Source organism: Pongo pygmaeus, chromosome 9 (genome assembly GCF_028885625.2).
Source record: "Pongo pygmaeus isolate AG05252 chromosome 9, NHGRI_mPonPyg2-v2.0_pri, whole genome shotgun sequence".
NCBI classification, from domain to species: domain Eukaryota; kingdom Metazoa; phylum Chordata; class Mammalia; order Primates; family Hominidae; genus Pongo; species Pongo pygmaeus.
The window spans coordinates 18,008,460-18,149,025 of record NC_072382.2 but is presented as its reverse complement, the minus strand read 5'-3'; the positions used below and the strand labels follow the sequence as shown (position 1 = coordinate 18,149,025).

Below are 140,566 nucleotides of genomic sequence, written 5' to 3'. Positions count from 1 at the left end.
ATGCCCTCGGCAGAGGTTCTGAGGCCTAGTACTAAGCCCTCCTTAGAATTTCCTCTCACAGCTGCAATACCGTTTGGCCCCAATATTGTTTGGAATCTGGAGTTTGCTGTCGAACGGGAAAGTAGGTTGGAGTTGTAATAGCTAGGCTTTTGTGCTGCTGTTCTAAGCAGGATCAGGCCTGGTTATTACGTGATGTTCCCCTGTGGTGCTGTCTGACCCCAGTGTTCTTTGGAGTCTAGGGAGGTTTGGCCTTTAAAAATCAAACGGCCATGGAAACTGCTGTACCCAAAATTTTGGTTCACAGCCTTCATTGGATTACCTATTGGGGCAAACAAAGTAAAACTGGTGAGTTTGTATTGCTATCTCATGGCTAGGGTTCCAAAATTAAAGCTATTGGATCTTCATTTATGTGTGTGTACATATGTCTAGATGTGTTTATTTGTATGTACACTTATTGTTGTATATTGTGTCTACTAAATTGGCTTATAAGTAAAAGAGCACTTATAAATTAAGTCTAAGCAATTTTCGAGTGCACATGACTTAAGTATAACTTTACTAAACAAGCTGGTTTTAAAATTATTGGTAAAATAAAAATAGAAATTCCTTCAGAATTGTCAACACACGGCCAGGTGCAGTGGTTCATGCCTGTAATCCCAGCACTTTGGGAGGCCGAGGCAGGCAGATCACCTGAGGTCAGGAGTTCAAGACCAGCCTGACCAACATGGAGAAACCCCATCTCCACTAAAAATACAAAATTAGCCAGGTGTGGTGGCACATGCCTGTAATCCCAACTACATGGGAGGCTGAGGCAGGAGAATCGCTTGAACTTGGGGGGTGGAGGTTGCAGTGAGCCAAGATCGTGCCATTGTACTCCAGCCTAGGCAACAAGAGTGAAACTTCATCTCAAAAAAAAAAAAAAAAAAAGAATTGTCAGCATACATTTCTGTCTGGATTTTATATTTGTCTCTGCTAGATATTTTGAGGTGTCAGGCTTTGGCATAGAAGGTTATAAAGCTATAAGCCAAAACAAAATGATCTTGGTTTGCATGCCTTTTTCTGACAAATGAGAGTAATTTAATGTTGGTAGCTAAATCTTCTGAGTTATTGGCAAAAATACCTGTGTATTTAACTTTGAGGCTTTTACTTAGGTTTAGGTGAGCACCTGATGTTCCCTGGCTATTCAAAACAGTGATATTGTCTAATATCTCAGTTTACAGAAGTAATCTAGATAAACTGTTAAAAATGAAAGAATTGAGTACAGTAAATAAGATAAATATTTTAGGTAAATTTTTGTGTAAGTTAAAATCTTAAAATTATTTTTGATGCTCATTGAATATCTGGGTTATTTCCAATTAAGAAGGGGTTGTGATATAGGGAAATATGTTTCTAAAATTGGGGGAAAAGTTTAGATAATAAAATATTCCTTTCCTTAAAACCTCATAGAGAATAGGAAACATTTGACTAATTAACATTTTCATAGTTAAAGCTCTTAGTCTTGATTAAAGAAAAACAAGAAGTATTGTAAAGAAATGTATTGGCTGTTTGGTAATTCTTTTTTTAATATAATTAAGCATGGAGCTGGATTTAGTGTGGAGCCAAATTTCACATACCTGCTTGCTTCACACTATGTTTACTGTTTTTCATGGATAGTGCTGGCACTGGAGTACTTACTGGTCATGTGCCTAGAGTAAATTTCTTGATTGCACAGGATGTATGTTGATATTAGCGGACTTAAGGATATTAAATTGTGTATCAGGAATAAAATATTCATTATGTGGGTTTTTAGGGCATCTGGGTAACAATCAATGTAGCCTCCAGGGTAGATTGAGTAGGAAAAACTTATGGTTGGTTTTCTGTTTATTTGTTTTTGCTTCTAATTTTCTTTTTTTGCTAATTATTCTCCTCTGGGCTTTGCTTATGTATGGAGATATATAAAGCCATGATGCTTTCTTTTTTTTTTTTTTTTTTTTTTTTTTTGAGACGGAGTTTCGCTCTTGTTGCCCAGGCTGGAGTGCAATAGTGCAATCTCTACTCACTGCAACCTCTGCCTCCCAGGTTCAAGTGATTCTCCTGCCTCAGCCTCCCTAGTAGCTGGGATTACAGGCACCTGCCACCACGCCCAGCTAATTTTTTGTACTTTTAGTAGAGACGCGTTTTCACTATGTTGCCCAGGCTGGTCTCGAACTCCTGACCTCAGGTGATCCACCCACCTCAGCCTCCCAAAGTGCTGGGATTACAGGCATGAGCTACCCTGCCCAGCTAGCCATGATGCTTTTTTAGTTTCTAGCAGAAGGATTTTATTTGGTTCTGTGAATACTTACTTTGTTTCCTATGCATTTCTAGCAAGTAATCATTTATTTCATTTATGTGGAATTCCTAGACTACCTTTGTCCAGCCTGCAAGAACCGATGGAGCACAGCAGCTTTTTCTTAAACCTTAAACTAACTTTTTGGATATTAGGCTTCCTGATACTTTAAGTGCGTTGAGTATACATTCGTAAATAGCATTTGAGTCATATTTCTCTCTCTGCATAATTTCTCCAAAATTTGTAAATTATTTGTGAATATTCTTAATTCATGGCAATGCATTTGTTTGCACACAGTTGAGCAGGGTTGCTAGGGCCACTCAGGGAAAGAGAACCCTGAAAGTGACATGCCACCAATAAGGTAAGAATTTCTTAACAGTCAGACTTCTGCCCCATCTCTCTGTGCAAACTGGTTGAATGAATGGTAAGAGATTATAAGAAGAAATACGAATGTAAATTTTGTAAACCTTTAAAATCTTTAATAGACTTCCCAAAATCAAACTTCAGCTTTAAAATTGTCATTTCTGACATCTAACTTTGGGATGCTACAGAGGGCCCCTGAAGTATCCGAAAGAGAGGTAAACAGGATTATCTGACATGTTTAGTCAGATAATGGGAAGCATTGTCAAAATAAAAAAAAAAGTTTAATCTTTTTCAGGTTATATTTTAGTGAATATTAATATATGTTACAAAATTGTATGGGGTTTCTAAAATTCTAAATATGTCTGAGTATATACTATCAGTTATAATGTTTATTATGTTAAGTTACTGTAGACCACAGAAATAATCAAATTTCCTTGTATAAAACTACTAACCCAAAATTAAATGAATACCAAGAAAACACATTGCCAGATTTGCATGCTAAATCAGCTGATACTGAAATTGTTTAGATATACAATTTGAATGAACTCCATGGGCTAAGTCAAATTACCTATGATAACCCATTAGTTATCAGTGCTATGCATCTAAACTGGAGAAACAAATGGTATTCAAGAGGACGTAAGTTCAACGTTAAGCATGGACTCATGGAGAACCAGAATGGCTGCCTGTCCTTCCCGAGTCCTAAAAGCTCTTGTTATTAAAGGTTCTGCATTCCATGGCCTGAGAAGGACTCTGTACTTCTATATTTGAGACCTTGTGAGCAAACTGTAACCTAACTTAGGAATATGCACATGTAACAATAGCTGAATCTTGGCCAATCCCAGCAACCCAAAATCAGGCCAGGAGATAAGGTACTTGTTAAAACATGGAAGGAGAGATCACCTGCTCTGGATAATAGTGGCCATTTTTATATTGCCCCCTTCCAAACAGATGGAATTACTTCCTCTGCAGTAATTAAGCAGAATGTTTCAATTCATCTCTAATAAACATTCTTGACAGCATCGGTATCCACCCCCGATATTCCCATTCAATCTTTTAACCAAATTCACATCCTGTTGCCTAGAGACCATCAAGCTTCAGATGATCATGTGACAAGGTTTCCAGCAAGTTCCAAATGAAGGCACTACTCCTGCCATCAAGAATCTACCCTGTCTCCACTAGACAGAGTAGGGCAAGAGTTCTGAGATTCCCAATAGGTAGGGACTACACCCCAAGCCAACATGAAGCAGTTACAGAAGAAAGACCATCAGTCCCTCTGCCTCCCATAAAGATTTATGGGGATCACATCTTTCAGGTGGGAAATGAGGTAATAGAATAGGGCCTGGAGGCAGGGAACCTAAGAATCTCCTAGAACTAAATCAAATGGAAACACTTGAGCTATGACAAGAAATATCGTCTTCATTTACATAGGGCATACACCCAGTAAATGACTTTGTAACTTAACCTCATCCTCTTCATTTACATAGGACATACACCAAGTAACCAATGGGAAACCTCTAGAAGGTATTGAAACCCCAGAAAATTCTGTAACTGGGGCCCTTGAGCCACTTGCTTGGGCCTGCTCCCACCCCATGGAGTGTGTTTTCATTTGTAGTAAATCTCTGCTTTTGTTGCTTCATTCTTTCCTTGCTTTGTTTTTGTGTTTTGTCCAATTCTTTGTTCAAAACACCAAGAACCTGAACACCCTTCCACCAATAACAATTCAACCCAGCAATCCAATTACTGGGTATATACTCAAAGAAATATAAATGGTTCTATTATAAAGACACATGCATGTGTATGTTCATTGCAGCACTATTCACAATAGCAAAGACATGGAATCAACGTACCTGTCCATCAATGATAGACTGGATAAAGAAAATGTGGTACATATACATCATGGAATACTATGCAGCCATAAAAAAGAATGAGATAATGTTCTTTGCAGGAACATGGTTGGAGCTGGCAGCCATTATCCTTAGCAAACTAATGCAGGAACAGAAAACCAAATACCGCATGTTCTCGCTTGTAAATGGGAACTAGATGATGAGAACACATGGACACATAGAGGGGAACAATGCACACTGTGACCTTTCAGAGGATGGAGGGTGGCGAGGAAGGAGAGGACTAGGAAAAATAACTAATGGATACTAGGCTTAATACCTGGGTGATGAAATAATCTGTACAACAACCCCCATGACACAAGTTTGCCTATGTCACAAACCTGCACATCCTGCACACGTTCTCCTGAACGTAAAATAAATGTTAAAAAATAATAAATAAAATGGTGGGGGAAAAAAAGGTAATTTCCTATGGTTCAACCTAATAATTCTACTACAAAAAGTAATCTGTTAGCTTTGGAGGCCTCTCCCTTACTAGGGGTTTCTAGGGAAGAACACACACAACCTGTCCTCACAGGGGTCCCACCCACTGCCTCTACCCCACAGGCCCCAACACTTGCTAAAATCTGTGTCCATTAGAGAAAGCATTGGCAGGCATTGGGGAAATAACTGTTTCTGGGGCATCAGCCCCTTTCAACCTGCTGACCAAGTCCTCCCCTCTCATTCTGCAGTAGGAAAGTTTACAAAGATACAGCAGAAAGAACAGAGAAAACCAAAAAAGGAGAAGGTACTAATTGTTGAGCATTTACTATGTGCCAGGCCCTTAGACTAAGTGTTGCATATATATATGCCTATTGATCCTCCAGGACAATCTTGAAAAGTGAGCACTTCCCATTTTCCAGAGAAGGAAACAGGCTTACAGACATGACGTGTCGTGCTCACGGTCACTGAGCAGTGAAAGCCAGTGTCCCCTTATCTGTGACATTCACACAGCTGGTTATTTGGGAGTATTTGATGGTTTTGTGAAGCCTGAGCTGACTCCTCTTGTACCCATCTGCTTGATTGGTACAATCTCCCTCACACAGATGCAGAGCTGAGCCCCGAAGACATTGAGCCTTGCCTCTCCCATCACACAACAAATGAATGGCAGGAGGATTGCTTCAACAGGGCATGCCAGAATCATCCCACTCATTCTGGCAGCTTCATTGGCACGGCTGAGCTGGCAACAGGACATTCATGCAGGGCAACTGAATAATCAGAAGCAGTGAGGCCTGAACTCTAACCACTATCATTTTAAAGATTATTATGTGCAGTTATTTCAGCTAATTAAACCTTGAATGTCTGCCAGCTCAGCTTCCAGCTCAGAGAGGAAATGCAGGCATGCGTGGCCTCAGCTTCCCTTCCAGCTTCTGTCTGCCTTGCAGGGGGAGCAGAGCTCAGGGCCTGGGGATGGAGGGAGCAAGGAGAGCAGCAGAGCAAGGCAGGGGCCCTCAACCACTGTGGCCACTTCCCCTCGGGAACCCAGAAGTTCTGATCCTTGCCACGGGAAAAATCCCCTGACTTTCGTGGCCTCTCAGGTATGGGAAGTTACAGCCTGTTCTTTACTGGTTCATCAAGAAGAGTCGGGTCTGGCTTGAGGCCTGGAATCGATGCCAAGAGCAAAGTTGAGGTCCCAGCTTTGTGGCTGGTAGCTGTGAGGACCTGGACATCTTCTCTTTTCTCACCTGCATACTCTCTGAAATTCAGCTTTTGCACATAAATGTGGGGGCAGGGTACCTAGTGCTGTGCCTATCCAATACAGTAGCTACAAGCCACATGGAGCAGTTTAAATTTCAATTTCAATCAATTAAAATTAAATTAGATTAAAAATTCCATTTATCTGTCACACTAGGCAATTTCAAGTGCTCAGCAAGGCTACTGTATTGGACAGGGCAGCTACAGAGCATCTCCATCATCACAGGACGTTCCACGGGACAGCACTGGCCGTGTGATTGAGGGTGTGAACCCTGATTCGACTCAAGGCTGCGATCCCAGCTCCACCGCTTACTGGTGACCCTGGGCAAGTTACTGAACCTCCTCATCCTCAGTTTTCTCATCTATAAAATGGGAAATAATAGGATCCAGCCCAGAGTTTTTGTAAAGACTAAATGAGAAATGTGTGTAAGATACTTAGAAGAATGCCAAACAATGGTAAGCACACTATAAATATTAGCTCTTAGTAACGTATTTTGGGGAGTATGTATAAATTCATTCTATTACAGGGCTTTACAGTTCTATGAAGCAATTTCAAAATCACTATCTCATTTGCATTTCACAAGGGTTCCATGAGGCAGGCGGTGGCACAAGGAGTCGGCTGAGCCCTTTTATTAATACAAGAAGGCAAACTAAATTCCATCGGTTACCTGAGTGCCTGAAAGGGTGGAAGAACTAAGAACTAGGACTTGAACTAAGTGAATAATTCAAGAACTAACATGTGTAGACTCCTTTACACCTCATGTCCTATTTCAGCTTTACCATAATCTAAGGAGGTCAGGAATGTGCCTCCCATGTTAAGAGTGAGGTTCTGGGATGGGAGTAATCCCAACACTCACTAGCCCTTACACAGCACGACCCTTGGTGCTCTTGTACTTGGCCTCCCTCCCTCTCCATGTTCCTTGTCCATTGCTACCTTGGGATTCCTTACGGCATGGTGGACCCAGGGTAAGTAGACTTTTACATGGTGGCTGGCTTCCAAGAAAAAGGTGGTGAAGCTGCTAGTCCTCTTTGGTCTTACCTGTATGCCAGGCACTGTTCTGTAATCTCCACAACTCAGTAGGGTGGGTACACATATGATTCCCATTTTAGTGATGATGAAGGTAAAGCACACAGAGGGTAACTTTCCCAAATTCACACAGCCAGGAGGTGGTGGAGTCAGGACGTCAGAGCCCAGGAAGTCTGACTCCAGCCTGGCTTGAGAGATGTCACCATTCACCCGCCCACATCCCAGGACAGGTGCAGGAAGCAGGAGGACAGAGCTTTTTGTTTCCAGGACGTATTTCTCTCCTTCTCTCACCTGTGTCCAAGGACAGGAGAGTACAGCCCCTCTCCCAGCCTCAGGGGATTGCTGCGGGACACAGGTGCCTTCCTGTGCCTCTTGCTATCACCCTGTATTCCTGTGTTAGTGCTGCCATAAAAAAGCAACACAGAACAGAGGGCTTAAACAACATAAATTTATTTTCTCACAGTTCTGGAGGCCAGAAGTCCCAGATCAAGGTATCAGCAAAGTTGGTTCTTTCTGAGGGCCATGAGGGAAAGATCTGTCCCAGGCCCCTTTTGTTGGCTTGTAGATGGCCTCAGTCTTCCCATGTCTTCACATCCTCTTCCCTCTGTACAGGTCTATATCCAAATCTCATCTTAGGAGGACCCCAATAGTACTGGATCAGGGCCCACCCTAATGATATTTTAATTCAATGACCTCTTTAAAGACTCTACCTCTAAATACAGTCTCATTGTGAGGTACTGGGAGTTAGAACCTCAATATGTGAATTGGGGGGCATAGGGAACAGTTCATCCCATAACACCCTCTGTCTGCCTCCATCCTTCTTGCTCAAGTCATTTCTTGGCCACCTGGAGATGTAAGTGGGAGCGAGGTTCTGGGGGCAGAACTGTCTGAGGAGCTGATGAGTGGAAAGGAGAGTTGATGAAAGTGGAAACTCTGGAGACCAAATGACAGCCTAAACCACTGTCCACTGAGATGATGGGGATGGGCCTGTGGGGAAGGGAAGCATTATTAATCATTGCAATTAGCCTGGGCAACATAGCAAGATCCTGTCTCTACAAAAATAAAAATAAAAATTGCCGGGTGTGGTGGCATGTGCCTGTAGTCCTAGCTACTCAGAAGGCGGAGGCAGGAGGATACCTTGAGCCCAGGAATTTGAGTTTACAGTGAGCTATGATTGTGCCACTGCACTCCAGCCTGGGCAACAGAGCTAGACCCTGTCTCTAAAGATTTTTTTTTTAATTCACTGAAATTTACTGACTACCTTCTCACTGCATCCCCACAACAGGCCTGTGATAACAAGTTGGTGTTATTATCCCATTTATAATTAAGAAAAATGATACTCAGAGTGATTTTTAAAACATCTGGGTTAAGGAAGCCATGGAGCTAAGGATCATGGATCCTAACTTCTCAGGATAAGAGCCGGATCAGGCTGGGCACAGTGGCTCATGCCTGTAATCCCAGCACTTTGGGAGGCAAATGTGGATAGATCACTTGAGGTCAGGAGTTCGAGACCAGCCTAGCCAACATGGTGAAACCCTGTCTCTGCTAAAAATACAAAAAATTAGCTGGGCGTGGTCGTGCACACCTGTAATCCCAGCTACTAGAGTCTGAGGCAGGAGAATTGCTTGAACCCAAGAGTCAGAGGTTGCAGTGAGCCCAGATAGCACCACTGCACTCCAGCCTGGATGACAGAGCAAGGCTCCATCTCAAAAAAAAAAAAAAGCCAGATAATTCATTCTATTTGTTTGGTGATTATGTAAAATTAATAACAAAGCTTTACTCTGAGTATGAAAATAAACAAAAACTATTGCTATACCCAAAAAAGTCTCTCACACACACACACACACACACACACACACATACACACACAAAAGGGTATTTCATTCATGCTGAACCTATGCAAAGTGAAATGAAGTAACTCATCAAAAGTCACCACCTAGCATATGGCAGAGTTGGTGCTGATTCATCCATGTTTTTTCAACATTAGCATGCAGAAGGGGTAACTGGAAAAAGATCCCACTACCCTAGAGATCTTAGAGCAGAGTTCTGGAATGAGTAGGCTCAGCAGTCACACTGCTTGGTGGGTGCAGAGATGGAGTTTGAAAGGTTCTGGGTGTGGTCAGTAGTATATAAAAATGGTGCCATAGATTCCTTCCCTCTCTGCTCTTGCTCACAATTCCTCGCATCAAGAAGTTAGGTCTTTTTTTCCTCCCCTTCAACTTGGGGCGGCCTTTTGATTTGCTCTAGTGACTGAAATATGACAGAAGTGACACTGTGCCCATTCTGAATCCAGACCAAAGAGGATACCTCTTTCTTGAAAGCTAGCCACCATGTAAAAGTCTAGTTACCTTGGGTCCACCATGCTGCAAGGAAGCCCAAGGTAGCTATGAACAGGGACACATGGAGAGAGAGGGTAGCCAAGTGGAAGAGTACCAAGGTGCCAGATACATGCATGAAGCCTTCTTAGGCTTTCCATCCCAGGCCCAGCTTCCAGATAAATGCAACTGAGTGAGTGACTAGAGCAGAAGAACCACCCAGCTGAACCCTGCCCAAATTCCTGACCCAAAGAGTAATGAGAAAGCATAAGTCATTGTCGTTTTAAGCCATTAAGTCTAGGGATAGCTTATTTTGCGTCAGGAGTTAGTTGAAATACTACTCGGAGGGAGAGGAGCTATGGAGGTGTGTTAGAAAAAAAGATATATCATCAACAGGCAGGGAGTAGGGAGGGCAGGTCAAGACAAGAACCAGCAAGAGAATATCATGAGCCTTAGCTGGGCAGACAAGGTCTTCTACAGTCTGGCCCCATGATGCTCCCTGGCACTTCAAGCACACATAGCTATGGGGTGATCTCTAAGCCTCACACAGCTTTGCCTTTGCACATGCCATTTCTTCCTCCTGGTGTGCCATTTGCTCACTTATCCTTCCAGATCCAGTATCAAAGACAGACCAAAAACCCATAGGAAGGCAATGGGTTTTAAGGCCCTTAGAGTCTCTGACTCTTGTCTATTTCTCCAGCTTCATCTCTTACCCTCTCCTCTCTCTGTGCTCCAAACTCATGGGTCTTATTATATTAGTTATTTGTACCTTTTGCTCCTTCCCTTGCACCTTTTGCTCCTTCCCTCTACAGAACCTTTGGAGGTGCTGTTTCCTCTGCTAAGGATGCTTCCCAACCTCCACACCCATTCCACTTGGCCTAGTTAATTCCTGCTTCTCCTTCAACTATCAGCTGAAGCATTTGATCTTCAGGGAAGCCTCCCATAGATCCCAAAGTCAAGTCTGGTTCCCTTGTTATTTATTCTCATAGCACCACGTTCCTGCCCTGCCCCCAGGGTTATTCTGAGAAATCTGATGCTCCTGTTCTCATAGACTATCAGTTCCTTTAGGTCAGGGACCATATCTGTCTGTGATCACCACTATGTCACCAGTGCCTAGAACAGTTTGTGGCACATAGTAGATGCTCAGTAAATACCTATTGAATGAATGAATAAATATTATCTCCTCTAAATAGCTTTAATTGACACTCCTCTCCCTCTGAGATTCAGGCTTTCTTTCTCTTCTTAGTTCCCAGGACACTTAGTTTTTATCTCTGTACATCTTATGCTGAACTGTTCTGGTTATGTTTGTCACCCCTTCTAAACTGTGACTGTGATAAGGCCCAGGTCCTGTTTGTTTTTCTATCCCAGGAGCACAGCTCCAAAACTGGTGCAGACTAATTTGTCCATTGTAAAATGTGGAAGCTTGGAAAGATGGAAGGTGGATATGCATGCTAGTGGTGAGATTCCCCATCTCATCGTGTTCAGAAAGCCAAAGATGTTCTTTAGAAAACCATGCCAGTGTACCAGTCAGGACTCTAAAATAACTGAAAAAGTCAGCTGCCTTCAGGTATGGTGGGATCCAGGGTCTCACACGCAATGGCTTCAGGATGTGGCCTCTGTCTTTCTCTCAACACTATGCTTTGCTGTGTTAGCCTCACTCTCAGGCAGGCTTTATCTATACTTACTAACTTCCAAAAGCTCTAAGTCATATCCTTCTAACTATGAGTCTATTAAGAGAGATTCTATTCCCCAATAGTTCAAATAAAAGTTCACCAATAGATGCCAAAATTATTATAGTCAAAAAAAAAAAAAAAAGGCTTACCAATAGAATCTCATGGGACCAATTTGGTCACATGCCCACCCCTAGGCCAATCACTGTGGCCTTCAAGAATCAACACTGTAATTTATCAAACATACATCACTTGCCCATTCCTGGAGCTGGAGATAGAATCAGTCCCACTGAACCTATGGGTTTAAAATGGGCTCAGCAACCAGGAGACAGGGCAATGGACACTGAGCACATAAAGTCCACCACATTCACTCTGCCCAGACTTTACAGCTCTGTTCACTGGAGCTCCAAACACACCGAAGGGTCTGCAAGGGATGTTGCTGCAGAGGCCATGACAGGCTGCGCATGGTGACATTTCCCACTCACTGTGGCTCTAAGATTTCACTTGAGCGGAGCATAGCCTGGCTTTCCATCATCCTGCTCTCCTTCCACCAGCCCAGAAGCCTGGTGGAGTGAAAGCCAGAGACTCCATGACTAAGGTGCCCTGGGATGGAGATTCCCCCCACCCGCTCCTCCTACAGAGAGAACCCACACCAAGAAAAAGCACTTAGCCTTGATGCTGGTTTCCTGTCGCTGCCCTTCCTATTGAGACGTCATTGGCCTTGGCTCCCTTCCTGACTTTTCTATTTTTTTCTACCTTCTGTTAAAGAGGCAACAGGTCCATAAAAGATTTATCCCATAACCTAGTGTTTCAGGCTCTATCTCCCTGTTGGTTAGACTCCCTGACAGATTAATAAATTAACAATTTATTCATTGTTTTGTTTGATGGATGGATGGATGGACATATGGACAGATGGACAGATGAGTGGATGGATGGATGGATGGATGGATAGATGAATGGATAGACAGATGGAGGAGTGCAATGAAAGGTGGATGAATTGGTTCTGAGTGCCCTCAGAACACTCTATCTCCTCATCTTCTCATATTTACCAACCTAGGCTCCAGATTACTGTAAATATAGAAAGCCCTTTTTCTTGTCCTGAAATCAGTTTCCCAGCCCTCTCTTATTATAACAATGACTGATATTTAACATGGTTAATTCTTATCCAGGCACTTACCCTGAGCTAAGTACTCATTCAATCTTCACAATTCCATTGTCTGGGTGCTGTTATTGTCTACCGTTTACAGTGAAGGAAACCAAGGCTCAGAGACAGGAACTTGTCCAAGGCACACAGCCAGTCAATGGCAGAGCCACAAATCAAAGTGTGTGACCTTAGCCACTATCTTCTAGGGCCCTATGAACACGAACCTCAGCCCTGTCTACACCAATTTTCTATGGAATAAGGTCTTCCACCTCACCTCTTTGTAGACTCATATCAAGGAATACATTCATCAAAGTAACACTAAGCTATACTCTGAACAAATAAATCCTCAAATTTCAGTAGCTTATCACAACCAAGATTTTTGCCCTACTCATGTTATGGACTAATGTGGGGCAAGTGGCCTTCTTCCATCTGATAGGGGGCCTCCAACAGGGGAAGGGAGAGGTGGAAGAGGAGCACTGGCTCTTTGCTGCCTCAGCCTAAAGGGAACACATGTCACTCCTGCTCACATTTCACTGACCCAACCAATTAGTGTGTGGACATTTGGCGAACACATCCCATCTCTGCCACAAAGAGCCATACACTCCTGCCAGGGGTCATGCAGAAGATAAAGGCTCAGCCAGCCAAGTCAGTACAAATTCAGAGGGTGGGGGAGGAAAAAAGAGCCAAGATTCAAGCTGGTGGCTGGGGAGTGGAGAGAGATGGATAGGATTCCGGAATTAACCAGGTACAAAGCACCCAACACTTGGGTGGTACCCCCATGTCTATTGTCTTGACTATTGCTCACAAGTAAGCCAACCCTAAGCTTCTTGGCTAAGACTCAGAACTCTTGTTATCTAAGTTTATGGCTGTTAGTTACAGGATTTGACCTGAATTAACTGAACAATGCAGAAAGAATAACAATCCCTGACTTTTCAAACTTTAGATTTTCCAAATCATACAGCAATCATCTCATTTGACCCTCACAATAACCCTATGACGTGGGTATGCTATCTCTACCTCTATTGTGCGATAATGAAATTTAGAGAAGGACGATGTAATTGACTGAAGTCACTCAAAACCTGTGCGTGCTGGGATACATCTCAGTGCCAGTTTTCTAATACATGCTAGGGGCTCTTTCTTCTACAGTTCAGCTGTGTCTCATGCAAATTTCTATGGAAATCGACAATGTGAAAATGAACATCCATAGGATTTGAATTCAAAAGCTTGGGTGCTCTGTGCACCAAGAAGGAGTTGTTTAAGCGTACAGGTGTTGAAGTCAGATGGCCTGGGTTTTAATCCCAGTTCTGCCACCTGCTAGCTGGGTGATACCTGGCAAGTTAATCTACCTGCGCTCACTTTCCTTACTTGGAAAATAAGGATCTACTGTACCTAACCCATAAGATTATGGTGAGGATTAATGAGACAAGGAATATAAAATGCTTAGCACAATGCCTGGCTCAACATTAGAACTTTATAAACACTGAGTGATGCCGCCAAGATCTTTCTGGGAGACAAAAAGATGCCACTATTCCTTCCTTCCTCCCCCAGGGCATGATCGTGTCTCACTACATGACACTCTTGGCTTCAGCTGGAGAACAAACTGACCACCTAACCCGGCTTCACGTGCAACTGCCCGCGAGAAGAGAATGTTCTTTTCTTTGTCTGAGATTCGGCACTGGTCACTGCCGTCAATCCCAGGTCTTCGTCTCAGATTTGCTGCCACCCAGAGGCCATTTCATGCCATGCCAGGATGACTCTCCAAAGTATTCCTTGGGACAGTGGTTTTCAAAAGAAAGTAGGACGTGGGGGCGGGGGAAGAAAAGGAAAACATATCCAACTCTTGGAAGCAGGCGAGACTGTGGGGGTTGAAAGAATCCCGCAGGGGACCCTGGCGTGCCCTCCACTCTGCGCACTTGAGGTTGTCTGATTTCGGTGAAGCCGAAAAGAGAGAAAAGGGGAAAGGGAGTCAAAAGGATCCTGTCTGTCTTCACCAGCACTAGGAATGTATGTCAGCTGGTGCTTCCAAGGGGTGTCAGCTCCACCTCGTGGAATGAGAGCCAGTGATTTGTTTCTGATGCAATTCTTCAGCCAGTAAACACAGGAACAAGGAAGTTATGACATGACCTTTCTAAAGATCCTTAAAAATACACCAGCCAAAGGGACTAGTATGGAGAATATGTAAAGAATCCTTGCAACCTGGCAGAGCATGGTGGCTCATGCCTGTAATCTCAGTACTTTGGGAGGACAAGGTAGGAGGATCACTTGAGCCCAGGAATTCAAGACCTGCCTGGGCAACATAGTGAGACCTCGTCTCTACAAAAAAAAAAGAACTTTTACAACCTAATCATCAAAAGACAAATCAGCGAAGGGTTTTGTATTAGTCCATTCTCACATCGTTATAAAGAAATACCTGAGACAGGATAATTTATAAAGAAAAGAGGCTTAATTGGCTCATGGTTCTCCAGGCTACACAGGAAGCATAGCAGCTTCTGGGGAAGCCTCAGGGAGCTTTCAATGATGGCAGAAGGCAAAGGGGGAGCAAACAACTCATATGGCCAGAGCAGGAGGAAGAGAGAGAGCGGGGAGGTGCTACACACATTTAAACAAGATCTCACGATAACTCACTCACTATCAGGAGAACTGCACCGAGGGAATGGTGCTAACCCATTCATGAGAATTTGGCCCCATGATTCAATTACCTCCCACCAGGCCCCACCTCCAACACTGGGGATTACAATTCGATATGACATTTGGTGGGAGCACATTTAAAAAATGTGCTCCCACCAAATAAAACCAATAAGCACATGGAAAGGTGATCAACATGATCAGCCATCAGGGACATGCAAAGCAAAATGATAAAGACATGACCTCACACCCACAAGGTGAGCTAAAATCAAAAAGACAGGTGTTGGTGAGGATGTGAAGAAACCAGAACCCTCACACACTTCCGGGGGGTGGTGGGGAGAATGGAAAATGGATGCAACTTCTTGAAAAACAGCCTGGAGGCTTCCCAAAAGGTTATAGAGTTACAGTATGACTCAACAATTCTACTCCTAGTTATATATATCCAAGATATGAAAACATATATCCACACAAAAACATGCACACAAGCTCCCATAAAAGCATCATTCGTAACAGCCAAGAAGTGAAAACAACCCAAATACCACCAAATAAGATGTCTATAGTCGGCAGGGCACGGTGGCTCACACCTGTAATTCCAGCACTTTGAGAGGCAGAGGCGGGCTGGTCATTTGAGGTCAGGAGTTCAAGACCAGCCTGGCCAACATGGTGAAACTTGTCTCTACTAAAAATACAAAAAAATTACCAGGCATGGTGGCGCAAGCCTGTAATCCCAGCTATCAGGAGGCTGAGGCAGGAGAATCAATTGAACCCGGGAGGCAGAGGTTGCAGTGAGCTGAGATTGCGCCACTGCACTCCAGCCTGGGCAACAGAATGAGACTCTGTCTCAAAAAAAAAGATGTCTATAGTCATACAATGGAATGTTATTTGGCAATAAAAAGGAATGAAGAACCAACACATGCTATAACATGAAGGAACCTTGAAAACATTATGCTAAGTGAAAGAAGCAGTCACAAATAACCGCATATTGCATGATTCTGCTTATATGAAATGAAATGAAATGTCTAGAATAGGCAAGTCTATAGAGACAGAAAGTAGATTTGCGGTTGCCTAGGGCTGGTGCAGGCGTGAGGCTGGGGGTGGGGGTAGACAATTTTGGCTAAGGGGTGCAAGGTGTCTTTATGGGCTGATAAAAATGTTCTTAAATTGCTTGTGATGATGGTTGCGCAACTCTGAATATACTAAATGCCATTGGATTGTACACTTTAAATGGGTGACTTATATGGCAGGTAAATTATTTATCAATAAATCTGTTAAAAAAGTAAAATAAACCAAGCTCTTCTTTGTACAGCTGCTTGAGGCAAGGGCAGTTTCCAAGCCCCTGTATTCCCAACAGTATGAATCACAGAAGGAAAACAAAATCAGGGCCTCTGGAGGCTGGAGTCAGGAGAGTTGTGTTGTACTGCGACCCTCAGTACCCAGAGGGCTCTTCAGTCCTGGCAGCAGCTCATTGCCAGTGGCCAGCATGGCCAGGCCCATTGAAGCTGGAGGATACACTGTAACCGGCTGACACCATGTACCAAGGAGAGTAACACAGCTCTACTAGCACCAGGTATGGCTGTAAGGCCGGGTGTGGCATAAACTCTGCCAGGTCACACATAGGCTCCAGACCCATAGACACCTGCTCTAAAGACAGAGACAGAACAGAAGCAACATGAGCTTTGGCAACAGACAGACCCAAATTGGCACCACGTCCCTTCTGTCTATCAGTTCTATGACCTCAGGCCTATACTCATCTTTTAAAAAATTCAGTAATAATGCCTATCATGTAAGCTGCCCTCACTCTTCCCCTCCCCAGTTTGTTTTCTTTTGTTGGGCTAACATTTATTGAAGGCTTACTAGGTACTAAGCAAATGCTGTACAGGCATTAATATCTCTGTTAGTCTTCACTGCAACCCCAGACAAATCCAGAATGATTTCTTATTATGCCATTTTTAGATATGAAGGAACTGAGGTTCAGAGAAGTCAGACAACTTCTCCATTGTCACAAAGCTAGCAAGTGGCAAAGCCACTATGCCCAAGTCATCATTTTAAGTGTCATTCTATGCTCTATCCGTATAGCAAGAGTGACATTTCATAAGTAAATAAAGAGCTTGACACAGAGTTGGGCCCTCAGAAAACAGTGCTGAGAGCCAGGTGTATCAGCGTCCCCACACTGCTATAAAGAAATACCCGAGACTGGGTAATTTATAAAGGAAAGAGGTTTAATTGACTCACAATTCTGCATGACTGGGGAGACCTCAGGAAACTTACAATCATGGCGGAAGGTGAAGGGAAAGCAAGGACCTTCTTCACATGCAGGCAGGAGACAGTGTGAGCAAAGGGGGAAGAACCCCTTATAAAATTATCACATCTTGGGAGAACTCACTATCACAAGAATAGTATGGGTGAAACCACCCCCGTGATCCAAACACCTCCCACCAGGTCTCTCCCTAGACACATGGGGATTACAATTAAAGATGAGATTTGGGTGGAGGCACAGCCAAATCATCTCACCAGGGTACCAAAATCATTCCCCCTGAGTGATGTCCCTATCCAGAGGCCACAGACAGGACACCTGGCATGAGAAGGTGACATGGTTTGGATGTTGGTTCCCTCCAAATCTCATGTTGAAATGTGACCTCCATTCTGCAATTATACAAGTGGTAAGAATGAAACAAAATGAAACAAACAAAAAAGAAAAATGTCCTCCAATATTGGAGATAGAGCCTAACAGGAGGCATTGGAACATGGGGATGAATCCCTTATGAATGGCTTAGTGCCAGTCCCTTGGTGATGAGTGAATTCTCTCTCAGTTAGTTCATGTGACATCTGGTTATTTAAGAGTTTGAGACCTCCCTCTTCTCTCTTCCACTCTCACCATGTGACACACCTGCGTCCCCTTTGCCTTCCTCCATGATTATAAGCTTCCTGAGGCCCTCACCAGGAGCAGATGCCAGTGCCATGCTTCCTGTACAGCCTGCAGAACTGTGAGCCAACTAAACCTCTTGTCTTTATAAATTACCCAGTCTCAAGGAATACTTATTCTTTGATAGCAATGCAAAAACAGACTAATACAAAAAAATTGGTACCAAGGAGTGGGGTATTGCTATAAAGGTACCTGAAGATGTGGGAGTAGATTTTGAACTGGGTAATAGTTAGAGATTAGAAGAGTATGGAGAGTTCAGAAGAAGACAAGAAGATGAGGGAAAGTTTGAAACTTCTTAGAAACTGGTTAAAGGGTTGTGACCAGAATGCTGACAGAAATATGGACAATGAAGTCCAGGCTGATGAGGTCTCAGACAAAAATTAGGAACTTATTGGACAGTGGAGGTCAACAAAGGTCACCCATGTTACACCTTAGCAAAGAGCTTGGCTGCTTTGTGTTCAAGCCCTAGGGATCTGTGGGAGTTTGAACTTCAGAGTGATGACTTAGGGTATCTGGCAGAAGAAATTTCTAAGCAGCAAAGCATTCAAGATGTGGTATGGCTGCTTCTAATAACCTATGATCAAATACAGAGACAAAGAAATGACTTACGTTTGGAACTTGTATTTAAAATGGAAGCAGAGCATAAAAATTTGGAAAATTTGCAGCCTAGCCATGTGGTAAAGAAAGAAAAAGCATTTTCAGGAGAGGAATACAAGCAGGCTGCAAAGCAACCACTTGCTAGAGAGATTAGTGTGACTAAAAAAGGATCCAAGTGCTAATAAGCAAGACAATGGGGAAAAGGGCCTTGAAGGCATTTTAGAAATCTTCTAGTTAGCCCCTCCCATCACAGGCCCAGAAGTCTAGGAGGAAAGTACAGTTTCAGGAGCCACTCCCAGGGCACCCGCTGCCCTGCACAGCTTCAGGACACTGTTTCTTGATTCCGGCCTACTCTGGCTACAGCCTTGGCTCAAAGGTGCCCAGGTACAGATCAATCTGCCACTCTAGAGGGTTCAAGCTGTAAGCCTTAGTGGCTTCCACATAATATTAAGCCTGTAGGTGTGCAGAATGCAAGAGTGAAGGAGGCTTGGTAGCTTCCACCTGTATTTCAGAGAATGCATGGAAAGGCTTAGGAGCCCAGGCAGAAGCCTCCTGCGGGGGTGGACCCCACCACAGAGATGTTCTACTAGGGCAGTGCAAAGGGAAAGTGTGGGGTTGGAGCCTCCACACAAAGTCCCCACTAGAGTGCTATCTAGTGGAGCTGTAAGAAGGGGGCCACCACTCTTCAGACCCCACAATGGTACAGCCAACAGCAGCTTGCATCCTGAGCCTGGAAAAGCCTCAAGCACTCAACTCCAGTCTGTGAGAGTGGCCATGGGTGCTGTACCCTGCAAAGCCACAAGGGCAGAGCTTCCAAAGGCCTTCGAGTCCCACCCTTCCATAAGTGTGCTCTGGATGTGGGACATGGTATCAAAGGAGACTATTTTGGAGCTTTAAGATTTAATAAACGACTTGCTGGGTTTCAGACTTGTGTGGGGCCTACTGCTCCTTTCTTCTGGCTGATTTCTCCCTTTTGGAATGAGAATATTTACCCAATGTTGGTACCACCATTGTATCTTGAAAGTAAATTACTTGTTTTGATTTTACAGGCTGATAGGTAGGAGTGAGTCTCAGATAAAACTTAACACTTTGGACTTGATGCTGGAACGAGTTAACACTTTGGAAGACTGTTGCGAAGGAATGATTGTAGCTTGCAATGTGAGAAGAACATGAGATTTAGAGGGCCAGGGGCGGAATGATATGGTTTGGATGTTTGTCCCTTCCAAATCTCATGTGGAAATGTGACCTCCAATGTTGGAGATGGTGCCTGGTGGGAGGCAATTGGATTATGGGGGCGAATTCCTCATGAATGACTTAGCATTATCCCCTTCGTAATGAGTGAGTTCTCTCTCCATTAGTTCATGAGAGATCTGATTTTTTTTTTTTTTTTTTTTTTTTTGAGACAGAGTCTTGCTCTGTCGCCCAGACTGGAGTGCAATGGCACGATCTTGGCTCACTGCAACCTCCACCTCCCAGGTTCAAGCAATTCTCTGCTGCAGCCTCCCAAGTAGCTGGGATTACAGGTGCCCACCACCACACCCAGCTAATTTTTCTATTTTTAGTAGAGACAGGATTTCACCATCCTGGCCAGGCTGGTCTTGAACTCCTGACCTCATGATCCACCCACCTCAGCCTCCCAAAGTGCTGGGATTACAGGTGTGAGCCACCGTGCCCTGCCAGATCTGATTGTTTATGGTTTAAAAGAGTCTGTGACCTCCCTCGTCTCTCGCTCTTGCTCTTGTTTTTTGCTCTGTGATGTACCTGCTCCCCCTTTGCTTTCCTCCATGATTGTAAGCTTCCTGAGGCCCTCACCAGGAGCAGATGCCAGTGCCATGCTTCCTCTGCAGCCTACAGAACCATGAGCCAATTAAAGCTCTTTTCTTCATAAATTACCTAGCTTCAGGTATTTCTTTTTAGTGATGAAAGAACAGACTATATGGAAGGGAAGGATAATGCCTTTGGTAGGCACATCTCTTGAGCACTGTGTGCTTGGGACTGTGTTAAGCAACTTACTTGCACCTGCCAGAAACTATCTGTCCTGCCCAAATATTCCATGTGCCCACCTCTTCAGGAGACTCTGATAGAAAGGCAACAGCCTACAGGAAAAATCATACCTTTACCAGAAGCTGCCTTTTGCTTTAGAGGGAAATGGGGCAGACAATTTACAACTGGCCTAAAGTGAATAAGAGAAGCTCTGAAGACAGGACCAGAGGATGAGGCCAAGGCAGGGCTGTACATCAGCCAGTAGACTTACTGTGGAACAGCCACCCAGTGAGAAGGCTAAACTTACCCTTCCCAAGTCCAGTCACTTCTCACCCTGTGTTCCAGTTACTATCGCTACGTAACAAATTACCCCACAATTTAGCATCTTAAAATAACCATTTTTATTATGCACCTTTATTCTGTGGGTCAGGAACTTGGGCAGAGCATGGGGTGAACAAGATGACCAGAGGGATGACTTGTCTCTGTTCCATAATCTGGGGACTCAACCAGAAAGACCCAAAGGCAAGGAACAACTTGATGGCTAGGGCTGTAGTTATCTGGGGCCATTTTGCTCATACGATGGGAGACTCAAAGGCTGGGATTAACAACAGAGCACCTACATGTGGTCTCTCCCTGCAGCTTGGCTTCCTCAATGCATGATGGCCTTGGAGTACTGAGACTTCCTACTTAGTGGCCCAGTGCTCCAAGCACCAGTATTCCAGCTACTAAGGCAGAAGAATGTCAAGGAATTAAGGAATTTGGAGGCCGTGTTTTAAAGCCTTCACACCCTGGCTTCCAGGAAGGAGCCAAGCTCAAGGGCATATGCAAAAGAGACTGCAGAGGATCTTCCCCTATCCGGGGACCTATTTCCTGCAGAATCCAATGGCAGAATCTCCCAGGCATAATGATAAGCAAAAGAAGACAGGTGCAAAAGAGTGCCAACTGTGTGGTTCCATTTATGCAGCATTCAAGGAAAGACAAAACTAAGTTCAGAACAGCAGTTACCTGCAGGTGGGGTGCAAAGGGGCACAAGGGAGGGAGCTTTCTAGGCTTCTGGCATGTTCTTTATATTAATACATTTGTTACACAAATGTATTCATATGTAAAAAATTAATCAACTCCTACACTTAAAAGTCATGCACTGACCACACTATGCATTTTCTACTTCAATAAAAATTTTGTAAAGGAATTATCCTCAGGAGGAGAGGAGAGGGGGTACAAAAGAATTATCCTATCCAGTCGGAGCACCTCACTCTCCATTCCTTCCCTTAGCCAGATTTACATGCCCTAGAAAATCAGATTCCCAGGCCTCCCCACTCTGGCTAGTCGATGGCGTGTGGATGCAGCTCTTTAGGGGAGGTGTTTCCAGCCCCTCCTCTGCCCTTCTGCCCGGACTTCCTTCTCTGTTTTAGAATCCAAAAGTGCTGGAAGGTGCCAGGACTATCGCAGTTTCATTTCATACCCTCATTTTATGGAGGAGGAAAGCAGGAAGGGGAGTGGTGGAGGGACCAGAATGTGCAGCCAGGGAGGCAGGTGAGGCCCGGACTCCCCTGACGGCCAAGGCAGAACTACAGTCTTAGCGTCTTTCTCTTCCTCTCATTGAGGCAGAGCCCTCCATTGCCCGTAAGACTGTTTAGCATCCATGTCTATCCAAATGGGAGTTTCTGGAAGGCAGGAAGGTTTCTCACTTGATAAGCTTCCCGGACCCACCCAGCTGGGTGGGGATTTTCCACAGGGCCCAGGCAGAGGGATAATGCTAGCCACTCCTTGGGGCGTGGCTCTGATCACAGACCCTGGGGGCTGTGGGCCTGAGAGATTTCACCCCTCCCAGAATTACCAGAAACGGGATGGGAAGCTGAGATGCTTTCACTTTCCAATGAACCTCTCAAGGCTCGAACCAGAAGCCAGCATCTTGAGTCCTAAAATGTGAAGCCCCAACAATCAAGCCCTTTCCTGATCTGGCTTTGCCCATCCCCCTGTCTCTTGCAGTCAGCTTCTATTATGGACTGAATGGTGTTCCCTCAAAATTCATATGTTGAAGTCCTGACCCCCCCAGTGCCTCAGAATGTGACTATATGTGGAGATAGGGTCATTAAAGAGGTTAAGTTAAAATGAGGCCGTTAGGATGGTCCCTAATCCAGTCTGAATGGTGTCCTTATAAGAAGAGGAAATTTGGACACACGGACACACCAGGGATGTGCAGAGGAGGCAGGGAAGAAGTCAGCCGTCTGCAAGCCAAGGAAAGAGACCTCAGAGGAAACCAGACCTGCTGATACCTTACTCTTGGACGTCCAGCCTCCAGAACCATAAGAAGATAAATTTCTGTTTTTGTCTGTGGCATTTTGTTACAGCAGCCCTAGAAAACTATACAGCTCCCATTTCCTAAGTGTAACACATTTTTACACCTGCCTGGGGTGCCTTTCCCTCCCTCCTCCCTTGACCCTCTGAAAAACACCACCTTCCAGTCCTTCCCTGCCAATTGCTCCATGACATGTCTCTTCAAGCCCCAAGTCAGGGAACTGTGCTACACGGTCTTGCATTGTACACATGTAACCATTATCAAATCTATGACACCATATTTTAGTTTATCTTCTTGCCAGACCTTGACCCTGGAGAGAGGGGCTATTCCTTACTCATCTCCGCATCCCCAGCCTGAATAATAAATGGTTTGATAAAATGTCTGCGGGATTGAACTGAACTGGAGAATTTGCTGAGTGCTTCGGCATCCCCTGGCAGGGACTCTGGCCCTCAGACCCCACACTTCCCCTTCACTGTATCCACCTTGCACCCTGCACAAATGCCAAGAAAGGCTTTAAGGTCAAAAGAATTAGCACTGTCTTAGAAATTGTATAGAGGTGGTCCAGATGGTCCCCAACTTACAATGGTTCAGCATACAATTTTCTGACTTTAAGATGGTGTAAAAGCAATACACATTCATTAGAAACCATTCTTCAAATTTTGAATTTTGATCTTTGCCCAGGCTAGCAATAAGTGAAAATATGCTCTCCTGTGATGCTGGGCAGCAGGAATGAGCTGCAGCTCCCACTGAGCCACACTATCAAGAGAGCAAACAACTGGTACTCGACAGTATACTGTGTTGCCAGATGATTTTGCCCAACTGTAGGCTAATGCCAGTGTCTGAGCATGTTTAAAGTAGGCTAGGCTAAGCTGTGATGTTCAGTAGGTTAGGTGTAGTAAATGTATTTTCAACTTACAATGGGTTTATTGGGCACTAACCCCACATCATAAGTCAAGGAGCAACTGTATTATAAAACAAAGACTAGGGGAGGGCAATGTTTAACCTGGAGACATGGATTGCTCATGATAACAATCTAGGATGCCAGGGGCTGAACATAGCAAACTTGAGGGGAGGGGACATCCCTTCTCACCTATCCAGCACCCCAAAGCTTGAATCAATAGCTCCTTCCCATGCTGGGTGAAATCAGCCCTGAGCTGTCTGTGAATCAGAGGAAGTGTTTGTTTGTGTGTGTGTGTGTGTGTGTGTGTGTGTGTGTGTGTGTTGGAGAGGGTCCAGGCGAGGAATGTATATATGCATCCTGAGGTGGAAAAATCCCTAAACTCACTTGTGTGGTGAAGCAGCAGGGCTGGAGGCTTCTAGAAGCCTAGGGAGGGTGCAGCCTTTGACTTTCAGACAGACCTGGTTAGAAGCCTCACTCCTTTGCTGCCAGCTGATAAAGGAGCCAGATGAAAGGGCCCAGCATAGCTCCTGGCATGGATAAAGCATGCCCTTTATCCATAGGATGCTACTCTTCTCCTGATGTCCATCTTCCCCTAGTGCTGAGCCCAAAGCACAGAAGGCATCCTGTTCGGGGCCAGGCTGGCTGGGGTTAACAAGAGAAAGGCAGCTGTTTCCCGAAAACAAAGGGCTGGGTCAATAAATCTGCCGCAGCAGCCATTGATCAGTGAGGGCAAAGGCTCCCGCAGGGAGCAGTCAGCCAGTTTCTCTGAAACGTCTAGAACAGAGCCATCCAGGAAAGCAAGGCTGAGGCTTGAAAGGCCTTTAGGTAGGCCTGTCCTGGGGTCAATATCCTCAAAGCACAGGGTCCCTCTCCTCACCCCCAGCACCCTCCAGGATCAGACTCAAGAGTCTCACAGAATCACAGGGCTGGAAAGGACCCCAAGCATTCTCCAGTGCAGTTTTTTATCTGGGGAACATGTTAAGAATTCATCCATCTATGAACTTGGATAGGTCGGGAGGAAAAGGTTCACTAATCTATAACTGAAATTTAGCATTTATTTCTATCATGAACCTCAGCAACAAACTACAGTAGAATTCAGAGAACCTAAGACTTTGTCACCAAGAGACATGACAGGCATTTTTATAGCTCAGTACAGGCATTCCAGAATTCTCAAAACATTGTTCATTAATACTACCTCAAAATTGTAGTAATGATCAGGACCACCACTAGATCTCGCTTAATGCATTAATAAATAAGCATTGTTACTGCTATATCACAAATTTGTTTTTTTATTTTGACAACTGTATTTTGGTATCATTAGTTAAGTTTGTTATACCATGTATTTTATATTACCAGCCTTCAAAAGTGTCCATGACACAGAAAGGATTAAGAATTCCTACTGGGCTTTAACCCTCACTGTAGATGGAGAAACCAAGGTCCAAGACAGACAGTGCTTCTTCTGGATGGATGGATGGATGGATGGATGGACATATGGATGGATGGATGGATGAAGGGATGGATGGATGGTGAGTGCACAGATGGTGAATGGATTAATGGATAGAAATGTAAATGAAAAAATAGCACAGTAATAGCAATAATAACCCTCATGGACTGCTTACCCTGAGCCAGGCATTATTTTAAACTATTTAATTCCCACAATAGCCCTATGAGACAGATAATATTGTTTTCTCCATTGAACAGATAAGAAAACTGAGATATAAAGTTGTGAAGTGACTTAGACAAGGCTACAGAGCCAGTAAGAGGAAGAGCTATGTATGACTCAAACCCCCGAGCCTGCACTCTGAACCTCTCTTCTCTATGACTGCTCTGAAGCAGTCTGGTGAAGCTTGGTTTAGTGCTGAGCTCTGGGATCATAAAGCAAGGACTGAATTCCAATTCTGGCCACTTGCAAGATGGTGACTCTGGGCAACTGATTTCACTACTGCAAATCACAGTTTTCATCCATAACATGAAGACAGTAGTATCATCTCCATCATGGGATCATACGTAGATTAATAAGTCAGGGAAAGCACGTAGCACAGTGCCCAGTACGTAGTATTGCCAGATAATTTTGTTTTTAACGAATGACAAGACCAAGGCATAGACCCATTTAGAATGGTGATATGTATCTCTGTGCTAAAATTGCCAAAAATAAGAAAATTAAAGTAACAAGGCTGGAACCCAGATCCCAGCTCCTGGCAAAATCGAAGGGTGTCAAGAATTAACAAGTTGAGACTGGGCGCGCAGTGGTTCATGCCTGTAATCCCAGCACTTTGGGAGGCCGAGGCGGGTGGATCACTTGAGGTCAGGAGTTCGAGACAGGCCTGGCCAACATGATGAAACCCTGTCTCTACTAAAAATGCAAAAATTGACCAGGCGTGGTGGCGGGTGCCTGTAATCCCAGCTATGAGGGAGGCTGAGGCATGAGAATCACACCCGGGAGATGGAGGTTGCAGTGAGCCAAGAATGCGCCACTGTACTCCAGCCTGGGCGATAGAGAGAGTCTATGTCTTAATAAAAAAAAAAAAAAGAATTAAGTTGACTTTCAAACTGCAAGAGTTGAAAAAAAAAAAAAGAAAAAGAAAGAAAGAAGTGCCTAGTGAAATGTTGCTTTCAAGGTGGTGTAGACAAAGGGATGGATTTAGATTGAAGTAAATATATGAAAATTCTAGTAATTAGCGATTCCTTCTGAAGAGTATGGTATAGAAAGGGAGGGAAAGAACAACCTTGCAGTGGAGAAATTCAACAAGCACTACCCCAGCCAGCTGGCCAAGGTTAAAGTTACTGGTGATAAATCACGTTGATATGACAGACATATCATAGATAGATGGCACTTTAACTTCCAAAAACTCATGTACCCAGTCTAATCATGAGAAAAGTATCAGACTGACTAAAATGGAAGGACATGCTACAAAATACCTGACCAAAACGTCTCAAAAACTATCAAGGTCTTCAAAAAACAAGCCTGAGAAACTGTCCCAATCTAAAGGAATCTAAGGAGATAGGATGACTAAATGTATTGTAGTATCCTGAATAGGATCCTGGAGCAGAAATAGGACATTAGGTAGAAAGTAAGGAAATGTGAATAAAGTATGGACTGTGGTCAACAATACTGTATCGATATTGCTTCATTCGTTGTGACAAATGTGCCATACTAATGTAAGCGATTAACATTAGGGGAAACTGGGGGTGAAGTACAGGAGAACTCTCTGTACTATCATTTCAGCTTTGCTGTAAATCTAAATCTATTCTAAAAAAGAGTATTCGCTTTCAGAATGCTAGTAGTCGATCTGATGGTGAGATTACAGGCAATTTCTTTTCTTAGTTTTGTCTGTATATTTTTAATTTTTCTTCTTTTTGAGACAGGGTCTCTCTGTGTTGCCAAGGCTGGAGTGCAGTAGCTATTCACAGGCTCGATCACAGCATACAACCGCCTCCAACTCCTGGGCTCAAGCAAGTAAACTGAGTCTGTAGCTGCGTCTGTATTTTTCAAATGGTCTATGAGGAATACATACTGCTTTTGACATCAGAAAAAAAATTCAATGAACATTACTTTTTTTAAAAAAATGAATGGATGTTAGGCTCTTTGGAGACAGTACTATATACACAAAAGTATAACTAGAGTCGTCCTTGGACAGCGACTAAAACCCATTTTATTGGCCGGGCGTGTGGCTCACGCCTGTAATCCCAGCACTGTGGGAGGCCAAGGCGGGCAGATCACTTGAGGTCAGAAGTTCAAGACCAGCCTGGCCAACATAGTGAAACCCCATCTCTACTAAAAATACAAAAATTAGCTGGGCATGGTGGCGGGTGCCTGTAATCCCAGCTACTCAGGAGGCTGAGGCAGGAGAATCTCGTGAACCCGGGAGGCGAAGGTTGCAGTGAGCCGAGATCATGCCATTGCACTCCAGCCTGGGCAAAAGGAGTGAAACCATGTCTCAAAAAAAAAAAAAAAAAAAAGGCCAGGCACGGTGGCTCACCCCTGTAATCCCAGCACTCTGGGAGGCTGAGGCGGGAGGATCACAAGGTCAGGAGATCAAGACCATCCTGGCTAACGCGGTAAAACCCCATCTCTACTAAAAATACAAAAAATTAGAATTAGCCGGGCGTGGTGGTGGGCGCCTGTAGTCCCAGCTACTTGGCAGGCTGAGGCAGGAGAATGGTGTGAACCTGGGAGGCGGAGCTTGCAGTGAGCAGAGAGCGTGCCACTGCACTCCAGCCTGGGCAACAGAGCAAGACTCTGTCTAAAAAACAAAACAAAACAAACAAACAAACAAACAAAAAAACAAAAAAACACTTTATCACTCTGCACCCAGGGCCTGACACTCTCCCCGGGGGAGGGTGGTGCGCTTCTGAACCTGCCAGCACTTTTTCTATCTGTGATGCACTTGCTGGCAGAGGTCAAAGGGCTATCCCAGGTGAGCCTACACTGCTGGCTCGAGAGGCCCCAGGCAAATCAGCCCCAGGAAAATCTCGTCCATCAGCTTCTAGGCCAAGCCTCAGCCTGCTCTGGGTCATCAGTCTGGGAGGCAGGAAGACTGCAAAGGGTCCTCAGTTCTCACCATACGAACAAAAGACAAGACGAGACTCGCCAGGAATGTGTGGTTTGTCCCAGGCACTTTGTCCTGCATCCAGACCTCAAGCAGTCCCATAAAGCTGATTCTTTATTTTTGCACTTCTTTTAAAGCTCAGGCTCAGAGAGAGGGTTCCCAGCTCACAAGAGTCAGAAGCAGGATATAAATTCTGATCTACTCACTCCAGAGCTGCCCGCAAGAAGGACACCTGTCTCTACTCATCTCGGGAATGTGCCATGACCACAGAAGATGGCTGGACTACGTTTAGGAGACAGGATGCTGGAGAAAGGAAGTGTCAAGCAGTGGGCAGCACCCTTCAGACCTCCCCTGACACCAACCACTACCACCCCAATACTGAGGGCTCCATAGACAAAGGCCAGCTCGTTCTTGGGCCCAAACACCAGTTGCAGCTCCTGGATCCTGGGAAATGTGGGAGAGCACCAGAGACTGCTCCCTGGGCTCCACTCCTGTTCCATTCCTAAGGGCATCCTCCATCATCCTGGTGTCCAATTCCTAGGCGGACAGGCCCTCCCCTTGCTGAGGACCTCCAAAGCAGGGGCCAGGAGAGAAATGGTGCTGACACATTTCTCACTGTAATTGCATTGGGACCAGACTCTTTCTCTCTCTGAGAGTTAGCAACAAGAACCCCTGGGAGGAACAACAACTCAGCTTTCTAACAGGTAGCCTTCCTTTTTTTTTTTTTTTTTTTGAGATGGAGTCTCACACTGTCGCCCAACCTGGAGCTCAATGGCGCGATCTTGGCTCACTGCTACCTCTGCCTCAAGCACTTCTCTCACCTCAGTCTCTGGAGTAGCTGGGATCACAGGCGCACGTCACCATGCCTAGCTAATTTTTGTATTTTTAGTAGAGATGGGGTTTCATCATGTTGGCCAGGCTGGTCTCGAACTCCTGACCTCAAGTGATCCACCCGCCTTGGCCTCCCAAAGTGCTGGGATTACAGGTGTAAGCCACTGTGCCCGGCCACAGGTAGCCTCTCTAAAAGGGTTTGTTTGTTTTTTTTTTTAAATACAAACACTGAGATGTTGGCTTCAAAGTGGTCCCCTGAAAGGCTGTCCAGTTATTCTAGTGACTCCTCCAGAGCTCATTCAACTCTTCAGAAATTGCCTTCAGCGCAACCTTTGACCAAAATTGGTCAACCTGCTTGATTGTCCAAAGTATTCCCCAATACGGGTAGCCAAAGAACTTTCAGCTATTTCCAAAATCCAAATCCAGGTTCAAAAGACCAAGACCTGCCCCTCTGAGGCCGCTCCCGAGAACCCTGGGCATAGTCTGAGAAAGGGCTGCATGGCAGACAGAGCCCCTGTGCTGGGATCAGACCAGGCTCTATTTGTTCCTCTAATGAGTCTTAAGTATTTGGCTTGGGCTCCTGCCAGTCCTACTCCTACAGAGAGAAGGGAGTGGGAAGAATGGGACAAAGCTCATGCCAGCTCAGTTCTGCTGGGCCCTGGGCAGACTGGCACAGGGGCTGCCTGGCCCAGACCCACCCAGGGGTGCAGCCAGGCACCCATTTGAAGCCCACAGCCTTTCTTTACCCTCCACTTCAGGGGCTTCCTACAGTGCAGATTCCTGGGCATACTTCCTGGGTTGGAATCCTGGGGTAAGGCTCAGGAATGTGCATTTTTAATAAGCACCTCAGGAGACTGTGATGCATAATGAAGATTAAAAACCAGTGTTCCAGAAAGTCAATGACAGGGATTCAGGTTGGCTTGTGAAATTGTGTATATGTGCATTTTTCTAGAGTCCACAGTTGTCAAATTCTCAAATTAGGTCAATAGTCCCCATAACCCTTTAAAAGTTTTTTAAAAACAAGCCCGATGTGGTAGGTCACAGCCTATAATCCCAGCACTTTGGGAGGTAGAGACAGGAGGATGGCTTGAGGCCAGAAGTTCAAGACCAGCCTGGGCAACATAGCAAGACTCCATCTCTACAGATAATCAAAAAAAATAATAACTTAGCTGGGCATGGTGACACATACCTCTAGTCCCAGCTACTCAAGAGGCTGAGGCTCAAGGATCACTTGAACCCAGGAGCTTGAGGCTGCTGCAGTGAGCCATGATCATGCTACAGCACTCCAGCCTGGGTGACAGTGCAAGATGCCATCTCTAAAAAACATTAAAAATTAAAACAAAAGGCTAAGAAGCACTAGTAAATGAGATGATTCCTAAGTTCAGTTGTAGCTCTGACCTGCTACAACTTGGTGACCCTGTTCAGGCCCCCAACAGGGCAAGCCCCCAGGATGCTCTCCTTTTACCAAATCTCAGGGAAAGACAAGGCTGGCCTTGAAAAAGGCTGGCAAGTCTGGGGAGACCAGGATGACATAGAACTAGGCTGAGGGACAATAGGATGGCAATGGCCATGGGCTTGGGTGAGAAATGACACAGCTTAGGGGAAATTCTAGAATACCTGAGCTGAAAGGACCCTTAGATATCAATGAAGGCAAACCCCTGGCAAGAGGGGTAAATTTTTACCAATATCAGGTCCTCTCTCTCTGGCCACATAGCTAAACTACATTTCTCACTCCCCCGTAGTTGGCGGAGGTAATGAGTTGAATTCTGCCCAATGGAATGTGGATCTCTGCTATGGTCTGGATGTTTGTATCTCCCCAAAATTCATATATTGAAGTCCTAGCTCCTAAGGTGATAGGTTTAGGAAGTGGAGCCTTATGGGAGGTAATTAGGTCATGAAGGTGGAACCCTCATGAATGGGATTAGTGTCCTTACCAAAGAGACCCCAGAGAGCTAGCTCCCTTGCCCTTTCCACCATATGAGGACAGTGAGAAGGCACTATCTTTGAACCAGGATGGGTGATATGGTTTGGCTCTGTGTCCCCACCCAAATCTCATCTTGAATTGTACTCCCATAATTCCCATGTGTTGTGAAAGGGACTCAGTGGGAAGTAATTGCATCATGGGGGCAGTTTCTCCCATACAGTTCTCGTGGTAGTGAGTAAGTCTCATGAGATCTGATGGTTTGATAAGGAGAAACCCGCTTTGCTTGATTCTCATTCTTTTCTCTTGTCTGCACCACGTGAGACGTGCCTTTCACCTTCTGCCATGATTGTGAAATCTCCCCAGCCACATGGAACTATAAGTCCAACAAACCTTTCTTTTGTAAATTGCTAAGTCTCAGGTATGTCTTTATCAGCAGTGTGAGAACAGACTAATATAATGGGTTCATATGAAAAGGCCCTCACCAGACATCAAATCTGCCAGTGCCTTGATTTTGGACCTCCAAGCCTCCAGAACTATGGGAAATAAATGTTTGTTGTTTGTAAGCCACCCAGTTTAAGGTATTTTGTTACAGCAGCCCAAACGGACTAACAACAGAAAATGTGTATCAAGAAGTAGGGTGCTGCTATAACAAATATCTAAAATGTGGAAGAGGCTTTGGAATTGGGTAATGAGTAGAAACTGGAAGAATTTTGAGATGAATGCTAGAAAAAAAAATCTACATTGCCATAAACAGACTATTAAAGCTGATTCTGGTAAGGGCTCAGAAAAGGGGTGCTACAGAGAGAGCCTCAATCTTCTTAGAGATCACCCAAGTGGTCATCAGAATGTTGGTAGAAATACAGATGGTAAAGGCTGTTCTGATGAGGTCTTAGATGAAAATGAGGAACATCTTATTGAAAACTGGAGGAGAGATGACCCTTGTTAAAAAGTGGCAAAGACATTTGGCTTTTGTTCATGTCCTACTGTTTTGTGGAAGGTAGAACTTGTGAGCAATGAAATAGGATATTTGGCTGAAGAAATTTCTAAGCAAAGTATTGAAGGTGCAACTTGGTTCTTCTTAAATGCTTATAGTAGAATGCAAGAAGACAAACTCTAAAGATGGAATTTTTCATCAAAAGAGAAGCACAACTTAAAGATTAGGAAACGTCTCAGCCTATTCATATTGTAAAAAATGAGAAAGTGTGCTCAGGCATTTGCTACAGAGACTAGCATGAATCAGACATGCGCTATTCATCAAGACAATAGAAAAATGGCCCCAAAGTCATTTCAGAGATTATAGGGGCTGCCCCTTCCACCACAGGCCTAGAGTGCCAGGGCCTAAGGAAAAGAATGATTTCAAAGGAGGAGCCACAGGCCCACAGTGCTCACTGTCCAGCATCACCTCAAGGCTCTGCTCCCTGCATTTCAGTGTAGTCCTCCTCACCATCCCAAGTTCAGCTCCAGTGGCCACCCTCCTCCCACCCCTAAAGGACATAGGTGGTAAATTTTGGTGGCATCCGCATGGTGCCATCTCAGCCAGTACACAGAGTATATGTACTGTGGGGACATGGTTACCTTCACCTAGATTTCAAAGATGCTCCAGAGAGCCTAAGGGGCCAGGCAAAGAACCACGGCAGGGGCAGGGCCACTGTAGAAAGCCCCGAAGAGGGCAATGCCCAGGGGAGCCACGGAGGTAGGGCTACCTTACAACCCAGACGAGTGGGACCACCAGTGTGTGACCCCAGCCCAAGATAGCTACAGGTGCATAACCTAGGCACAGAGCCTCCACAGAAAATGGGACCACAAGACAGAACTGCCATGGACGCAGGACCACCACCCCAGTGGGTCCAGAAGACAGGACCTCTCTACCCCTGTGGACTTAAGAGGGCAGAGCCTCAAGTCAAAGATGACTATTTTCCAGCCTTAAAGTTTTGCACTTGCTAGGGATCTGTTACCCCTTCCTTCCTATTTCTCCCTTTTGGAATGAGAATGTCTATCCTATGCCTACCTACCCCACCAGTGTATTTTGGAAGCACATATTTCACATGTTCACAGCTGGAGAACATTTTGCCTCAGGATGAATTATGAATTACGCTTTGAGTCTCATCCGTATCTTTTTTTTTTGAGACAGAGTCTCACTGTCACCCAGGCTATAGTGCAGTGGTGCAATCTCAGCTCACTATAACCTCCACCTCCAAGGTTCAAGTGATTCTCATGCCTCAGCCTTCTGAGTAGCTGGGACTACAGGCACACACCACTATGCTTTTTTATTTTTTTTTTTTCTGTACCTTTAGTAGAGATGGGGTTTTACCATGTTGGCCAGGCTGGCCTTGAACTACTGACCTCAAAGTGATCCGCCCACCTTGGCCTCCCAAAGTGCTAGGATTACAGGTGTGAGCCACCACACCCAACATTAGATAATATTAAGATGAGACTTTAGATGGGTAGAAAGCCATGGTCTGAATGTTTGTGCACAACATTTGTTAAATGTTGTTAAATTCCTAACCTCTAAGGTGCTACTAGGAAGAGAGGCCTTTTCCAAACATGGTGGCACAGGCCTTAATCCCAGCACTTTGGGAGGCCAAGGTGGGTAGATCACTTGAGGTCAGGAGTTCAAGATCAACCTGGCCAAGATGGTGAAACCACGTCTCTATTAAAAATACAAAAATTAGCCAGGTGTGGTGGTGAGCGCCTGTAATCCCAGCTACTGGGGAGACTGAGGCAGGAAAATCACTTGAACCTGGGAGGCGGAGGTTGCACTGAGCCGAGATTGCACCACTACACTCCAGCCTCGGTGACAGGGCAAGACTCCATCTCAAAAAAAAAAAAAAAAGGGAAATGTTTAGTTCATGAGGTTGCAGGTCTCACAAATAGGATTAGTGCCCTTATAAGAGAGGTCCCAGAGAGCTCCTTTGTCCCTTCTACCATGTATGTGAGGATGCAGCAAGAAGGCACTTTCTATAAACCACAAAACAGGTCCTCACCAGACACTGAATCTGTCAGTGCTTTGTTCTTCAGCTTCCTGGCCTCCAGAACTGTGAGAAATAGGTGTCTGTTGTTTATAAGCCATCCAAGTCTACAGTATTTTGTTACAGCAGCCTGAATGGACTCAGAGTCTCTCCCACAAAAGATTCCCCCTTTCTCCATTAGATGTGGCAGAAGACTCCAAGCCCTGAAGACGGCCGAGCCACAACAGGGAAAGAGCCTGGGCTCTGAATGACTTCAAGGTGCAGAGTGCCCCTATCACCAGCCCACCCTGGACTGTGTCATGGATGAAATATAAACCTTTTTGTGTTAAACTACTAAGATTTAGGGGGTGTCTGAATTCTTGATCAGCCTATTGTAAACAATATACCCTTCTCAGTGATGTAAGTGAAAGGGAAGTGACACATCCAGTGTCAGAGTGAGCCCCTAGTGGGGCAGAGTGGGAATCAGCATTTTCCAACTACAGCCTTGGAAGAGGAGATGGGCAGCCATGACCACGCACCACCACCTGGACAGCACCAATTCCCAAAAAACTTTATTTATTGTTTCAAGTGGCAAAATGTCATTGGTCTCTGTGGGGTACCTGGCGGGGCAGAGGGAGACCTGGGGTGAGGCAGGGGTACAGTCCCACCCATTATAAAAATCAAAGGCTTTTATAAAAAATGCTATAAATTGGTATCAAAAGAAAACCCAAGGGAGGCTGGAGGAGGAAGCAGAGAGGGAGAGGGAAGGAGGAGAGGAAGGGACAAAACCTTCAACCACTAGTGATGAAATCCAGGGAAGGGAAGGTGTGGGGAGAGTTCAGAAGGTGATACAAAGTGCATAAATGTGCCTCCCCAGACGCTCCTCAGAGGTGGAGGGGGACAGAGGCTACAGCCTGGGGCATGGTGGGGCTCCAGCCGTCTCCTCACCCAGGGACCCCACAGGAATGGGCACTGCCTGAGACTGCCAGGTAGGAAGAACCTGCAATGGGAAGGGAGGAAAAGACATCAGGGAAGGACACTGTGGAGGCTTCAGCTTCCTCTCCCCTACACCCATCTTGGTGCCCCCAGCTAAGCCTGGTCACAGAGCCTGGTAAGTGCCCGCAGGGTCCCAGACCAGAAGGGCTGGCTGACCACTCTCCGTCCAGCCAGGGAGCATGGGGGGACTGTCCCTGAGCACAGGGAGGCAGGCTAGGATGGTAGCCCTCCTCCTCTTCCATACCAGGCCAGACAACACCCTGACCTCCCTGTGGACAAAATCTAGAGGAGCCAAGGGCCTACCAAGTCTCTGGAGCTTGGCTTCACCTGCTGTTTCTAACCTTGCACAGAAAGGGGCGGGAGCTAAGGGACAGAAGGGGCACGAGGCCTCCCAAGCCTCCAGGGCAGGCCCTCCTCAGACTGGATCCAAGCCCAGGAACTGGTCCTCACCTCAGTGACTTCTCAGACCTTCTTCTTCTTCAGTTTCAGGGCTTGAAGCCAGTTGGGCGACGATCCTTCTGACCTAGGAGGCAGACGGCAAAGGTCCAGAATGCAAACTTTGAGGAAACTGAACAAAACAAGGAGACGAGATAGGGACAGAAACCACCCTCTAACCAGAAGAGGCAGTCTGGGGCCTGGCTGCAGGGACCCGAATTCTGACACCATCTTCATACCGTTCATCTGGGGCATGTCCGATTGAGGCTCCTCTTTGAGCCTCAGTTTGCCTCTTCTGTGAAGTGAGAGTTTCCCTTTTCATCAGGGTAATACAGTGAGATCAGCAGATGGCCAGAGCTTAGGTCACCTACCCTGAGGATTTCTCTGGCTTGGGAGGTAACGTGAGGGGCTTCCCCAGCCCTGAGACCTTGCAGGATTTCGAACGCTGGACCGCGGACTCCTTCTGGCTCGACTTGCTCTCAGCCGGCTCCCCCTCCTCAGCTGAGCGATTCCGGGGGCGCAGCTTGGCCTGAGAAACAAGTCCAGACACAGATAAGATAGTAGAGGGACAGGCAGTAGGATTCTCAGGGGGTGAGACCTTATCTCAAGAGTGTGCAGTCCCCAGAATCAAGCAGAGACCCCTCTGCAGTCCTTTCACCCCAAAGGATGGGAAGTCACTTAGAGATGCACTTCCCGCAGAACTGAGCTATGCCTTGCACACCTTTCTGTCCTTAAAAAGATATGGCAGGATTGAACTCAGACAAACTGGGTGGGATAAAGCCAGTGATGACTTCCCACCCCTGTTCCCTCTGCCTGCGATGCCACTCCACCACCCTGGCTCCAGGAGCCAACTCCTGTGCCTGCCGCCGGCTAAGATCAAATACTTACAAGAGGCCTTCTCCAATCCACCCTCCCTTCCCCTTCCCCTCCACTCTGCTGTTAGGAAATAACTCCTCTTTCTCTGAACAGGCCCAGCCCTTATCTGTGCCTCTCCTCAGGCACACCTAAACTTCTTCCCTCATCCAGGCTAATTATGGGCATCATGTCTCCCACTGCCCCTGAGGTTCCAGCACAAGAACACGTCTTGTTCTTCTTTCCATCCCATTTGGCACACAGCACAGGGCCCAGTGGGGCACAAAGGGATCTTCTGGAGCCCTCGATGGAGAGGAGAGTGAGAGGAGGAATGGGAGAGGGGGACAGGGAAATGAATTGATGGATGGAGAGAAGAAAGACAGCATGCAAGGTGGCCACCTGGCCAGATGGCTGGACATGTTTGCTTAATGATCAGATGGTACCTTCAGGGCAGAAGGGCTGAGGCCAGGAAAGAGATTGACTTTCAGCCCCTTGGTGCCCAAGGACATCCGTGTCCGGCGGCTCTGAGGTTCCTCCACTACCTCTTCATCTGAAGATGGCACCCGAGATGCCCGTGGCTCTGCAAAGGCCCAGGAAAGGGGCTCAGAAAAGGCAGCACACCCAAACTCCCCGAACCCATAGCCCCTGCAAAAGCCTGGCTTAATGCCCCAGAGATCAAGAGACATCACCAAATAATACATCAGCCCTACCCGTAGAGTCCTGGAACAGGCGTGCGTCCGAGTCTGCTGCCTCTGACAGGCCCAAGGTACCCCCAGGCCGAATGGCCGGGGCCCGGTGCCCACGCTTGCGCCCCAAGTTGGCACGGCTCCGATACATGGCACTGTCGAGGATCTCGGTGTCCTGCTCGGGACAATGGTGACACCACTGCCATTGCTGCCTCATCCCACGGGAGCCCCTCAACAGCAGCTGACCAGGAGCTGGACCCCTCCTGCAGCTGGAGCTTCACGTTCACATGACACACCTACAACGCGCTTTCTGCCTCCTGGACTGGGACTGCTCAGGGAAGCTCCAGGAATGGGGCTCTGGCTGCATCGCCCTCACCCACCCACTGTCTTGGGCTCACCCTCCACTGACCTCAATGAAGGAGAAGTCCTGACTGGGGGATCTGGCAGGAGGGCCTTGGGAGGGTCGCCGAGAAGTCTGTGCTGGCCCCTGATCGCTCCACCTGGCTGCTGAAGAGCCCCAGGTGCCATCCACATCTTCTGTCTGGCTGGCCTCACCATCAGGCTGGGGCCTCCAGGACGGTGGAGAGTCCCTGCCAGGCTCCAGCACCTCCTCCTGGGCAGCACCTGCCCCGGCTCCTTCCTCCTCCAACAGGCCCCCAAGGCCCGAGGCCGCTGACTCCCTCCGAGCCACCGCCTTGGAGCTGCTGGCTGCCAGCATCTCCTCCAGCAGGCCCTGGGAGCCGGAGGGTGGGGGGCGGGCTGGGCGCCTGCCAGGGCTGTAAAGGGGACAGAGAGAGAACGAGATCATCATGAGGCCCCATCTCCCTGCCCTGAAGCCTACTTCACAAGCTCCTTCCCGCAGCCCCCAAACTCTCCCTTGCCCTCCTCCTCATGCTTTTTCCAGACTCCTTCAAGAAGGACACGGCTGGGGCCTTGAGCAACACAGCACACAGGTGAAGAGCTGAGCCAGTCTGGCAGGTTCAAATCCCTGAGACCTTGGGTGAGCCCCCTCCCCTGGAAACAGCTCAGGCTTCTCTAACTGCACAGAGTCAAGAAAAATCTAAAGCACCTAGCACAGTCCTGGTCAGCACGCACCCCAGAAGGAGCCACCATTATTCCTGCTGCTGTTGCATGCTAGCAATGTGTTCCCTCCCAGGGCCACATGCTCGGGCAGTCACACTCCTTGGGGTGAGCCAGGTACTGGCCCACCTGCCTCTCCGGACTCATGTTGTCTTCAGTCCCCACGTTATGCCTCTTCATTCCCCAGGCTCACAGAGCAACCAGGGACCATCAGAAGACACCCGGCCCTCACATGCTGCTGGCTTTGAACGAGCTGCTCCCTCTTCTGGAAAGCTCCCCGCACCACACTGTCCCTGGTGGTACTGTCCCCTTGGTTCAGTTCCGCTTCCGAAGCTGCCCTGCCCCTCCCAGCCACCATGGCCGCCTCGGCACTACCAGCCCTGGGCTCCAATCCTGCTTCTGTCCTGTGGTTCTTTGTCCCCATAGCCTGTCAGTGAGGTCCTCAAGGGCAAAAACAGGGCCCTTTCTGCCTTTATGCCCCCAGCACCTGACCCAGAGCCTGGCTACACGCCGGACTAAGCAAATGTTTGCCAAGCAAATGAGGGGCTGGGTCACCTTGGACCTCCATGCAGCATATGCATCTTCTGTCTACTGCTTCCTCAAAACACAATGCAGCTGGACACGGGGTGCACGGCTCACGCCTATAATTCCAGCTACTTGGGAGGCCAGGGCAGGGGGATCACGTGAGCCCAGGAGTTCAAGACCAGCCTGGGCAACATAGCAAGACCCCATCTAAAAACAAAATACAAACACGGCACAAGCACACCACACACTCTCTCACTAACTCATACTACCCACCCGGTCCAGCGGCCACTCCCCAAAATGACAGACACATTCACATTCATCACACACACTCAGGCAGAGAGCTTGTGCGCTGTTTGTCACTCCCCAAGATGGACCTCGCACCCACCACATCTACAGGCATGGCACAGAGCCACACCTGACACAAACACGCGCAACCTCGTGCCCCCACCCCCCACCCCCCACACACACACTCATACCATGCACAGAGGTGTGGGAAAGGCTGGCACAGCAGTGCCCGGAAGCCAGGCCCCAGGTTCCCACTGGGATTAAAGCAGGAGGAAAGCGGGGCAGGTGAGTCAATACCAAGCAGAAAGAGGGTGCAGGGAGAGAGAGCATGAGTGGCAGTCTGTCCTTCCACAACCTGCTGACAGATGGAAATTAAAGTTGTCTGGGGAGAGACATTGGGGGAGGAGGCAGTGGCGGCAGCAGAAGTACAGCAAGGCAGCAGAATTGGGAGCAGCCCTGGCTGGGGGCCAAAGCCAGCTCAAAATCAGGGAGGATTTGGAGGGAGGGGGCGGCAACAGCACCCCACCCAGACTACAGAGGCCAGGCCCAAAGCCTCTCCCTGGGGTGTGGCAAAAGAAGACTAAGGGCAGGCCCCATGAGCTAAAGGGATGTAAAATGCCCAGGCTCATGCCTGTAATCCCAGCACTTTGGGAGGCCAAGACAGGCGGATCACCTGAGTTCAGGAGTTCCAGACCAGCCTGGCCAACATGGTGAAACTGTTTCTACTAAAAATATAAAAATTAGCCAGGCATGGTGGCAGGCACCTGTAATTCCAGCTATTTGGGAGGCTGAGGCAGGAGAATCGCTTGAACCCAGGAGGTGGAGGTTGCAGTGAGCCAAGACCGCTCCACTGCACTCCAGCCCAGGCAACAAGAGCAAAACTCCGTCTTAAAAAAAAAAAAAAAAAATCCACTCCTAAGGCGAGAGGTGGCCCAAGCCACTCAGGCAGAGGTCAGTGAGCTCTGGAGGTGGCCTTGAGGAGTGGAGAGTGGCAAGTGGGGAAAGCCCAAGAAAGTGCAGCTACGTCCACCCCGCCGGACTAAACCCCACTCGCCCTTCACCCCACCTTAGAAGCAGCTTTTCTACCCCTAAGCACCCAGATCACATACAAGCTGAGCCCCTCCCGGCACGGGAGCAGGAAAGAGGGGTAATTAGGAACACAGGGACTGAGTCCTGCCACTCCAGGACACAGCTAGGCTCTGTCTCCTCCTATGCCTGTGGCTTTGACCACAAGTTACTTGTCCCACTCTGAACCTCAGTTCCTTTATCTGTAAAATGGGGATAATAAAAGTACATAAACTGTTCTAGTTTGCTGGCAGAAATATGTGCCTAACACATAGTTAGCACTTGACAAATACAACAAATTATTAGGATGGTCATTATCATCCTCAACACGGGTCCCTGGCCAGAGAGGATGTGCCTCATCTTGTCGCCATCTACATCCTTCACCTGGTCTAAACTTTAGAGTACCCTGAGGACCAAGACTGTATCCCACCCCATCCTCCACCACTGCTCCAGAGGCAAACATGGCGCTGGAACTACAAAACGTGAATATCCCAGTGTTCTGAGACCTGAAATGAGGGAGGGGTGAAGATGGAAAGATGTGTCTAGAGAAACAGCAGCTGACCTTGACCCCACAGCGACAGGGAGGGTGCCCAGAGGAGACTGCAAGGCTTGGGCCCAGGCGGACAAGAAGAACCCACAGCCACCAGCCGTGGGAACCGGTGCAAGTCACACTGCCTCTCTGGGTCTCAGTTTCCCTAGTTTTTGTGAGGACCAATTAACAAAACCCCATGAGTACTGGGAGTAAGTTACTCCCAACTTACAGACGAGGAATCAGAGGCCCACAGAAGAGAACAAACTTGCCCAAGGTCACAGAGGTGGTGACAGAATCAGAATACAAGCCTGGCAGATGGACCCAGAGCCAGACCCCTCTGAGCTATTCTCAAGGACTTCTCGTTACAAAGGGAACCTCCAAAATTTTCTTTAAAGAGAAAGTGCCCATAGTGGGCCAGGCATGGTGGCTCATGCCTGTAATCCCTGTAATCCCAGCACTTTGGGAGGCCGAGGTGGGTGGATCACCTGAGGTCTGGAGTTCAAGACCAGCCTGGCCAACATGATGAAACCCCATCTCTGCTAAAAATACAAAAATTAGCCGGGAGTGGTGATGTGTGCCTGTAATCTCAGCTACTCAGGAGGCTGAGGCAGGAGAATCACTTGAACCCAGAAGGCAGAGGTTGCAGTGAGCCAAGATCACACCATTGCACTTCAGGCTGGGAGCCTGGGCGATAGACCGAGACTCCATCTCAAAAAAAAAAAAAAAAAAAAGAGAAAGTGCCCATAGTGTAGAATTTCCCTACATCAGAATTTCCCTGCACAGAACACTAGGTTCTTGGACATTAGCCAAATTAGCTTGGAAAATACTGCATTACTTGTCTTTAAGGTACTAATATATGCTAATATACAGACTAAGTCTTCTGTACGGCCACAGAGTACCCAGCATTTTCCAAACATATTCACAGACTGGTATTCTTTAGGACACATTTTAGAAAAGGCTGCCCGAAAGCATAAAATTCAAACAAGCCCCTCAAACTCCTCTCTAAATCAACTGTTTCTGTTCGGCTTTTGAGGAGCCATGCTTTCTGTTAGGAGCCACGCTTTCTGTTGCATACAATGAGGCTCACCTGTATGGCATCACGGCCAACCCCTGAACTCAGGTTAAAGTCAACACTGGCCAGATTATAGTAACACAATCACAAAAGCCTGGGTGCTTTAAAGACACAATGAGACCAAAGCTCAGAGAATCAGTGCTTCCCTGCTTCTCTGACACTATCCTCCTCTTCCCCTAACCTAGTCCCACCGCAATCCCTGCCCCACCTCCCTCCATCCTAAACTAAGGGAACAAGATGATCACTTTCCACTTCTTAAGAGCCACCCCACACAGAACGGAAAGGCAGAGAGCTTGTGGCGGGGGGCTGGCGGGGCAGGGGGGCATGTCCCACAACGGCCACACCTTAAAGCAGTTAACACATACAAGTGAGAAAGAGGTACTCCTGACTCTGCCCTTAAGGGGTCACACCACCTTTCCACCCTCCAGCGGAGAGGATAAAAATCACTTTCCTGCTTCACAGAGCAGCTGTGAACATCAATGAGGTAAGATGTGTGGTTAAGCATGGGGCATGCAAAGTTCTATGAGTCCCAGGAAAAGAAATCAGGAACAACCACGCCAAGCCTGGACTCTCCCCTGCACCAGGAACATTAAAGCTGGAACTCTGCACTTCCTGAGTCAAACCCTGAGAAACTGAGGCTCAGAGCCCAGCAACCTGCCCAGGACCACAAGGGCCTCCCGACACCTAGTCCTGCGCCCTCCCCTCTTCCCTGCAGTCCTCAATGCAGCCTCGGCGGTTCCCTGTGCTCCACCACCACCCCATCAACAGCCTGAGTCATGAGGAAGCTCCCCTTCCTCAAACCACCCTGGGCATCTCCCTGGGCCCATCTTCCTCTCTCCCTTCTCCTCCTCCATCCCAAATGCCTCTCCTGACTCCCCAAGACCACCATGATGCTCTCTAGCCCCTTCCTGCTCCTCTCCTCCCACCACCAACCCCTTCCACTTATAAAAGCCCCTGCCCCACACACCCAGTGAGAAGCTCCCACTGTGGGGCTGGAAAAGGTACCATTTTCTGCTCACTAAAGGGAATAAAAGCAAATCTCAATGGATGGAAATGTTAACAAAACGGATGCAATGCCTTTTTAGCACCTTTCTCAGCTGCAAAATCATCTCAGCTGGTTTTAAAACATCCATGAAACAGATTGTGCTTGGCTTGCAAAGCCTTTGGAAAGCTCTTTCAGCAAATTTGCACATAGAGGCCAAGCTCATGGGGCCAGGTCCCCATACCCTTCGGGTTCTTGAACTTGCTATTCCAGGCTTTATGATAGGACAGGCAAGAAGCACCAAGTCCCTAACCTCTTTGAGAACCCGTGGGTGCCACTGTCCACTCCACTCCTGGCTGTGGTGGCCCCGGCCAAGAAGACACGGAATTCTCTGCCCTATGCCTATGAAAACACCTGTGGCTTCAGGGCTGAGAGGCCTGGGGAACGGCTACTGTGTACAAGAGTAGAACCCATCAGAAACCATCCAAGCTATGACATGCACCATTTCCCCCGTCACAGTCACAATTCCAAATCACCAAGGAAGCTCAAACATGGGTTGCAAAAGTAACACATTAGTCATCCTTCAGAAAAGGAACTCACCTGTATATCATATTTCAATTTTTTTTAAGTAGAATTAAAAATTCTTAGTCCAAAATGTCTCAATTACCCAAACACTAAAAGTCCTCAGGAAAAACTGTTTCTTCCCTCCTCAGAAAGGTTCTGATTTCTTGGACAGCCCTCACATGTTCCCTCCCACACTCGGGATGGGGCTCCGTTCATTACCTGGCTCCGAAGCTGAGGGCTTCTCCTGTTTCCATTCCAGGGTCTGCAGGGTGTGGCTCCAAGGAAGACGAGGAGTCATCTTCACCCTGGGTCTCTGGCCCACTTGTCTCACCAACCCCCAGCTCCCTGGCCTCCAAGGGGTCTCTGGCCTCCAGGCCAGGAGACAAGCTGCCATTGTGCCTCAGGCCGGGCTCTGGGCACTGGCTCACCCCACCCACCCCATGCTCCCTGGCTTCACTCGGAGCCCCAAAGAGCTCCACATTCCGGGGCGCCAAGTCCTGGGTCCAGTCCATCTGCCCCACTCCACATCCCCGTAGCCCCTGAGAATCTCCAGACTCTGGGTCACAGGTCACCTCCAAATCCCTCAGGCCCAGATTGTTACCCCAGTCCATCTGGCCCACCCCAAGCTCTTTGTGCTCTCCAGGACTGCAGACTGCCCCTGGGGCCATATTTCTCAGCCCAAGGTCAGTTGTCCAGTCTGCCTGTCCAACTCCACGTTCTCTTGATTTAAGGAACTCTCCGGCCTCCACACCTGACCAGTCAGTCTGCCCCACGCCACTCTCTCTGGCCTGGCTGTGGCCTCCTCCCTCCCCGACCTCAGCCAAATCTTTGCTCTTCACATTAACATCAGAAGTCCAGTCCTTCTCCCCAACTCCGATTCCCCCGGGCTCTTCAGACCCTCCACTTTCCAAACAGCCGGCCAGGTTCATGTCTCTCAAGCTCAGGCCACCTGACCAGCCCATCTGTCCCACGGCATTCTCCCTGGCCTCGCTCGAGCCCCCGGAACCCACACAGCTGGACACTTCCAAGTTCCTGAGACCCAGCTGGTCAGTCCAGTCCACCGAACCAGCTGTGGTCTTCCCAGGAGGCACAAAGTGACCACCTCCCATCTTGCTAGAAGGGCTAAAGCCAGCACCACTCACTCTGTCGTTGCCAATGATGCCAAACTGATAGCTCCTCTCACTGGCCTCGACGCAGAAGTCCCGGCTCCAGTCCTGCTGCCCTGGGCTAAATGCTGCCTCTCGCCGGGGGCCAACACTGAGGCTAAACTCACCGACCCAGCCTCGCTTTCCCATCTCCCCATCTTCCAGGTCAGCACTGCCAGGGCCGTGAGCCCCTGCCTGCTGTCTCTCCTGATGCCCTCCCACCTCCTGGCTAGCATCACTGTTTTGCCAGCTGCTCTGGTCTCTCTGCCCGAGTGCCCCATCCGGCACGTGGGCAGTGCTAGGACTGAACAAGCCCCCTGATTCTCTCTCTCCTGGCCGGCCAGCATCCCTGCTGCCCTCTCCAAGGCTGTCTTCCACACTTGGAATCTTCTTCTCAAATTCCTCATCCTGTTGCTGGGCTTCCTCGGGGCTGAACCCAGAGCTCAGGGGTCTCGTTCCAAAGCTTCTGTCCTGGGCGTCAAGGGTCCTGGAGCTGCCACCACTGCTGTAGTCCCTTATCCAAGCGCTCTTCCCAAACTCCTGTTCCTGTGGCTCCGCACCCCGGCTGCCATAGGTGCCGAGTGACACATCTCTCTTCTGAAACTTCCAGTCCTGCTCATCGGCATCTTGGCTGCTGTACCTGCCACGGTGGTCCCTCTTCCCCAAATCTTGGCCCTGCTCGTTGACATCTTGGCTGGCATAAGTACCCAGAGAATCTCTCTTCCCAAATTCCCAGTCCCCGAGGCTTACATCTCGACTACTGTAAGTACCCAGTGAATCTCTCTTCCCAAATTCCTGGTCCTGGAGTTCCGCATCCCGGCTGGAGTAAGTGCCCTGGGAATCCCTCTTTCTGAACTCCCAGTCCTGAACATCTGCCTCCTGGCTCCGCTGAGTGCCCAGCTGGGCTGGCTTTCCAACTACCCGGTCCTGGGCTGTGAGCGCCCCTGGGGCAGACACTTCACTCTGGTCTTGGCTGCTGCTAGCCTCCATCTCCTCCTGGCCGATGCCACACCTGCTGGCCCAGTCCCTAGTGCTCCCTTCCCCTGCTCCTTGCCCATACTTGCTGGTCCAGTCCCTCTCTCCGAGACCTGGGTCTCCTCTAGGGCTTGCACCCCCAAGGCCATAGTCCTGAGAAGCACCTTGACACCAGCTGGAAGGACTGAAACTGCTGGGCTGTGGGTCTCCTGTGATCCCAAATTCACTCTGCAGATCTTTCTGGGACCAGCCAAGGAGTCCCTGGGAATAAGAAAAAAAAAAACAGACAAAGAAACGATTAGATTCAATCGGGGTGGGAGTCAATCCAGCATAGTCAGCGCTGCCTAGTGCCTGAAAGCCCCACTTTGGCAACAGAAAGCTGTGTGACCTCGAGCAAATCACTTAACCACTCTGGGTCTCAGCATCCTCATCCTTAAACGAGGATAATTCCTATTGCATGGGGCTGGTGTGAGAGGATTAAATGAGATCATTTAGGCCACGCACTCAGCACAGTGCCTGGCATGCAGTGGGCACTCAATCGATGGTCCCATGGTCATGTTTACAACTCTTGGGCAATACTTGGCCAACAGCCAGGAGAGGAGTGGTCTTCACACAGGAATGGCGGGCAGTGCACTTTCCTTTTGATTAGGAGAGGTCAAGATTCAAAGCCTCTCTGCGACTTGCCTTGCAAGGCAAGGTTCCAACACCCATGACAGCTTTTCCAGCCCGTCCTCCCCCATGCCCATCTGACCCCTGTCCTCCTATAAGTACCCAGGCCCTTCTTCCCCAGCCAAAGTGCCGTCTGCTCAATCTTCCCCAGGAAGACCTCTCAGCCCTCACCCTGGCCCAGGAAAGACAGGAAGGGCAGCCTCTGGCACAGGGGAAAATCCTAGCCAGGGCTTCTTGCACCCCACCCCCCACCTCACGCTCCCTGACTCACCCTTGTGGGCGGGACAGCCCTGGGCTCAGGGCTTCGGAGCCGGCCAGCCTCATCCCTCAGCGCAGCGTTGGCTAGCAGCCGCTCCAGGATAGACATGCTGGCCTCCCCATCCCCGGGCTGGGCCATGGCCCCCCGCCCCTAACCTGCCTTGGGGCTGGTGGGTGCGGCCAGACAGGCGCAGGGATAGGGCTGGGCTGCTCCCCGCGCTGGGACCTGTCCGACGGCTCTGGCGCTGGCTCTCCCTCACCCTGGCCCTGCTCCCTCCGGAGCAGCTGCAGCTTGGGCAGCCCCGCCCAGGAGCCAGTTGAGTCACCCACATCCCGGGACAGACACACCTACTGCAGGAGTCAGCTTAACCCCTTCCTGCTCCTCCTTCTCCCCGCCCCCCAGCCCCCAGAGGCCCCCAGGCTCCTCCTTTCCTGCAGCCCCGCCCCTTACAGCCCAGGCCCTGCTTAAGAAATAAATTTCAAAAGCCACCTGGCCCCCGGCCCTTAAATTCAGAGGCAGCCTGGTAGGAGAAAGGGCACTGGGCCGGGAAACGGCGCTGGCCCGGGCCCAGCCACCAACTTGCTGGGTAACTGCACAAGGCTCGCCTCCTCTGAGGCCCAGCTGCCTGTCTACAAAGCAGGTCTGGAGCTCAATGTTAATAACGTTTGTAAAAGCCAACACTTCTTAAGCACTTAGGATGAGCCAGGCGCTATTCTTGGCACTTTAGACATTACAGCTCATTGAACCCTTGCCAGCACCCTTGGAGGTAGAGCTCATCTTGTTATCCACATTTTACAGATGTGGAAACTGAGGCAGAGGGCAGAAAAGTCACTCTTTTAAGGTCACACCTGGGCAAAGGAAAGCAGAGCCAGGAGATGAACCCAGGAGCCCACGCTCTAAATGGCTACACTGTTTTGCCTTGAACGATATTCCCATAATGAGAGACTGAATACTCGGCACCTGCCACGCACTGTGCCGAGAGCTTTCCACTTCGATTTACTCACAGTATAACTCTAAGAGGCCAATGCTACTATCAGGAAAGCACTCTGAAGCTCAGCAGTTAAGGTACATTCTTCCCAAGACCAATCAGCTAGCGAATGCTGGAGCTGGGATAGAGCCTCACACTAAACCCCATACAGCGTCCTGTGTGGCTCTGCAGAGCTACAATCTGCAGATCCACAGCTGCCTTGCTCGCTACCACAGCCCAAGCTCTCGACATGTAAAATTCATGTTCAAAGAATGAAGCCCACCCAAGCCCTGGCCTCTGTCCCCAGAAGTCCCACTCTCCCTATGCCCATTCTCACCTCAGAGCAGGTACTTGGGGACTGTGCGTCCTTCAGCTCAGATCCAGCTCCCCGCCTTGCACTGCCACCACTGGGTGGTGGTGAAGCCAGGAGGTCGTCCAGCCAGCGGGAGCTGCTTTCAGGGCCCGGAGGCTCGGGGGACGCCCTACACAAGTCTTGAGCCTCTGTCCTGGGTTGGGTGGTCTCAGCCCGGTCTAGGGTCATGGCCTCCTCCTCGACAGGCAGTGCCTGCCCAGGCTCAGGGACATCAGCAAAGAGAACACAGGGCTGGTCAGGGGGTGCTGGCTGCTCCTGCCCCAGGACTGGCTCCAGGATGGGCAAGGCTGCCTCCCTGGTAGCCAGGGGGAGAGGGGACTCCTGTCCAGCCAAGGGCTCCTGCGACTCGTATCTCTCCTCTGCCTGCTGCAAAGGTAATCCAGGTGTGCCCTCAGTTGTAGGCAGGGGCTCAAGGGGAACAGCTGGGAATTGAGGTTGACTCTCCCCATCGCCCTTCTGGGTGAGGGACATGCTTGGATCATCCCCCTGCACCCAGGAGCTTCCTGACCCACTTGGAGCTGACCCGGCCCCTTGCCCCTGCTGAGACACTCCTTCTTCCCCGCTGGAAACGGCCAAGTTGCCAGCCTCAGCAGCCTCGGCAGCCTCACTTGCTTCAGTGATGGGGGAGGGAGGCGGGGAGTCCAGCCGCCACACACCCAGACCCGAGGGCCGCGTGGGGAAGGTCCATTCGAAGGACTCTGATAAGCTCCAGTTGGACTCTGCCCCAAAGGGACGATCCAGGGCCAACTGGCTCCCCTGGCCTTGGGGCAGGGCAGCCAGCGAACCCCCCAGCTTCTCCTGGTCCTGACTGGGTGACTGGAGCACACCTTCAGAGAATCGGCGCTGAACCAGGCTGGTGGGGCGGAGGTGTGCGTCTCCCTTGGCCTCCTCCTCCCCGCCAGATGGAAACGTCCGAGTGAGATCCAGCAACTCACCCACCTCGATCACGGGCTGGGGCGAGGTGGCAGGGGGCTGATCCAGGCTGTGGGGCTCCAAGACCTCAGGGGGAGGGCTGCTGGGTCTGGGGGCCTCTGGAGCCCCCTCGGCAGGGAGCCCTGGGCTGGGGGTGTGGCGGGAGCCCTCATCAGGCAGGGCTGCACTTGGAGCTGTTGGAGTCACAGGGGAGCAGGGAGAAGCCTGGGAAGCTTCAGGACTCTGGGCTTCCAGAAGCTGCGAGTGGCAGGGAGAACTCTTATCAGGCGAGTGAAGATGGGGAGAGCCAGGGCCTGAGCCTGAGGCTTCTGCGGGGAGGCCTGGGCTGGCAGGGCCTCCATTCTCTGAGGAGGGGGCTGGACTTGAGGGAATCCAGGGCTTGGAAATCTGCAAGAGAAAGATCAAGAGCCGTCACTCACCTCTCAGCGGGGCGGGGAGGGTCCCCTCTGACCCCACACAGACCCCAGGTCAGCTTCTCCCAGGCTGGGAGGAGGAAACTGGAACCCGAGGGGGTCCTCTTGGGATAGCTGGGAGGGGCCCCACAGACGACTCAAGGCAGGACTTCTCACAGAGCCCCCTTTAGACCTTCTCCCGCAGAATGCGCCTATCCTTATTCACAAAGCATAATTCCTACCATCTCAGGTGGTTGGAACCCCTCACCCACTCAACCCAAAGCTCATCTGAGGATCTCCTCAGAGGTCACAGTTCGGGGTCCAGAACGCCTGCTTTATAAAGGGAAAAGGAACATTGAGAATCTGGCTCTTGAAGCACCTCAGCACGTGGGAGTCGGGAGGGGAGAGAGGGTTTCGCATCCAAGCAGGATTCGAGGTGCAGTGCAGCTACAGAGCAGCTCGCGGGAGTGGCTACAGCATGCAGGGGGTGCCCCTCGTGGCACGGAAGGTGCCAAGGAAGCAGGAAGGCCATGGGACCCAGGCAAAAGGCACTGGGGGGTGTGACAGCGCCTGGCTTGAGCCGTCCCAGCACTGCCTCTTACCAGCATGTGCCCTCCCTCACGTATGGCGGACACTTGGTCTCTCTGAGCCTCAGCTTCCCCTGAGGTACATTAGGGCTGGTGGCGACAATGCTCATCTCCCAGTTAGGTGAGGGTGAAGGGAAATGTGTGCACTGGCCCCTCGGCCTAGGACTCATGGGATGATGGCGGCAGAGAGTGGGGAGGACGTGGAGAGAAGAGGGGGACAAACAAGGCACCAAGCACCTGGCACTCCACCTGTCCCCAGACAATGAAGTGAGTCTGGCTCCATCTGACCTTTGCCCTCTGCAGAGGTCACGCTTCCCTGGCCGCCCTCTCCCATGTAGTTATTTCTCCCACATCATCACCTACTAGGCCTGGGCAAAATAAAGGGTCCTGCTTGCTTCTCAAGGTCCCTTCTGTTCCCTCCATGCTCACTCCCCTCTGCAACGTTCTAATTTCAAAGCTCGTGCCCTTAAACTATAGAACCCACAATTCTTTCTTGTTATCAACCCTTACGCACCCATCATTCCTTGAAAACCATAACCGCTGCATCACTGCAACCCTCTCCATCATTGCTGTGATAGCTTACAGTCATCTCCATAGCCAGATGCGACCCTTCCAGCCTGTGTCATTGACCTCCTCTTCCCCAGTGACTGTGCGACCCATCCTCTCAAGGTCACACCCTAGACCTCATCCTTACCAGTGGCTGCAACCTCGGCATCATCTCAATCCCAAGTATCCCACCTGCCCATCCCCACCACCTATCTGACCGGCTCACTCTATTTCCCCAACGCCCTCATTTTCAGCCCCTCTCGTAGCACAGCCCCTTAGCCCTAATTCTTTCTCATTGTCCCCCACTCCCCTCATATCCTCACCTCTCTTCTTATCACCATTAACGTCACTTTTTACCCAACGCTCAACTCCCTCATCTGCTTCATCACACTGTTTAACCTGTTTAAACACAGCTCTCCAATACAGCTGGGCCAATCCCAGCCCAGCACCTGAGTAGCTGCATGTGGCTGGACAAAAACACACAATCGTGACAGCTGGTCTCACTCCAGATTCACCGCTGACCTCAAGCCGGCCCTAGAGCTGCCCAGAATCCCACGGCACTCCCCCTGCCATTCACTCCATGATTCTCTCCCAGGCAATGTTTTAGCATCTTCTCCCATCAGACCTCCACACCTCCCCCAATCCTCTCTCAGCTGATGGCCTTGCTTCCTGTTCCCTGAGAACACAGAGGCCACCAGCAGAGAACCCCCGACAACCCCCCCCCCACCGCCACACACATACACACCACCCACTTCCTGCATGGGAGCCCAAGCACTCTGCCTCCCCTTCTGCTATCAGGCACTGTCCTCGCTTGGGGCTGAGGTCAATCCCTCCTCTCTCTCCTGCATCATTGATTTTTTTTTCCCCTCTCTACTGGATCATTTCCATCAGCACACAAACTGCTCTAATTTCTTCTGTCTTGAAAAGCCAAAAAAGCAAACCAAAAAACCACTCTTGACCCCACATCACTCACTAGCTACCATCCATTTTCTTGAAAGTCCTGTCTACATTCACTATTAATATCCACAGTTCTTCTTGTCCCCTTCTCTCTTGAACCCACTCCAAACAGGCTTTCTCCTTTACCTTGCCACCTAACTACTCTCGTCAAGGTCACGGATGACCTCCCTGGAGCTGAATCCAATTGTCTGTGCTTACCTTACTTGACCTGTCAGTGGCATCTGACAGCTGATGGCGCCCTCCCCCAGTCCTGGAGGCTGTCTCCACTTGGTGGACTCTCTCACTATCCTCCCAGTCTCCTTGGCTGTACCTCCGGGCCCTCCCCTCCTGCACCATCCCCACTCTCAGTAATCTCAGCCAGTCTTCACAAGCATCCCTACTCTGACAATTCCCAAGTGTTCCTTTCAAATTTGCTCACTTCCCTTGAAGGCCAGACTCGGCTACCCAACCATCCGCTTGACGTTTCCACATGGATGTCTGAAAACTATCTCAAATTCAACAAATCCACAAAACAAACTCCCATCTCCCCCGATCCTGCTTCACCCTTAGAAGTCCCCGTCTCGGCAACCATAAACTCATCCTTCCGGTTGCTCAGGACCCCAAAAGCCTTGGGGTCACCCTTGATTCTGTGCTATCTATCTGAAAGTCCTTTCCACCATGCCTTCAAATTCTATCCAAAACCAACCACTTCTCCCCATCTCCACCGTAGGCTACCTCCAGGGTCCAAGCCGTCATCATCTCCCACCTGGACTATTCCAACAGCCCCCTGACTGGTCCATGCTGCTGATCTTACCTCCCTGCAACTGATTCTTAATCCAGTGGGCCAGGTGACTCTTCACAACTAAGACAGCAGCATCCCATGCCTCTCCTGCAAACCCTTCAAATGGCCTGTTGCTCTCACTCAAGCCAAAGTCTTTCTAGAGGCCTTCGAGACTTGACACAAGCCAACCCCACCACCCGTCGGTCCTCACTACCACCTAACTCCTCTCTCACTGCAAGGCAGACATCCTGGCCTCCTTGCTAGGAAAGCACCAATGCCTTTGTACTTGCTGTGCCCTCTACCAAGAATGCTGCTCCCCAGACATGCACACAGCTCAGCCTCTGCCCTTCACAGTGACACCTTCCCTGACCACACTCGTCCCTGCACTCTCTACTCTACCTTCACAGCTATCCCCAACATCCAGCTCCTAACAGGCGCTCAGTCACTGCTTGCTGGATGGACAAATGAATCAAGTCAGATCTCCAGCTAGCAAGGGCTGTATCAGCAAAAAGGGCCATCCTGTACCTTGTTTACTCAAGAAAGCAGGCTGACCATCTTCAAGAACAGGAGTATGATGGGAAAATCTCAGCAAAAGGACTCACCCCTCTTCTGAACCCAGAAAAGGCAGCCCAGCCAGGGAAAGCATGGGAGGCAGACACAGCAGCTCCTGCCTCAGCCTAAGTTACTTACCCTTTGTAAGCACAGGTGCTCTCATCTCTCACATGGGACTAACTGGGTCTACTAGCCAGAGTTATCACAAGGATTGAGTTAGTTAACGTTCCCGGAACAGGCCCAGTACATAGTAGTGACTTAATCAATGGCAGTTGCTGTGGATACTACCATTACTGTTTATGATGAATGGCCTCATGGCCTTAACCACACCTAGCCACTTTGGTGATCAAGAGCACTGGCCCAGGAGTCGAAAAATCCCAGGTCCAGCCCTCCAGTGAGTCACTCTCTCCATGGGCCTCAGTTTCCCCATCTGAACTACAAGGAAAGTAAAAAGATGATCTCAGATGACCCTTCCAGCTCTAAAATACGTGATTCTGATTCATAACCGGAGGATAACTCACATCAGCAGGTAGCTCCGAGCTGGCTGCCTTAGCCAGGTCCCCGTTGAAGGCCAGGTCGGAAGGAAGGCTCCTGTGAGGGACGAGGACAGGAAATGGAGGCACGGAATGTTAGAGTCTGTCACAGAATGAAAAATGTGGAAGAGTCTCCCAATTCAACTTTAACAGCACCCAAAGGTTAAACCGTCCTAGTCATTTACTCTTGAGCCCTGCCTGCAACTATTAGGGACACAGAATCTGTCCGTTTTCCATTCAGCACGTGCCCTGGAAAACAGTGCTTATTCCCTACCTGAGCAGGAAGGGTTAAATTCCCCAGCTCCTTTAGGAAAAGCATCCTGGATGCCCAGACCTCTCAACGGCTCCTAAAAAGATAACTCCTCTTTCCTTTCACCCATAAGGAGTTAAAGTTCTCCTCTAGCCAGGAAGAGTGCAGCTGGTCCTGCTGCCCTGCCAATACTTCTTGAAGAATTGCAGTGGGGGAGGGGAAGAGGAAAGAGTGATTTTCCAGGGTTGAAATTGTTCTTAAGCTCTACTTGGAGTGAGGGAGAGAAGGAAGATGGCGGGTGGAACCCAGCCTGGGCAAGAGTGTGACCTCACAGCACCCTGGTCTGGGACAGGCAAAGGACTAGCTCTGGGGCCAAGGCTCCAGACACTTTCAGGTGAGAGAAGGGCAAGGCCAGAGGGCAGGGCAGGGCAGGGACCCTCAGCTTCCCGCTCAGCCCAGACCACACCAGCCCTTGCCTTCATAGCAGTAGGAAGAGAAAGGGAGTCTCGGAGCCCAGCAGAGCGGTCAAAGGCCCAAGGAGCCAGCCATACCTCAAGCTGGCTCTCCCAGCACTAACGACAGCCTCTGTGCAGCTGATGGCTCCTGAGATGCCTCAGCCTTTTCCTCCAATGTCCCATGCCCACTACCCCAAGAAGCACCTCCTGGCCAGCCTTGCTTTACACTAGTGGCAACTCTGGAGAAGCGTATCATATGCAAATATCTCCAACCAGCCAAAATCTCTGTGCAGACACTAGCTGGCCTGGCATCAAGATGTGTTCCTCTCGCCGGGCGCGGTGGCTAATGCCTGTTAATCCCAGCACTTTGGGAGGCCGAGGCGGGCAGATCACGAGGTCAGGAGATCGAGACCATCCTGGTTAACACAGTGAAACCCCATCTCTACTAAAAATACAAAAAAATTATCCGGGTGTGGTGGCGGGTGCCTGTAGTCCCAGCTACTCGGGAGGCTGAGACAGGAGAATGGCGTGAACCCAGGAGGTGGAGCTTGCAGTGAGCCGAGATTGCGCCACTGCACTCCAGCCTGGGTTACAGAGCAAGACTCCGTCACAAAAAAAAAAAAAAAAAAAAAAGATGTGTTCCTCTCTTACCTCTCCCATCAGATTCCGCCTCACAGGCAGAGACTGTGCCCTACTCATCCTGACACACGCAGCCCCACCCCAGGACTGGCACACTGCTCTGCCCACTGTAAGAGCTGGCAGTTAAGAGCAGAGGATTTGGAATCAAACAAACATCTGTCTCTGCCTCTTAAGTTGCTGAGACTATGGGAGTCATTTTTGAGCCTCAGTTTCCTCATCTCTACAATGGATCTAATACTCCCTTGAACAAACAGGATGCCAATGAGGCAAAGTTTGGTGCTCAGCTCTCAGTATATAGAAACTAAAAATAAACTTCTTGGCCGGGCATGGTGGCTCACGCCTGTAATCTCAGCACTTTGGGAGGCCGAGGCAGGCGGATCACCTGAGGTCAGGAGTTCAAGACCAGCCAGGCCAACAGGCTGAAACCCCAACTCTATTAAAAATACAAAAAAATTATTAGCTGGGCGTGGTGGCCCACACCTGTAATCCCAGCTACTCAGGAGGCTGAGGAAGGAGAATCACTTGAACCTGGGAGGCAGAGGTTGCAGTGAGCCGAGATCGCACCACTGCACTCCAGCCTGGGCGACAAGAGCAAAACACTATCTCAAAAAAAAAAAAAAGTCTATTGTCTATTAAACTTCTATACTGTACATTTGAACTCTCTAACATAAACCTGCATCAACTCTGTAAAGAAAAACTACAACTTTAAAAGCATACAGTAATGATAACACCATCTGCCGGGGAATGATTTGTGACCTAGATCGGGATCTGCCTGTACTCACAGCACACAACCAATCTACAGGTAAAAGTCACAACCCTATATGGGGCCATGCACTTGGTCCCCAGCCCCCACCCAATCCCACCCCACCTGACCTCCAGGCTGCCACAAAATATACAACCTCCCACCCTTCACCTCTCCTCAGGGGTCTTCCTGTGCTCTTCCTGGCACTCTGCTGGAAACTTTACTGGCCCCTCCTGGGACCATCCCCTGGAGAGGGTGCTGCCATCCTCATCCCTGGGAGCAGTGGTCGTGCCATAGGTCCTGGGGCCATATCGCGAGCTGCCATCGTGGTTAAAGGTGAGGCGGGAACCCCACAGGCGGTCAGGGCTGGCAGGGACCTCCTTCCGAGGCTGCTCCATCTTGGCCAGGATCTCTTCCACCGTAGTGGCCGCGAAGCGCTCTGAGGCTGGGCGGAAAGGGGCAGGGGCCTTCCGTACGCCCCCTGGGGCAGCACATCGAGCTGGGGGTGTCAAAGGGGGTGGCTCCTCTTTCCCAGCCTCCTCTTTCCCAGTCTCTTGGGTGGCTTCTCCTCCAGTGGAGGCCTCAACCGCAGGCCTTGGTGCAAAGGGAAGGGGGCGCTTGCTGCCACCATAGGGCTGGGGTCCTGCCAGCATGTTCATCTTCCTGGCAGAAGGCAACTCAGCCAGGGGACCCCGGGGAGGCCGAGGCCCAACAGGCACCAGCAGGCTGGGTTTGGCAGGCAGGGCTGGCTTGGCAGGCAGGGCCCGAGGTTTGGGCTTGACAGGGGGTTTGGCCCGAGTGTCACCTACCAAAAGGAAAGGGTTGGTGGGGGAGCTGTCAGAAGAACCAGGAAGCAGAACTTCTTTGTTTCCTGTTCCACCTCATCTCCCACCCTCCAATTTAAGAATATTCACGTCTTTCGAGGCACAAGTCATATGCCACCTCTTCCATGAAGCCTTCCTTGATTTTCTACACACATCCCAAAAGCATCTTCTCCCTTCTTCAAACTCCCAAAATGTTTTAGCCAATTCCCCTTTTAAGCTGAAGCTATTTAAGGACCCACCTGGCACCTTATTTCGTCCTGTACTGTATTTTGCCCCTAGCATAAGTTATAATTAAACAAAAGAATGAATGAACAAATGAGCCAATAAACAAATGCCTGCCTGTCCCTATCAAGCAGTCAGCACCCCCATATTCCCAATCTAGTTTTTTCACCTTACGTGACACTCTTCTCTATCATCCATAGTAAACTTTCAATCTCAGCTGAGCTTCTCTATCCTGCCTCCAGGCTGCCTCCTCCCCCAGCCACAGCACACTCCCAGGCCACCTCCCCACTGTCATCTGGTGTGTGACTGGGAATGCAAACTTACTACTGACCCAAGTCAAACAAAAGTAAATCTGCTATGGGAAGAAAAAAAAAAAAAAAAAAACAGGACCAGAAGTCTACCTTCTATATAAAGCTAAATGACCTTGGAAGTTGGAAGTACCCTCGTCCACAATCCTCCTGATGGAATCTCGTACCTCCTACACATTCGGCTAAATATAAGAAAAGAGTCTACACAAGGAGCCAGGAGGTCTGGGTTCAAACTCCCACTTGTACACTCCATTTTTCCCTGTGGGCCTCAGTTTTCCCCTCTGCAAAGCATGCAGCTTGATCCATATAATCTCAAAGGTCCCTATCTGCTCTTACACCTGTTGGAGATTTATGATCCTAAACAGTTCTGAAGAGTCTCAAGAGAAGCTGAGAACCTTTCAAACTCATCCTGCACTGCCTTGGTACTCCTTCCCTATCTCAACAGAATAGTCACTCAACCACCCCCTAAGACAGATAAGAGGGGGCAGCCTCTGCCCTTCCCACCCCCTCCCAGCCACCCGCCTCCACCCTGTACCCATTGGTACCTGGCTCAGAGCCAGTAGGCACCAGCTCCTCCTCCATCTCCCGGGGCAGTGGGGAAGCCATGGCTGAGCTTTCCCTGAGACTAGACACTTTCATCACATGCGGCAGACCCTTCTTGAGAGCGGGGAGGCAGAGAGGTATGAGCTGGGGTGGCTGCAGACCTAGGAAAAGAGAGAGAGGAGAAGGAAAAAAAGAGTTGGGCGTTGCCAGTAGGTTTAGCGGAGAGAAGTCTCCTATTTCTAACACAGGCAGAGTGTGGGACAGGAAGAGACAACTTGGGGTGGGGTAGGGGGGGTGGGGAGGGTAGGAGGAGGTCAAGGGAGGTTCCCAGCAGCCATATCCTCAACTCTTCAAAGATCCTCCCCAACTCTTACCTCCTAACCCCAAAGTCCTAGCGCTTCAGGGAGTCACTCACTGCTCCCTCCTCTGACAAGCTCTCCAAGACACCCCACTTAAGTCCCCACAGTGCCCCTTGGGTAGGACGGCCCCGCTGGAGGTGTCTACTCAAAGCAGAGCTAGAGAGCTGCAAAGTATGAAGTCTGTCTGTGAATCACCTCACGGGAGACGGGAAAAACCCGCTCCTCCCCAACCTGGGCTCCGCCCCACTGCCTGCCTCCCCCTTCCCGCTCACCCTCCTTCCCTCTCTCCCTCCCTCCCGCAGCTGGGAGTGGTTCCTTCTCCCCCCTCTCCCTGTTCTCCTTCCACAGCCCTGCCCCACTCTCCCCTCCCTCAGAGCTGTCTCATCCAAACACGGAAAAATAAGGAATAAAAAGTAAACATCTGGAATATATTTTTTTCTTTAATTTCTCAATCGCTTGGCTTCAGCTTGGAATTTGATGAGGTAAAGCCAGGGCCTAGTCCTGTTGCCATAGCAATGGCCTCCCACTGGATTTCCAGGGCCTAGCCAAGAGGAAGGAGGAGCCGGCCCAGGCCTGGGCTGGGAGAACGGGACAGGGCTTGAGAACATCCGGGGGGTGGAGTGACTTGGGGGAAAATTCCCTGGGGCTCCACCTTCCAAGACAGTCAGGGTGGAGCAGCCACAGCCTATGAAAAGGGGCTATGTGGGCTTCACTCACCAGCCTAGGGTTGGCTTTAAGGAGTTCTGAGGGGGACAGAAGAAATTAAACCAAGAGGCACAGCCCGGTGGTAGAAGCCTGTCACATGAGCTTCAGGATCTGATATACCAAGATTCAATGCTGGGTGGGTCTACCACTTTCTAGCCATGTGACTTCTCCAAGCCTCAGTTTCTCCAACTGAAAAATGGGATTATTGAGACCCTCAGGGGGCTTACATGAAATAGTACATGAAATAGGCTTAGCACAATGCCTAGCACATAATAAGGGTTCAACAAATGTTGCCTATTATTACTGTGATTCCATTCAGTGTCACCAATGAGGTAACATCCCTGATAACCACCTCCTCCTCTTCCCTGACCCCAGGCTACCAGCATTCCCAGACCATTCCTTCACTCTCCCAGGCCCTAGTCCTGTCACCTGTTCTTCAGATACTCCACCACCTCCTCAGTTCCCATCCTGACTCCTGAAGCACTCTCCCACCCACAAAAACATGGAGACCCTGGGGGATAGGGTCCTGCACCTCTCATGCAAGGCGGAAGTTTCCCTCACTTGGTATGCAGAGCCCTGAGGACAACCCAAACTTCTCCTCTCAACCTGCAAGGGGCATTGCCTCACTTAAAGTCACCCACTCCAGCTGGTCTGGGAAGACAGCACCAAATCCTTAAAAGGGACCCTCAGTGCTCAACCTCTGCAAAATCCAACTCCCCTCCCCTAACGCTGACCCTGCCCCAGGTGTTTCAAAGATGGGAGAGGGTATGAAGACAGTAGAGAAACCCAGTACTGTCAACCCGTTGGTCAGTCAACCACCACGGAAGACTGCCCACTGTGGGTGGGTGAATAACTGTGCAGAGCCAGACCAAGTGTGGTGGGGTGAGGGGCACATGATAGAAAAAATAAAATTAAAACACAAGATTGTTTCCTTGTCCTTGAACATTATTACTAGGGACATAGTGTGGGTGGTTGGAGATGGAAATGAATTGGCTCAGAACCAAAAAAATCCTTTCACCTGGGGTTCTGATGGGCCCCTCTGCGGTATGAGGGGCTGCAGCAATGAAGGCGGGCTCAGAGTCCCCAGGTGCGGAGGTGGCCACAGCAACTCAGAGACCCCAGCCAGGGGCCCCTGGTGACCAAGGCCACCCTGGCTGTGGCCAGAAGCTGCAAAATCGCAGCGGTTCTGAGCACTCCCCACCCCCAAGAGACCAGGGGGTAGAGGGTAGCAGGGTAGAGACGAGCTGACCCCTGGCAGATAAGGCCTCCAGAAGGGCTGGGCAGCTCCAGCCCCGGAGGAGACTCGGCGCAGGCGGGGTCGCCCCTATGGACCCCAGGATCTCCAGCCGGATCCGAGGCTAGAGAGGTCGGCAGGGACAGCACGTAAACTGCTGGAAAGAGGGAGGGCCAACGGGAAGATGGAACAGCCCCGGGCAATGGGCTGTCTGGAGGGGCCCAGTGGGGAGCTCTGGACACAGAAGGGACGGCGGCAGCCGAAAAGGAGGAGAAGAGGATGGAGGAGGAGGAGGGGGCGGCGGTGGCGGCAGAAGCGGAGGACCTGTGAGCGGGCTGTGAAGCAGCCGGCGAACAGACGGTGGGCTGCAGATGTCGATCAGGTGGGGGCGGACTGGGGTGGCTGGAGGCGTGCCGAAAGAGCCGGGGGAGGGGGCTAGCGCGGCCCGGGGGAAGGGGAGGCAGGGGTCCCTCCAGCGGCTCTGCCCGCCCCCGGCCCCGCCCCAAGCCCTCGCCCCCTCCCCCCTTTCTTCTGGCTCTGCCAGCACGAGCTCCAAACCATGCGCCCTCCGCCCCCGCGCACACGCGCCACCTTCCCCCGGGCCTACAGCGTCCCCAGCGCCCCCGGCCCCTGCAAACTTTCCTGGTGACCCCCGACCACCACCACCTCAACCCGAGGTGTCGGCTGGAAAGCACCCACTCCTCCCATGCCCCTCCCCCGCCCCATCCCGGACCCCGCCCCCTCCTTCGCCCGCCCGCCCCCGCGCACTCACGCGCTCGCCCGGGATCCGGCTCCGCTCGGCTCGGGGCCCCGATGCCAGTCCCCGCCGCCGCCGCCGCTGCTACCACCGCCGCCGCCGTCACCGCGGGACGAAGCCACTGCGAGCCCCGGCGGGGCCCCGCCCCTAGCTCCGCCCAGGCCCACGCCCCCAGGGCGCTTCATGAATATGCATGAGCCGGTGGAACCCGGGAGTGGGAAGCCCGTGCAGAATTCGTCCCACCGTCGGCGAACAGGCGCGGCCCAGTACTCAATTATTCATGAGGCTTGCAGATGAGGGGCCCGCCCCAGGCTCACACCGGGGCGAAACTGATGCAATTCAGCCGGCCGCGCTCGGGTAAAATGGCCACCGAGACGACTGCCTAGAGAAACTGCCTTGGCGGCCCCTCCCGGGCCCCGCCGCCTGCACAGAGCACAGTACCATCGAGCTACGCCGGCAAGAAGGTAGCCGCCGGCGGACTGGAGCGGCTTCCTGGTACAACCACCTGCGTGGTGAGAACGCGCGCAACGTGGCCATCCTCCTGTGTCAATTCAGATTTAGCGCCACCGTGAAGAAGTCTGGCAGCTCCGCATTCCTCATTAGTGACCTTTATCTCCTTTTAGGCCCCTTCTCAGACATGGGTTCCTCCCTACACTGAAGTTTGTATCCCCCCTTCTTCCCGTAAGAACAAAAGCTTCACATATACTCCGTACTTTCTTGCACCACCACCAGGCTGCAACCACCACCACCACCCTACACACACGCTCATCCTCCCCGACTCTCCAGGCTCAGGTTTCTACTCCCCCGGCTGCGGGAAGGACAGTCAATCCTGATTTCATTATCGAAAGCCTTGAAAGACCCTTGACTCATAGGTAAAGATGCAGCCAAGAGCTGCCTCCCCCTAGCTTGGTTGGCTAATGGAGTGTAACTGGGAGAGACTTCCTAATCAGATCAGCTCTCATTTCTAGACTCTCAGGTGGCCCATCCGGGCAGAGGCGGGTGAAAACCAATGCTTGTCCAGCCGGGAACAGAACAGGATGTACCTCGAGACTTGCTTCCCGGCTGGCCAGGAAGGCCCTGCCCAGTCTGACCAGAGCAGTAACCACCACCAATAAAAGTGGGAGCAACACACCAGGGCTACAAAGAAAGCATGAGGACATGGTTTCCAAAGTCAGTTCCCTTTATTAAATCATTTTCACAGACCAGAAATACAAAATAAAAGTAGAAATAGGCCCCAGGTAGGAGCTACAGGCCTGGCCTCACATGACCCCTGCTCCAGCAACTTGGAACAGGACAAGCAGCAGCTACATCCTTAAGGTCGGGAAAGTAAGATGAGGATGTGGATCCTGCATTGCCCTGCCTCCCACCTTATCTCTCCCCAAATTATAAACAGCCATCCTTGGGAAGCAGCAGAGTTAAGACGTCTCCCCACTGCCCTAGTGACATACACACCAACAGGAGAGCATGTTCAGATGGCACAGAATCCAGGGACTGCATTTCATGAGGAGAAACCGGTACCAAAATATGGGTGGGGAGTCTGGGGGTGTGAGAAGGCAAGCGCAAAGAGAACCTTCCTCCGTTTCTACTCGTCGGATCCTGACGCTGAGTCCTCTGAGCTGGGGGGAGTACTGGCTAGTTCTTCTTCTTCAGAGTCCTGAAAACCAAAGGTGTCTTAAGGGAAAAGCTGGAGTCATGGGTGCCCCACCCACTCTTCGGTGACGGGCCTGCAATTCCCTACCGCCCCCAACTACAGCACCCACCTTCAGAACCTCAGAATTCCACCATCCACTCCAACTCACTACTCTTACAGACCAACCCCACACAGACACACATGCCCCTCACCCTGCCCAGCCCACAGCCCCCACATTCCTGCCGCACCTCGCTCCTCCTCCTCTTCTTTTTGCTCTTGTTCTCTCCCGAAGAGCTCTCATCACTAGACACAAACTCTTTGCTCTTGAAGCTCTCGCTTAGCTGCCTTGAGGACAACTTGGATGATGAGCCCCTAGAGGGCGTGGATTTCTTTTCCATCTTTACCTTTACTTTTTTCTTCTTCTTTGACTTGTCCCTGTATTGGCAAGAGGGAAGGGGAGCTGGGCCTTCAGGTCCCCCATTACCATGACCAAACCTCTTCCAGCTTTAACAAGGCCTTTCCCAATCCCAGCCACACGGCCCATTTCGCTCTGAACGTAAATAGCTGTGTCAGCCTCAAGGGCACCAAGGGAGAGTATCATGAGTATACCAGAGGAATCAGAGGGCACAGCCTAAAGCAGCCCCATATGCAAAACCTACTTGACATTTCTTGCTTTATCTTTTAGAGTTCATGCAAACTGTGCACTGCACTCCATAATAGTTATTTTTTTCGTTCCCCCATACCTTCAAATAAAATGGTCCAGGAAAATAGGCCATATTTCCCCAGTGACTTGAATGCCCTATCGTGTCACCCATACTTGGGCAATGGCCTACCCAGGTTTGAGAAGCACTACCCTACTGCAGTCAGAAGCATATCTGCTGTGTTTAACTTTCCAATGCTCAACTTCAGCCTGTTAAAAAAAAAAAAAAGTCCGCCACAAAAATCAGTGACTGGGCCGTGTTCTCGACACTCACCTCTTAGAAGACTCGCCTCGGCCCCCTTCATATTCTTTCATGGCTTTTTCATAGTCCCTCCTGGCATCCTCAGCCTTGCGATCCCACTCCTGTCACACACACACACAAACAGTGAAGAGTAAGACCTCTCCCATCTCCCCTCACCCCTGATGCAGGCAAAATCGATACAGAAAGTCCCACCAACGGCTCATACTGCTCCCCTATCAGTCATGAGACTCGCCACCCCAAGACAGCGCCTCTTGCCAGCCCATGAGAGGCATCACCCCTCCTCTGCTGCTACTCACCTCTTTCTTCTCTTTGGACATTCCCTTCCAGATCTCGCCTGCCTTCTTGGAAAGATCCGTGATGCTGATGCCAGGATGGTCTGACTTGATCTTCTCTCGGCTGGCATTGAGCCACAGCATGTATGCAGACATGGGCCTCTTGGGGGCATTGGGGTCTTTGCCCTTCTTCACCTACATAAGAACCCAAATGCCTTCAGCTATTTCCCATAGAACCCATACATTTTCCCAAATAAATTATTTAGATCATTTAACTTGGAGAAAAAGTGGAGGACTAAATAGCATCAGGCGAGACGAGAGCTCCCTAAGGGCAAGGATAGTATCTCCTTCCCCTCTGCAATTCAGTGCCTAGCTTACCAGGACAGAAGCCCATCTCCTAATTCAGACCTTCCAGAAGCTTATTAATCTCAGGGCTAGTGAGAAAAATTTCCAAGAAGATACCCCTCAAGGCTATAATCACTGGCTATAAAAAACAGCCCCAAGGAAGAACAGGTCCTACTGGCGGTGGAGAGGAGAAGGTAAAGAGAATGCCTCCCACGCCCCCCGCCCACTGCACCACACACAGCACCCCCCCATCTACAGTCTGCACCTCCACAGGCTTCTTGCGGCTCTTGCGGTCCTTGGCCATCTTGGCCTTTTTGAGCTGTTTCCGCTTCTTCTCATCCCGGTCACTGTCACCCTCATTACTGGAGGAGCTGGCAGAGGCGTTGCTGTCAAACCTGCCAGAGAACAAGCCAGGCTTAGACTTGAGGAGGGAAGACAGGACCCCACGGCCTCAGGACAGGAGGAAGACAAATCCAAAGATACCCACCCAAAAGGGGCAAGGGAGGAAGACCAGAGGACAGTATCCACCACCAATCCCCAACACTGCTTCCTCGCATTCACTGAGGTGGCTTCAGCCATGCCCTCTCCAGACCCAGCCACAGCAATTGGTTACTTGATCGGAATTAATGAATGAAAAACAAATCCATGAGCCAAACCAGGTCCTAGTCCATCCCCAGGACACCACAGGCAGAAACGCTGCCTCATTCATGCCTGGAACATGGCCCAAATTCACTTCACCACTTCCTTCGGAGTAATCACCTTAATCTACCCTATAGTCTTTTTTGTCTTTTTTTTGTCAGATGGGTAATGTGTCAACGTCATAACAAGGCTGGAGGGTGGCACGTTTCACACACGCACGTAACACCCAACCATTATGTTTGTGAACTACAAAAGGATTGGCCCCTACAGTCTTCTGATGAAAAGATAATCAGTTACTACAAAAAGAGGAAAACCAACTTCAGTCCAACCCAGTGCCTACCCCTATAATTGACAGTCTTATCTGATATATTTGAAACTCCTCAAAAAATGCAACTACCTTACACCTGTATGCTGCTGGACAGTTTCAAGGCACTTTCACAAGTATTTGTTCATTAAACCTTCATAAACCTTCATAAACATGTGGCAGGCTGAACTAGTGGACTCCTGTTGGGTGTTTTTTTGCTGCCCGACATTCTTTTACAATTCTTCTGGAGTAAGAGAGCAGAGTCCCAATTTTCTGTTGGGAACCACCTTGCCCCCACTCAGGAAGGGCTTACCCCAACCACAGGCTCTAAGGGTGGGCACTTGGCCTATTTCTGGCCCATCAGACCCCGGCCCATCCTAATAACTCAGGCTAGAAAGGGGCAGGTAACCACTGTGTTCACTGTGCTGTTCACCAAAAGAGGCACTTCTGGTGTTGTTCTAAACCAGTAGGATTAAGCCTGCCCTGAGCTTCTGAGAGTCACTGGGCACCCCATGGGGTAAACCTATTTTTAATTAAGGAAATCGGAAGAAATAGATTTGAGCACCTGAATCCAGTAGTGTCTGAAGCCAATTAAATCCCCAAACTCCGCAGTAACATGAACTTATGAAATTCCCTTTTATATGTTCCCTTTTAAAGTGAGAGTGAGTCACATTTCTGACACTGCTAACAGAAAGTCTTAACCAATTTAGCAGGGGTACTACTACATTTCTACCGATGAGGAAATTGAGATCAATGACTTACTCGACAACTCCCAGCAAGTAAGTGGCAAGCACCAGCTCATTCCCATTCTCTCCTCATCCAACTACGAACCAGCCCCGACTGGCACATTCAGGGTGGTATGGCCATAGACCCCACCATACTTTTCTGACTTCAAAATATGCCTTGCACTTACAAAGCCCTTGACAATTTCCAAAACATTTTCGTGTATCACCTCATTGGAAGTCACTCTCCCATTCTGGGTCAGTAGCTAATGCTGGGACCTGAGAAATGTCCAGAAATCTTCTGGTCCCTTAAGCTTATGGGTCACCATCTTATCCCCACAAGGTACCACCAAAACTCACTCCTCTGCCACATCTTCCTCCTCTTCACCTGGGTTGAATGACTCATCTGAAAAAGGGCACAGGATGCATCAGCTTCTGCCCCAATGGAAATCCCCCCACCTCACCCAGGCACCCAGCTTTGGCCCAAGGGTGAGTCCAGCCCGGGCCACAGCAAGGAGCGTCTGACCATCCTCGTGCTCAGCACGGAGGCTAACCCACCGGTTTCTTCTCCTGAGTCATCGCTGCTGTCATTGGCATTCTCCTCCCGGATCTTGCCTTCCTCCTTCATCCTCTCCAAGTAGGCATCATGCTGGTCCTCATCAGAGTCGGCATATTCATCGTAGCTTGGGTTCATGCCCTAGCCAGGGAAGAGTTCACAGTGGGGCCAACTCACCCTCGAGCCAGAATCCCTGCACACTCAAAAGCACACCCCCATGCCTGTCAAGTCAGAGCAGCAGCTCCCAGCAGACCTGGGGCTGGATTGTCCACACACAGCCAACGTGCAGGGCCTACGCCCAAGTACTTCCTGCCAACTGGGTTAGTCCAAGCCCCAAGCCCCTCCCTCTCCCAGCCCCACTGGGGGCTCCTGAGGGGCTGCATAGACTGGTCTAAGGTCATGCAGAGGAAACCTGCACCAGGAGGGGGAAAGGGTCACACGCACCTCTTTTTTCTATAAGGGTAAAAAGAGAAGAAAGAGTGAAAAAGAAGCCGGAAAAAATCTCCACCCCTTTCTCCCCTACAGAAAGACCAGGAGAGGGTCTCATCCTCCCTACACAGAAGTACCTCTTTCAATCCTCGATTTTTGATGTTGAGCTTTTTCGCGTTGACAAAATCAAACAGTTTCCCGTACTCCTCCCTGTGAGGGGACATGCACCATGTTACCAGAGAGGTAGTGCCAACACAGGGGCAGACTAAACAATGTTCTGATTCCAAGAGCTGGGGTAGACTGTGGAGCCTGGAGCTCTTGACTATGCTACCCAACCCAACAGCTTAGAAACCCCCAGAGGATAGCAGTAAGGCAGAGCCAGAGCCAGACATTAGTCCTGAAAGAACTGCATGGCTTTGAAGAGCTCTGGGAAAGAAAAGGCAGGGAGCGGTGCGCATCTGTTTACCAAATAAGCTCAGAGGGGAGTAAGTGTGGGGCAGGGGATGTGGTCATCTTTTTTCATACTTCACAAGGTTGATATGAGGATTACACGTGAAGATGCTTATAAAACATTTAGTCCACAGTGAGCACTCAATAAGCATTAGCCGCTATGTTCTCAGGCACAAAGCTCATTCCAGGAAAGAAAGAGATAGCATTTCCATCATGGTGGGGAGTTGAGGAGAAAAAAGACCAGTAGTGAAGACATATAGCTTTCAGAATACGGAAGAAGTTTGTTTTTTTGTTGTTGTTTTGTTTTGTTTTCTTAATGACCAGAAAGAAAGCAACGGAGAGGTTTCTAAAGTCTGAGCACTCCAGGGAAAAGGACCAAATCCTGATGTAGCAAAAGAAGAATTCTGCTCTAGGGTTGGAGAGTGCCCCAGGCCATGCCAGCCTTCCTAGACAAAGCTGGCTCGGGACCAGGATGCCCAGGAAGTGACAGGTGGAGGTTCTCACCTCTCAATGCTGCTGAAGGTATACTGAGTGCCCTGCTTGGTCTCAATTTCAAAGTCAAAGGAACGAGTAGTAGTGGTACCACGAGCAAAGTTGACAAAGGAGATCTCATCGAAGCGGATGTGCACAGGTGGCTTGTGGACGTAGATGAAGCCCCGCTCCAGCGGGTACAGCAGTCCTGAGCTTGCCTTGTAGGAACAGGTAATGCACTGGGCCCCTGAGTGCCTGACAGAGGGTGCAGGGAGCCTGGTTAGTGCCAACCTCAGCAGAGGCAAAGGGCATATCTAGCAGCAGCGACACGCGTGCTCATGTCCTCGACTAAGTAAACCTCACTGAGCTGTTCTGACAGAGGTGCTGACACCTGTTGTGACACAAGGTCCCCTCCAGGCCTCTAACAGGCTGCATTCCCATCTCAGGAAGGGTTTACCAAGGAGACACGGCATTTCCCATACCCAGGCAGGGCAGGATCCCAGGCCCACACTCTCACCCTTGGAAGTTGCCTGGCACTGTGATCTTGCGGTTCACCAGTGCTTTCATGACCCGGCTGACCATCTCATAGAGGGATCCTGACATGTTCTTGGTGAGCCGACCCTCAAAGCGCTTCTCCACTTCTTCCCTACAAAGAAAGCAAGGTGAGGTCACAACACTACTGCCTTCTAATGGCACACCTGTCTCCTGCCTGGACAGTGGCAGGAAACGAGTCCAGGGAGACACTCACTCGTTCATGTTCAGAGTCAACGAAATGTCCTCGTCCTTGGAGAAGAGGAGGATCAGGAAGTGGTAGCGAGTTTGCCCTTGCTTGATTGGGGGATCCAGGCTGATCTAGTAAGGAAGAGTACTAATTGACACTCTACAACACCTTGCAATTAACCAACATAGAATTCTGCACACCAGTGAGATCCATCTACTTAACACTTAGGCAAAAACCAGGATTATCCGGCCATAGGGGTTTCTGCTTACCACAAAGAACATCTGGCGCTGGTCCTTGTGGGGTAACAAAAACAGACGCAGCACTGTGGTATAGGGGATCTTGTAGTCAAAGGTCTTGCCATGCAGGTGCAGAAAGGTGGGGTAGATCCGAATATCATAACGACCACGAGGAGTCAGACACTGCAGCTCCCGGAAGATGCAGATGGCATCTCCTGTGGCCTGGATTACATCCGCCTTCGACAACACATTCTGGGCAAAGGCCTGCAAAAGCACACATTGGTAACCAAGCAGCAGGCCCTACTCCCAGGCCAGCCAACGCCTGCTCAGCACCATCTGCTGCCAAGGCAACCAGGGGAAGCCTCACCTCAACAGGGTCCACACCATCCTCCTGGGTGGGTGGGACGTAGAAGCGCACCTCCATGAGAGACACCTCTGCGTCATCGTTTTGGTGGAATTCCAGTGTCACCTCATTCTTGCCTGTGGTGCACTGGGACACATTGCTGAGGGGTATCTCAAAGACTGGCTGGTCACCAATGTCAAAGGAAAGCAGCTGCCCTGTGAGGAAAGGGCTTATCCAGCCACAAGCTCCTCCCCTTAAGTCTGCATAAGCAATATTCCCACCAAACTCAGTTCCACAGAGACACGATACTGCGGTTAGTCTGTTTAGACTGTAACCCCAACCCCAGGCCGTATACTGTAGGTACTCAATAAACACATGATGAACATGCAAACAGATAGGAAACCAGAGACAGTGGCAGAGGGAAAAGAGCAAAACAAGTAAAAGGCTGAAACCCTTCGCCCTATCTTCCTCCCCAAACCTCAGTCTTCCCCAGGACTCACCACCAAATTTCACTGTCCCCCAGTTCCAGCCCTTCACACAAAGGTCCTTCTCCATTAGCTCAAGGCGATAGTGAGTTTTGAAGAAATCAGAGAGTTTCTCAAACTCCTGTGGGTGGAGAGAAGAAAGCACAATCCCAGTAAACCCTGGTGGCCTTAACACCGACTTGAATGTCCTGGGATTATCTATTTCTGAGAAACTGCCTCAAATAGGCTTTATAAGAAATCCATGCTGACTTAGCAACCCAGCTGATGGTAAGATTGTTGAAAGCGGTTGCTTCTAGCCACTGGATCTGACATTCCTGGTTATGGGCCATCTGACTTTATAAACTTTGCATAGGTATTACTTTAATGAAAATGGAAATTAAAATCAAATAAAGCCTTTAACTCAAGCAGTTCAAAATAGAAAACAAAACCCACACTTTAAGACATCAAGCTAGCCAGGCACAATGGCTCATGCCTGTAATCTCAACCCTTTGGGAGGCCAAGGTGGGCGATCCCTTGAGTCTGAGAGCTCAAGACCAGACTGGGTAATGTGGCAAAACGCCATTTCTACCAAAAATTATGAAAAATCAGCTGGGCATGGTGGCATGTGCCTGTGGTACCAGATACTCAGGAGGCTGAGATGGAAAGATTACTTCAGCCCTGGAGGCGGAGGCTGCAGTGAGCCGAGATTGTGCCACTGCACTCCAGCCTGGGTGACAGAGCAAGGCCCTGTCCCAAAAAAAAACCAAAAAAAAAACACACACAAAGACATCAAGCTAAGATTCTGAACCTTGATAAAAGCCACAGGCAGAAACTACTATCTAAATCAAGACAGAAGAAAATCTTCTGGAGTCAAGGCACACAGAAATTCACAAGACTTCAACGCTCAAAGCCAAACACTGATTGCCTGATGGCCTCACAGCCCTGCTCTAAGGAGCCCAAACTAGCAATCACAGGGTTACATGAGGAAGGAACCTCGAGTCTCTAGAAGATTAAAATAAGATGATGCAGTAAAAAGGAGGTTTATAGCCATGGGACATCTCACCGATTCTCGGAAGCCATCATACTTGTAGACATGGCCATTCTTTGTAAGCAGTTTAAGTCCATGGCCCAGAGCAACACGGCGCCAGATGCCTTCTGTTAACTCCCCAGCCTGGATGTTGTCCACTTTGCCTGTCTTGCTATTCTTGAAGATGATGCCCTGGCGGCTCAACCTCAGTCGACCATCATTCTGTAAGAAAAGCAGGCCCAGATGCATGGAGACAGTACACAGCATGTCCTGGGTTCTACGGTTCTACCTAACACACATTCCTGCTGCAAGTGGACTGGCCAGATTATCAATGCAGGAGCAACAGCTGAGGGGGCCAAGGAGTCTAGATTCTAAACCAGACTCTGATATCTAGAACCCTTAACAGATTCTCAGTTTCCTCATTTGTAAAACAGGAATTGGGAACTGAACAGCATATACGGTCCCTATAACTCTGAGACTATCTCTCAGTATTGCCTTGTGTTGGTGGAGACACTAGGTACACACTATACTGAGTCTTTTTCCAAGATAACGTTACCAAAGCAAGCTCTCATTAATGGACAAAAACTCTACCCTCCTTCCTTCTCTCTACTTGTATCAACTGTCCAAACCATTCTCACCATGGAGCCTTTCACCTCCTGATAGACATCGTTGAACTCCAGTGTCTCTGCCATGTCGACCCCTGCCTGTGGTGGCCTGGGCAGAGCCCCAGGCTGCACAAGGGAAACCAAGTAAACTGGGAGCTGGGCCCCAACTCCTGAGTGGGTGTGCGGATGCTCAGCAGGTTGGGAATCTGAATTCAAGAGGAAGACAGATAAGCATGAAAGATAGCACCTCGCTGTGCTCACGGATGGAGCCAGGTAGCAACTCCCAGCTGCGCCTGGATGTCTCAGGATTTCCTCTGCCTGGAAACCTACAGACGGACGCTGCAGTGCCCGAGGATCCAGGCCTAGGCCCGGGTGGAGAACCGGGCCTGGAATACCGCTGACACCCAACCTGACGCCCGCTCTGGCCGCTCCGGCGGGAGCCATGGCAACGAGCAGCGGAACCCCAGGGTCTGCCCGGAGCCCGCACCTCGCACGCGCCCCAATCCAGCTCAGAGTGCACGGTTTCCCTCGCACCGCTCCCACCACCCCCGCGGCCCCAGACCCACGGTTCACCCCCGCCCCACAGAATGGATTCGCCCGCTCCCCGCGGTTTCGAACGCGGAATGGTCCATGTCGAGCGTCCCGTGGGGGAGCTGCCTTCCTGGGACCGGGGGACGACCACCACCTACCTCCTCAGGCTGCAACCTCGCGATGGCCCCGGCGCGGGAGGTGGGCGCGCTGGGGGGACGCGGGGGGGCGCGGGGCGGGGGATGGGGGGGGACACCGGGGAAGCTTTTCCCGCGTGCGCGGCCCCGCGTCCCGCCACCGGAAGCCGTGCACAGGCCACAGAGAGGACGAGCTGGCTAGAGAGACGCGAGCCGGGCCCGCCTGCGAGACAGTCGCATAGAGCGTCAGCGACTCTGGAGGACCTGAGGGAAGGGTGGTTACCGTGAAGCCTCTCTCACCCGGTGGAATCGGCCTGGAAAATGTGTGTAGGGCTCTTTAGAAACTACAGACACTTCTTCAGTTGAGACTAGATACTAAAGAGAAATTGTGTCGTTTTATTGTATCAGACTTAATACGGGGTTGGGTGGTGGAATGATGCGTGCCCGTTTCTCTGCAAAATAGTTTCTGTGTCATGGAAAAGAGTCTATGGGACAAGAAGAAAAGTATTTGAACAGTTGTGGGAAGAAACGACCTCTCCCACTGGCCGCGGAGAGTATGCGGGTGTTGGTGTCATCGTGGGTGCACTGCTTTCTGGCTGAACTGTCAAGTTCACTGTCTACACCCAAAATTTTCACATCCCTAACCGAAAATTATAGGTACCTCCAAGAGGCTGGCAAACGGCCGTATCCAGTTCAAGTCCTGGTGTCAGATTCACCTTGGAGCCAGAACTGATTTGAAACCACATCATCCTGGGGTTGCGGAAGCCAGGTCTCCCCCGTATAATCCCAGAGTGCATTTTGCAACATCAGAGACCACACCTGGAAAAGATGTTTTAGTTTTTCTACCCCAACCTCCTTTTACTGATGGGAAAACTGAGACCCAAAGGGGAGTGAGTTGTCCAGGGTCTCAGTGCGTTGGCAACAAGGCTAGGTAGGACCCAGACTTCCTTAACACCACCAGTCCAGTTATCTTTTGTCATAATCACAGTGACTGTATGTTCAGAATGACTATTGATATGTGTCCTACATGAAGACATTAGTACAGAATATGTAAACTCAAGATTTCCCTGACAATCAGTACACCAGCTTGCTAACTCAATCCTGGGGTAAGAGACAACAGGAATGCACTCTTCTCCCCTGAACTCATAGCTTTAACCTCTGAGTAGTGGCTATTCCAGCATTATCTAGCAAAATAAATTCAACTGGGTTTAATAAATAGATATTGAGGGCCTATTACTACTTTAGCACACTTCTCGGATTTGAGGAAACTTGAACAAGGTGAAAACATCCCCGGCCAGGCGCGGTGGCTCACACCTGTAATCCTAGCACTTGGGGAGGCCGAGGCAGGGAGATCACTTGAGGTCAGGAGTTTGAGACCAGCCTGGCCAACGTGGTGAAGCCCTGTCTCTATTAAAAATACAAAAATTAGCCAGGCATGGTGGCGGGTGCCAATAATCCCAGCTACTCGGGAGGCTGAGGCAGGAGGATTGCTTGAACCCAGGAGGCAGAGGTTGCAGTGAGCTGAGATCGTGCCACTGCACTCCAGCCCGGGTAACAGAGCGAGACTCTGTCAAAAAAAAAAAAAAAAAAAAAAAGAAAAAGAAAGAAAGAAAAAAAAAAAAGGAAGGAAGGGAAGGAAAGAAAGAAAAAAAAAAAAGAAAAAAAACCCAGCCCCCCAACCTTTCAGGAAAACATAATCTAACAAATGATTTTAATAAATAAACTGACAAAAAAAAAAAGAAGTTGGCACATATACACCGTGGAATACTATGCAGCCATAAAAAAAGGATGAGTTCATGTCCTTTGCAGAGACGTGGATGAAGCTGGACTCCATCATTCTGAGCAAATTATCGCAAGGACAGAAAACCAAACACTGCATATTCTCACTCATAGGTGGGAACTGAACAATGAGAACACTTGGACACAGGGTGGGGAACATCACACACCAGGGCCTGTTGTGGGGTGGGCGGAGTGGGGAGGGATAGCATTAGGAGATATACCTAATGTAAATGACAAGTTAACGGGTGCAACACACCAACATGGCACATGTATGCGTATGTAACAAACCTGCACGTTGTGTACATGTACCATAGAACTTAAAGTATAATAATAATAATAAAAAGGAAACAAAAAACAAAACAAAACAAAAAAAGACGTGCTAACTGCTATACTACAGGTAGAGCGAAGCTCATTACCAACTGGAGTTAGAAATATGTGACTCTGTACTCATCACACCCCAGAAGACCCAGAAAAACTTTCAAGAGACCTTCTCCCCCGACCCATGCCACTGGGGGCAACTCAGGAAAGGAGGGGACGGCTGCAGAACTGGGTGGAATTTGGCAGACACTCAGGAATGAAGGGGGTCCTTAGCTCAGGCAGGCTATTAGGTGACTGGGGGATGGGAAATTGCAAGGGGCTTTAGGGAGAGTGTGAGCAGCTGGTGAGCTGGGATGAGGATGCTGCAGAAGAGAACAGAACAGAAACAGTAGACAGAGTGCAGATAAAACATTAGTCCCAGAGGGCTCCAGCCAGCTACATCCCAGGCAATCAGGAGCCCAGGATTGGAGACCCCACCCCTGCTGTGACATCACAGGGGAGTGGGGTGGAGACTAACAAAAAGGGGGTCCCCCGCCCTGGTCCTGGCCTCTTGGAAGCCAGAGTATCAAGAGCAGAGAGAATCTGACTAGGATTGCCTGGCTTAAAGGGACAGGCTCCCCATTCCTCCGACCCCTCTAAGCTGCCCCCTCCAGGTTGTGATCTCGTCTCCCTGTCCTGTAGGACCTCCCTCTCCTGAGGCCACCACTGGGCCCCCTTCTGAGTGTCCCCTGAGCACTCTCTCAGCATGAACTGCATATCCGACTTCTTCACCTATGAGACCACCAAGTCGGTGGTTGTGAAGAGCTGGACCATCGGGATCATCAACCGAGTAGTTCAGCTTCTGATCATCTCCTACTTTGTAGGGTGAGTCTGTGGCCCTTCAGGTCCCTGGCGGGGTGGGCTGCCTGGCATCCCGTCTTCACCCTCCTGCCTCGGTGCTACCATCCAGCTTCCTGAGCTCCTCCGCTCCTGGGGGAAACAGTTTCTTCTGTGGAGCCGAGTCTTAAAGACTGGCCTCTGCCACCCCCACCTAGAACCTGAATTCACCCAGATGAATTCTTTTCCCAGTTCATCTTCCAGGGTTGAGAGTGGTTTCAAGACACACACTCGGAGGAGTAGGGTCCCTGCCCCCAGCACTGCTCTCCACCAAGGGAGGGCTCAGGAGCTCCATCTCCACCCTCCCTGCTCTCATCTCCCCAACAAAAGAACAGGCAGACCCCCTCCCACATCTTCGAATTCCCCTCAGTCAACTCTTTGGGGTCTCAAAAAGACAAGACAGCACAGGAATAGGGAAGGGAAGGCACTGAGATAAGGGGGTGGCGGCAGGTTGATCAAGTTGGTGGCTGGGAGGGAAAGAGAGAACTGGATCCGTTTTAGAATGAGGAATTTCCTTCTGGCATGGATGGGTGAGATGGTGAGAGAGAGAAGAGCAAGGGAGAAGCCCTCTGCTCTTGAAGGGGAGGACAAAGAGGGAACTGCCCCTTGATGAGGAAACAAACAGAGGCCCAAGGGAAGAGTGGCCAAGGAGAAAAGGAGCTTTTCTGAACATAGTGCGGCTCCCTCCCCAGGAATCCAGAAATGCTCCCCTTTGTCAAAAAGCGTAAGTTCCCTACCTCTCCCTGACCCTGTGCCATGTAACCCATCCTAGGAGTTGCTTAAGAGCCGGGAAGGTGCAACCATCCCCTCAGCCCCCACCGCCTGCAAGCACACACCTACACCCACACACACACACGCACACAAAGGGCTGTGGAGCAGACAATGGCTGGGGAAGAATGCAGGTCCTATCCTTCTTGTGGTCATTTCCACACACTGATGGGCACCAGGAAATACAGGCAGAAACCTCGAAGGTTTTCTTTCCTGGCATGCGGGTCTCCAATCTTATGCTGTTCTTTCAGACAATGGGTCTTTGCATTCGAGGCAGCAAGCCACTGACTGTCAGGAGTTAGCTCAAGCAGGTCAAAGGAGAATCCTGTGTGCCTGTGGGCTGAAGCTGCATGCAAACCTGCTTGCCTGAAAAGTTGAAGTTTATGTGAGGGCGTGGAGGGAAAGGTGGCTAGATGTGACTTTTTAGGTGATTTTTTGCTCTGTGTGCTGGGCAAGCCCTGGTAGGCTTCAGTGGGCAGGTATTGTAAAAAGGCTGCACCATCCAGTGGTCCTTTGGGAGATTTTAGGAAAGGGATTCAAGCTTTGGAATAGCATTAAATGGCCACAAAGTTCCCTTCCAATGTTGAGGTTTTGTGAGATACGAGGTTTGCAAATGTTCGCTGTCTGCATCTCTAGAGCTTGGCTCAAAGTTGGTTCTTAAATGTTCTGTGTTCACGTGTATATTCAATGCTGTGGTTGTTTATAGCCACAAGATGGTATGTTGGCCCAGGTGAGTGCAAAAGCTGGCTCAGCACATTCCCCATCTGGCCTGGCTCCACTGGCTCCAGGCAGAGATTGATGGGGGAGAGAGTGGGCTCCTAGACCAGCCTGCTCAGCCCCCACTGCCCTTGTCTCTGTCTCATCATGATCAGATAGAATCCTCCAGTCCTCAGCGCTGGAGCCCAGCCTGCTGGAGCAAGTGTGCGAAGCTCTTTGGCGTCTTAATTTCCAACCCCATCCATCTCCTAGCCTGACAGCTCCCCACGGGACACTACCTTCCAGTTACATCAGCGCCCTCTGCAGCCCAACCCCCTGACCTGAGTCCCATCTCTGTGTATGTGAACCCATGCACGTTGTGACTTGATGGGTCCACTGTCATTAATTTAGCAAAAATGTACCAGCATCTCTGCATGCCAGGCACTGTGGACTGAGGACGGAATGGTGAGCAAAAGCAGACAGGGTCCTCGCCCTCGTGGGGCTTACAGCGGAAGGCAAGAGATGGCATTCATCTGACGATCTCCGCAAACGTGAAATGTCAACTGTGGCTTGGAGGTGCACAGTTATAGGAGAACTGCTTTTGTGAAGGTGTTTGGCCCGGTCAGGGAGTAAGGGAAGGTTTTCTGGAGATGTGACATTTTAGCCAAGACCTGAAGGACGAGTAAGAGCAACCCAGGTGAAAGAGGGAAAGAAAAGAGTTCAGGGCAGAGAAACCCACCTCTGCAAAGGGAAGGAGCCTGGAAAACAGGGGAAAGAAAAGAAGGTCGCTGTGGCTGGAGCCGAGGGAGCAGAGGTGAGTGAGGGTGGTGTACGGTGGATGGGAACACACACAGAGGCCGGACCTCAGACACCCTTAGAGAGCTTTTGTTTTTACAGGAGATGAGTAAACAGAAGGCATGGAAGCATTTTAACCCATGTGTCTGTGTGCACTTTTGTGTGTGTGCGCCCATGAGTTTGAGAGAGAGAGACAGACACGATGAGATCTGAGTTGGGAAGAGCACCCGGGCTGATTCGCCTGGAAGTGGAGGGAGTAGGAGTGGGTGCAGGAAAACCTGCTAAGAGGCAGTTTATGGAGAGAGGTGACAGTGGCTTGGACCCAATCGAATTTGAAGGGATTTTTAAGGCTATAGTGTTACTATTTCACTGATACTTCAATCTCTTCCCCATCACCCCAACCAGGTCGACAACCTAGACTCTGCCTAACATGAGCCCATCATTTCTCTGAGAATTTCTCAGCAACACACCACCTGGTCATCTCACATACGCTCTCACCCCCGCCCCTGGCCTCAGCTGCTTGTCTGTGGTTGACACCATTTCATCACTATTTTCCTTTACCCACTCCAGGGCACACAGAGAGGCCTGGACTTACCTGATGTTTCTCACATCTTTTCTGGGTCCAGGTGGTAATCCCCACTCGCCTCTGTGGAGTGGGACTTCCCGAGAGCCCATCCCCGTTCTGGATCCTGTGGGGACCTGAGAAGTTGAAGGAAATCCCTGGGATCTGAGTCCCTGGAGGCAATAGCCTGTGCTTGGCCTGAGGTTGATTTCCAGGGCCTTCCTGGAGGAAGCTGCCTCCTTGCAAATTAGGAGGCCAGGGACTTCCCAGGCTTTTGATGCCCCATTGCGCTGAAGGGTCACTGGTGGCTGCTGGAGCCTCTGACCCCGTCGCAGCCCTGCCCTGCCTGCCCTGTTCCTCCCCCATACAAGACCCAGTCCACAAACTTGCCATCTGTACAGCCCCATGCTTTGGTTCATAAAATTCAGCCTCATTTCAGATCTTAGGTGGGAGTTCAATACATAAAGCAGGTGAAAGGGAGGAGCTACTCTGGTTTAAAGAGAAGGGTCTGGAATCCTACATTCTTGGTTCTCCACTCCATCCTCTCAGCCCAGGGTATCACTGTGAGGCACCTTGTCAGCACAATTAAGTGACAGATATGGTGGAAAGAGCGGTTATGGTGGGAAGAACTGTTGGGCTGCCCCATCTTTTTTTTTTTTTTTTTTTTTTTTTTTTTTTTTTTTTGAGACGGAGCCTTGCTCTGTCCCTCAGGCCGGAGTGCAGTGGTGCAATCTTGACTCACTGCAACCTCCGCCTCCTGGATTCAAGTGATTCTCCTGCCTCAGCCTCCCCAGTAGCTGGGATTACAGGCGTGTGCCACGACGCCCGGCTTATTTTTGTATTTTTAGTAGAGATGGGGTTTCACCATGTTGGCCAGGCTGGTCTCGAACTCCTGACCTCAAGTGATCCACCTGCCTCGGCCTCCCAAAGTGCAAGGATTATAACATGAGTCACCATGCCTGGCTGGATGCCCCATCTGGACCAGTCATCCTGGTCCACAGAGAGGAGTGACTCTCATTCCTGCCTGCCCTCTCCCCCAATATGGAACATAGAGCACTTGGTTAGAAGCCTGGCTCTGACACCAACTAGGAGAGGGCCTCCTAAGAGTGACTTTACATCTCTGAGTCTCAGTCCCCGTATCTGGAAAATGGATTTAGGAATACCTCCTCCCTGGGAGTTATAGGGAGGGGAGGTAACATATGTCAAGTACCTTGCGGAGATGGTGACTCAGTAATAGATGGCAACTGCGACTACTTCACAAAGACCCCCCCATCACCCCTCCCCCTTTCCCTCTGCCCAGCTCACACCTTCCTAAGAGACCCCTCTCCTCCTCCCACACACACAGCGTGCACTCTTCACACCCACTCCCCAGCCTCCTCCTTGACTCCCTGGGGGCGGATGGGAGGGTGCTGGGGCGCGGCTCTGGCCTCTCTCCTGCACATCCCACCTGCCAAGGAGCTGCCACACGCCTTCCGCTCTATAAATAATAAACCATGAATGCGAGAAGAAAATAGTCAGAGCAGCAGAGTAAATGCCAAGAATCGAAGGCTCAGGCTTGCCCTAGCTCCTGAGCCCTGGCCTCCAGAGACAGACTCAGCCCCTCCGTTCTGGAAATAAAGCATCCCTTTCTTTCTAGCCGCCTCGATGACATCCTGAGGCCCCGTGAGGCCATTGAAATTCTTCCACTTGTTATTTAAGTCAGAGAGAGAGTTCTAATGTGGCCTCTCCGCCCCACTGAGCACAAGAAGGAGGCTTGAAGGAGGAGGAGGAGGTAGGAGATTGGTTGATTGTTCCTTGGAGTCCTCCGCCCTTTCCTCCTGAGACTTTCCTAAGCCAGGAGATGCTTTCACTGGTGATGGAGCAGGAGCTGGTAGGAAAAGCACAGGGTCCGGTTCAGGGGGCCAGCATGGCCTGGCTTTGAGCTGGGACACAGCTAGAGACCTTCGAGTGAAGAGGCTGTGAGTGGTCTGGAGCAGGTTGTCTGGTTAGAGCCGACATACCAGCTTTGCAATCCTGGGCAAGTTAGCACCCTCTGTGTGCCTCAGTGACATGAAGGTAATAACGAAGCTGTCTCAGTAAGAATGTAGTGAAAGATTCAGCTTAGCAAGTGCCGCATTGGTTATATAATAGTCATCTGAACTCTGCATCTCCAAATGAAGGACGCAGGGCAGGGGCCTCAGAAAACCATTTCCTTAGGTGGACGCTGAGAAATATGTCTATTCTGTGGCTAGGCACATGGAGGCTCGGTTCCAGAAGGGTGTGTTGAGACGACAGTTTGCACTCTGCGAAGGTACAGCTGCGGCCAACAGCCATCTTAGCTGGAAGCAGAGAGCCTAGGACCCAGACCTCACTCCCTTCACTCTGCAGGGCCCCAGGCTGTGAGCTAATAATGCTCATTTGGGTTTCCTGTGACAGGGAGGCTCCCTTCTCTTCTGCTAGGACGTCATTTGGCAGATGGGATTTCTACATGAGGCATACTTCCTTGTGAAATCTGAATGAAACCCCTCCCCATCCAAAAAAAGAAGAAAAGAAAAGTGCTGGGAGATAAAGCAGCACCGCAAAGCCCCGTAGAAGGCGGTGTGCATGAGGGCATTTTACAAGCATGCAAGTCACTCTAAGTGGTGTGTTAATCAGGATGCCGCCTGCCTGCTCTAAAGCAGCAATAGGAAAACAGGTAACGGGTTTGAAGCCATATGCTGGTACTGTGACTACGCCCTTTCTCTCCCGCTCAAGAAATCATTCAGAATTCAAGCCAGTAATACTACCGAAAAAATGATAAATATGTGAGGTAGGAAATATGATCATTAGCATGACATAATCATTCCACAAGGTATAGGCATATCAAAATACTCACATTGTGCCCCATGAATACATACAACTATTACTTATCAATAATAAATAGGGCTGGGCATGGTGGATCCCGCCTGTAATCCCAGCACTTTGGGAGGCCAAGGCAGGCAGATCACTTGAGGCCAGGAGTTTGAGACCAGCCTGGCCAACATGGAAAAACCCCGTCTCTACTAAAAACAAAAAAGTTAGCCAGGCATGGTGGTGCGTGCCTGTAGTCCCAGCTACTCAGGAGGCTGAGGCACGAGAATCACTTGAGCCCAGGAGGCAGAGGTTGCAGTGAGCCGAGATGGCGCCAGTGCCTGGGTAACAGAGTGACACTCTGTCTCAAATAATGATAATAAATAGTATTTATTTATCAAAAATTTAAACTTAAATTAGAATAAAAAGAAAAAAAGATTCCAATGAGCAAAGGAAGACCCATGATGGGGATAACGCCAAACCCTCTCACTGAAAACCGAACAAAGAGCCACTTGCAAATATCCGCTGGGGTTTGCAGTAAATAGGATTGTGGTGTCCAAACTATAAGTGGCTGGGACCCCCGGTACATTCTGGGAGCTGCTGCTGTTTGCATGTTCCAACAGTAGGTGACCTCAGAGATCATTCAGTCCAGCCTCCACCTGAGGAAGGGGCCTCCTATCAGCACACCTGCCAGGTGAGCATCACGCTGTCCTGGAGTCTTCCCAGACGTGTGGCACGCATGTGGTGACTTTCCGCAGCAGCCGGTTCTGGGATTGAAGTCCTCACCCACCTCCTTATAGAATCCTCAGGTCAGCCCAGCTCCTGCCTCTGCAGCTTCCCAGCCTCTAACTCCTACGGCTTTGTCTTCTCTGGGCTACACAGTCTCAAATTCCTTCCACTCACCTTCATCTGGTGTGGTTTTCCAACCTCATGCCATCCTGGTTAGAAGCAGAAAATGCCCTCACCCAGCATTTCCAAAAGTGTGCTCCTCTGTTCCATGAGACGTCACCAGTATTTCTCCAAGACTGGCTTCTGTGGTCAAATAAGATTGGGAGACAGTGAGGTTAACAAAATGTAACAGATGTATTTGTTTGTTTACATTGTATGTTTCTCGGGGAGGGAGGAGGGTTGCATGGCATTTTCTAAACGTATTTGATGAGCTTTTCTCATCTGTCGAATGGGGATGGTGGCAGCATCTACCTCCCAGTGTGCCATCAGGAACAAAGGCAATCTTGCCAAAGGCTGGAAGTGTGGGATTAAGTGAGGCTGAGCGGGGACTTCAGCCTTGAAGGCTGTGATTGGCGATTTCAAATGGAAAGGCACGCACTCTATAGGAAAGCAGAGGCACGAGTTGCCAGCAAGTATCTGCAGGCCCTTCTCGCTCCAGGCGGGGAAAGTCTGAGAAGGAAGGTAGGGATGGAAAAAGGGAAGGCCTCAAACACGTGGTCCCATAATAGCTTAAAGCTGTAGGAAGTACAGGTAAATGACCACTGGGTGGCAGCACAATCCAAGGAATAAGATCCCATCTTCCTCCTCCCCCAGCTCCCCCACCTTCAACCGAACTCCTTTACCTGCCAGGTAAAAGCTCAGCCGCTGTCCCCGCTTCCTCCTCTGTTCTCATCTGACACCTGGGCAGATAGATTCTGCCAAGCACCCAACTCCCAAGGACCTTTATTGATTTGTTTACTGAGCTACTTTGTGTTGGGCACTTAGGGTACAGTCGTGGGCCAAGGCTGGAACACACGGGAGCAGAGGCCTGGGATCCTCTGTCCTTCTGTCTCCTGGATGCCTGCCAGAGAAGTGGCCCCCATCAGCAGCATAGAATGACTCTGAGCCATGCATTCTCAATGGGGCCATATGGCCCCCAAGGAGGTGAAAATTGGTTCTCACTCTTTTTATGCATAAAGCACAAATTTGCATACAGTACATAAACAGATATCTGTGATATCAAAGTTTCATGGAGGGGGGGACAACTAGGGGAGAAAATGTCTAGAAAGGCACCTGAGGGGCAGTAATGGGACAAAAGGTGGAGAAATGCTATTCTAAGTCAACCAAGGGCTCACTCTAGGTCTCACGCCTCCGGAAGGAACCATCCGCACACCCTGCCAGGCATGGCCAAGTGTTGGCAGGAAGGTGACCTCTCCCAGCTTCTGTCTGCTGGGTCTATGGACTCCTCTCTTTCTCTTCATTTATGCTCTCCTGCCCCAGGTGGGTTTTCTTGCACGAGAAGGCATACCAAGTACGGGACACAGCCATTGAGTCCTCGGTGGTAACCAAGGTGAAGGGCTCCGGACTCTACGCCAACAGAGTCATGGATGTGTCTGATTATGTGACGCCACCTCAGGTATGGTCCCCCTACCCAGAGAGGCATGTGGATGCCCAGACACTGGGCAGGTTGGAAGGGAGAAAGCGAGCAAAGAGTGCCAATGGGATTCCCAAACTAGAATCCATGATGTCACTGATCCAGAGGACCTCTCCCCCAGCAGCTGAGAGCTGTGCGGGAGCTTGGGCCTGCGGTGCTGGGCATCAGGAAAGCTGGGTTCCTCTCAAGGCTCTGCCACAACTTGTAATGCAATCAAAGACAACACACAAGGGGGAAGGGGGCCATGTGGGTGGCTGCAAAGAGCCAGCTCTGCCCCTCACCAGCCCTGTGACCTTGGCCAAGTCACTAGACACAAGCCTCGCTTTCCTCATCTGTAGAGTGGGGATAATCAATTACAGTCCCTGTCTCACAGATTTGGACTGTTGGATGTTTTTCTCTCCCTTCTTCTCCTCCGAAGGGCACCTCGGTCTTTGTCATCATCACCAAGATGATTGTTACTGAAAATCAGATGCAAGGATTCTGCCCAGAGGTGAGGGGAGGAGAGAGGTTGGGTGAAGCAGGTCAAGGCTGAAAATATTGGTGGGAGTGGGAGTGGTGGCAGGGAGGGGCGGGGTATGAGCAGAGGCCCCAAGTCTGGCCTTGCAGCTGGGACCTGGGACCTGGGACCTCCACCCTCCTGAGGCTGCTGGTTGCGGGGAGGTCATGGGAGCCGAGGGGCTCACCAGGTCAGGACAGTGTCCTTCACCAACCTGTGACCCGTCTGCCCACAGAGTGAGGAGAAATACCACTGTGTATCAGACAGCCAGTGCGGGCCTGAGCGCTTCCCAGGTGGGGGTGAGTCCAGCCCCTTCCCCACCCCACAATCCCAAGTGTTAGTGGGACCCATGGGGGAGAACCCGTCGTTGGAGAGGGAGTGGGAACCAGCCTGTTCCATGTCATTCTGCTGGCATTTACAGTTGCTCCCTGGGTGCCACACCCAGCGGGTGCTACAAAGGTGGCATGGCCCCTGCCCCCAGAGGAGTTCCCAGTCTAGGATGGTGGTGAAAGACAGGGGTGCTTGAAGTGACCTGTGCTGTCCGGGAGGTATAAAGGACTGTGGAGCTTGGGGGAGGGGGAGAGATTGCTTCTGGGTGGGCGGTACCCAAAGGCTTCCTTGAGATGGTGACATTTGGGATGGTCCCTGAAGATGAATAGGATTTGGCAGGACAGAGGGGGCTTCAAAAAGTGCATTCCAGACAGAAGGAACAGCTGCAGCACAGACTCAGAGCCAAGGAAGGAAGCACAAGAAGAAGAGGGGTCCTCAGGGTTGCTGGGGCTCGGAGCACATGAAAGGAAGGCTGTCACCTTCCTTTGGCTGGGTCTGGGGCTCAGGAGAAGCAGCAGGAGAGAAGTCAGCTCCCTTTTCCCTGCCCGTTCTTTTCCCCCACTTGCCAGGGTCCCTGATTGGGGGAAGGAAGGGAAGGGAGAGGAGCAAAGGGCAGGCAGCCACACAGCAGCTGTGGCTCTCACTTTAGGGATCCTCACTGGCCGCTGCGTGAACTACAGCTCTGTGCTCCGGACCTGTGAGATCCAGGGCTGGTGCCCCACGGAGGTGGACACAGTGGAAACGTAAGGCTCCAAGCCAGATGGGAGGAGACAGGCCCCCACCTCAGCTCCCCTTTGCCCATGTGGGAGCCGTGCATCTCTGAGCTTGAGGAGGGTCTGTGGCTCTCTCCAGTGTTGTTCCTTCCTGGTGTGGGGGGTGGCCTCAGACCCAGGGTATCATCTTCCCCAGCCCACCAACCTGCCTCCTCCTCCTGCTCTGACGCTCAGGCACAGACAGCCCCTTCCTATAGCCCGCTCTCAAAGTGCTCTTTATCTATAAGAGGTTTCCCTTTGGAGGCATCCACCAGGAAAGGTCGCCCTGGGGTGAAAGCCTTCATTTCCCCCTCTTCTTCCTGGAAAGCTAAGGCCTTCTGTGCTCACCCACAGGCCCATCATGATGGAAGCTGAGAACTTCACTATTTTCATCAAGAACAGCATCCGTTTCCCCCTCTTCAACTTTGAGAAGTGAGTCCCCACTTCTTCCCTAAAGCCAAGATGCAGGCGCCCCCGGCCCTGCCAACCTGTTTTCAGGGAAGTGGAGATGCCCCCTTGCCACAGTTCTTCTCACTTTTGCTCCGCTGACCCATCTTCCTGGGGCTTCCATTCCCAATCTCCCAGCGGGCCTTGGCCACTGAGGATCAGATGAACTTTGGGGTCAGTTTCTCTGCCAGCCTCCCCGCCTTGGGGCTCAGACCCAAACGGGAGTTTTGCTTGGGGTAGGAGAGGGACAACTTACGCCTAGTCCTGGGTCGAGGATGCCTTCAATGGTTGAAACCCTTTCGGTCTCGTCCCATTTCTTTTTCCCCACATCTAGCCCATGTGTGGAAATCCCTTTTCTCTTAGTCAGTTCAGCCCCACTTCATTGACTTATTCATTCCACAGCTACTCGGTGGCCATTGGCCATGTGCAGAGGGCAATGCCAGTCACTACAGAAGTGCCCTAGGCCAGGTGCAGTGGCAAACGCCTGTAATCCCTGCACTATGGGAGGCCGAGACGGGTGGATCACGAGGTCAGGAGTTTGAGACCAGCCTGGCCAACATGGTGAAACCCCGTCTGTACTTAAAAAAAAAAAAAAAAATTAGCCAGGCGCCGTGGCGCACCCCTGTAATCCCAGCTACTTGGGAGACTGAGGCAGGAGAATCGCTTGAACCTGGGAGGCAGAGGTTGCAGTGAGCCGAGATCACGCCACCGCGCTCCAGCCTGGGCAACAGACCGAGACTCTGTCTCAAAAAAAAAAAAAATGCACAGAGTAACCAGGAATGATTCCTGCCCTCCTGAACTACCAGCCTGGCAGCTGGAGATTAGTCAGCGACATACATCACCCTGATAAACAGGGAAGGGGGTGATGGGGCACCAGAAAGATGCAGGGAAAGGAAAGAGGGGAGGGAGATGGCGAGGTCCAGATGAAGGCTGAGGGCTCAGATCCCCCCTAGACGTGGAGGGCCCTGAGGCTCCGGAAGGCGGGGAGAGATTGCACAAGACGATCTTCCCATGAACCCTGGGCTGACCTCTTTCTCTGCTCCTCCCCAGGGGAAACCTCCTTCCCAACCTGACAGCCAGGGACATGAAGACCTGCCGCTTCCACCCGGACAAGGACCCTTTCTGCCCCATCTTGCGGGTAGGGGACGTGGTCAAGTTTGCGGGGCAGGATTTTGCCAAACTGGCGCGCACGGTGAGGACCTAGCCATTCTTCTGCGACCCCAAACTCCCCACCTTCAGTCCTTTCCCATATTTCGGGGCCCTTTGGCCGGCACTGGCCAGGAGCCGCCACGAGACAGCGCCACCTGGTGGAAGCATCCCAGGCCTGCCACCGGCTTTGTGCCTGAATCCTTTCTGCTCTCCCCGCGCAGAGCGGTCTTGCCCCCCGCCCCCGCCGAGCCCACCTTCCTCAAGCCTCAGTTTCCCACTCCCATCTTCACACTTCACCTCAGGGAGAGGCCTTAGATCTGTAATAAGCCCCAAACGATGGGAAAGTAGACCCGTGGCCACTTTCTCCTGTGTTGTAGCTAAAGGACTGAAGATCCCAAAAGTAGGACTCAGAGGTTCCAGTGTTTACACCCGAGCCACAGCCCTTTTTTTGTTTTTTGAGATGGAGTCTCGATCTGTCGCCCAGGCTAGAGTGCATGGCGCGATTTCGGCTCACTGCAAGCTCCGCCTCCCGGGTTCATGCCATTCTCCTGCCTCAGCTTCCCGAGTAGCTGGGACCACGCCCGGCTAATTTTTGGTATTTTTAGTAGAGTCAGGGGTTCGCCGTGTTAGCCAGGATGGCCTCGATCTCCTGACCTCGTGATCCGCCCGCCTCGGCCTCCCAAAGTGCTGGGATTACAGGCGTGAGCCACCGCGCCCGGCCACCACAGCACTTCTTTACTGAGCAGCATATGACACGTCACTTTCTGTTCTCCCTGCCTCCGTCTCCCACCTGGAGGATGGGAGGAAATCATTTGTCACCACCTCCTCCCCACCCCCACTCTGGCCCAGGGCAGGGAGTCAGAGGGCGAGGGGAAAGCTCATACCCGGCCCGTTTCTTCAGGGGGGAGTTCTGGGCATTAAGATCGGCTGGGTGTGCGACTTGGACAAGGCCTGGGACCAGTGCATCCCCAAATACTCCTTCACCCGACTGGACAGCGTTTCTGAGAAGAGCAGCGTGTCCCCAGGCTACAACTTCAGGTAATTCCCTGTCTCTTGGGACATCAGGAGAAGAAGGTGCGGGCTGTTAACAGCAATGTTTATTGGGGAGACAAGATCCCACATCCATCCACCCACCCCTGGCCCCAAGTCCCACCTCAGGTTTCATTTCAAATCAGGAAGGACTCTCTAACAGCCATTAGGATCTAGCTGGTTGTCCTGGGAGACAGTGTCTCCTTATCACTGAAGGGGACCATGCCAAGGATTCCTGCTACAGGTCAGTAGTTAGAAGAGAGGGCCAAGGTCTCTTGAAATGCTGGGGTTCTGTGATTCTTTGCCTGTTGCTAACACTGGCCTGAAACTGTAATGTGCTTAAGTGACTTCCAGATAGGCCCATTCCCTGCACTGGGCCTGAATTTTCTAAGGTTTCTCACTCTACAAAGTAAGGGTGATAACTGGTATCATTTTACATTTTACAAGATGGCAACTTTGCATTTCTGTCCGCAAACATGTGTCACCAGTAGCAATTATAATTGTCACTGGTTCTTCAATGCCTCTCCAAACAGGAACTCAGATCAGTCTTTAAATATCATCCCAATGGCTTTGAGACTTCAGGGATCTTTTCGGGTTTTCTTTTGTTTTGTTTTTCCATTTTGAAGAAAGGGAGAGAGGAATCAGAGGACAAACTGTTTGGAAGCAACTGAAAGTGCTTGAACAAGCCATTGGTCTTCTCCCATCCTAATTTCCCCACCTATGAAATTGTGATAGTACCGCTGTGATCTTCAGGATTCAATTAACCAATGTGTGAAAAGGCTTCGGCTTTCTGTTTTGTTTCTCTCTTCGTTTTTTTCTGAATCATTCATTTATTGATTCATCCATTAAACACGTACCAATTGTCTACTACATGCTAAGGACAGTACTCAGTTATCTTAGGTTGGCAGTTCTCAAAGTGTGGACTACAAGGGGAATACTGCTTATTAAAGGTTTTGTTTTCTTTTTAATTGATAAATAACAATTGTATATATGTGGGATACAATGTGATGTTTTGATACATGTATACATTGTGGATTTCCCCCAATTTTCGAAGATCCTGAAGTTTCTGGCAGGGCCCTGTTTAAGTACACAGCATTATACACTAAACAGCTTAAATAGACCAAATAGGCAGTGACCAGGGGAAAAAAATACATAAGAATATATTTCATTTACATTTGAACATAAGAATACATATTTGAATATATTCAAATAAATGTTACTCAAATTTCCTTTGTTGAGGTGGTATTCTCTGATACAATGGCATACATAAGCCAAAAATAATCATTTCACCTTTTTAAAATGTTAATTTATAACTTAAAAAAATAATCACCCACCCCATTAAGCTTTATATTTAATAGTTTAAAATATACATGTATATTCTCTGGAAAGAAGGATCTTTAAAAATTGAAGTACTTTCATAATCAACTCCAAACTTTAAAAAAACCATAGGAAACAACACATATTTTAAAGTAGGTTAAAAATACTGTTCGGCTCACTGGAAGAAATTGGCATATTTATTCAGTTGGTATATCACACTGAGATCAATACAAAGGATATTTGTATGGTGGCTTAAAATAGTAACATATTAATAAAATTCTCATGATCTAAAATGCAAGTTTTCATCTTCATAACTTCCCTTTGGCCATTGGGAATTCTTTAATCCTCCAAATAACTCATTTGGCAGGAAAGCTTATGAAGAATGTGAATATTATAAAGACCCCCAACTACTGATATCATACAGTTTTAGAATAGCATCTCTCATCTAAAGAAGAATTGGTCTGGAGTTCTTTATCTCCAATTTATTGTGCTCCCCACCTGAGTACAGAAGGATGTGAGATAGACCTGGTCGTAAATAAGCCTGGAGGGTATTTGGGGAGGCAGGACAGAGTATCTCCAAAGACCCTCCCTGCATAATTCCCAGAGGCCTAAGAGAAACCACCCTCTCTTAGGATCTCAGATAATTGACTCCCCCAACAAAGGCCCCCAGGCCAGAGAAGAAGGAGGCAAAGCTGCTTAGTTTGACCCTTGTGATTTAAAAGTTTCCAGAGGGCCCAAGTAATAGCCCTGACATTGGGGGACATCTGATATCCGTGGCAAGCAGAGGGCTCTGCCCAAGCCCCTTCCCATCCCTTCACCTGGGTGCCCACCCACCACCCCATGCAACCTCAAACTACTGGCACCCAAGGCTAAGCTAAGAGCCCACTTGTGGGAGGCTGCAAAGCCGTCTTTCTGAATGCTCGAATAAGAGAGAAAGGGTCACAAAGCCAGGTTCAGTACAGGTCACAGTGCACTTTCTATGATATGGTAAAATTTACGCTGTTTTTTAGAATCTCACCAAACTATCAGTAGAAACCATACTAGTCACCCTGTGTGCAAAACGTTTTGTGTGCTTCAGCTCAGCGTTCCTTGCCCACCCGACAAAGTAGATGCTACAATATCCCCCCCAACTTTACAGAGGAGAAGATGGAGTCTCACTGTTAAATAACGTTCTCAAAGTCACAAAGCAAGCAAGAGGGGGAGCCTGGATTCAAAACATATTTCTTTGGATGATCTCCACCCCAGCCAGGAAGACTAGGGACATTTGTACTTGTTAATCCTCAGAAAAAAAAAGCATGCCTATGTGGTTGACACTTTCATCCCTGCTTAAAGACAAAGAATCTAAGTTCCAGGGAGATTTCAAGACTAGCAGATTCTGGCAGCACAATTCATAGCCCGGCCTTTTGTCTCCCAAACAAATTCATTTGCCGCTCCCTCCAACAGAGGCAGATTTTTCAACACCCCTACTGTTGCCATTTGCTCTGGAGGGAATGGAATTATTCAGCCAACATTCGGCCTTGCTTGAATCTGCTAACTAAGACATCCAGAGGCAGCTAGAGATTCACATTTCCATCACTAATTACGTTCACAGCTCCCTTCCAAATGTCACTCCCTCCCGCCCCTACTTTTTGTAGCTCTTTGCCTGCAGAATCAGAGATTTTGAGAATTTATAGCTGTTAAAGTTCCCTTGCAGTCACCCAGAGTAAGGCGGTCACTTTACAGATGGGGAAGCGGAAGTTCCAAAGGGGGCATCTTAGAGTAGCCTCAGAGGTCATTGGATCTCAACTCCTAACGTGACCCTTGTGATTTAAAAGAGTTTACAGACCCATGTAAGAGATTACAGGCCCATGTAATCACCCTGACACTGGGGGATATCTGATCTCCGTGGCAAGCAAAGTGGCCTGCTCCAGTCATTGGAAAGGTGACCTCAAATTGAGCCAAAATGTGTCTCCCTTCAACTCCTCTCCAGTGTACTTGGTGCTGTCCATGCAAGTTAATCTTTATTTTTGTGATCCCCTAAAGATTCTGTTCTTCCCCTACCTGAAATTTAGTGGAGAGATTTTATTTTTATTCCTTGGTCTGTTCTGCGTGTCTAAAGACTCCGTGGGCCGCTTTAACTTAGTATTTTTATGAAGCCTCTTTCCAAGCACACTGAGATTGCAGTTGGTGGGGTCATCTGGATTTCTAGCAGACAAAGTACAGCAATTTCTAAAAATAAGAACTGTTGAGAGTCACCAGTTCAGTGCTGCACAAGTGAAAGGCGCCCTCAGCAGAGCCCTGCAGTTCTTCAGGAGGCTCTCTTCTCTGTTGGCAAGGTTTCTGAGGCCCAGGTAGACCCTCAATTCACAGGAGCAGGATTTTAACAAGAGTACTATATTTCCCAAAGTCCTGGGAGCAGGTGATGTTGTGTGTGTGTGAGTGTGTGTGCACATGTGAGTTCGTGAGAGTGGGTGTATTTGTTAGTGGGTGAATGTGTGAGGCTGAGAGTGAGTGTGTCAGTGTGTGTGTGTATGCGTGAGTGTATAGGCATTGATGGTGCAATGACAGATTAAAAATACTGTATCCGTCAGGGTCCCCACAGGAAACAGATGGCACATTCTAACTGGGTAATCTGAGGAGAGTTTAATAAAGGGACTGTTTCAAAGGTGTGGGCAGGGTGTACGGAAACCACACAGATAGTGCAGTGCCAGGGCCAGAAACAGGACACTGGTTACCACCCAGGTCTGAAGAGGCGAGGAGAGGAAGCAGTGACAGGAACATGGAGACGGACAGAGCTGTGAGCAGAGGACAGCCTGACATGTGGCTGTGACTCAGGAGAGCCCCACCAGAAGCCAGAGCTGAGGCAAAGCGGCCCACTGAGGCAGCCCAGGGCAGGGCAAGGAAGGGAGGAGCATGGACCTGAGGGGCACCTGCAGAGATGTCCAGGACAAGTCCTGACAACTTTCATCTGTGAAATCACAGCCCTTCCTTACTTTCAGAGGTCTCTAACTGCTTTATGCCCCCGATGAAAGTGGGGACCATTGTCCAAGGAAGATGCACGTATTCATAGACATGAGCAAATTCACAGGCAAGTTCTCTTCTTAAAGGATATTTTGTTTCTTTCTTTTTTTTTTTTCTTTTTTTGAGACAGGGTTTTGCTCTGTTGCCCAGGCTGGAGTGCAGTAGTGCAGTCTCGGCTCACTGCAACCTCCACCTCCTGGGTTGATGCAATTCCCCTGCCTCAGCCTCCCCAGTAGCTGGGATTACAGATGCCTGCCACCACGCCCAGCTAATTTTTGTATTTTTAGTAGAGAGAGGACTTCACCATGTTGGCCAGGCTGGTCTCGAACTCCTGACATCAAGTCAATTAGCTTGGCGTGGTGCCCACCACCACGCCCAGCTAATTTTTGTATTTTTAGTAGAGAGAGGATTTCACCATGTTGGCCAGGCTGGTCTCAAACTCCTGACTTCAAGTAATCCACCCACCTTAGTCTCCCAAAATGCTGGGATTATAGGCGTGAGCTACCACGCCTAGCCAGATTATTTCATTTCTACAAATAAGATATAAATACATTCTCGGAGTAATAAATCCAACCAATGCTGATATATACAGAGTAATGACATGGGAAGTCCCCTTCATTCCCCCAGGCCTGCACCCTTTGCAGGGAGTTAACATCTGGGACAGTTTAATGAGTTTCCTTCCAGTTCTTATTCTATGCACTTATATTTATGCAGCATAAAATTCCAAGACTTTGAGGCCCTCTAAAAGCCTATCCCATAGCCAGGTGTGGAGGCTCCTGCCTGTAATCCCAGCACTTTGGGAGGCTGAGGCAGGAGGATCCCTTGAAGCCAGGAGTTCGAGACCAGCCTGGGCAGCAATAGCAAGACTCCTTCTCTACAACAATAAGACTAAAATTTCTAAAAAATAAATAATAAATGAAAGCCTAGCCCTGCACCTCAGATTAAGAGCCCTAGAGTTAAGTTTGCAAAGCCCTTTCACGCCTATTTTTGACAGATTCACAGCTCACCATCTTTCCCCACCCCCCAAGGTAGGCTCAGAAAGATTTCAAAACTTGCCTGAGATTATACAGTCTAATTAAGAGGCACATCAGGACTCACACCCAGGGATTTGATCTATATCCATTGCTTCCAGCATACCTTGCGCCATCACGTGGCTTGCAAAAAAGGGGAAAAAAAATAGCTCTAAGAGATATACCTGGTAGTGATGGCTGGTGTGATTGACGGGAGAGAATCGAAACAGTGCATTTCAAAATGCCTGATTTCTTGTTTCTCCTCTGAGAGTTCCTAAGACAGCTTTGCTACTAAAAGGCAACGCAGTTTTGGATTTCCTCTTTTGGTGTCTGGGACAAGAAAACATTTGTTCAGCTGCTAGATGTTCCTGGTGCGGTAGGTGTTTCTAGTGATCGTTTCATGTTGGAAATGTACCCACAGCAGCTTTCATGAAGCTCGGAGATTTGGCGCCTGTCCTGCTTCCAGGCAGAAACGTGTGGATCAGCAAGATCTTAGGCCAATTGACAGAGACAGAATCGAAGTGCACCCTTGGCTTTGATCATTCTCTCTACAATCTGGATTTTTCTCTTTCCAAAAGCCATAGAATATGTGTTAAAAGCAGCCAGCACCGTCATTTCCACAGAAACACTTGAAGGCCCTCTTCCATGGGAAGTGTACTTGCTTGAATTCTCCATAATCCATTTTCTTCTTCATCTTTTTTAGGTTTCAGTGGAAGTGATGCAATTAGAGTGATCCTGGATTTAGATAGCCCTTTATCATGTTCATGCCTACCCTATTCTCACAGCAACCAGTATTATTCATAGAAAATATTAGCTAGCACTCATTGAACACTTACCAGTGAGCCAGAGAATTAGCAGGTACGCTGTGTGGATTATCTTGTTGACCCTGAAGAGAGAACATTTTAGAGCCAGGTGTGGTGGCTCACACCCGTAATAATCCCAGCACTTTGGGAGGCCGAGGCGGCCAGATCACGAGTTCAGGAGTTTGAGACCGTCCTGGCCAACATAATGAAACCCTGTCTCTATTAAAAATTAAAAAAAAAATTAGCCAGGCGTGGTGGCGCGCACCTGTAATCCCAGCTACTCAGGAGGCTGAGGCAGGAGAATCGCTTGAACCCAGAGACGGAGGTGGTAGTGAGCTGAGATCTCACCACTGCACTCCAGCCTGGGTGACAGAGTGAGACTCTGTCAAAAAAAATAAAAAAAGATATAACAGCTCAAGAGAACATTTTAGAACTGGATACCTGAACTCAGGGGTTTCGTCTACCTGCCCAAGGCCACACAGCTCCCACTGCTGGAGCCAGAATTCAAACCCTAGCAGCCTGGCTCCAGAACCTGTGCTTGCAACCAAAAGTAGGACCAGCATGGTAATGCCCATTCTACAGATGAGGAAACTGAGGCCAAAAAGAACCCTCTCAGGAGCAGAGAGCGAGTAACCTGGCTCTCAGGTACATCTTCTGGCTCCAGGTCCATTGATCTTTCCCTACCTTATTAATTAAAGATAAATTAATAGTAATGCATTTTTAAAAGATCAACAAGAAGCTTTTTTTTAATGTCTGCCTTTGAGGTTGATTTGGTGCTTGGAATATGAATAAATAAGTATGGCTTTGGGCCCTTCTCTAAGGAGAAGAGTTCCAGCCTGTTCTAAGGATGTTGCCCCACCCTGAAGCAAAGAGTCTGCCAGGAGATATTTTCCTATCAGTATGAAATCAACTGTAAAAGTGTATTTCAGCTGGCAAAATTACTTCCCACCAGGCAAAGCTTTGCTGAGAACACCACCACTTTCACTTAGAAACCCAAATTCCAGGCCCAAGTTTTCCCTTGCAAGTCAAACCCGGCTCCGGCAAGTTTGTTGCTGTTTTTCCTGCTGCTGTAACAGTTACGTGTCCCTGCTTTAAGAAGGAATTTCCACCACTCGATGAGAGGATGGATCATTTCTAAACAGATGTCTGAGAGCTTCCAAGGGATTTGTACATCGTGATAAAAAAACCCTTCTCCATTCAGCAAACGTTTATTGACTGCTGACTACTGCAAATGTCAGCTCAGCATGGGGAAGTACTTCTAACAGTTAGAGCTATCCAAAGCTAAATTTGGGCTGCTCCTACAGGTAGTGAGTTTCCTTGCACTGAATGTATTCAGGCATCGGCAGGGAAACCCTTTGTAGATAATGTAGGGAGAACTTTGAAGGTCTCTTTCAACTTCCAGATTATATCACATGCTGGGCTTTGTGGTGAATACAGAGATGAACAAGACCAGTTCCTAGAATCAAGCAAGTTTTAATATAGTGATGATAAACTTGAATCCAAATAATGAAAAATGCTTATACAAAAAAATATATACATATATTATGATGGGGCAAGCCAAGGACAGTCAAGATGAAGCAGAGGTAAAGCAGAAGGATGTGGGCCAGAGTTCAGGCCTTGCTGTAAATGCTGGATGTGATGTTAAGCACGTTTCATTGCCTCTGTGGGCCTCAGTTTCCTCCTCTGTAAAATGGGCTGGTTAAAGATGATGATCTTTTAGGCTCCTTCAAGCTCTAAAAGTCTAAATCAACATGTGTGGGTGTCTGAGGAAGGGCTGTGGAAATTTGGGCTGCTGAAGCATGCACTATTATTTATAGACCTATCACAATCACATTGGAATGGAGCTCCAGCCCTGCCCTGCAGAAGCACATCTGACAAATGATTTATTATGGTAATTGATGTTTGTACTTACTCATTCTTTATCTCTTGCTGGTAATGCCACAAGGGAGCGCGCGTGCACTCACACACACACGCACTCACACGCACAACATCCCAGCACTATTAGGCCTCAGAATCATTCGATTGAGTCCTGTGTTAGAGGTGTCCTGTCTGGTCACAGCTAGGGGTGTCTCAGTGAAGGCCCTGGAGGCAAAGCACATTCAGCTGGGGTTTGTGAAGAAATTTACACAACAGGAACCAGCATGGGAGTCGAGGCACACAGGGATGAACAAAGCGGGAAGCCGTCACCACTGTAGACCTGCCGCCCCCGCGGGGAGGAATGGGAGCCTTGTTATGAGCTGGGGTGCCTGGCAGGAGCAGCAGTCAAAGTGACACCGCCACAGGCAAAATCAAGGCAGAGCAGGGAAGCGGCGAGTGGATACATACCCCATCTCCTCCTTCCCACCCTCGGGTCCCCTGCCAGTGCCGCCCATTGACCAAATTCCCCAGAAACCAGCAGGGAGGAAGCCAGGGAATGTGGGCTGCAGAGGTCCCCAGACCAGAGACTGGCTCCCGGAGCAAGTGCAGAGTCTCCGGCCCACCAGGTAACCATCCCCGCTGCCCTTCAAGTGTCTAGGCTCCAGTGGCCCTTCCGGCCACGCCTGTCAGAGGAGCCCCCGACCCTGACAACTCTGGCCCTGCCTGTGCCTCTGAGCTGCTTTCCCCTTTTCCAGCTCAGCGCTGGCAGCTGTTCGGGCTCTGTTCTTTCCTCTGATGCCTATGGCATCATCGCAGTCACAGCCATGCTGTGCTTTCTCCACAGCTGAGGTGTTTTCACAGACACCAGCTTAGCAAGCTCCCTGCCCACTGAGGCTGCAAGGAACTCCTTTTGGCTCCTCTCTTAGGGAGGCAATAGGGGTAGGCAAGGGCTTTGGAGTCAAGCAGCCAGATTTCAGATCCCAGCTGTGCCCCTTGCAGGCAGAGTAGCCTATGGAGCATGTCTGTGCCTTTCCCCAACCCGTAAAATCAGGCTTGTTGCTTGATGACCAGTACACAATATTAAGAGAAAGCTGTGTGCTAGGTACTGTGCTCAGCCTTCACATTCCATAGTCCTTTAATCCTCTAGGCGACCCTACAGCTACTGCTCTCATCTCCATTTTACAGATGGAAAAACAGACTCAGAGAGGTAATTCGCCCAAGGTCACATAAACTAGGTGGCACAGCCGGGATTCAGGCCCAGGACTATCTCATTTCAAAGTGCGTAAGCCGCCAGCTACCTCGTTCAGCTGTTGTGAGGCCTAAATGAAACAACAGATGTGGAAGCCTCTAGCCTAGTGCTTAACAGGAGTAACTGTCCCACATATATTTTCCTACTCTTTCCCCCATTGCCCCTATCGAGAGGCTGGCTCCCACCAGTGGCACCCACTTTCCCACCTAGCTAGCTGCCAAATCTAACTGTTCTGCTGGGGAGCGAAGCAGCCTGCTGTTACCACCTTATACTAGCTCCACCTGCAGAATCAGGAGCATTTGGAGAAACCAGCGGCAGCAGGAGGGAGCCCCGAGGACAACCTACCTAAACTCAATCTTTGAGATGTCAAGAATCTCAGAAATTATTTATTCTTCTAGCAAGCATTTACTCAACCCCCTACTGTGAGCATTAGGCCTTTGGGCAAACAGAAACAGTGAGCTATGAGGCCAGGCGGGGTGGCTCATTCCTGTAATTCCAGCACTTTGGGAGGCCGAGGTGAGCGGATCACAAGGTCAGGATGGAGACCATCCTGGCCAACATGGTGAAACCCTGTCTCTACTAAAAAAAATATACAAAAAATTAGCTGGGCATGGTGGCGCACACCTGTAATCCCAGCTACTTGGGAGGCTGAGGCAGGAGAATCACTTGAACCTGGCAGGCGGAGGATGCAGTGAGCAGAGATCGCTCCACTGTGTACTCCAGCCTGGTGACAGAGCGAGACTATCTAAAAAAAAAAAAAAAAAAAAAAAAAAAAGAAACAGCGAGATATGGCTCATAGTCCGTAGTCCAAATTATTAGCTATATAGTCTGGTGTGGCAGATACTGTAGTAGAGGCCTGAATTCTAATGGAGAGAGAAAAGGCAGCCCTGGGGGATGTCCCAACCTCAGCTCATGCCCCTGGTTTGTAGCATTGGCTGGATTTCTGTGAGGTAAATACTCCAGGATGGTCAATTTCAAGCTACCAGGGTGAAGTCACTAAACGTGGAATTGGGAAGAGATGCACACAACCGGCTGCCGGCTGGAGCGTGTGGACCCAGCTGCTGCCAGTTCCATCTGCCTCTACCCACCAGCCCACCAACCCTCTTCCAGCTGCTTCAGAAACACCACGTTCTTTCCCATGAGAAGGCCTGCAGTTCCCTCAGCCAGGAAAGCGGCCCCCACCTCTGGCCTTCTTGCCCTTTTAACTCTCCATCCTTCAAGCCCCAGCTTGAGGGTCACTTTCTTTTTTTTTTTAAGTTTAAGTTCTGGGATACATGTGCAGGACGTGCAGGTTTGTTACATAGGTAAACGTGTGCCGTGGTAGTTTGCCGCAAGATAAACCCATCACTTAGGTATTAAGCCCCGCATGCATTAGCTATTTATCCTGATGCTCTCCTTCCCCCTGCACCCCCAACAGGCCCCAGTGTGTGTTGTTCCCCTCCCTGTGTCCATGTGTTCTCATTGTTCAGCTCCCACTTATGAATGATAACATGCAATGTTTGGTTTTCTGTTCTTGTGTTAGTTTGCTGAGGATGATGGCTTCCAGCTTCATCTATATCCCTGCAAAGATGATGATCTCATTCCTTTTCATGGCTGCATAGTATTCCATGGTATATATACCACATTTTCTTTATCCAATCTATCATTGATGGGCATTTGGGTTGATTCCATGTGTTTGCTATTGTGAACAGTGCTGCAATAAACATGCATGCATGTATCTTTATAATAGAATGATTTATATTCCTTTGGGTATATACCCAGTAACGGGATTGCTGGTTTAAATGGTATTTCTAGTTTCAGGGTCGCTTTCACATGAAGCCTTGCCTAACCTCCAGCCTAGGTTAGACATCTAACTGTGCTGATAGAATGGTACTCCTCTCCTTCCCAACCCTTCGTTATGTCCGATTTTAGCTACTTATGGGCTTGTGTGGTTAATTAGTATTTCTCTTCCTCTCATGAAGCAGAGCTTGGCAAGGTATCAGCAGTACCTGGAACAGTATCTGACACAGAGCAGGTGTGCTCCAAATATTTGTTGAATGCTGAAAGAATGAGAGGGCATCTGAGCTGGGCCCTAATGGATGAATAGGAGTCTGCAAGGTGGAAAAGAGAGGCGAGAGGAACAGCATGGGCAAAAGCATAGACGTCTGTGTCTGTGGGATGTGTTCAGGAAATGCAGGAAGGCGGGTAGTCTGGTGTGGCTGGAACTTGAGCATGTGGCAGGGAGAAGAGCCTGCAGATAAAGCAGGTGGACTGGGCCAGGTCGGGAGGGGCCAAGGTATCGAATGGTGCTGTCATTCTCACCAACCCCAATCCTAACCAAAAAAAACAAAAGTGATCTGGTAAGAACCAGAGGACTTGAGGAAAATCAAGGCTTGGGCATGGTGTATGTAGCTGAGCCATTCCCCTTTTTGGATGAGGAGGCTGCAGGGTCCTTCTGTCCTGACACTGCATGGCCCCCCAAGCTTCCTGTTCTGCTCCCAGCCAGTGACTCTGGGTATGGAGACCCACCTAGCAAATGCAAAAAGATGCCCCAGCTGGAGAATGAAATTAGTTATGACCCAACAGAAATCAAGCAACAAAAGAACAGAGCGGAACGCTGGCTAAGAGTGTGGGTCCGACAGCTGGACTGCCTGGGTTCGAATCCCAGCTTCACTCACTGTTGGTTTTGTGACCTTAGACAAGTTGCTTCATCTCTCTGATCTTGATTCCTCAGCTGCGACACGGGAATAGCAACAGTACTTAAATGCAATGGGGTGGTTGTGAGCATTAAATGAGCTAATAAGCATAAGCACTTAGCACAGTGTCGGGTCACAGAGGAGTACTCAGTAGATGTTGGCTGTTATTATTACTAATATCATTATCTGCAGGAGCCAGGAGAGTGTAATGATTAAAGTAAATGTAGATATTGTTTCATTTTATCTTTATGCTAGGATAAGAAAGGGATGTGTTTTAAGCACTGACTATATATGGACACTCTCTCAACTCATCCTCCTCAGAGCTCTATTTCCTCCAATTTTTCAGTTGAAGTAAAAAGCTCAGAGAAGTCGAATGACTTTCCCAAGATCAAGAAGCTAATTCACAACAGCCATAGCACCACACCCAGATCCCCTAGGGCCTCCTTAGAGGGTTTACTCCTGGGATACAGCATCATGGGACTGTGCTCTCTGTCTAATCCTGAGTAACTCCCCAACTTCAGCTCTTCCTTTGTCCCTTGGCAAATTACATCTCTCAGCCATGACATTCTGGGAGTTTGTAACAGTCAGGGTTAGTATTGCTAGTTGCTATGACAAACAAACCACTCATTTCAGTGGCTTAACGTGAAGGTTGATTTCTTGCCTATGACACAGTGCACTGTGGGCCAGCGGGGGTGAGGAGCTCCCTGCAGTCATTCAGGGATCTAGGCTCCTGCCATCTTGACTCAGTCTCTCTAGAGCCTCAGAGTCCTCTCCTGACTCCTGAGCAACTGACCATCAGGTGAGGAAAGGGAAGATGTAGAAGGTACACTGCTCTAAACCACCTCAGTCCAGAGGTAACAAACCTCACGGCCATTCACATTTCATCGGCAAAAACTAGTCATGGGGCCCCAGCTAAATGCAGGGGACTGGGAAATGTGGTCTAATCAGCTGCAAAGAGAGGAGATAACCAGACCCTGGTGACCAGTGAGCTGTCTCTGTCACAGGGGTGGGCAGATTCTGTGATCCCCATCGGCCACAGGAGAGTGCAGAAGCTGGGACTTCTGGGTTACCCCCTCTGTCTGCAGCCTGGGCCCACACTCCCTGAGCTCTGTTCCTCCTCCCTCCACCCGGAAAGAGAACCAGTCTCTGCCAACCCTCCTCAGAGGGTGGGTGGTTGGTGAGATAATGATCTTACCATGCTTATTGCCTCTTGGAAGGCAGGTGCTGGAGAAAAACCAAGTCCGCTTTGATTTTTCTCCCTGTTCCCTTCACATTCCTTCCCAGGATAAATTTAGCCAGCCCTCACTTTGAACGGCAGTGCCCAGGATACGACTTTTTGTTCTCCAAGTTGATGTCACTGTCAGAGCCGTTTTCATGGTTGCAGCCTTTGGCCGGCAGTAAAGATTTCAGGATCACAGGCCCAGCCTCTGCCCTGCCCCAAACCTCTGTGATCCACCGTCTCACCCCTGCCCACTACCCATGGGCATGAGGAGACACATCTCTGAGACAAGGGCCTTAAATTCTCCAGTGATGTGAGACAGAATACAGTATTTAGAAGGCTTTGAGATCTTGCACAACGGCTGCGTTATCCTTAACAGCCTTCGAGAGCTCAGAGGCAGGACAGTTCAAGGGGCATGAGCATGAACTTTAGAGGCATCAGTATGGATTAGAATCCCAGCTCCGGCAAGTTATCTTCTCACCTGTCTCCTCATCTGTACAATGGGTCAACAACAGTATAGTCTTCATGAGATTAGTGGAGACGCTTATATTAAGGAACTGCCTATATTGTTGTGCTCTATAACAGTGGACATGGAGACAGTGATGGTCTACAAGGACCTATAAGGACCTCCTGGAGCCTTCTGCCCATTCCAGATACTTCTTTTGCAGACTTCTTTAAAATATCCTGAGAGTCCTCCTTGGAGAATTATGTTCTTAGACCCTGTCATCTTTATAGAAATGACGTCCTCTCTTGTGTCCATCCTATTATCCTCCTTTTGCTGCACCTTGAATTCATTCTGTTTTGCCTTGGTTGTGAGGCTGCCTTCCTCCACCACCTAGACTTGAACTTAGCATCATTTTAAAGCTGGTTTAGCCCCTCCCCTCTTTCCCTGACCTCCAAGCCCTCTTCCGGCTAAGTGGTTGCACTTCTTTCTGCTGCCTTCCCAGGGCCACTCTCATTCTTACTCTGGGTCTTACTCTTTCTTGGGATCCCCTTGCCTTCCCTGCCTCTCCCTCAGCTGCACATCCCACAAGGAAACACCTTCCCAGGTCAGGCTCCCCTGGAAACCTTTTTTTCACTGAGTCGTTCTCAGCCTTACTCGAGCAACAGGTATATCACTCAGGCACACCAGCTCTGCTCGTGCCCACGCATAGGCAGAGATAGAAAATGTGTCACCCATTCTCCTGTGCTCCCTCCTGACCCAGATAAAGCTCTCTAGGACTGAGCTTGCTCCTCTGTAAAGTGGGAGTGGTCTGGGTAGGTAATCTGAGGGGAAACAGTGGGTGGTCTCACAGGGGTGACTGAATAAAGAGACTATACACAAAGGTGCATTCCAGGTAAAGGGAAGGGAACTAACCAGGCCAGTGAAGGGCCTCTGTGCTGGCAGTGAGGCCAAGCTGCTACCACCTAGGCTGGCAGGAGTGAGGGGAGGAGCAATTCCCAGAACCTGAACAAAAGCCGAGGCTGCCCAGCCACCTCAATGCCCTGGCCTTTCTTTTTCCCTGCCCTCTGATCTCCTGTCAGCGCCTTCCATTGGCTGAACCCACCTGGAAGCGGAGGGCAAAGCGGTCTTTGCAGACCAGGCTCTCAGGGCCCAGAGCTGGGCACAGAAGGGACAGAGAATGGCTGTGGAGGAGCAGACAGAATCTCGAACACAAGAATCTCAATGGTGTCCGCGTTTACCCTGTCTCACCAACAGACCTTCTAGCAGGCCATGAGCACACCTGTGCTTATAGACATGGAAATGGACACCCTGAAGGCTCAGGAACACCAGAGGCCACATTAACAAGTGGTGGAGCCAGGATTTAGATTCATTTCTGCCTAATTCCAGAATGCCCCACTGCCAGATGGCAGCCAGAGCAGATAGTGGCAGACGTTTTCCTTCCCCATCACAAGTTATCTTCCTGCCATGCCTGTAATCCCTCATTGATTGATTCACTTGGGCTGAGCATTTCCTTCTCTCTGTTGTACAGGTTCAGATGCAAATATCCCTGTCAGCAGCATCACGTCAATCATTGAACACTTTCAGGGAATCAGTTTCTCAGACCCCTGGTGGAAGAGGCCTGGGAATCTGTGGGGACTAGAGACACTGAGAGGGAACAATGTCGACCCGACAAGGCTAAGGAGCTTTCTGGGCCCTTTCGCTCCTGTGATTTCACTTAATCCTCACTACTTTCCAAGGTTACTGGCATCAGGAACCCATTTTACAGCTGTAGGACAGTAGCCCAAAGAGATGACACTTTCCTAATGTTAGAGTTTGGCCCGTGATGGGCAGAGCCACACAGCAGAAAGTGCACTGGCTTTAGAAGCCAAAAGACTGATGCGATTTGAATCCCAAATCCAGCACTTCACTAACTGTGAAACCACAGGCAAATCTCCTCCCCACCATAGGCATCTGCAAAATGGGGGTCTGAACACTCACGTCTCTGTATTGAACACTAACCCCTGTTTGTGGTGAGAATGAAATGGGATCATTTTCCTAAGTCCCCAGCACAGTTCATGGCACCCAGGAGCCAAGGCAGAGAAGGTGCAGGGGTCAAAGTCTTCGACTTGGGCAAATCTAGTGCTGAGCTCACCAGCTGGTGAACTCAGCACCAGCTCTGGGTAACCCCAGACAAGTCACCTTACCCTCTCAGAGCCTCATTTGAAAAACAGAGCAATCGCATGCCTATCTATAATCATCCACTTTCCATTGCTTCTACAAAATACCTGAATCTGGGTAATTGACAAAGAAAAGGAATTTATTTCTTCATGTATAGAGGCTGAGAAGTCCAAGGTTGTGGAGCCAGACGCATCTGGTGAGTCTTCCTACTTGTGGGGACTGCAGTCTCGGGCGCAGGGTGTCACATGGAGAGGGGGCTGAGTGTGCTAACGTGCTAGCTCAGATCTCTCTTCCTCTTCTTACAAACCCACCAGTTCCCCTCCCATGATAGCCCATTAATCCATTAATCCATGAATGGATTAATCCATCCATGAGGGCAGAGCCCGCAGGGTCCAATCGCCTCTTAAAGGCCCCACCTGTCAATACTGCCACATTGGGGATTAAGTTTCGACATGAGTTTTGGATGAGGACATTCAAACCATAGCACTATCCCAAAGATTTGTTGCAAGGGTGAAATGAGACGAGTAGTCTGAAAGCACCTTTCGAAACTGCTCTATAAATGTAAACAATAACAATGGGTTTCCTGAGTGCTTACTGTGTTCCAGGCACTGTCTACACCCCTGACGTGTGTGGTTTCACTCAATGCTCATGTCAGCCTTATGAAGCAGGACTTTTGTATATTATTCCCACCCACAAATGAGGAAATTGAGTCTCAGAGATGTTAAGTAACTGGCCCAACGTTGCATAGTCAGTAAGCGGCAGAGCCAGGCTTTGAGCCCAAATAAGCAGAGTGAGCTGGGCTCTGGGAGACCCAGACAAATGGAACTGAAGAAGCTTGGAGTCTAGCAGTGGCTCAAACTTTCTAACACATCAGAATCACTGATGGAAATTATTTAAAAGGTAAGTGCTGGCCAGACGCGGTGGCTCACCCCTATAATCCAAGCAGTTTGGGAGGCCGAGGCAGGTGGATCACTTGAGGTCAGGAGTTCGAGACCAGACTGGCTGGCCAACACAATGAAACCCCGTCTCTACTAAAAATACAAAAATTAGCCAGGGATGGTGGCGCGTGCCTGTAATCCCAGCTACTCCGGAAGCTGAGGCAGGAGAATCACTTGAACCCGGAAGGCAGAGGTTTCAGTGAGCCGAGATCGCACCACTGCACTGCAGTCTGGGCGACAGAATGAGACTCTGTCTCAAAAATATAAAAATAAATAAAAGGCAAGTTCTTGGGCTGCACCCACAGAGATGCTGATTCTGTGGGTTCAGGGTGGAGCTCAGGAATCTGCTTTTATAACAAGCCCCCAAGATGATGCTTGTGTGAGGGGTCAGCTAACCACACGGGGAGGAGCGTGGCAGGTGTCTCAGCAAACAGTTGGTAAGGGTTGCTTCAGTGAGCGAAGACACAGGGCTCTGGAGCACCCAGAAGGTTCAGGCAGGACAGACAGGATCCCACAGAGGGACCCATCTCTGCCTCTGACCCCCAGGTTTGCCAAGTACTACAAAATGGAGAATGGCAGTGAGTACCGCACCCTCCTGAAGGCTTTTGGCATCCGCTTCGACGTGCTGGTATACGGGAATGTGAGTCCCTGGGCCAGGCAGATGGGGCGGACAGGGGAGGCAGCCCAGACCACCTCTCGGGTTCTGAAGAAGCTCCTCTGGGGGGCAGGGGTCTGCTGCTGGCCAGCTTTGACACCCTGAGTGGGTCACTCTCCCATCAATTCACCTGTGCTGTGAAGGGGAGGGACCTGCTGATCCACCAAGAACCCTTCTGGCTCCACCTGCAGCCTCGGGCCTCACCCCCATCCCATGGGCCCTCTGCCCACTCGCCTTGGTCTTTGTGCACACAGGCTGGCAAGTTCAACATCATCCCCACCATCATCAGCTCTGTGGCGGCCTTCACTTCTGTGGGAGTGGTGAGTTCAGCCCCTCCACGCTCTGACGGGCCAGTCAGAGTGGGGCCCGGACTGGTACCAGCAGGCAGGGGAGTGATGGGGGCAGAACTCTGCCTCTGCCTAGAATGTAAAACCCCTACCCCCACTTGCTAGGTGCTTCAGTCTCCTTGGCCACCACCCTGCTGCGTCAGCCCTGGCTGGAACGTCTCCAGTCATGGAGAGCTCGTTACCTCCGGAAGCAGCCTCTCCGTTTTCAGGAGGCTCCACCTGTTACAGAGTTCCGGTTTCTCACCGTATAGCTGGGGGAGGAGGCTCTGGGTTTCTGCAGACCTGAGATGCCATAATGAGGAACAGAGCCCACGTGGCATGGTGGGCACATAGCCTGCCTTCAGGGACTTCCACCCTTCCACCCCACGCAGTCCTCTCTCTGTGCAGCTGTGGCCTGGGTCAGCCCTAGGAGCTGGGAAGGCAGCCCTGAAACATCCTGCTAAGTCCCTGGGCATTTTTCTAAGAGGGAACATCAGTCAGGCCTCCCTGGGGGACTGCTCCCCACCCTGGCCTGCAGTCTGCTAACATGCTAGCTTGGATCTCTCTTCCTCTTCTTATAAAGCCACCAGCTCCCCTCCCAGGATAGCCCATTAATCCATTAATCCATGCATCCATGAACGGATTAATCCATCCATGAGGGCAGAGCCCGCAGGGTCCAATCACCTCTTAAAGGCCCCACTTGTCAATACTGCCACACTGGGGATTAAGTTTCAGCACGAGTTTGGGTGAGGACATTCAAACCATAGCACTATCCCAAAAGTTTGTTGCAAGAATGAAATGTCCTGCCACTGTTTAGGCAGCTTGGGGGTGCTGCCCGAGCCCACCACTTCCTGCCACCCTGATCCCACCCACCCCAGGGCACCCCTCGGAGCCTGCCCTGCCTCTCCTCCTCCAGGGAACTGTTCTCTGTGACATCATCCTGCTCAACTTCCTCAAGGGGGCCGACCAGTACAAAGCCAAGAAGTTTGAGGAGGTGAGTTGGGGGAGGGGCACCCTTGGATAAAAGGGAGAGGGGGCAGGGCAGGCAGGGTCAGGGACTCTCAGTGGCTCCCCTTCTGAGGCCTTCTGAAGGGGGGTTCACCAGGCCTCAGTGAATATTTGGGGTCCAGAAAAGGGAAGGCTTGGCCAAGACTGGGCTCTGCAGAGAATCTTGGGGGTTCTGTGGGTCATCTCTGTCATGGTCCCCACCCCGTAACCTCCCCTCTCCATTTCTGGGGCAGGACTAGGGGAGGCCATGGGATGAATGGGGTTTCTGTTTGCCCTCGGGGTACATGGGAGGGGCCTTGGGATTACACAGATGTCCTGGCTCCCCTCATGACTAGGTCATGGGCGCCCACTGCTGAGTCCGTCAAATGGGGTCACAAAAGAGGACATTGCCCATAGTCAGAACTCGACAACACCAGCTCTTTCGCCTGCAGGTAAATGAGACTACACTGAAAATCGCTGCTTTGACCAACCCAGTGTACCCCAGCGACCAGACCACAGCGGAGAAGCAGTCCACTGATTCGGGGGCCTTCTCCATAGGCCACTAGGGCCTCTTTCCAGGGCCCCACACTCACAAAGGCTCCAGGCCTCCCCACAGAGGAGCCTGCCTGAGCAAGGGGGCATGGGAGGGAAGAGGGGCTCTCGTTTCTGCTGCTCACTCCATGAACATAGCTGCGACCCAGGTGTCTGGGCCTCCCACTGCTCCAGCAGACAAGCAGTGCTCCCTACTGAGACCCCAATCTCACCTTAACTCCTTGCCTGGCCCCATCTGCTTCCTAGGACCCCTGGGGCAGGAGCACCTGAGCCATCTCTTTCCCAAAGAGTAGAGATGATAATGTAGGACAGATGGCCACAAGGGCCTACCAAGTGCCAGGCACTTTCACACACCTTATCTCATTTAATCCTTAGAATAATCCTATGAGGTAGATATTAGTTTCCCTTGTTTTGAAGATAAACCAAGGCTCAGAGAGACTGAGTCATTTGCCCCAGGCCAGATAGCCAAGATGTGAGAGAGCTGGGATTTGAACGTCCGTCTGACTAACTCCATCGCCCACACCCCATGAGAGAAGAATGAACTCCCAGGGTCCATCAGCCCTGCTGCTTCAGCCGCCTCCACCCTGACCGTGATTCGGTTAATAAAGAGTTAGCCCCATGCCTTTCCCAGCAACAAAGGTTGCATTTTTAGGGAGACTGGTTAGACAGTGATGAGGGACCCCATCTCTGACTTGGGTGCGTCCCAAATTTAGAAGGAAACAGAAGGCATGGCTGTCAGTAAATTTTTCCTCATCACCCCCCACAGCTGTCTCCCCAAACCAGGGAAGGGGTCATTCTTGTTCTTCTCTGGGACCCCACATCCACACACATCTGGGCCCCCTCACTCTGGGGATTTGATTCCCGGACCTGGGGTCCTGTCATGGGCTGGGACCTTGTTCCAGGAGTTCAGCAGTCCTCATTTACAACATCGGTGAAAAGGCTCCAGTGAGGCCTGGTATCTTGTGAGCTGCTCAGCTGGGTCGGCCAGGCCTGTCCCCATAGGCTCTTGATAAGGTGCCCCGTTTTCTAAGGTTAGAAGCTAAAGGGGCCTTAGAAACCATCTTATCTAACCCTCTTGCTTACAGATGAGCAAACTGAGGCCAGAAAGGGAAAATGACTGGTTCAGTGCCACAGTTCGTGGCCAAAAAGGAACCCACATGTCCTGGCCCTTCAGGGAAGGAGGCAAGAACAGGAAGCTGGGTCCATTGACCCAGACATCCTCTATCCCCTTTCTGTCCTCTCTTACAGTGAGAGACCCAGAAATTGCCCCAGGGCAGGGCTCTGGGGCAGACCCAGGTTTTGTGAATCCTAAGCATATACAATTTGGGGACATCTCTTTAGAAAGAATACAAAATTAGGTATTAGAAGGGGCTCATGCGAGTGAATGAGCCTAAAGAATGTTTCAATAGCTTCATGATAAATCTGCATCTGGCAGTCGGAGTGGGCATGATCATGAGGTCTTAGCAGCACCAGCTCAACTGTAGATGGAGGGCGGCCCCTCAACACAAGGCACAGGAAGTGGGGAAGGGACAGCTTCAGGAGTAGTTCAGGAGGCTCAAATGGTAGGTACTTGCAAAGGCCTTGCCCAATGACCCCCCGCCCCAGGGGGAGAAGAGGTAAGACCCACCCCACATAAAGCTCAACACCCCTTCCCTCACTCTGCCCTAACCCACAGCCCCATGCCCAGGATGGTGGGGCATATCTCCCCAGGGTCAGCCTTGGGAATTGGGCAGTGCCTGGAGATCTGACCAGACTATGCTTCTCCAGCAGAGACATCAGTGAAGTCAGCACCACATTCTCCACCTGGGAGTCCGCCAGGCATCCCTGGGGAATTCAGCTCTTGGGAGGCTGGGGTCACAGGGATTCTCTCTAATGGGGAGATGGAGGCAGTGGTGTCCTGAGGGGACCTTCCCCACAACCCCTCCCTTTTACCCAGTGGAGATGGTCCTCCTGCAGGTGCCTCCACCCCTCTGGAGCTGGCCAGCAAGTGTGTGTGAGCCTGAGGTTGTCCTCCCCATATCTGAACTAAGTTACCGCTTCTGTGTGCTAGATGTAGGGTTAATATCAGTGGTGATAAAAACAGCTACCTTGTCTCTGTTGCATTATGGTTTACTCAGCACAATCACCAACATAATCACATGGACCCTCACACCAACCCTGGTGGGTCTGCTATGGTTTGTTATTAACCCTATTTGATAGAAAAAGAAATTTACAGTACATGGAAATGAGATCTGGAACCTATGCCCATTCCTAACACTACATTGCCTCTTTAATCATTCAGCATAAAAGCCAACATTGATTACTTACTACTGGCAGGCAATGGACCAAATGAGTGATGGGGATTGTCTAACTCAACCCCCACTTTACAGAAGAAGAAACAGATGCATACTAAAATAAAGAAACTGAAATAGGAGAACTGGGATTTGAACCTAGAACTTAATGGCTCTGGAGTCTGAGATCATGACTTCTATGCTCTATCTGGGGAAAATCCAGAAAGTTGTTAGTACCTTTTTTTCTATGTGTGTTCGTTCAGGTAATACAGGTTTTGCTGCAGTAACAAGTAAAATCGCAAGGTTTAATACAGCAAAGTAGGTCAGACAGCCCCCTCCATCTGGTAGCTGTGCCATCTGAGACACTTGGACTCCCAAGTCACTGTCACAGGGAAAGTGAAAACTGGAGGATCACAGGGGGTAATCTGAAGACCAGGCCTGGAGTGGGCTTACTTCACCTCCAGCCACTTTCCATTGGCAGGATTCAGCAGTGTGCTGCAGAGCCCAGCTTTACTGTAAGGATACGGGGAAAGTCCTAGTCCTCTTGGGTGTCTAGGAAGAGCAAATAGTGAGCACAGCCCTGGCTCTGCTTTGTTATCTCCATTTTAATAGCTTCTCTTCTCCCCCTCCCACCCCACTCCCACCATTTCCACTGACAATTCCACACATCCTTCCCTTCTGTGTTCCTTCTCACAAAACCTTGTTCTCAGCAAGCTGCCAATCAGCCTTCCAGGGGTATTAATAGATAACATTCTGGGGAATTTCTTCTCTCAAGAGTATTTCCTTTTTAATCAGGGGTTATTCAAGACTTGAAGGCCTTAATCAGCCAAAGGAATGAAAATATAAGAGTTGACATTGAGGCCTAATGCTAGATCATGCTGGAGATTTGAGGGACATCTTATCTACCCCGGTCTGCCTCAAGTAAGCTTCAGTCTGGAGGAGTCTTAGCCCCTCTTCTTTCCCCTCCCTACCTCTACCCCTGGTTTTGACTGGCAGGATGTTGGGCTACTGGATTTGGCTAAAGTTCATTCTCCATCAGGAAGATAAGTAGAGGTTGATACAAAGGACTTGGCATTCAGCTGAAATACCAATCCCCAGACCACGTGCACAGAACTTCCTTTATTGCCTGTCCTTCCCACCCCCAGACAGACAACACTGTTCTTCTAGAAGCATAGCATCAAAAATGGGCTTATTCTAAAGCATGACTCTCCAATAGGAAAAAAAGAGAAAGAATGGGCTTATTCATATAAAAAAGAAAAGCTCAGTATCACTGATCATTAGAGAAATGCAAATCAAAACTACAATGAGATACCATCTCACCAGTCAGAATAGCTATTACTAAAAAGTCAAAAAATAACAGATGCTGGTGAGGTTGTGGAGAAAGGGGAACATGTGCTCCCTTGGTGGGGGTGTAAATTAGTTCAGCCATTGTAGAAAGCAGCATGGCGATTCCTCAAAGAGCTAAGAACAGAACTACCACTGGACCCAGCAATCCTATTACTGGGTGTATCCCCAGAGGAACATAAATCATTATACCATGAAGACACAGGCACGAGAATGTTTATTGCAGCATTATTCACAATAGCAAAGACATGGAATAAGCCTAAATGCCCATCAATAACAAATTAGAAAAAGAAAATGTGGTACATATACACCATGGAATACGATACAGTCATAAAAAGGACGAGATCATGTCTTTTTTGGGAACATGGGTGGAGCTAGAGACCATTATCCTTAGCAAACTGAAGCAGAAACAGAAAACCAAATACTTCATGTTTTCACTTATAAGTAGGGGCTAAAGGATGAGAACTCATGAACACAAAGAAAGGAACAACAGACACTGGGGGCTCCTTGAGGGTGAAGGGTAGGAGGAGGGGGAAGAGCAGAAAAATATTGGGTAGGCCAGGTGCGGTGGCTCACACCTGTAATCCCAGCACTTTGGGAGGCCAAGGCGGGCGGATCAAGAGGTCAGGAGATTGAGACCATCCTGGCTAACATGGTGAAACCCCATCTCTACTAAAAATACAAAAAATTAGCCGGGTGTGGTGGCGGGTGCCTGTAGTCTCAGCTACTCTGGAGGCTGAGGCAGGAGAATGGCGTGAACCAGGTAGGCGGAGCTTGCAGTGAGCCGAGATTGTGCGACTGCACTCCAGCCTGGGCGACAGAGTGAGACTCTGTCTCAAAAAAAAAAAAAAAAAAAAAAAAAAAATTGGGTAGTAGGCTTAGTACCTGGGTGATGAAACAATCTGAACAACAAATAAACCGCCGTGATATGAGTTTACCTGTATAACAAACCTGCACATGTACCCATGAACCTAAAATAAAAGTTAAAAAAAAAAAAAAAGGGACTATTGTAGTGTGTAGTGTGCAGATCTGTGTGGGGCCCTACTCCCAGGTAGCTCCCCTTCCATGCCCTTGGGGAGAAGGACCACTTGACATGCTGTAATTAGGAGCTGCCTGACCCAATTTCCATCCATGGCTGTTGGACAGACCCCTCTACTGAGGACAGGCCTTTTTACGTAGAGACAGTCCCTGGGGCCCAGCATGGATAAAGTCCCTGGCAATGCCAGTACCCATTCTCCTGTTGCCAGAGGCCTGCCCATGTTGAAGGGCCTCATCTCTGTGCTTTCTCCATCACCCACTTTCCCCAGGGCTCTCTGTCCTGTCCCCTCGACTTTAGCACCCTTAGAAACACAGCAAATCTGGGAAAAGTTCTTTTCACTCCTGAAACCATATCCCATCAGATGCTGGTACAGATATACACAAACACACAAACATAGTCCTGTATGCAGGTATGCTCAGACACACACTGAGACATATACCCACCCACATACATACCGGTCAAAGACACAGAGGAAGACACATATGCATACACAGAGAGATTTGGGAACATAAGGCTGCAAAGCTATGCAGACATATGCATTCACAGGTGTATGCAGACAGACATATCCATAAATACACAGAGATATATAAACATATGCATACTCAACATGCAAATTCATACTGACTCACAGATTTATGCACATTTACATATACAAATTCACACATATACAGGTATACACATGTATACAAACACTGACTCATGTACACACCAAGATATATATGCACACGTGTACATGTGCACACACAGAAATACTTTTGTATTCTCCCTGGGCCCCATGTGGAAACACACTCCCAAGAAGTCTCTCTCTCCCCACCCCCTCTGCCCCCCACAATCCAGGGCTCTCTACCCTCTTGATACCCAGTCTCAGGTCTGAGTTTCCTACTTCATCAACTCTACATCCTTCCTGGAGCCCAGTACCTCATCTGTGACAAAGTTAATAGCAACAACAATAATCTCTCTCAATGTCCCCAGGGTCTGAGAAAGTGGGGGATGGAGAGACACAGAGGCCTGGGGCTGCACAACTGGGAATGGGAACTACCAGACACCCTGGCTTGTGCCCAGAGCCCTGCTGGGGAGAAGTCGCTCCCTCCTAAGGATGTGGCCCCTCTACAGAGGTAGGCCAGGAGGAAGGAAGGGGAGGACCACCACCCTCCTGGGAATGGATGGGGAACATGCCTCAGAGGAGGCTGGGGACTCACAGAGGTGGCTGGAAATAAAATTGGGGGCCATTATCAGAAGCCAGAAAAGCATAGGGCCAGAGGAGCAGTCTGCCCCAAGACAAGACTGCTTTCTCCCCACTTCCTGGTGTTGTCCCCTAGGTGGGACCTCAGTGTTCCACACCAACTCTTGAAACAGCTCCATCACCTTTTTGGAAAGCCACCCCACCCTGCACCACATACTGAATCCAAACACAGCAAGAGGACCAGCAAAGCACTCCACACCAACTGAGCTCCCACCCCTCACTCCCCCAGTCCTTACCCATACTCCCAACCCCACCCTCCACCACACCCAACCCTACTCCCATCCCCCCACCTCCCACCCCCACCCCTACTCCCATCCCCACCACCACCTCCACCACCTCTACTCCCACCCCCACCCCCCAATCCTTACCCCTACTCCCAACCCCTCACCTGCACCACACCCATCCCTACTTCCATCCCCCCACCTCCCACCCCCACCCCTACTCCCAACCCCTCACCTGCACCACACCATCCCTACTCCCACCCCCCCCACCTCCCACCCCTAACCCCACTCCCAACCCCTCACCTGCACCACACCATCCCTACTCCCATCCCCCCCACCTCCCACCCCTAACCCTACTCCCAACCCCTCACCTGCACCACACCATCCCTACTCCCATCCCCCCCACCTCCCACCCCTAACCCTACTCCCAACCCCTCACCTGCACCACACCATCCCTACTCCCATCCCCCTGCCTCTACTCCCATCCCCCCACCTCCCACTCCCAACCCTACTCCCAACCCCCCACCTCCCACCCCCACCCCTACTCCCAACCCCCCACCTCCCACTCCCAACCCTACTCCCATTCCCACCACCATCTCCCCCACCCCTACTCCCAACCCTTCGCCTCCACCAACCCTACCCCTACTCCCATCCCCCCAGCTCCCACCCTCATCCCTACTCCCTTCCCCCCACTTCCCACCCCACCCCTACTCCCATCCCCCCACCTCCCACCCTCATCCCTACTCCCATCCCCCCACTTCCCACCCCACCCCTACTCCCATCCCCCCACCTCCCACCCTCATCCCTACTCCCATCCCCCCACTTCCCACCCCACCCCTACTCCCAATCCCCCACCTCCCACCCTCATCCCTACTCCCATGCCCCCACCTCCCACCCTCATCCCTACTCCCATCCCCCCACCTCCCACCCCCACCCCTACTCCCATCCCCCCACCTCCCACCCCCACCCCTACTCCCATCCCCACCACCATCTCCACCACCTCTACTCCCACCACCCACACCCCCGCCCCATCCCCCCTTCCCTACCCCACGCCCAGGGAAGCCTTCAGGCCGCCCCAGGTCCCGCTCCGCCGCCCTCTCCGCCGCCAGCCCCCACCGGGCCGCCCTACTCGGCCGTCGCCCACTTTCCCGAGAGTGAATGCTTCCAGGATTTTTCCGAACTGGGGTAATCCCCCAAAGTGAGCAATAAAGAAACGAGAGTCAGGAAATGCTGTGGGAAGTCTGGATTTATGAGCAGGAGAGGTTGGGGGACCGGAGGAGGCTGCTGGCAGGGTCTCCGTGCCGCTGGCTTAGAAGGAGCAGACGAAGGGCAGTTTCTTTTTGCATCGAGCTCGTCGCCAATAACCTCCTAGCAGCAGAGAGCACAGTGAAGCCCACCGCCCTGCGGGGTCTGGCCTGGGCTTCACCTCTTTCCCTCCTCATGGGCCCCCTATGTCCCCATCGATGGCCATCATCATCTGCCAGCTGTGTGCTTGCCCCGCATCCCTACTGGCTCACATTTGCTGAGCTCTTACTGCTAGCTAGGCTGTGTGCTAACTGCATTAGATGGACTTAGGTGGACTATTGCATTTAATCCTTACCATGACTCCAAGAGGTGGGTGCTGTCATCATCCCCATTTCACAGATGAGGAAACGGGGGCTTAGTGGAGATAAACAACGTGCCTGTATCTCAGTTGGCAAGTGGCAGCGCTGGGATGTGAACTACAGCAGTCTTGCTCCAGCACATATGGTCATAGCCACTATACTAAACTCACCTCTGGCACCCATGCTGCTGCCCACATCTGCTGTTGGAGGCAGGCATCTTGTCTCTCAGCCATCCCTAATTCCCCCATCCTTCCTTTTCTCTCATCCACACCTTATATCCACTTCCGCTACTCTCATTGGTCATATCTGTTGTTCGAATTTATTGCCCTCATATCAAAGGAGGCAAAGAATTTTCCCACACACACACACCATCCAGCCCACCCCCCTGTCTCCAGAACTCCTATCACCTGGTTTTGCTTTGAGCATTCCCTATGTCTCAGCCCTCCTTACACACAGGACTTTGGTTCTTCAGTCAGCGGGAGGGTCTGAGTTTAGGCAGGTGTGTTCAGGCAGCTCAAAGGGGTAGCATTAAGAATCCACTTTACTATCCCTTCTCCCTGCCCTGGTGCCCTTCTGCCTCACCTTTGGTGCATAGGGCCACACAGCAGCCTCGCCCATTCCTAGGTTGCCCTGGGGACCAGTATGCAAAATTCCAGTGGCTTCCATCAGTCCAGCAAAACCGCTTCCACAGGAACTAGAGAAGTGACAGGCTAGGTCAGAGGGCAGAAGTTCAGATCCAGGACCTCAAAGAATACCCCCTGTTGACTTCTCTCACTGCCTACCCGGCCAGGAACCAGACACCCTAGAGAGCCATTCCTAAGAATTTCCAGGCAATGACAGGAAGAGCAACCATCTCTCTCAGCCATCACACAGAGCAGGCTTCTCAAACTTTACTGTGCGTACGTTATCTCCTGGGGATCTTGTTAAAATGCAGGTTCTGATTCAAGAGGTCTGCAGTGTGGTCTAAGATTCTGCAGTTCTAACAAGCTCCCAGGTGATGGTGGTACAGCTGATCTATGGACCATACTGCTGATCTACGGACCGTACCAAATATAATGCCACTTATTCACCCACAATTCCAGAACCACCCTGAGAGAACAAGGTCTCCATTTCAGCGATTTTAAAAAACCAAGGCTCCAAGAAACCTATTTAGCTAGCTTTCTAAGTGACTAAGCTGGGCCTGGACTCTGTCTCGTGACTCCAGTGGTATGCTGGTAAATGTTTATACCAGCTCTTGGGGTGGGTGGGAGGATGGGGAGTAGAAAGGAGCCCTGATGTGTAGCAATTGCCAATTTCCTTTGTGTAAATACTCCCACCACGGCTGACGTCAAGCTGCAAGCATGTAGTCACTGAGCATGGAGTTGGGAAGAGATGTGCACCGTCAGTTCTCCTGAGCCAGTACAAGCCATCTCCAGCACATCATTGCCTGCCACATTAAGGAAACCTTAGCTGCTGGCCTGAGGCTTGGCACCATCAGGTGCTACTTTAACACATTCAGAAAGAACTTACTGCACCCAAGATTTGGCCCCTGACTTACCCAGCCCCTGAGGATGCCTCCAATCCAGACCTGGGCTTGGTTGACTGTGCTAGTGCAGCACTGAATGCGATAGTTGAAGTTGAAGTTGTGGATGGAGACAAGGTTGCCTCTGTAGCATCTCCTGCAGACATTCTGCAGACAGAAACAAAGTAGAGAATTCCTTCTCATTTATTTCAAGTTTCTGATTCTCCAGGCAAGAGCCCAGCATCCCTTTTCAGGTCAAAAATAAACCTACTTGCCTCCCTTAATCCTATATTTTGCTTCTTAATTAGCTGTCAGGACAATCCTGCAGGAAATAATAATACTCATAATAATTATAACCACCACTTATTGAGAGTTTATTACAGCCCAGTGACTATTCCAAACACTTTTCATGTATTATCTCACTTAATGCTCACCACAACTCTAAGAAGTTGGTGCTATATATATTCGTTTTACAAATGAAGGTGCTAAAGCTCTGAAAGGCAAAGCAACTTGCCCAGGTAACACAGCTAATAAAAGGCAGAACCAGAATTTAACACAGGTGTTTCTAACACCAAAGCCTTTTGTTTAAATCAGTGGTTCTCCCCAGACCAACAATATCATCATCACCTGGGGATTTTTTGTAAATGCAAATTCTCAGGCTTCACCTCAGCCCTCCTAAATCAGAAGTTGTGCAGGTGAGGCCCAGAAATCTGTGTTTTAACAACACCTCCAAGTGATTCTGATGCATGCGAGGATTTGAGAACCACTAGCCTAAATGAATAGGGAACAGAAGCCTGAATGTACTCTCTTCTCCCCCAGGTCCTCCGCAGTAGCCTCCCTACTACTTACCTGAGCTTTTGCAAACGTTGTAGGAGTCCGCACCAATAGGTAGTGGCAGGTCTTGCACCTTGGACTTCCCTGCACTTCAACAATGTCTTCTTCCCTGGGGCACTGAAAGCCCTTGTCTAAGGCAGCTGGGTCCGACTCCATGGCTTCCTCATCCTCAAAGGTGTCTTGACAGGCAGAAGCCTTGACCTCCTCTCCCTCTGCCTGAATCACCTCCTCAGTCAGAGCCAAGTCTCTCTCCTGCTCCTTTGAACTATCCAGATCCTGGCCTAGGTCTGCCTGTGTCTCTAGGCTCTCCAGATGGGGGACATCATTCTCTGGGAAGAAGAGGTAACCTGCCATCAGGTCAAGAGCTTCCTTGTTCCAGCACCGTGGACAGCTCCAGCAGCCTCACTTGAGCTTTCCTAGGAATTCCACCTGAAGACAAGACTGGAGGATTTCCTTGGTGTTAAGTAAGGAGAGATCTCTCGGGTCACACCCACAAATGGACAAGAACCTGACTTCTGGCCGACACCACGAGTGTGTGTTTTGAAGGTGGGAGAAAGCACGTGTGAGAAGCCTGGAGCAGTCACCAGCCCTTCATCTTAACAGGTAGGTGGTTTTTCCTTCTGAAAGTTCAGGTTACAGTTGGCCGGGTGCGGTGGCTCACGCCTGTAATCCCAGCACTTTGGGAGGCCGAGGCAGGTGAATCACAAGGTTAGGAGTTTGAGACCAGCCTGACAAATATGGTGAAACCCCATCTCTACTAAAAATACAAAGATTAGCCAGGCGTGGTGGCATGTGCCTGTAGTCCCAGCTACTCGGGAGGCTGAGGCAGAAGAATTGCTTGAACCCGGGAGGCGGAGGTTGTGGTGAGCCGAGATCGCGCCACTGCACTCCAGCCTGGGCAACAGAGTGAGACTCCGTCTCAAAACAAAACAAAAAACAAAAAACAAAAAACAAAACAAAATCAAACAAAAAAAGAGAAAGTTCCAGGTTACAGTTCTGAGTCCAAGTGATATCTTACCGGAGATGAGCTGTATCAGCTAAAGAGGGAAGGCTGTGGTCCTGGCCTCATGAGTGCAAATAAAAGCCGGGGGAGGGGAGTGTAGGAAAAAGGAAAAAAGAGAAAGACGGATAAGGAGGCAAGGGAGAGACTTACCCAAATGAAGAGCAGAAACTGTTCCCAGCAGGAGAGCAGGCAGGAGCAAGAGGCGTTGCATGTCTACTGTCTTTTAGCGAGGACACTACTCCACCTTCCTTCTTGGGGCTGTCTTTGTGTGTCTAGTATAGCCCCTGGCACATAGTATAGAGGGAATGTTTGTTTAATTGTTTGATTAAAGAGCAAACAAGATTGCTTTCTCCTCTTGCCATGAACAGATCCTGAGCTGGAGAGTATAGAAAAGGAATGGTGGGAGGGATAACTCAGTTACAAAATTTCATTTGTCTTCCAGTCTACATTGCTGCTGTCCAGTATCACCCTTAGCCTAGACTCCTGCCCCTGCGGGGACAGGTCTGCTTAGCTATGATGTTCCTAAGCACAGGCCTCCTACGTGTTTGCCCTATGAGGTGCTGCTTCTTCCCAGGGCCTACACTGGTCCTGTCTGGGCAGCCAGAAAAGAACTCACCTTCCAAGAGTCTGAGACCTCCACTCTCAGTGCCTCTGGCTTCAGGGCCCAGAAGCAGCCTTTATACTGGGTTTTTGGGGAAGTGGGAAGAGGCCAGAATGATTGCTCCAGGCCAGAGTGGGGGACAAAGGAGCTGATAACGAAGTTTGCTCAGTCTTCTCAACCCTGTGCCCTGCTCTCTGCTGGGACTGCAGGGACCTGCCTCCTGGGGCCTACTGCCTTGTTTGGGTACCCCACATCCTGGTTTGCTTCAGAAGGCCCTAGATGTTATGTCCATTGTCCAGGCATAATTATTATTTATGCCTCCTAAAATGCCCCAGTCTGAACAACACGCCTTAACTCCAGGAGTAGCCTCCTGCTGGTGGAATCCCAGGGAGTGAAGTGGAGATCCCAGGGAGCTGGTGGGAGACAATGGGGAGAGGCAATAAGAGGGGAAAGGGAGGCTCAGTGCTCCCAAGCTCTCACCCATCCTAGGGGCATTGTGTGCAACACACCCCTCACCCTCATCTCCACCTCATCTCCACCAGGCACCACCCCTACTTCACAGAGGCAAAATGTGAGATTCAGAGAAAGAGAGAAGGCAACTTGCCAAGGTTCCATGGGAAGTGGAAGAACTGGAATTTCTAAGGCTTTTTGAGTCCAAAACCTTCTCTCTTTCTTTCCTCTCTCTCTTTTTTCTCTCCCTTCCTCTTTCTCATCTTTTTTTTTTTTTTTTTTTTTTCTTTTTGAGACGGAGTCTTGCTCTGTCACCCAGGCTGGAGTGCAATGGCAAGATTTTGGCTCACTGCAAGCTCCACCTCCCGGGTTCAAGCGATTTTCCTGCCTCAGCCTCCCGAGTAGCTGGCTAATTTTTTGTATTTTTAGTAGAGACAGGGTTTCACTATGCTGGCCAGGCTGGTCTTGAACTCCTGACCTCATGATCCACCCACTTCAGCCTCCCAAAGTGCTGGGATTACAGGCATGAGCCACCACGCCTGTCCTCATCTTTTTTTTTTTTTTTTAAGAGACAAAATCTTGCTCTGTCACCCAGGCTGGAGTGCAGTGCTGCGATGATAGCTCACTGTAACCCCGAATTCCTGGGCTCAAGTAATCCTCCTGCCACAGCCTCCTGAGTCACAGGGATTACAGGCGCGAGCTTTCTCATCTTTAATGTGTGAAAAATCTACATCCTTTCTTCTGTGCTGTGGATCTAGATCAAGGTTCCTCAACTTTGTGCTATTAATATGTGAGGTCAAATAACTCTTTATTATGGAGCGGCTGTCCTGGGCGTTTTAGAAAGTTTAATGGCCCCTCTGGTCTCTACCCACCAGATGTCAGTAGCACCTCTCCCCACCCCCGCAGATGATCAAAAATGTCTCCACATGTTTCCAAATGTCCTCTGGGGAGAAAAATGGCCCCAGTTGAGGATCTCTGATCTAGAATATGCCACCTTGTCTAACCTCAAGGCATAGCTTCAGGGCTGGCAAACAGGCAGCATGAAAAGCTCCACACAGAGTCTCTCCAGAACTCTGTAGATCATCCTCTCCACCCAAAACTCCCCTCCTCACCTCCCATCTCCCACCAGTCTTCTGTCACCCCACGGTCTGGACTAGAATCAGGCAGGGGAGGCTCTCAACTCAGGTACACTAAGAAATTAAGGGGACACTAAGAAACTCACTATTCAAGATAAATAACATTTTAATGCAATATTTCTTAAAAATTGAAATTAATGCAAAACAAAACATCAAAATTTTAACTGACCAAGCTCTAGACAAATTTCCAGCACGTTAAAGAGAGGCCAGCATGTCTCAAACCTTGAATTTGCCAGATGTCTTTGCCAAGAGCTAGTGGACTTGTCAGGGTGAACTCAGAGGCATCCTTGTGGGACGCTTCTCAGAACTATGCCTGGCACATGAGTGGAGGGTGACCCTTGTCAATTAAAATGTGCAGATTTGTAGGACCAGGCACGGTGGCTCATGCCTGTAATTCCAGCACTTTGGGAGGCATGTGCGGGTGGATCACCTGAGGTCAGGTGTTTGAGACCAGCTTGCCCAACACAGTGAAACCCTGTCTCTACTAAAAATACAAAAATCAGCCGGGTGTGGTGGCAGGCATCTGTAATCCCAGCTACTCAGGAGACTGAGGTGGAAGAGTAACTTGAACCTGGGAGGCAGATGCTGCTGTGAGCAGAGATCACGCCACTGCACTCCAGCCTGGGCGACAGAGCGAGACTCTGTCTCAAAAAAAAAAAAAAAAAAAAAAAAGTACAGATTTATTCCCCATATTCCACCCCAGCCCTCCATGGCTCAGGGAGCAGGGACAGGCAACCCAGAGGGTGAGAAGACCTAAATTCCTTCCTCTCCTCTGCTCTCCCAAGAGACCCACAAATGGAGAAGTAACTGAGAGGCCATTTCTGAGTCTGATTGCAGAGTAACGGCCTCGATCACTATCTCCGTAGCCCAACGGACCAAACCCTCCACTTACCTACTTGACTGTAGGAGGACTGGCCAGGTCCAGGACCTAAAAACCTGGTCACTGGATTTCAAGCTTGAGACTTCCCTAGTGGTGGAGGGTGGAGGCATAGACCCCCATTTGCCATTATTCTTCCTCATCCATTGGCCCAAGCCAGGGGTACCATTTCACTTGGTGGCTGGGATGACCAATAAGGTTGGCTAGTCTCAGGAACCAATACCACCATGAGCCTCACACTCACTCATTGTTTCTTTTTCTTTTCTTTTTTCTTTTTTTTTTATTGAGACAGAATCTTGCTCTGTCACCTAGGCTGGAGTGCAATGGCATGATCTCGGCTCACTACAACATCCGCCTCCCAGGTTCAAGCAATTCTCTCACCTCAGCCTCCCGAGTAGCTGGGATTAGAGGCACCTGCCATCATGCCCAGATAATTTTTTTATTTTTGTAGAGACGGGGTTTCACCATGTTGGCCAGGCTGGTCTTGAACTCCTGACCTCAGGTGATCTACCCTCCTTGGCCTCCCAAAGTGCTGGGATTACAGGCGGGAGCCACCATGCCCGGCCTCGTTGTTTCATTTTACAGATGGAGAAACGACATCTCAGAGACTTTAAACAAGTTGCCCGAGGTCACAGAGAAAGTAGAGACAGGCCTGAACCGTAGGCTCCCAGCTCCTTATCCACCGGATAGCTGTGTTTCTCTAGCCTCCTCTCATCAACCTCCCTCCTGAACAGACCATTCCCTCTTTCACGTCGACCCTGTTTTCACTGTATATAAACCCTGGGCAAAGATATTCCAATGACCTCAGTGACATTTTCTGTCTGATTTAAAACAAGAAAAAACATTTTTGAAGGTCTTCCATGGACCAGACACCATGCTTCATTAAGGTTTTTACATCTGTTACTTAACAACTGCTTAATCCTTAAAAGTCATCCTACAAATTGGGTATTGCCATCTCTAGTCTATGTATGTACTACAAAAGCTCAGAGAAGTCAAATGACTTATCCAAGTTTGCACAACTAGTAACAAATGATACATCAGATCCTAGTCTGTCTGACTCCCAAATCTTTGCTTTCTTTGACACACCCAGATGTGTTACCCCCAGATAATCTAGCCAATGATGCCAACATTGCTTTCAGCATCCATGGAACCCCAAGCCTCTGGCTTAATGTTTGCATTTGTGTTCATAGGGGTTTCAAACTCTGCCTCTTGTTCCAAGATTCAGTCCATCCCCTCATTATGCAGACGGTAGGCCTTACCATCTTGAGAGGCAGTGTAGGGTGATGTATAATGAAATCACAAGTTCCAGGGTCAGCCCCTCTCTGCCTCAGCTTTCTCATCTGTAGACTAAGGCTAATGACAAGACTTGCCTCTAGTGAGATCAGCTTAAGCAAAGTTCTCAGAACTATGCCTGGCACATGGGTTGAGTGAGGGTGGCCCTTGTCTGTGAAAAAGCAATGAGTGCACTGTTGATTTAGCCCCTACTCTGTGCTCTGCACAGTGTAAGGAACTCCAAGGATTCAATGATAAAGAATCATTGATAAACAGTTTCACAGAGCTTAGTTAGTATCTTACTGGAGAGGAAAATGCACACACAAACCCATATTTTGGAATATTAGCCCAGTCCCCTTATTTCATGATTTTTACTTTTTAAGAAAAAGAAAAAATCTCTTTCTTTCTTTTGAGATGGAGTTTCGCTCTTGTTGCCCAGGCTGGAGTGCAATGGCACGATTTCAGCTCACTGCAACCTTCGCCTCCCAGGTTCAAGCGATTCTCCTGCCTCAACCTCCTGAGTAGCTGGGATTACAGGCATGTGCCACCACACCCAGCTAATTTTTTTGTATTTTTAGTAGAGACGGGGTTTCTCCATGTTGGTCAGGCAGGTCTCAAACTCCCGACCTCAGGTGATCCGCCTGTCTCGGCCTCCCAAAGTGCTGGGATTACAGGCATGAGCCACCGTGCCTGGCCAAGAAAAATTTTTCAATGAATGTACAATGTGTTCCTATAAAGCACACTATAGAGTGGACTGCTCAGGAAATCTTCACAGTGAATGCACCAATGTAAACATGCCTAGGTCGAGATGCAGGATGCTACTAGGAGCCCTGCCGCTTCCTTCATGCCCCTTCTTGATATTACTCCCCCAAAGAAGATCTCTGTGGACTGGAAGTCAAACTTCTGTCAAAGCACACACTCACAGTGGCAGAGATTTATGAGGAACAAGACAAAGTTCACCTACCATTTAGCACAGAACCTGACACCTAGTAAATGCTTAATAAATGGGAAATATTATTACCCTTTGTTGTTAAGATTGAAATAAGGGAAGCAATGCCTTTCCACACCAGAATATAAAGTTCAATAGGGCAAGGAGTGAAAGTTCCACCTCAGCTGCATCCTCACAGCACTCACCACAGGGCTGAACCCATAGTCCCCCATCTTTGAAATCAACAGATTCTTGTGGAACAATAGTTGAAATGAACCTGAGTTTGATTTCTGTCTCTTTCTCAACTTACTATGTGACCTTAGAGAAGTAGCATCCCTTCTCTGTACGACACTCCAAAAAAATAGAGTTCTTGTTTCACCCCTCTCTAAGCCCCCGATCCCATATGAAGATCTATGAATTGGAGGCACATTGGAGAAAAAAATGGCTTTAGAACATTGAATTATTTTATTCTGCTGACCTCCCTAGTAGAGAAGGGGTTGAGAATGCCTTCCTCCCTCCCCTCTGATTAAAGCTCCCTCACCTCCAGCTGGGCTGGAGTCCCGTGTCCCAAGATGAACCCAAGAGTGAGACAGTCTGGCTTTCCTCCCCCCGTGCTTCATCCCCACGTGACCATAAGGGGAGAGTAGCCAGCTGTAAAAGCACAAGGGTTAAAGGAACATGCTTTGGAGCAGAGTTGAATTTCAATATGGGTTGCATTTAGAGGTTCAGTCTCGGGCAAGTCTTTTGACAGGTCCTAACTTCTCTGAGCCTGGTTCTGTAAAATAGGGATCATAATTATTGATCACATGAGGTCATCTAGGCAAGATGCCTGCCACAGCAGGGGGTATGTTGTGGGTGCTCAATAAGCGGTAACAACTAGTAGATGTTTTTGTGCCTATGTTACAAATAACCATATATCCCAAGTGCCAGGGGACTATGTCTTGTATTCCCAGGCCTCATTCAGAGTCTGATGTATGGCAAGCTGTCTTATATCAGGTTTCCCCAGAAGGAGATCCTGAGAGAGGGAGTTGCGTACAAGTGTTTATTTGGGAGTTGCAGAGAGTAGGAAGGAGCAGAGAATGCAGTTGAGGAAGGGAAGGCAGCCCATAAAAATGCATGGAATAAGGCCAACTACCACAGCAGGCCACTGGGAAATGGTGCCCAATACATGTTAGATTTATTCCACTTGAGGGGCCGGGGATTGGGGTACTTATACATTCATTCCTGAGAGTTGTGGACTGTTCCCAGGGACATGTTAACTTCCTTACATATAAAACCAACCACAGTTCTGGGGTTGGAGAGAGAGAGAGAAAAGGCCTTTGGATACAGAGATGCAAACTGGGCCATTGGGAGTCTACCTACAATCTTGGAAGGTCCTGGCAGCACCTATGCAGGTGCCCAGTAATCAGGTGTTCTATGAAGAGAACTAGCTGAGCCCATTTCTCCATCTCCAAAAGGCTCCATAGACCCAACTCCACCCTCCATCCTCCTCCTCAAGGAGTGGTAGGTTCTGACCCTTCTATGAAAGGTGTGGTGTGGGGAGAGATGATAAGGAAGAAGTTTCAATGAGGGCTAAGCAGAGTGGATCAGTGATCAGAGGAGAAAATAAATCCGTTTCAGTAAAACCCATTTTATTGCAGGGAGGTGGAGGGAGGGACGGCAACCAGAGGAGGGGAGGCAGCTGCCCAGGAGAGGGCAGCTCTGAACTGCTGCCTGGGACCAGCTCAGTAGGAACAGATGAAAGGAAGTCTTCTGAGGCAGTGGGTTCGACGCCAGTGGCCTCCTGTGAAGGCAGAACAGAAAGGGACTTTCAGCCTCTTGTCCACCCCAACTCAACCCACAGGAGGGCCTCTTCTCCCACCCACACACTGCTGTGGAGTCAGAGTATATAAAAGACCCAGGAAGCCTCTCCCACAAAGGGTCAGGCTCTTCGTAGCATCTCCTCCTTGGGGCACTTCCCATCTCCCAGACCTTTCCATCATTCATCCCCAGCCCCATCTCACCTCGGGTACACAGGGCCACGCAGTGACCACCGTGGGACCAGGGCTGGCGAGTAGCCCAGTACGCAAAGTTCCAGCGGCTGCCATCAACCCACTGAAAGCGTCTGCAGCGACCCTGGAGAAAGCAAGAGGAGAAGAAGGGATGGGGCAGAGGGAAGGCAGAGAAACAGACCTGGCCCTGTATCTGCCAGCTCTTCCTGCTGCCCACCGGGCAATGGGCCCTTCCCTGCTGGACCACGATGGGAACTGTCCTGGTCATCTGAAATGCTGATCCATGACAATCATCACCATCAGATTCTATGCATCCCAGTGACAGGCTTATCGTTCCAGCCCTAACAAAAGGTAGAACAGGGGTTGCCAACTCATCCTAGATGTGAGGAAATAAACTCATTGTCTTGTTTTAACTATTTATTTATTTATTTATTTATTTATTTATTTATTTATTTATTTTTGAAGCAGAGTTTCGCTCTTGTTGCCCAGGCTGGAGTGCAATGGCTCCATCTCGGCTCACCACAACCTCCTTCTCCCAGGTTCCAGTGACTCTCCTGCCTCAGCCTCTGGAGTAGCTAGGATTACAGGCATGCGCCACCATGCCCAGCTAACTTAAGTTACATAGATAGTGAGAGATGGAAAGGAACTTGGACCCAAACCTCCGGATTCTAAATCCTTAGCTCTTCCCTGAATGCCCGGGCAGCCCTCTCTGTGTTGTCTGTGGGTGTCCATCTATCCCTGGTTCTTCTGGAGATTATACAGGAGAAAAACAGACAAATCTGATGCAAGTTGAGTGCTGGCTGAGATCAGCAGGTGCACTCCATTTAGTGTTCACACTTCTCTTACCGAGCCTGTGATCCTGCCTCCAATCCAGATTTGACCCTGGTTGAGCACGCTGACTGAACACTGGATTCGATAATTAGTATTGAAGTTGTGGATGGAAACCAGGTTGCCCCTGTAGCACCTCCGGCAAGTAAACTACAGGGCAGGATAAAAGACAAAGAATGGAGCATCCTTCCTACATGAATTCACATGGGTCTTGAGTCCCCACAATTCATGCCCTCCCTCCCCTGCCAAAACCATTTGAAGGTTGGAGACCAAAATGCAACTTCTGTTTCTAGGTGGCCCTCCCCTCTTATCCCAACACCTCTGTGAGGCTCAGGTTCTACTGACACCCCCAGGGCCCTCAATGGGGAAAAGAGCCCGTGATAGCAATGCTGGGGACATATCCCACACCCGTCCCATGCTCCCACCTCAGCCTCAGCCACAGGCCACTCACCCAAGCTTGATTAAACGTCTGAAGACTTCTCACCAGGAGGTAGCGGCAGGTCTGGCACCCGGGGATGCCCACCACTTTTACTGTGTCCTCTTCCTCAGGACACGTAAGGTTTTTGTCCACCATGTCTGGGACTGAGATAGACTCAACAGCCCCATCTTCCTTGGAGGCATCTTCACTTCCAGAGCCCCACTCCTCCTCTTCCTCCAGCTCCCGGCAAGGGGTCTCCTCCATCTCCTGCTCTGGTGTCTCCTCATCCTCAGGCAGCGTCTTAGCACCCAAAGGGGTCTCAAAGGTGGAAGTCTCGGACCCTGGCAGGGAGGATAGCTAAGTGTCCTTCCTTCGCATCTCCCCTTGTTCCTCCCCAGAACCACGGACAGCTCACACCTTGCCCTGGGCATCAGAACGCTCAACTCTGCCTGGGAAGAGGAACCTGGAACCCAGTCTCTATGAGGGGAACCCAAACTGCCCGACAAGGTCAAGGTGGTTAAGAGCATGGACTTAGAGTCGGGCAGTCATGGGCTTGGGTACTGGTTCCATCATCCACCAGCTGTATTTCTTTGCCTGTGAAATGGGTATACAATACCACCTACTTCATGGGGATGCTAAGAGAGTTAAAGAAGAGAAGGCATGGAAAGTGCTGTGTACTCAGTAAGCTCAAAGTAAGCATAATGGAGAAAGGACAAAATTGGGAATGTCACAGTAGAACCAAGACCACAGACATAACAGACGCCTTGAGAAATCCTTTCAACTCCTGGCCATAGGATCCCCATCCCTTTAAGCACACAGAAATTCAGAAATAGAAGACGATCAAAGAAGGGGGTGGATGTGTAACTCTGACCCCGTCTACTATAGAAAGGAAAAAAACAGAGAAAGAAAGACTGAAGGCAAAAAACACTTACTCAGATGAAGAGCAGAAACTGCCCCAAATAGAAGAGCCAGAAGTAGGGGGAGTTTCATCTTGGCTTTATCCTGCAATGGAGAACACAGTTTGTCATTGACACACACAGACACACATGCACACACATCACAATCACACCATTAGGGGACCGCGGGAGTGAGGTGGAGAAAAAGAAGGCCTGAACAGAAATCAGAATGGGCCAGAAAAGCTCATGCCAAGCCCAGCTCCTGATGCTCCAGGATCCAGGACTCAAGGACCTCTTTCTAAACAGAACGCAGCAAACCCTGAGGGGTGGCTGAGGCTGGCTTTCCTTCAGGCCCGGAAGTAAAGAAGGGACTATTACGCTTATTTGTTTGTACTTAATGGGTCCCTCAGAGTCTATGACATAAAAGAGGTGGGAGAAGCAATGATTATTGGCTTTCCTAGGAACACATAGGACTTAGAAGGTATGTCCCCTCCTCAAAGCTCAAGAAGCCACCCACACCCTCCTCCATGTCTCCACCATCTCCCTTCCCCAGCCAAGGAGCGCTTTCACATCCCGCAGAAGGAATGTGCAAGGCAGAGGACGAAGGCTGCCCCTGCTGACATCCTCCTAACCTGAAAGCCACAGGTAGACCCCTGCCAGCCCTCCAGAAACTGTCAGCCACAGCCAGGGACCTCCTGGGAGAATAAACTGTCACCGGCTCCACCACAGCAGAGAAAGCACTCACCCACCCAGAGACCTTCCTGGGTCTTTAGATCTTCCCAAGCCCAGGTCCTTCTTTGCTTCCTCTCACAAAGACATCTTATATAGAGGGCTTGGAGGAACTTCCCCCAGGGAGAGAGAGTTTGCCTCTGTCAGAGGGAGATAGCAAGGCTGATAAGGATCATTTCATCACTTCCCTGGGGAGCCCACTCATTCAGTGAAGATTTCTCTCCCGATACCCCCTTCAGGAACCCAGGGGCCATCTGGAACAGCTCTGGGCAATTGTTCTTATCCGGGCTACACTTCAGAATCGCCTTGGGTGCTTTTCCAAAATACATATCTCCCCTGCTTTACTGGTGTTTTGAATTGCCACAAACATTTTGAGAACAAATCTGTCCATATCTATTAAAATAAAAAAATGCATATTTGATCAATTTCACTCTTTCGAGACCATCCTTTAGACATAAATGCACCTATAAGTAATAAAACTTTTACAGAGTTATGTTATTGCTTGACTATTTGTAGAAATGAAAACAATCTTGATATCCATCAATCGGACACTGAATAAAATGTGTCCTCTCTACTCTACAGAATGTTATATGGCTATGAAAAGAAGAGCTGGACCTGTATCTATAAACCTGAAGAGATGTTTGTGCGACATGAAGTGAAAAAAGGCAAGATACTGGGGAAAGTATTTAGTATGTGAATAGTTTTACAAGCAAAAATAAAAACCCGCATAGGTGCTTATCTGTGAGCGTCCTTATATGACCATTGATGGAGGGAATGCTAAGAGGAATCACACCAAGTAGTTGACCTTGTTGCCTCCAGAAGCAGGGGAGGAGAGGGAAGAAAGTGGGAGACAGATTGTTGTTTATCTTCTTTTTATAACTTTGCATTTCTTCAGTGGTTATGGTAAATGTGTGCTGAATCTGTAATTTTGAGGCTGCCTTATTAAAGATTTTTAAAAATATGCAGATGCCCTGCCCAGAAACTTCTGATTGGCTAATAGGTCTAGAGTGAAGTAAAGATCAGATGTCTACATTTTTTTAAAAACTTCCCAGCTGACTGTGATGAAAGATGGGTCTAGGAGTCACTGTCCTGAGGATCTTCAAGTACAGGAAATGTTCACGTATGTCTAACTGCTTTCCTTCTGAATCAGACCACTCAGTTGGCCAGCCTACCAGCCTTCATTATGGTAACATTTACTGAACATTTTTAAATGCCATGCATGGCAAGTGGCTGGATGCAGTGGCTCATACCTGTGATCCCAGCACTTTGGGAGGCCGAGGTGGGTGGATCTTTTGAAGTCAGGAGGTTGAGACCAGCCTGGCCAACATTGCAAAGCCTTGTCTCTACTAAAAATACAAAAATTAGTCAGGGGTGCCTGCTTGTAATCCCAGCTACTTGGGAGTCTGAGGCAGGAGAATCACTTGAACCCAGGAAGCGGAGGTTGCAGTGAGCTGAGATTGCACCACTGCACTCCAGCTTGGGCGAGAGAGTGAGACTCCGTTTCAATCAATCAATCATCAATCAATAAAATGCCATTCATGGCAAGTATTACCTCATTTAACCTGTTTTTAAAAACCTAGTGAGGTAGGTGGTTGATACCCCATTTTCCAAGTGAGACAACCCAGGCTCTGTGTGGCTCCTGACCTCCCCGCAACACTGCCCTTATTGGATCGATGCCCTGTATACACCCTCTTGTAGCTCCAGGGGCTTGTCCTTATCACAGTTAGTCATTTTATTTTTCTTGTGAGATTACTTGGTTAATGGATTAACATCTGTCTTCCTTCGTGATGGCAAAGGCTGCATCTCTTTACTCACCATTGAATCCTTGGTGCTTAGTACAGTGCCTGGCACATAGTAGGTACTCAATGAATATATGTTGAAGTAATTAATGGTTAAGTAACGTGCTCAGGTAAATAATAGGGTTAGAATTCAAATCCAGTTCTTTCTGGCACCAAACTTCTCTCCCCTCCCATGTGCCTGCTTGTGTGTCAAAAATGATGCTATCCAGTTGGAGATAAAATCAGAGTGAAGCATAGATCCTGTATTCAATTAGCTTACAACCTAATTTGTAAGATGAGTAAATTGAGGTCAAACAAAAGGAGAAGGGTTAAGACCAAGCTAGGAAACATCCTCTGCTAATTCAGAAGGAAGTCCATCCATAGTAAAACAGAGCAGAAAAGGCTCCATGAACCAAGGAGCTGATTCCTACATGAATGGGAAGGTGCAACTAGAAGGGAAGGAAACAGGCATTCCAAGGAGAAGGAACAGCTTGAGCAAAGGTGTGGAGGTTGGACAACTTTGGTATATGCACAGGACACTGTAATTTCCTTCATAACTAAAGTTAACAGTACACACATTGGGAAAGAATGAGAAAAACAAGGAAGGATGCATTTCATCTTGAGCCAAGGCTGGAGATAATCCTCCCCTGTCTCCATTGATTTAAAAAGACAGAAGCAGGAATCAAAGGAATACTCAACAAGAGCCTAGTCAGGAGCTTTGAGCTGGGCTCTGCCCACTCCCATCCGCAAGCCCTCCCCACAGGGCCTCTTTGGCTGTTGGACAGAGGATTATTGTCAGAAGGTAATGAGAGGGAGCCCATTCTTGGAAACCAGTTGACTGTTCAGGGACCCTCACTCCTAGGGAAGTCTCTCTTTTAGGTCGTACAATCCAGGATCTGAAATCCACAGCTTAGCAACCCTGAAAATTTCATTTCATCAACATTTACTGGAAGTATACAGCAGTGTCTGAGAGGGTGGGTTCTGGAGTCAGACAGTCCAAGTCAGACTCAAATTGACTGGGTCTAGCACTTAATAGCTGCGTGTCGTGTCCTGGGAAAGTTCCTTAAACTTTCTGTACCTCATTATCATCATTTATGAAGTAGAGATGACAATACCTACCTCACTGGGTAGTGTGAGAAATGAATGAGATAATTCACATGTAGCATGCATACTGTGAGCTGCCCAGTCACCTCACCCCTTCCTGTGGTTTCTTGGATTCCATTTCCTATGGATCTTGGTGGAAGGCAGGCCTCTCATTTTTGAAGACAAAAGTGCCTAATAGATTTTCAGCTTCCTTTGCAGCTAAGGCATATAACTGGGCTCTATCAAAGAGAAGAAGCATCTATTCAAGACTTTGAATCTGGAGCTAGTGACCGAAAAGATGGAGGTCAAGAAGGCCTCTCTCTGGCGGTGGCATTGACAAGATTGAGTTCCTGGAGTTGCAGTACCCACAGAGGCACTGCAGGATACATTGATCCAGGGTCCGAGCCCTACAACATCCTGGGTGCCAGCCACAAGGTCTAGGTCTCAGCAGCAGTGGGATCCTCCCTAGACCTGTTCTGCAGCCTGACTTTGGCTCCATGTCTGGTTTTCTGGCCCTTCCTGCAATTTCATGAGCTACTCCATTTCTTTTCAGTCCTGGATTTTTCTACTCAGATCAGCCAAGGAGAGTTTCTGTTGCCTGCCATTAAGAGCCCTGACTGATGCAGCATTTAGCACAGGAACTGGTATTTAGTAATTGCTTAGTAAATGAATGCTACCCAGGGTCTTTGAGTGTGACCAACATTAATCAAACTCTCAAGAGACTGATGTCTGCTTTTGGTGCCAATGACATAAATGAGGTTGAACTGTACTCACAAGGGGCCCACTTGCCCAGGCTCTCTGATAAGCACATTCTTTCCCTGCATCACAACTGTGGTGTGCTCAGGACTTGAATTTCGAATGGGAGCGAAGAGCTGGACGCCTTGGGGTCCAGTGCCTTTGAGCAAGAGAACGATACCCATCATCTCCATTTAATCCTCAGCCCTGCCTCCTTCCCCAAGAAATATTGACTCAACACTGCAGGATCCTGAATCTTAGGCATCCTCCTTTTAGCCCTAAAGTTACTACAGAGCTTGGAGGTTCCTAAACAGACTCAGTCAATCCTCTCCATACCAGCACTTCCAAAGGGGACCTGACAGATCACCTCTGCATTTAATCTTTTGTGATCTCATTCTCGGGGGCTCATCCCAACTTTAGGCTTGTGGGAGAGTGTGCTGTAGCTCCTGGTACAAGCTGTCCAAGGTCAGACCTGGTACTGAGGGGTCTGCCCTTCTACAAGGGTGGGCTGTTGCGACAGGAGAAAACATGTGTGCACCAGGCAGAGCAGAGATCACCTTGGAGATGGTGTCAATACCAAGGAGCTCTTGGGATGTCCCTCCTGTGCCCAACCCCCAACACATGGCAGCTTAAAGACTAAAAAAACCACCACAGCTCCAGATACGCAGCTCACACTATTCAGCCCTCACCCTCACCTGCATCCCTCCCCACACCCTGCAGCAGAGCTTTTCAACCTGGAAACTATGAATAGGCTTCAAGGGACCATGAACCCTGCAATTATAGAAAACATATGGTGTGATGTTTCTAGGGTGAAGGTCCAAACCCTCCATGAGATTCTTTGATGACTTCCCAAAAGGCAAGAGAACCTCTAACTTTACTGAGTGATTTTTTTCCGGAAGAACCAAGAATGACATCCCACTGTTCTTCACCAATAAAGTCCTGCTTGGCCCTTTTGATAGGCAGAATTCAGTTGTCCCCTGGTGCACTCTGCATAATCCCTGGGACTGTAAATATGATGGATTTTACTCCTGTGGTTGTGTGATGTTACATGCCACAGTTGACTTTAAGGAAAAGGAACTGCCCTCTATGGGTATGATCTAATCAGGTGATCCCGTAAAAGAGACAGGGCTCTCTTCCTGATGTCAGAGTCCAACCATGTGGGTGATTCAATCCAAGGGAAATTCTCCATTGCTGGCTTCAAGGATGGAAAAGACCACGCATGTGGCAAGCAATGTGGGCAGCCTCGAGGACCTGAGAACAGCCCTCCTCTGACAGTCAGCAAGAAAATAGGACCTCAGCCCTGCAACTCCAGGGAACAGAATTCTGCCACAACCACGTGAGACTGGAAGAGAACCCTAAACTCCAGATGAGCACACAGCCCAGACAACATCTTGATTTTAGCCTTGTGAGACCCTGAGCAGAAAACCTAGCCATGCTGGGCCCACACTGCTGATGAACTCATGATGAGCTAATAAACATGAGTTGTTTGAAGCTGCTAAATTTGTGGCAATTTGTTATGCAGAATAGAATACTAATACAGCCCTCAAGGCCCATCTCCCTCCCACGGTGAAATTTACAGTGGGTGTAGGGATTGGCAGAGAAGGGTCCCACAGGAATGGGCTGAGGAGCTGCTGGAAAATAACCCAGGTACAGCAGAGAGGTAAGATGGACAGCGAGAAAGGGAGGTTTGATTCAGGCCAGAGATCCCACCATTCTCTCCCTCAGACCATAGGAAGACAGGTGGCCCTTCTAGTTACATGTTCTGCTCCAGGATTCTCTCCCCACCCTCAGAAAAGTGATGGACTCCAGGGACCTGACCTCTGGGGCTGATCAACTGCTTGTTAACTGGGCTTGGTCAACATCCCCATGGGGCAGATAAAAGCTGGCAAAAGAGCTAACGCCACTGCAGAGGCGAATGGCTCCGGAGATACGGACTGGGCTGTTGTTTTGTGAAATCAGCCTGGACAGCAGTTCCCCATTTGGATGCCCCAACAATTGACATAGACCAAGACAATTGGCATGTGAGATCTGGAAGGCCCCTTAGAAATGAGCCAGCACAGTCCCCACGTCTCAGATGGGTTCTTCCCGCTTCCTCAGGAAGTGCCATTATCCTCTTTCCCCTCAAGGAACCTCTGCTCCCGGAGACCATGAACACTCAGTGAACTCAGAAGGAATATGTCTTTGCAGTAATTGCCTCCCCTGCCCCATCTTCTACCTTCCCCAGTCCATCTACTTCTCCCCATCTCTGCTGCCACCTCACTAGCCCCTGCGACCATAGTTGATAACATGTATCACAGGCCGTTGTCCCCATGCTTCCCATTCAAAGTCTTCCCAAATAGTAGCAATTAACCCAAACCCATTACCACCATCTGCAAAGTCTTTCATGATCAGGCTTTTGTCTACAAGCTCAAACTCACTGGCTTGGCAAGTGACCCTTGTCATCCTGGTCCCAGCTCCACTGGCCAAGCTAAAGCATTTGTACTGGTTAAAAGGCCACCTCCTCAGACAAGTCTTCTCCAAGAACTCTTTCTAAAAGAAGCCCACCCACCCCACTCTCCCATTTGGTACTTTTGTTCCACATCATCACATTTATTTCCACAAGAACATTTACTAAAATGATACAATCTTGCTTTCTTACTGGTTTCTTGTTTATTGTCTGTCTCCTTCAGAAAGTAAACTTCATGACAACAGGCACCTTGTCTGTCTTGTTCACTGCCTATAACTCTGCCCAGGTCATAGAAGGAGTTTTTCCATTACATAATGAATTAATTAATCAATTGACTAATCAGCTTGAACTTTACCCCCTGGAGAAAGTTTAGCTGAGTTTAGATCAGAGCACACATCCATTTATTTCGATTCTACAGGTATTTTCTGAGCCTCATCCACCATGGACACAAGCCTCTGCCAGGCTCTGGATCATCGATTCATTCATTCGTTTATTCAATAAATACTTAAAGAGAATCTCTAGTTTCAGGGAGGTTTAAGGTAGCTGATAAATAAGGCAAACACAATGAACATATTAGTAAAACAAGGCAATATATTGAGGAGATACTCAGAAGTGTAGAACTAACATGAATGGAAGAGACACACATTTTCAGTGTTGTCAGGATCACTTAAAGGGTGACGGCAGGCAGAGAAGGCTTGCTTGAGGAGGTAGCGCTTAGCCTGGGCTCAACAGACTGACAGATAGGACAGGATAAGCAGAGGAGAAGTGGGATGGCATTTCTAGGGGCCAACCATCTTCTGGTGGTGCTGGAATTTGAGCCAGGATATGGATGATTTTGTGTTTCTTGGAGGTTAAGTCAATGAGTGAGCTGGCTTCTCTGCTTTGCACCAAAGCCAAGCTCCTCCAGCAAGCGGTGTAGACTCGCTGGCCACTTCCTCAACACCCTCTTCCTCCTCTTACCATAGCAATCTTGTTTCTGTTATCCCTATTGCTCCATCAAAACTTCTTTTGCCCAGGTGCCTACTGACCACCCCATTGCCAAACCCAACAGACATTCTTCAGTTCTTATCCTACTTGACCTCTGCAGTAGCAAGTGAAGACCTCTTCACTTCCCCCTTCTTAAGAACTGCTTCCCTTCTCAGTAGCCTTTGTGGCCATTCCCTCCCAATTTCTGTTGGCAGGCTCCTCTTATTCTTCCAGATGGTTAAATATTGGGGATCACTTGGCTTCTTGATGCACATCTCTCCTAACTCTGCACACCCTCTGTGGGTTATGTCATCTACTCTCGTGGCTCAAGCTACCAAATATATACGCAGATCATTCCCAAGTCTTCATCTCCAGCCCCAGGCCTGTTTCTGAGCTGCAGACTCACACATATGGTCACCCAAGATGCTTCTCCACTTGGATGTCCCGTGGGCATTGTGAGTCCAACACATCTCAGACTGAACTCAACACACACACAAACACACACACACACACACACACACACACACACACACACACACGCACACAAACCTGCTTCACTTTTTGTGGTCACTTTCTCAGGAGAAATCATCACCTTCCAACTAGACCTGCAAGCCCGGACTCTGGGCATCCTTCACCCCTCCTGCCCGTCATCCACACATTAGTTAGTTATAGTGCTTTCTTCACCATCTCATCAAGCCACCCATCCCCATTTCCTCTGCCACTTTCCTAGTCACCTGCTGACCGTTTTTCACCTGGATCATTTCAGTGGCTCCCAAATTACTTTCCCTGCCTCCAGTCTTACCACCCTCCTCCACCTCTGATGCACTGTCTACAAGCAGCCAAAATGAGCTTTCTAAAACCCAGAGCTAATCACACCAGCACTTTCCAATTACTCCTTCTTGCTCTCAGGCACAGTCTCTTTATGTTTTAGCACCTACTTACCTAAACCTCTCAACACTGTGGACATTTTTAACTGGATACTTTTTTGTTACAAAGGCCTGTCCTGTGCATTGTTAGAGGTTTAGCAGCCTCTCTAGCCTCTACCAAAAAGATACCAGTAGTACCTTCTCAGCTGGGCTGTGACAATCAAAAAATGTCTGCAGACATTACCAAATGTCCCCTCTGAGGCAAAACTATGCTCAGTTGAGAACCACTTCTTGACAACCTCAGTTCTCCGCCTCACCACACACACCCAGTGCTCCAATCATGTTGAACACCCTGCTATTTTCCTAACATGCCATGATCACCCATATTTTGTCACATGTCATTTCATCTGCCCAGAATGCCTTTCCTCCCTAACCACTGCGCTCATTCCTTTTCTTCATCGAAGTTTCAGCCAAGGATCACCTCTTTCAGGAAGCTGCCTTGGCTCTCCCAGAGAAAGGTAGCAAGGACACTAATCAGGGCTTCTCTCTAGTCCAGCCCCCTTCCCACCTCCTTGTAGCAATCTTCTTGCTACAGTAGAAGTCAGTAGCAAGTTTCCCCAGTAGAGCCAGAGCCTTGCCTCCTTCACCTATGCCTCTCTGGTCCTGCACAGTTCTGGAAACACAGTAGAGGCTCAATTCATGTTTGCTGTGTAAGTGAATAAATGAAGAAAAGCGATTTTTGTTTAAGCTTGTCAAAGATTGAGTTGGACTCCCTGAAATGAGATCTTAGGCAGAAATTTTAATAACGATAACAACAGCAGCAACTAATATTTAGGAAGTGTTTCTAGGTGCTAAGTACGTTAAGTGCTCCATATTATTCAATCTTCCAAACAACTCTAGGACGCAAGTGCCATTAAACTACCTAAATTACAGACAAAAGGCTGATCCTGGGAATGGTTAAGTCACTTGCCAGGTAAGTGTCAGAGCCAGGATCTGAATGGAGAGGCTGCACTCTTGTCAATGACTCAGTTCCCCTATGGTGGTGAATAACTAGCACAAAGCCATTTGCATACATTCTTTAATGTAACTTACCCTGTAAGTTGCATGGGGCAGGTGATGATTTGGAAAGCACAAAGAATGTGGTCCTCGGATTTTAAAAGACCCTGGTTCCATTCTTGGCTCTGCTGCCCATAAGCTGGACCTCCTTGGCAGTTCCCTCATCCCCCCAGTCTCCTGTTGCTCATCTGTGAGTTGTTAAGGATGACCACCTTGCAGATGTTGCAGGACTTGAAGAGGACCAATTGAAATGTGGTGGTACAATAATCTACTAAGTGCTTGAAACATGGTGCCCCTAACAAACAAACAACAATGCTGAATATTGTCCCATGTTAGGGATAGAAAAAGCAAGGCTTGGAAAACTTAAGTGATGGTCCAAATTTTGCATGCCAGCAAACGGTGGAGCTTGGAAAAGAACTCTAACTCTTCCGTTGGCCATGAGGAGAAATTTTCTGAGCCTCTTCTACATAAATGCTCATTACCGTGTGAGACACATCACAGTCCTCACCATCAGGGAACTAGAAGCTCAGAGCTGGGATTGTAGGTTGAATCTCTCTCTCTCTCTCCCTCTCCTCTCTCTCTCTCTCTCATGTCCAGTATTTATTGAGCCTCCATTCTGTGCTAAGTAGGGTACAAAGTTCTCAGGATACAGTAGGCAATACAAAATATACAGTTACTGCCTGCATGGAGTTCCCAAATGAAAGCCTAATGGAAGACACAGCTGAATATTTTTAAAATCCTATGACGGTATATTAAACTGCAACTGTGACAAGCTCTATGACAGAGAGGTACCTGGTGCTATGAAAACCAGTACTAGGTAACAGTACAGAAAGGAAGGGATATCTGAGCTGAGAACTGAGGGACCTATAGGAGTTAGCTATAGGTTGGGTAGGACATATTCCACAGAAACACAATAAAACTGTTTCACGGCCAGGTGCGGTGGCTCATGCCTGTAATCCCAGCACTTTGGGAGGCTGAGGTGGGCAGATCACAAGGTCAGGAGTTTGGGACCAGTCTGGCCAATATGGTGAAACCCCGTCTCTACTAAAAATACAAAAAAAAATTAGCTGGCGTAGTGGCACATGCCTGTAATCCCAGCTACTCGGGAGGCTGAGACAGGAGAATTGCTTGAAGGCGGAAGTGGCAGTGAGCCGAGATCAGGCCACTGCACTCCAGCCTGGGTGACAGAGCAAGACTCTGTCTCAAAACAAACAAAAAAACTGTTTCACTGTCATGTAGCGTACTTGACCTGTAATTTGATTTTGCATATGTAATAAAAATTAGTAGCTGCCATTAATGAAGGACCTACTATGTGCCAGGGCCGAGCACTTTTCACGTACAGCCTTACTTATCCTTATTACTCTCTGAAGTAGGCATTATAGGTAGCAAACAAAGGCACTAAGATGCTTCATGACTCCTACAAGGACACCCAATCTAAGAATGTGATAACAGGATCTAGATCTGTCTGCCTGCACTCTTCCCCAGCCCAGGGCTCTGAAAGGAATTCATAGCCCTGCCCCTGGTAATTGACATTTCTGTGCACTTGGGTTCTCTCCATTGACTGCTGGGGAGACAAACGTATCGCAAAAATTGAATATGAAGATTGATATTTTTCATTGACTTTGGCTTAAGATTTGGGGTAATTCGAAAGTCTTTTTTTGTTTGTTTGTTTTTGCCTTCGAAGTTTTCTCATTCCAAGTAATAAAGAACTTGTGTTGTTTTGTTAGGTGGAAACAAGCTAAAGCGAGTGCTTGCAGGGAGGTTTTCCATCCTGAACTATAATAGTGGCGTCCCAGACTCCACCAGGTGTGAAATGTGGTACACGCTCTGAAGGGCACACAGATGTTACTAATAACACCTGCAGCCACACACAGCACACCTGCTACAAGCCAGGTGATTTATATTGATCACTCTCTACATGCCAGGTCCCCTTTGAAGTGCTTGACGTTCATCCAGCCACTCAATCCTTACAACTCTATAAAATATTCCTATTGTTACTCCATTTTACAGATGAAGCAACGGAGGTACCAGGAATCTAAGTGCCAGAGCTTGCGTGGGGAGGAACTGGAAGTTGGTCTTGGACAGTCCATCTCCAGAGCCCAAGCTGCTGCTACCTTTTATTCCCAAGGTTACTCTCTAGTCCTTGCAACAAACCGCTGTGGTACCTATTTCCATTACAGGTGAGGAAACTGAGGTTCAGCATGGTTAAGGTCACATAGCTGATCAGTGCCTGCAAAGCCCAGAGCCTTTCCCACACACCCCACTGCTGTAGCCAGCCTGCAGGCCTGAGAGGTGACACTGGACCCAGGAAAGAATATGCTGAGGGGCCTGTGAGCAGATGTTTGGGATTAGAACATAAAAACTCAAAATTGGGCCAGCCGCGGTGGCTCACGCCTGTAATCCCAGTACTTTGGGAGGCCAAGCCGGGAGGATCACGAGGTCAAGAGATCGAGACCATCCTGTCCAACATGGTGAAACACAGTCTCTATTAAAAATACAAAAATTAGCCGGGTGTGGTGGCATGCACTGCAGTCTCAGCTACTCAGCAGGCTGAGGCAGGAGAATCGCTTGAACCGGGAGGCGAAGGTTGCAGTGAGCTGAGATCGTGCCACTGCACTCCAGCCTGGCGACAGAGAGAGACTCTGTCTCGAAAAAACAAAACAAAACAAAACAAACAAAACACCTCAAAATCCCTGGAGGGTCTGATGTGAACACAAGCCATGGTCCTGGGTTTAAGATGCACTCAGACATTGTCCTGTCTGTGAACTCCTTATCACCAAAGGACTGGAGCTTATGCCTGGAAGCCTGGATGGAAAATATTCTTCCCACAGAATGTCAGAGGAATGACTCACTGCTGTGCCCCTGTCACACCTGAAGCATTTGAGAGTCATCTATCCCCTGAGGGGCTGGCAGGAAAAAGGGCTCCTAGACATAAACACTGGGACCATCACTCCAAGCTTTGAACTTGGGGAGGACTACTTGAGCCTGGGAGGTCGAGGCTGCAGTGAGCCACGATTTTGCCACTACACTCTAGCCTGGGTGACAGAGAGAGACCCTGTCTCAAACAAACAAACAAACAAACAAAACCACATTGCAGGAGGAAGTCTCTCAGGGCAGAAAGATGAGAGCTGTGCCTGTGGGTTGCTTCTCCTGCTTACTCCCTCTTGCCCATTTTCCCTAGAAATCATCTCTGATTCTGACAGAATAGAAGTGTTCTTAGCAGCACCTGGGCAGGACCTGCCAGCACCTTCAGCTAAAGTACAGTTAGCACCAGATTATGGATAGTGATTAGCGGGTATGAGGTCATTCTTTGGAATATCCCAAGGTGCTCTTTTGTGATAAGCCCACTTGACAACAGCTCACCTTCTGAGTGTTTTTATTATTTGCACTCTCCAGTCTGTGGACCAAGGCTGCCCTCTGGCTCACCGTCATCTAGGACCTCCACACAGGCAAGGAAAGGGAAAGGGAGTAGGGGGTGGATGGGGATAAGGTGTGGCAGAGCCACGAGATGGGGTTGTAAGCAGCCATTTAAAATCATGTTTTTGGCTACTATTTGATTACATAAGGAAAAGCTTATGAGATCATTTTAATTATCACATACAACCAGTCAAATGACGGGAGGGAACATACCAACATGTTAACCATGATTATCTCTGAGTGGTCCAATTAATGGTGATGCGTCTTTTTCATGTCCCTCTTTATTTTCTCATCTGTTTTAAATGATATCTTTCTTACAAGAGAATAAATGCAGGCTGGGCATGGTGGCTCATGCCTGAAATCTCAGCACTTTTGGAGGCCGAGGCAGGAGGATTGCTTAAGGCCAGGAGTTCAAGGCTGCATTTAGGTATGATGATGCTGCATTCAACCTGGGCAATACAGCAAGACCCCTCCTCAAAAAAAAAAAGAAGAAGAAGAAGAAGAAATGTAAAGTAAAGGTAATGTCTAAATGAACGTCACCTTGGGAGTCAGACAGATCTGGTTTAAATACCAGCCCCACAATGTACTAATGGGTGAACCTGCCTTTCTTCATCTGTGAAATGGGGCTGATCATATGCACTTCCCTGGGCTGAATAGGCTTAAAAGGGATCATCACACAAAGTTCCTATTTCATGCTGTTGGCTGTCCCTTACACGGCAGGTGTTCTCCCCCTGATGGAAGGGCCCGGCTTGGCACTGTGGGGGTGTGATGGGGGCCAATTCACCTCTAGTTCCTCTCTACTGAGGCTGGTTACAGGAGAGAATGGTTGCATTGGAAGCCCGTTGCTGATTGAAATCAAAACTTGTGAAAGCCCTGAGTTGCTTGCTTCCTCATTGTTTCCACTTGAGAAAGAAGTTGCAGGAGGCGCCAGGTACAGTGGCTCACACCCATAATCCCAACACTTTGGGAGGCCAAGGTGGGAGGATCACTTGAGTCCAGGCGTTTGACACCAGCCTGAGCAACAGAGTGAGACTCCCCAATCTCTATAAATAAATAAATAAATAAAAAGAGATTAGCCAGATGTGGCGGCATGCGCCTGTAGTCCCAGCTACTTAGGAGCTCAAGCAGGAGGATTGCTTGAGCCTGGGAGGTCGAGGCTGCAGTGATCTCCAGCCAAGGTAACAGAGTGAGAACCTGTTTCAAAATAAATAAATAAATAAAGTTGCAGGAGGAAGGCTCTAAGGGCAGAAAGATGAGAGCTGCGCATATGGTCACTTCTCCCACTTACTCTCCTCTCGCCCATCTTCCCCAGAAATCATCTCTGATTCTCACAGAAGTGTACTGTACACTTCCTGGGGAATCCAGGCATCTTTTCTTCCTTTAAATAACAGTTTTATTGAGGTATAATTAACATACCATAAGTCCACCCATTTTCATCACCCCATTAGCCGTCACTACCCATGGCCTCCACACCCAGACCTACCCAATCATGAATCTACTTTCTGCCTCTACAGATTGGCCTATTCTGGAAATTTTTTTTTCTTTTTACTTTTTTCTTTTTCTTCTTTTTTTTTTTTTTTTTGAGACAGATCCTCACTCTGTCATCCAGGCTGGAGTGCAGTGGCACGATCTTGGCTCACTGCAACATCCACCTCCCAGGCTCAAGCAATTCTTGTGCCTCAGCCAACCAAGTAGCTGGGATTACAGGCGCATGCCACTACGCTCAGCTAATTTTTAGTAGAGACGGGGTTTCGCCATTTGGGCCAGGCTGGTCTTGAACTCCTGGCCTCAAGTGATCTGCCCACCTTGGCATCCCAAAGTGCTGGGATTACAGGCATGAGCCACTGCACCCTGGCCTGACATTTCATATTTAAATGGAAACATTAGCAGTTTCTTGTGTCTGGCTTCTTTCACTTAGCCTAATGTTTTCAAGATTCATCCGTGTTGTAGCATGTGTCAGTACTTTTTTTGATTGCCAAATAATATCCCAAATATGGTACATTTCCTTTGTCCGTTCACCAACTGATGGATATTAGGCATCTTTTTTTGGCTTTAATACATCATCTGTAATGCTAGCTGTGATCTGTTCAACCTACCAC

General features: G+C 49.3%; 5 protein-coding genes, 1 long non-coding RNA gene and 1 other non-coding gene across 21 annotated transcripts; 1 reads left to right on the top strand and 6 right to left on the bottom strand.

Moving 5' to 3' along the window:
* Window positions 1–34,536: 34,536 nt before the first annotated feature.
* On the bottom strand, window positions 34,537–59,906 carry TNKS1BP1 (tankyrase 1 binding protein 1). 2 transcript variants are annotated; one of them, XM_054438349.2, is made up of 12 exons: window positions 59,753–59,906; window positions 56,685–56,843; window positions 54,957–55,590; window positions 52,688–52,757; window positions 47,404–48,759; window positions 43,271–45,432; window positions 37,356–37,722; window positions 36,971–37,121; window positions 36,704–36,840; window positions 35,780–35,937; window positions 35,424–35,496; window positions 34,537–34,977 (listed from the first exon to the last, which is right to left on the bottom strand). In XM_054438349.2, the coding sequence occupies exons 2-11, from the start codon at window positions 56,776–56,778 to the stop codon at window positions 35,436–35,438; spliced, it is 5,190 nt and encodes a 1,729-aa protein (XP_054294324.1). In that variant the 5' UTR covers window positions 56,779–56,843; window positions 59,753–59,906; the 3' UTR covers window positions 34,537–34,977; window positions 35,424–35,435. The 2 variants fall into 2 exon arrangements, with proteins under 2 accessions (XP_054294324.1, XP_054294325.1); XM_054438350.2 differs by lacking the exon at window positions 59,753–59,906 and adding an exon at window positions 57,057–57,288.
* A 993-nt stretch (window positions 59,907–60,899) lies between these two features.
* Window positions 60,900–70,781, bottom strand: SSRP1 (structure specific recognition protein 1). The gene is made up of 17 exons (XM_054438340.2): window positions 70,603–70,781; window positions 69,947–70,119; window positions 69,345–69,530; window positions 68,318–68,423; window positions 67,842–68,032; window positions 67,508–67,738; window positions 67,266–67,369; window positions 67,035–67,163; window positions 66,551–66,772; window positions 65,734–65,806; window positions 65,170–65,308; window positions 64,972–65,017; window positions 63,212–63,341; window positions 62,626–62,796; window positions 62,342–62,430; window positions 61,616–61,802; window positions 60,900–61,391 (listed from the first exon to the last, which is right to left on the bottom strand). Exons 2-17 carry the CDS (start codon window positions 69,998–70,000, stop codon window positions 61,320–61,322), a joined length of 2,130 nt encoding a protein of 709 aa, XP_054294315.1. The 5' UTR covers window positions 70,001–70,119; window positions 70,603–70,781; the 3' UTR covers window positions 60,900–61,319.
* Window positions 63,741–63,843, bottom strand: LOC129009179 (small nucleolar RNA U13). The gene has a single exon (XR_008492710.1). It is a non-coding gene; the product is annotated as a small nucleolar RNA U13 (small nucleolar RNA).
* Window positions 70,782–70,806: 25 nt separating the features above from the next.
* On the top strand, window positions 70,807–109,386 carry P2RX3 (purinergic receptor P2X 3). Of its 11 annotated transcripts, none has more exons than XM_063670909.1 (14): window positions 71,617–71,684; window positions 73,357–73,539; window positions 81,389–81,524; window positions 81,961–82,032; window positions 82,274–82,331; window positions 83,018–83,111; window positions 83,475–83,552; window positions 84,618–84,759; window positions 85,618–85,754; window positions 102,962–103,055; window positions 103,325–103,390; window positions 103,523–103,738; window positions 104,313–104,390; window positions 104,836–109,380. In XM_063670909.1, exons 2-14 carry the CDS (start codon window positions 73,421–73,423, stop codon window positions 104,947–104,949), a joined length of 1,404 nt encoding a protein of 467 aa, XP_063526979.1. In that variant the 5' UTR covers window positions 71,617–71,684; window positions 73,357–73,420; the 3' UTR covers window positions 104,950–109,380. The 11 variants fall into 11 exon arrangements, with proteins under 11 accessions (XP_054294321.1, XP_054294320.1, XP_063526979.1 ...); XM_054438342.2 differs by having other exon boundaries at window positions 71,620–71,684; window positions 82,274–82,337; window positions 105,353–109,380; XM_054438341.2 differs by having other exon boundaries at window positions 71,624–71,684; window positions 82,274–82,337.
* Window positions 76,333–80,607, bottom strand: LOC134740240 (uncharacterized). The gene is made up of 3 exons (XR_010127557.1): window positions 80,508–80,607; window positions 80,084–80,212; window positions 76,333–76,509 (listed from the first exon to the last, which is right to left on the bottom strand). It is a non-coding gene; the product is annotated as an uncharacterized LOC134740240 (long non-coding RNA).
* A 2,894-nt stretch (window positions 109,387–112,280) lies between the features above and the next one.
* Window positions 112,281–116,647, bottom strand: PRG3 (proteoglycan 3, pro eosinophil major basic protein 2). The gene is made up of 6 exons (XM_054438339.1): window positions 116,611–116,647; window positions 116,145–116,278; window positions 115,007–115,320; window positions 114,194–114,325; window positions 113,239–113,350; window positions 112,281–112,420 (listed from the first exon to the last, which is right to left on the bottom strand). Exons 2-6 carry the CDS (start codon window positions 116,203–116,205, stop codon window positions 112,362–112,364), a joined length of 678 nt encoding a protein of 225 aa, XP_054294314.1. The 5' UTR covers window positions 116,206–116,278; window positions 116,611–116,647; the 3' UTR covers window positions 112,281–112,361.
* A 5,639-nt stretch (window positions 116,648–122,286) lies between these two features.
* Window positions 122,287–126,190, bottom strand: PRG2 (proteoglycan 2, pro eosinophil major basic protein). 4 transcript variants are annotated; one of them, XM_054438336.1, is made up of 6 exons: window positions 126,024–126,190; window positions 125,428–125,497; window positions 124,529–124,836; window positions 124,096–124,227; window positions 123,262–123,373; window positions 122,287–123,041 (listed from the first exon to the last, which is right to left on the bottom strand). In XM_054438336.1, exons 2-6 carry the CDS (start codon window positions 125,483–125,485, stop codon window positions 122,983–122,985), a joined length of 669 nt encoding a protein of 222 aa, XP_054294311.1. In that variant the 5' UTR covers window positions 125,486–125,497; window positions 126,024–126,190; the 3' UTR covers window positions 122,287–122,982. The 4 variants fall into 4 exon arrangements, with proteins under 4 accessions (XP_054294311.1, XP_054294310.1, XP_054294313.1 ...); XM_054438335.1 differs by having other exon boundaries at window positions 126,137–126,190; XM_054438338.1 differs by having other exon boundaries at window positions 124,562–124,836; window positions 126,137–126,190.
* Between the last annotated feature and the right edge of the window lie 14,376 nt (window positions 126,191–140,566).

Bases quoted from the DNA above. Each gene is read 5' to 3' on its own strand.
- TNKS1BP1 (XM_054438349.2), bottom strand. From the start codon at position 56,778: ATGAAAGTGTCTAGTCTCAGGGAAAGCTCAGCCATGGCTTCCCCACTG. The intron at 48,760-52,687 runs GTGAGTTATCCT...TTTCTCTTGCAG, and splicing joins GCTCGGAGCTACCTGCTGAT to ATTTCCAAGCCCTGGATTCC. The intron at 45,433-47,403 runs GTGAGAATGGGC...TCTTATTCCCAG, and splicing joins CCCCAAGTACCTGCTCTGAG to GGACTCCTTGGCTGGTCCCA.
- P2RX3 (XM_054438341.2), top strand. From the start codon at position 73,421: ATGAACTGCATATCCGACTTCTTCACCTATGAGACCACCAAGTCGGTG. The intron at 82,338-83,017 runs GTGAGTCCAGCC...CTCTCACTTTAG, and splicing joins TGAGCGCTTCCCAGGTGGGG to GGATCCTCACTGGCCGCTGC. The intron at 83,553-84,617 runs GTGAGTCCCCAC...GCTCCTCCCCAG, and splicing joins CCCCTCTTCAACTTTGAGAA to GGGAAACCTCCTTCCCAACC.
- SSRP1 (XM_054438340.2), bottom strand. From the start codon at position 70,000: ATGGCAGAGACACTGGAGTTCAACGATGTCTATCAGGAGGTGAAAGGC. The intron at 65,018-65,169 runs GTGGGTTAGCCT...GCCCTTTTTCAG, and splicing joins TGACTCAGGAGAAGAAACCG to ATGAGTCATTCAACCCAGGT. The intron at 62,797-63,211 runs GTGCAGACTGTA...GTTCTTATGTAG, and splicing joins GCCGCAAGAAGCCTGTGGAG to GTGAAGAAGGGCAAAGACCC.
- PRG2 (XM_054438336.1), bottom strand. From the start codon at position 125,485: ATGAAACTCCCCCTACTTCTGGCTCTTCTATTTGGGGCAGTTTCTGCT. The intron at 124,228-124,528 runs GTGAGTGGCCTG...CCTGCCCTGTAG, and splicing joins AGACGTTTAATCAAGCTTGG to TTTACTTGCCGGAGGTGCTA. The intron at 123,042-123,261 runs GTGAGATGGGGC...CTGCCTTCACAG, and splicing joins CGTGGCCCTGTGTACCCGAG to GAGGCCACTGGCGTCGAACC.
- PRG3 (XM_054438339.1), bottom strand. From the start codon at position 116,205: ATGCAACGCCTCTTGCTCCTGCCTGCTCTCCTGCTGGGAACAGTTTCT. The intron at 114,326-115,006 runs GTAAGTAGTAGG...TTCTGTCTGCAG, and splicing joins CAACGTTTGCAAAAGCTCAG to AATGTCTGCAGGAGATGCTA. The intron at 113,351-114,193 runs GTAAGTCAGGGG...TCACTTCTCTAG, and splicing joins GAGGCATCCTCAGGGGCTGG to TTCCTGTGGAAGCGGTTTTG.